Genomic DNA, 144,179 nt, shown 5'->3' on the forward strand with positions numbered 1-144,179 from the left:
ACAAGGTCACACCCTTCCTACTGGACTGACCTCCGGGGCAGGGGCTATCCAGTTCTACATGCTTAAAAGGACAATGGCAGAAAGGGACATTGTTAAGAGTCAAGCTCCTAAAAAGCTCTTTAGAGGTTTCACTAACCTCTCTCAGTCTTGGTTTCCTCATCTTTCAAGCAAGGCAAAATCTATTTTAAAAATCTAATGAACAAACAAAACCCACATCTCATGGGGTTATTGTGGAAATTAAATCAGTGAACTTACACAAAGCCCTTAACATTGTGATCGATGCGTAATAAACATCCAATAAGTGATGGTTGTTATTACTGTGATAGTCAACAAAGAAGAGGTTACAGTAAGTGCTTCTGGAGCTTAGAAATAAATTACCCTCTGTGAGAGGAACTAGGAAAAATCAACAGAAAAAAAACAAGATTAACCATGTGTTGAATTAAGCTCTCTGAAGATGGTCTGCACATCTGTGTGCCTATGGAAATGTGGGAAATGCCCAGGTCCAGTCAGGTAGGCCGAGATAACCCCTGTGCAGAGGCCCTGCCCGAAGGCGATCCATGGAAGAGAAACCTGAGCTCCAGTCCGATATCTTAGCATCACAGAAGGGAGGATGTCTCAAGAGATTCAAAGGAGTGTAGGAAAAGAAAGAGTTGGAGATGAAGGTTTTGTACTTTTCATTCAGCATTGTGGTGGAGGAGGGAGAGGAAGAGAGACAGAGGCGGGAAAACAGAGAAAGAGAAAGAGAGAGAGGTAGAGAGACCCAGTGGGACCGAGAGAAAGACAGGAAGGGAGAAGGAAAAGCCGAATCCAGAACACAGGAATATGCAGACTACCGGAGGGTTGAATCTAAGATGGTCCAGTTGTCTTTCCCTCAGAGACAACCCAATAGTACTTACCCTTCTTCCAAGCAAACTCTGTATTGCCATCTTCATTTTCAAGGTTAAGGGATTTTTTTTTTTTTAACTCCTATTTTGATCTTCGTGATGGGGCCCAGCCGTCAGACCTCAACTTTGGAAGGGTGCAGTGCTTCCAGAAAGTCTATTCTAGTCAATGCTGACTGTGGAATTGGGTGGGGCATGGGGAGGCTAAGTCCACAGAAGGTGTTATACTTACACTTAGTCACAGCTCATTGTACCTGATTAGATTTGAATCTCGTTCATTCCACGTACCCCCAGTCCCAGTCCATTCTCTAGAACACCGGGTTATTTGGGAGATGCATAAAGTGATACATTTGCCTTTTTGGAATTTTCCATCCAGAAGCTCTCTAAGGCTTGCACACGAATCCTCCAACAGCTGATGCCATGGGCATGAGGGCACTATGCAGACAGCAAGGAGAGAGCCTGCAGAGGGGGTATCCTTGGGAGGAGGACCAGCTGAGGGAAATGGCACTGGGACTGGCGCTCAGCAGCAGTGGGCATTTCACCAGACAGAGGATGGGGAGTGGAGAGCATTATGGAAAAAAGTAAAATCATAAATCATGAGGATGTCTTAAAGGGAACGTGGAAACAAATTGGAGACCAATGAGTCTCTTCAGGCTGCTGTAGTAACTACTGTAGACAGTTTGGCTCATAAACCACAAATGCATATTTCTCATAGTTCTGGAAGCTGGAAGTCTGAGATCAAGATGCCAAGGCGGTTTGGGTCTGCTGATGACCTTCTTCCGAGGTGCAGACTGATGATTCTCATTGTGTCATCACAATGACACAATGTGTGAAAACAAGGCCAGGGAGCTCCCTAGAGGTCTTTTATAAGGTCGCCCATGCACGTCGGAAGGTTTCACCCTTCTGACTTCATCACTTCGAAAGGCTCCGCCCCCTAAAACATTGCCTTGGGGATTAGGATTTGAACATATGAAGTAGGGGAGGGGGACACAGGTGTTCAGTCCATTGTCACCAGCTATATGGGTGATGGAAAAAGAGCCACCAACAAAACACCTTTGATTATGAGCCTCTGGATGCTTCCACGGACTAATAAAGTGGGCTGCATGCAGTAGGTGCTCAATGAAGCTCACCATTGTTTTGCTATATGTCATGCTTGAGAAACATCGCCTCTGACAGGGTCTCATAGTCCATTTGAACATGTCATGTTATATGTACTGGAGAGTCTCAGGTAAGTGGCTGGTCCATGTTCTGTGCCTGGTGTAACTTACACTAAGGAAAGTGCTAGTGTGGCCTGTGGGGCCACTTGAGGAAAAACAGAGACAACTCTCATTTGTTTGAAGGCTTTCCATGTATGAATGGCATCAATTTTGTATCAGTCTATCTCATTTAAACCCATGACATAGATGTTCTTTTGTCCCTTTTGCAACCGTGCCCTAATAAAGAATACAAATTGAGTTCTTGGTACATAGGTCTTACAGCTTGGAATTTCCAGAATGGTGTCTTTGGTATGTACATTTATTAGATGGCCCATGGCTGCGCCTCTAGAGAGTTTCAGGATGGGGTGGTCACTAGAAAGACCAAGCCATGATGAAAGAGTTGGAAATTTTAGCCCACCCTGGACCTCTGGGGAGGGGTGGAGGCTGGTGATCGAGTTCGGTCACCAATGGCCAGTGATTCAATCAACCAGGCCTATGTAAGGGAACCTCCATGAAAAGACAGTATTTGGAGATCTGAGTTGGAGAGAATGTTGAGGTGCTGAGAAGGTGACACCCCCAGAGAGGGGTCATGGAAGCTCCGTGCTCAACAAACTTTTTTCTCTGCATCCCTTTCATTTGGCTGTCTGAGTTGGATCTTTTATAATGAGCCAGTAAACATACAGAAAGCATTTTCCTGTGTTCTGTGCATTGTTCTAGTGAATTATTGAACCTGAGGAAGGGGGTAGTAGAAACATTGGACTCACAGCTGATTCATCAGAAATACAGGTTTGCCCCTGCACTTACAACTCACATCGGATGTAGCAGCAGTCCTGTGGGGCTGAGCCCTTGACTTGTGAGGTCTGCGCTAAGACCAAGTAGTTAGAGCCAGAATGGAACGGGACACTTGGGCACTTATTTGGGGTCAGAAGTGATGTCAGAGAAAAGAAAAAAGCAACAGAAAATTAAGATACAAGAAGGGGGGTGGGGTTATGGACACTGGGGAGGGTATGTGCTTTGGCGAGTGCTGTGAAGTGTGTAAACCTGGTGATTCACAGACCTGTACCCCTGAGGATAAAAATATATATATTTATAAAAAATAAAAAGTTAAAAAAAAATTAAGATACAATTACAGATCAGAGAGGTTAAGTAATTTATCTGAGTCACACAGCTTGCATCTGAGAAGATTAGACTGGAATCTGGAAGATTCCAGAACCTCTCACTTGACCACGCTTTAAGGATATCGGTCTGAGGCTCGCTGTTCTGTGGAACCTTCTGGAAATCAAGACAGAAAAAGGAATGGACAGGAATTGCACCCACCTCCAGAGATAGCATATGATGGTGTTCAAGAGCTTGAGCTCTGGACCTGGGAGTACCTGGGGTCATTTACCAGATTTACTACTTAACTAGCAAGCTTCAAGTTGCTTAAGCTTTGTATTTCACTTTCCTTATGTGTTAAATGGAGAAAATAATAAAACCTACTCCTAGGGATTCTTTTTTGAGAATTACATGATTTAATATGTGAATAGCACTAAAAATTGTGCTTAACACATAATGACTCAAATGTTAACATTATCGTTATTGTTATTGGAAAACACCCACAAATGGTGGCCCTATAACAAGATACTACAACCTGGAATAGAAGATTCCTTTGTTATATTCCAGCAATTACACTATTGGAGTTTGCCCAAGGAATAAAAAAATACGAACATAAAGGGATACATGCACCCTGATGTTTATAGCAGCGCTATCTACAATAGCCAAATCATGGAAACAGCCCAAGTGTCCATCGACTGATGAATGGATTAAAAAAATGGGCCTGAAGATTTGAATAGCTTCTCTCCAGAAAGGTTCAAAATGCTCCTTCTAAAAACAGAAGGGCAACCCTGTTTACCTCTGAAACTGCGGTCAGTTATCAGACCGCAGAAGATGTTATACACACACGCACACACACGCACACACACACACACAATGGAGTATTACTCAGCCATAAAAGGAATGAAATCTTGCCATTTGCAATGACAGGGATGGAGCTAGAGAGTCTAATGTTAAGTAAAACGAGGCAGCCAGAGAAAGATAAATACCATATGATTTCACTCAAATGTGGAGTTGAAGAAACAAAACAAATGAGCAAATGGAAAAAAGCGAGAGAGATGGAGAGGCAAACAAGAAACACTGTTTCCTATAGAGCACAAACTGCTGGTTGCCAGAGGGGGGAGGTGGCGGGAGGGGGATCGGGGGAGGGGGGCGGGCATGAAGAAGGACACTTGTTGCGATGAGCACCGGGTGTTGTATGGAAGTGTTGAATCCCTGCAGTGTACACATGAAACCAATACTGCACCGCACACTAACTGGAGTTTAAGTAAAAGCTTAAAGAAGAGATAATGTAATGATGAAGTAAGATCAGTTATATCCATCATGTATAGAAATCAGGGCTGTTATTTTAAAGTCAGAATGAAGCCACTATTGGACAGAAAATGAAATCTGGAGAAGCAAATAGCTAATCGCTGCTAAACAAAATCATGAGTCCCAAATTCTTTGGAGGACGTAGCTACTGGTACATTTCCATCAGCCAGGCAGGTGTTCTGTCCAGATTACTCGGAAACATCCAACGTTCCCCACGGAGGATGCCAGATCCCCCGAGATAAAAGAGTTCCCTCTAATTAGTGTGACGACCTCTAACGTTGTTCCTGACCTGGGCCTGGCGATCGGACACACAGAGAGAGACCTCAGGGGAAGAGGGAAGCAAGGAGGTCAGAACCAGAGAGAGCATCAGGGCCCCAGGAAAACATGAGGCAGAAGGGATGTAGCCAGCAGTCCATGCTCAGGCTTTCAAAATGTCATGGAAAACTCGAGTCCCAGGAGATAGGATTGAGTCTGGGAGAGTGGAGGCCAGTCAGCGGGTGGTGGAGAGGATAGAGTGGGTAGGGGCTGAAGGTGATGCTATCCAATCCCCAGGTAGGGGGATTATATTGTCTGGGAGGGGTTCCTGCAGTCTACAGGCAGGGCGAGGCCCCTCTAGGTGGGAGCATAGAACTGAACACTAACCGGGAAAGGAAGGCCATGATCTCGCCACTGGGGCTGGACCACAGGCACAGCAGAGAGAAGCCGGGGCACCGGGCTCCACCAGCAGGTGCTCCTAAGCAGCTCCCTGCTTGAGGGCCAGGCCTGCCTGAGGGACCCTAGCTCTTCATTGCTAAGTCAGGCAGGCATGGCACACCTCACAGTCCCCAAATATTCCTTCTTTAAAAAAACAAATTAATACAGCTTGAATTTTGGCAGGGAGAGCTGATTCGAGCCAGGTGTATTTACAAGGAAGTTTTCACACCTACCAAACAAACAGTCCTTCTCAACACACACACACACACACACACACACACACACACACACACACACACCAAAAAAAACTGGGGTAGAGGAGAAGGAAAAAGTGAGAACTGAGCCAGAGATCAGTGAAATAATTGGGTTATTTGGAAAATAGCAGGAACCTGTTTGAGGGACATGCTTCGTCCCCTATTCCCAAATCCACATTTTTCTAAGATCCAAGCATTTCCTCTTTGCGCAGGTCCCTACTGTTAGGTCTGTATGGGATGCACTTCCTGAGAGCAAAAGTGCTCTGGCCTGGGACATTTTATAATTAAAATAAAGATTTGAAGAATTTCCTATCCTGGAGGGCTTGACAATTAAGACAGCATCTCTCCAGAAAGGTTTAAAAACGTTACTTTGGAAAGCAGAAGGATGACCCCATTTACCTCGGAAAGTACCACCGGTCTTACCAGGCGTGCATTGCCTCTTTGCAATGTGGGAGGCACTGAGGATGGTAGGCACGAGGCTAAGGGAGGAGTGATTCCTGCTCTAAACAAGATCCCGGTCCTTAAGTCCCAAGCAAACGTGCTCTGAGAGAGAACAGAAACGGTGACAAGGTGTCAAATTGCACATTCCTCTGTCGGCCAGTATCCAGTCAGGGCAATAAACATGGCCCTTGTTTCTTTAACATTTGGAAACCATTGCAAGGATGTAGTGAGACGGGTCCTGGATGGCAAAAGATAAAAGTGGACACTGAGGTAACACAGAGATGCTAACTTAGGGAGGCAGGTCCATCCCCGAGGCTGGGGAAACGGAGGAAGGAGGAAGGGGGCTGTTAGAACCCAGGGGCTGGAGGAGAGGCCTGCGGGGTGGGCCCCAGGTCTCTGAGGGGACAGGTGGCCCACCAGACACAGGTGATGAGGAAGTCAGAGCAGGACCCAGGAGGAGCCAAGACTCGGATCTCTGAGGGGCAGACACACGGAAGTGTGCAGAATGTGTGCAGGTGGGTGGGTGGCAGGTGGGTACAGGTACGCAAAACCCAGTCACGTGCTAACACCAGGGGGTGGAGCCACGACTGGCCAGAAGTTGGGAGGGTCTGGAAGCCAGCCAGAGAAAGCGGTCCAACTTCCCAGTCTCCCTCTGGCATCCCCAACTGGCAGACCTCGGCAAGGAGCAGCTGGCAAAGATGGGGTTTTCCTGAGTTCAGCCCCGGCTTCTCAAAACACACGGAAGAAGGGGGAGTTGAGAGAGGAGCCCAGTCACCAAGATAAATACCTTGTAAGAAACACAAAGAGAAGCTCCACAGGGAATTTTTGATGTGATTATACTGCTCTGGGCCCGTGGTCAGGCAAGACTCCACGGACAAACGAGTTCTGTGATAGCTTGGGCTGATTCCAGAGTGGTCCCTTCACTCGTCATTCATTTACTTATTTAAATGCCTGTGAGGTGCCAAGTGCTCTGCTAAACACTGGAAATACAAGGATGAATATGACAAGCTAGGTACTTGTCTTCACAGAACTTACTTTGGAGGAAAGAGAACAAAATTAAATAAGGAAGAGCAACAAAAACATTTTAATAAGCTAATAAAGGAAAAACAAAACAGGGTGACATGGTCAAGAGACATAGGAAGAGGCTGAGAGCACTTCTAATTAAGCCATCAGGAAAGTGGCCTTAAGGAGGTGACTGTTGACTATCACCCAAAGTGGTAAGACAGAGCTAAATATGTAAACAGCCAAGGTACGAGGGTAGGAATGTGAGCAACATGAATAGCAAGTGCAAAGGCCCTGTGGTTGAGGGGCAGGTTTCATGAGCAAGGCATCTGTGGGAGAAACAGCCAGGCACAGGCCTGTAGGGTTCATGGAGAACCTTTGCGGACCATGTTCAAGATTTAAAGGCCACCTGTTACTGTTATGTGGAAATTGCACTGTAGCAGGATGAGATAGACCTAGGCAACCAGATGTCCAGGCAAGACATTGTGGTATTTTTCGGCTTCAGGTGTTTAGCACTGGAGAGGATGAAAAGTGACTACATCTGCAATATATTTACGAGTTTTTGCCAATGGCATTTGCTTGTGGGTTAGAGGCCAGGGATGAGACAAAGAGGAAGTTGGGGGTCTGAGCCATTAGATTACAGGTTTGGGGGAGTCTCAAGGAAGAGCAGGTGTGGGGAAGCATGTAAGCTGGAGGCATCTCTCGGATGCCCAGGTAGATGTAAAAAAAGACTGTTGGGTTGATGAGCAACACTCATGGGATAGGCAGTGCTAGGAATGTGGTCATGGCAAGACCACAGTGGAAGGATCAGCTAAGAAATATGGAGTATGAAATAAATGGCAGGGAACTCACTTTTGGGACAACAATCTTAAGTCTAAATTAGGGACAGAAGAAGCTCCCGCCTCTGTTGGGGTCAACATGGACACACGAAGGTTTTAGGCAGGTGAAGGTTGGCATTGGCTCATTCTCAGCTGAACTGAATCAGATTTAGCTGCCAAGGGCCACCTTGGAGCAGAGGAGGAGAAAGTACAGGAAGGAAACTTCCCCTGGGGAACCAGCCTGAGCAGAAGCACCCAGTAGGGTTTTCACCAATACTCTGCCACGTAAAAGGAAAACAACTTCTATTTAGATCAAAGAAGCCAAGAAGTAGGGCACATTCTGAAGCAGGTCCTAGAATCGAGAAGCTTCTTAGGACCCATGTATTCTAACGTCCTATGTAGACAAAGGGAAACAGACCTTGAGAAGGCGAAGACCTTACACAGACACCCCCAGTCACTTAGTGTCTGAGCCGTTTCTCCTTACACTCCTCCTTCTGTTACATCGTGAACACTGTCGAACTTATGCTGGGGAATCGCTGTTTCAACTACAAGCAATGAGGAAATGCAAAGGGTCTTTGGAAAGAAACATGGAACCGAGTGAGTGGTACTTGGTGCCCAAGAAAGTCTGATGGTCAGGAAGGGGAGGAAGAGCCAGCAGACCAGGTGGGCAGCCTCGGCAGTGGGCGGGGTGCAGACGGGAGACTTTTTTTTTTTTTTTTAAAGATTTTATTTATTTATTTGACAGAGAGAAACCACAAGTAGATGGAGAGGCAGGCAGAGAGAGAGAGAGGGAAGCAGGCTCTCTGCTGAGCAGAGAGCCCGATGCGGGACTCGATCCCAGGACTCTGAGATCATGACCTGAGCCGAAGGCAGCGGCCCAACCCACTGAGCCACCCAGGTGCCCCGCAGACGGGAGACTTTAAGCTAAAATGTAAAATCCAGATCGTCTGCCTTCCTCATCAGGGGGCTATTTCAAGTCACACTTCCTTCCCTTGTCACCATTATATGAGAATGAGCGAGTAGGTCGGAGGAGACTTGGTGAACTTGGGGAGGATGTGTAAACTGACAAATTCTAAGGAAGCCACCTTTTTGGTAGGATGAACCCACATTAACTTAAGGCCCTACCAAAGTCAATAACTTCAGAGAAAGACGTAACTGAAAACAAAAATTAGGCATATTGACTCTGCCACCTAGTCAAATTATAAACCATTCAGCTCATAAATGGTGGTTTCCGTTAAAGTCCTAGCCAGGATATTTTGGGGCTGAAGATGCGTCTTATTGATATTTTTGCAGAGATGATGAGTATAAATGGGGAGTGTCCCAGGCAACCAGGAAGTGTGCTCATCCCATTTCCGGTGGATTTTCCTCTTTTTCTCCTGACACCTCTTTGTCATCGCCAGCACTGTGGAGACTTTAAAAATGTTAACTAAATTTGCCAAGTCTGCCTCTCCTCCCACTTTTAGCCAATTATGTAGAAGCCCATCATGGGGGGAAGATTTGTAAATTTAACTCCAATGTGGAAAGCTCAACTTTGCTAAGAGTTTGTGTGATTTTGGACACATCGTATAACCATCCCTTGGTGTCACTTCTGGTCTTTGTAAAATAAAGGTAACGGCTTTTTCTCCGTTTGTGATAAAGGTAATAGAGATGATGGGGCCATTAGAGCACTGGAAGATATTTGTCTGTCTGTCTATCGATCTGTCTATCATCTATTTGTCCATCTATCCTCCGGCTCCTTCTCTCCCTCCTTCCCTTCCTCTTTCCCTCTCCCTGGTTCCCCCCATATTCTATCCACCACTCACCCATCCATCCATATTTCCCATGGAACCCCAGAGTAAAGGGTCAGGCCATCCAGGTGACCAAGTCACATCATGTGGGCCCAAGCATTCCTCTTTTTCCTGAAATATTTTTCAATAGGTAAAACCTGACTACCTTAAATGTCAAAGACCACGGCAGCCTTTGGATTGGCACTGACGTTGTTCTGTCACAGTGTAGTTATATTGTACTTACTATGCATAAATATAATGAAGTCTATGGAATTAAATCCATCACTGACTACAGTAAATGTACTCCACCTGACTTCTGCAATTCAGCTTTCTCAGGTCCCTCGGGGGAAAAAATCTCCCATATCACATACTCTCAGATGAAAGCCAGCTCCGTTCTGCCCACTGGCCCTTTCTTCCTTTTCTGTACATTGTTTAATATGCTTATGCCACTTGACAGTTTGCAGAGGATTTTCTTCCTATTCTAGTTTATTTTATTTTACAACAAATGCATAGGGTTTTTTTGTTGTTGTTGTTGTTGTTTTGGTTTTTTTCACTATCGAGCAGATATTGGATCAGAGATCAGGGACGTTAAGTGACTTGCTCAAGGGTGTTCAGGTAGTAAGTGATAAAGTAGACATTTTAATTCAGGAATTTAGTCTGTATTATTTTGACATATATTCATATAGTGTTTCCCATGTTGTATAAACTAGAAAAAAAACTTTACTTCTCTGAAGAGTCACCTCTTTAAAAAAAAAAAAAAAAATAGTTATTTGCCCTCACTCGGGGTTCATGAGATGGAGGCTGATTCTGTAGGAACCTGATAACTTTCTCTTCAGTCCAGGGAAGACCTTCGGTCATGCAAAGTGCCAAAATACTGTGTCTGGGAACCACCCATCTTGTGCAATGAAAGGTTTCCAAACCCCCAAACTTGCACAAATGTTCAGGTTAAAATAGCTTACATTTTCTCTTATTCCCTGATTCTAGATAAGTTCACTGAAGCTGAATTTTTCTCATTTATTTAGCTTTTATCATTTATTTATTTGGTTGATGCCCTCTTTGCTGATCCTCTAAGCATGGCCTTCCTTAGTTCCTGGAAATCCAGCGCTGACATTTTCTCCAGCCCTCATCAAATGAGGGAGTTGGACCCCGTGACTTCTAGTTGCTTCTGAGATCTCCCTTTGGACAACTTTGCTGTGACCCTGTCCAGGCTCCGCCATTAGAACCTCAGAGTGACCGTCTTTGGTTTGCAGCTTTGCTGAGGGTGCTGGGATCCAGAGTTCCCAGCACAAGAGATGCAAAATCCGCCTTTCTCTCAAGACCTTTATAATCCACTCATTCCTAGAAGGGATTTGTCTCTTATTCTCTCAAATAAGAGAATCCAACATGTTCAAGGCTCCCCTTTTCCAAGGATCTTCTGATGACAACCCAGACAGTGCTTGCAGAAGGAATGTTCGCAGGTTCCTGGATCTCCTTACCTGCACCTCCCCACACCCCTGCTCGTCGGCCCCGTGTACCCCCCAATTGGCCTTTCTTTTTTTTATACATTTACGTTGAATTGTATTTTGAGGAAAAATGAGACAGAAAGATGATCAACACATACCTAGAAGAAACCTGCACATAAATGTCCCTGTCATCATCACTAAAGCCTGGCTGTGTGACTTTTAATGGCGAGGAAATTGCCTGAGTAGCAGCTGTTCCTCTCGGCACCCACCTCCTACAGGTGTCCAGAGAGACGACAGGTGCACGCTGCCCTGTGCCACCTGCCCCAAGCGGCTCCCCTACCTGGGGACCCACACCGCCCTGCTCTCCGCCTAGCCCAGAGCGCCTCGCCTGCCATCTCCCATACCAGCTCCCAAACCTGGAGGACCAAAAAGGAGAAGGTTCGAGATTCCCAGGTCCTTCATCCTCCCCTGACTAGAGAAGTTCTCGGTGCCACAGCACAGGGTGAGTCGCCCCTCTGAGGAACGGAGGTCTCTCTTCTGCTCTGTGCCATGTTGGCCCTTGCCAACGCCCTTCCACACAGTCTGGATGTTTAAGATGGAAACTGTGAGCTCCTATTGTCTTTCTTGACCCAATCCCAGCCCCAGGAGTAGAGGGTCCCTCAGCCCATCTCACCACCTTTGGGGATAAAAGTGCAGGGAAATATGGTGCTGGGTCTAAGTGTCTGCCCTCATCCAGCTTCCCTGCCCTCTTCCTGATGCAGACTCCTTGGATAGCCTCCCCGAACCTCTTGATGGAAAGAGAGTTCTAATCCTCATCTCTATCAGCTGAAAAGGAAGGATCCAGGGCTCTATGTCCACAGATCCCTTAGACGGTGCCGCGCTGCCTCCCCCGTCTTTCCACAGGATCCATTATTCTTCTTTTCCACAAACACTTATTGAGCAGCTGGTGTGTGCCAGGTCATTTTCTAGGCATTGAGACTGTAAAGACACTTCCATGCAGACACATTCCAGCACATAAGGAAATACTTACACTAGTCCATGAACTCATTTGTAATCCAGGGTAGGAAGCGGTCTGAGAGAAGTTTATACAAGATGTCTGAAGTGTGGTGGTGAGGAGATGTGGACGTTCTTTCTGGGGACGCTGGAAATGGCTACCTCAGGCAGGTCACTTTGGAGTTGCATCTTTTATGGTAGTTGAAGACAAAAGCTTCAAATGGATAAATTCCTTCTCTGCTGCTCCTATGCAATACCCCCTTGAGCCAGCGATTTTAACCTCTCCAAGACCCAGACTTGCCACATGAAGAGTAGGAAATGGAAGACATAGGATTATGGCAAACATAAATGAGATTAAAAAAAAAAAAAAAAGCTCTTAGTGAGGTGCCTGACACAAGGTAACCGTAGCTATTTTTTTAAAATATTAATGTTGTGTTTATTATCACCAAAGGGCAAATGAGTGGGCAAGAAGGAGAAGAACATTCCAGAAGATAGCGTAGCATATACAAAGACATGGGGATACCTCGTCCCCTCCTGCTACCCCTTGGACTTGCAGAGCCACAAAATGTATGATCTGACCCTGGTCTTGGGAAGGTGGATTTCAATAGGGAGGCATCTGGGTATTCACAGGGAAGTGGACTTAACACACAGGTGATTCCAAACCCTGTTATCAGTTTTGACATTGAGCACCGTCCCACTGTCCCTTCTTCTCCCTTCCCCAGCCTTCACCCAGGGGACCGTCGCCTTCCCGTCCAAGGACTCAGCCCCCTCTCCACCCAGCACTTTCATTACACAGCACATGGATCATCGGATGGATATCTCAGGATTAGGAAATCATTATCAGGTCCCAGAAAATGATTTTCTGTTATAGAGCTGGGATTATTTATTTATTTGCAAACCGAGGAATCTATTTCTCAGTCAATGGAAATGTTCAGTTCTTGGCTCCCGGCAGTATCTGGAGAGAGAAACAGAGACAAAGACAGAGAGATAGAGAGAATAAGAGAGAGTCCTAGAGTATGCAGGACAAGGCTGCCACGACACGCAGTACTCAAAAAATAAAACCAAACATAACTTACTGCGTTGAGTGTAGGGAACCATTGGCAATGTTGGAACAAGCTTAACTCTGGGCTTTTTGAAAGGCTCCACTGAAGTCTAACACATGGGGGGAAATATTGCTGTAAGGTCCAAATCCTAAAGGGAAGGGGGCGGGTGAATGAGGTAAGAGAGGGGTGAAATGGAGAGGGGGGAGTGTGTTCCCCTCCCTATAATGAAGCACAGGAGGCGCTTCTGGCCAAGAGAGAGAGGGCAGAATGGAACCATCCACTTGGCTGATTGGGTGGAGGCCACGCTCAGGACAGACAGTGGACTCAGATCAAGTGGGTGAGGTGGTCTTCCCTGAGCATTAGAATCAGGTCCCCAACAGCTAAGACACCAATTTGGAGTGAGACCAACCAGGAAACGCTAATATGTTCAGCGTATGGCCAGCCACACGAGTTCTTGCAAGCTAACAGAGCTCCCGAGGCCACTCCAGCACCTGGGGGGAGATTTGGGTTAATCTACTCCAATTGTATCTTATTCTGGGTTTTTTGTTTGTTTGTTTGTTTTGTTTTGCTTTTAGATGAGTTTCATTCCTCCTTGGTAGAGAAACCCTTGCTGTATCGAATGTCCTCCCTGGGCTTCAAAACTTCATTAATTAGCATCTTTTAAATGGTTGGGTAATATTCTTTTCTCCCTTTTCCGAGCCATTTCCCCAAGCTCTAATTTTAATAAAGCTGGTGTTCATGAACATTTGAATTTTAAAGCCCTGGGTTATAAGAGAGACAGAGGATGCATTTAAAAAGGGAACCAATCAAGGATGACTCAGATGTGAACAGGACTTCTTTGCTTTTATGAATCTACTTTTAAAGATCCAATATTATCTTAAGACATTTTTTTCCCCCGCAGATACAGCAGAGAGCATCCTAAAAAAAAAAAAAAAAATCCTTGGGCTTGATTAGGGAGGAGAGGTAGAAGAGTAACTTTAGTGTAGGTGGCAATTTCATTTAAAATAGAGCAATAATAAATCTGTTTTTATTTTTTCATACAGAAGCACTATGTTTCAGGTGGTAAAGGTGAACCACTTAAGAGCTTTTTAAAAAGAGAACACAAGACTAAAACTCTTTAAGATCCCAATTGTTCACAGAATTTATGCAGAGATGAATGCTTTTGCCAGTATAGACTGATAAAAGCAAAATGGTTGGAAATCGACGCCACAGTTACCCACCTGCCTGGTGCGAGGTTGTGCGTTTCCCCAGCAACTGGGATAACATCATAACCACTTATAGGCTGCTGAGCCCCGCAGCCCCCTGGGTGGCTTCAGGTGGTAGTGATGCTATCAGCTGTTGCCAGGGCAACACAAAACCTTGACCTTCGGAGACCTGCTAGGCAAGGAGTAGAGAAATAGAGCTTTCGAATCCTCCTTGGAGGCATGTTCCTGAAGACAGGGATATAATTCTGTATCTAGCTGCCATTGGATACTTATTAAATCTACATACACATATAAACAAATGCATACCAACTAAATAATTCATATTTGCTTGTAAGTGGTCTCTTCTTGGTAGGTGGTTGGTACTTCTGTATTTGCAAGTGGTAAATGTTTTATTTACTAGTTGACAGGCAGTAGTGGGATACTGCCCCTGGGCCTCCCGTGCTCACCTCAGGCTTCATTCCCTTCTGGGTACAGAGCCTGGAGTACAGACTGAAGGGTGGCAGAGGGGGGGCAGTCTGCAATTATTAAAAAAGAAATTTACATGTGAGAGAGTTGGGTCCCAGACTAAGTGAGGCGACCTGCTCCAAGTCACATAGATTGGGGGAAAGAGAAGTGGGGTGCATGTGATTTATTCCATATTCATCTCTACTGGCTACCTTGCTCTTTGTGGGTTGCATACATATGGAGGCCGTTGAGCTTTTGTGTCTGTTAAATATTTCCTCGACTTGTAAGGTGCCGTCTTTCCGGAAATCTTTTGACACTATTTTTGACCAAATCATCATTGTCCTCTAACATAAATGTTTTTGGAAGGGAAGGCAGGATGTATCTGATTATGTCCCTATGGGCTAAGGATGGCCCCGAGTGCCTCCACTCTGGAGCTGAAGGGAATAGATGCTAGTCACTTTTCAAAGTCTGTGGAGTCCCTTGCCACTGGAGAGGTTCAGAATGTGTCCCCTCAAGATACACCACTTGGACATATTCATTATTTTGAGCTGAAGGCGCTTGGAAAACAGTGGATGCCAGAATGGCTCTCTGATCTACCCTTTTCTACCTAAAAGCAGGTCATAAAATTTCCCATGAGAAAGGTGACCTTCCTGTGCCAGGAAGAGAACATTCTTATCACTGGAAATTGGGAGTCGATGCTGAAATGGATTTGTACAAACAAACCTACTTAAAAAAAAAAAAAAATCTTTATCTTCTGTTAGCTTCCCCTCTGTATTTCCCACTGCCCCAAAATTTACTGCACCAATCCAAGCCCGTTTGTCTTATCACATTCCCTCAATTTATTATTCTTCATTTAAAAAGCATTTGGGTCTGATGCCTTCCTGGGGTTTTTGTTTTTCTTTTGAAGGCCCTCATGCATGTACGAGTATTAATTACAGCTTGTATGCTTTTCTCTGGAGCTGCCTTATATTAGTTTAATCCTAGACCCAGTCACAGAACCCTAGAGGGTAGAAGGAAATTTCTCTCCCCCCTACGTCATCATGGACGGTTCCCCAGCCTAGTTCTGGAAGTGCAGTCTTAGCTACCTGTGGTTTTCTGCACGTTGGAGAACCCTCGGGGGAGACTCAGTCTTTTAAGCCATGCTTTGCTTAGGTGGAGAAGTCACCTGGCCAATGACTATTTTAGAGGGATGATATAGGCATTCTAAATGTGCCTTTTAGGCAAGCACAGTCTCCCTTTCCTCATCAGTCAACCGGGGACAATATTTTCACCTATCTGTAAATGTATGAAGATATTGAACAAAATGGCCAGGTTCTTATTGATCACGGTAAGCTTTACTGTCCCCCTTCTACGTTTATTTTCGTGGTGCTCAATGGCTATTTTTCATTCATTCGGGTTATTTTTATGACGACAACAACACCCTTTATAATGGGTTGCAAGGAGAAAAGGATTCTGCAAAGCTCACCTTTCTGGGAAAAAAAGAGTATTGGTTCTATTTATTTGCAGTAGCTTTAAGTCAGTACTGGCACAACAGGCTGAGTGATTGCCTACGAGGGGAGTAAGATGCTATTCTAGATGCAAATGATAAGGCCATCTTGCACCCAGTGAGTGTATAATGAGGGGAGGAATCAGACCATTACTGGGCATCAAGACAGGATAAACCATGCTTTGAGTATACTTGGTCCATGATGAAAGGCTCTTTTCATGATTCCATTCCTCAGGAAAGAGAGTACATCTTTTTTCTTCCCTTCTGGTAATTGCATTTTTGGACACAATTGCCTGTTATCTCTAGGAATCCCACAGGTGGGGATATTGGATTCCATTGAGGATTTGATGTAGCAGCTCAGTTCTTGGCTTCTTTGTGGTGCTAAATACCATTTTGCTGAGTAATCAGCATGTTTCCTGAATGAATGTGGCATGCCATCTGCAATTTGTTTACTCAATTTCATGAGTTCTGTTCCTTGAAAGGTGAAGAGTAGAGCTTTTAGGCAGAGATTTGAAATGGGTTCTGCACAGAAGCTTGCTTGTTACTTACAGAGGCAGACACTATTAAAATGCAAAGGACTTGAAAAAAAAAAAAGAACTCAGTTACTTTGGATCACTGAAGATCATCCTTGAATCAATGTAATTTATTTAAATTGCTGAGTAGAACTTAGAATTCTGGGTTTCACATTACGGCTTATAAGTATTTCTTATTTTCCTGGCACTTAGACTTTCTCCAAAGCTACTGTTTGGCTCTCTAAGGTAGTCTCAAGAAAGCCTGATGGATGAAAATCCAAATTTGCAAAACAGATCAATTAGTGGAACGGTATTCTGACCACAGAGAAAATTCACAACATGGCTCTTTAAATAATATAGTGCTTCCTGGTGAGTTTGAAATAGAATTTGATTTTCTGCGTTGTATAGGTGAAGCAGCTGGGATTAGAACTGTCTCCCAAATATAAAAATTTGATTCGCATACAACCTTTTAGGAATGCATGTATTATGTAGAAGACAATCTGTTTGCATTGTAGAGAGTGATGTCCATGACACCGAATCTCGGTGGGAAAACTGTCATAAGACTTGAGACTCAGTTATGAAATCCTCAAGTTTCCCAAAGTTCTTGTGGCTCTGCCGACAGACCTTTCACTTGCAGCTGCACACTCATACCCACTTTCTCCATATGCCACCAGGCTCTGAAAACTAAGCAAGGCCAAAGCGGATTTTTGGGAGCTATCTCAGCATTTACCTATGGGCAGACATCCAGCCAAGTCAACCGAATCAAAAAAAAGAGGAAGTGATGAAGTTCTAGAATCTAGGTGAGGTTGGGTGGGGTGAGGTCCAGAGCCGATGACCCAGAAAGAATTCTTGAGACATCTTTGGTGCAAAATGGAGGTTGATTAAAGCACGGGGAGAGGACCCGTAGGCAGGAAGAGCTCCTGTCCTCAGGGTTGTGACGGATGGCAGGGTATGTACCATGGGGTTGGGGGAAGGTAAGGGAACGGGAGGTTTCAATAGAACTTTCGTATGCTGAAGAGGACCTACAAGATACCGATACCAGAGGCCTTGCCATTGCCAAGGTCATTTTGCCCTCCAGCAAGATATTAACATTAAGATGGGTGGGAGATTTCCTGAAGAATGTCACCCAGGAGTGGGGGTGGCGGGGAGGTTGCAAGGTGTCAGCCTTTTGCTTTGTCCTCAGCCAGCCTTCTGTTCCCTCATCAGAAGTAATGAATAATGGTATTTCATACTAGATGGTTTCTCCCTTCCTCAGTTTACCTACCAGAAAATCTGGTCACACCCAAAGTGGCCTTGTTTGTGGCCACAGTGAATTGGTCTAGCAGAGGACGCCTCTCCAAATCTAGCCAATTATATTCTATCTCTATCAAGTTTGGCTTAAATGATGCAGACATTGGGGCGCCTGGGTGCCTCAGTTGGTTCAGTGTCTGCCTTTGGTTCAGGTCATGATCCTGGGGTCCTGGGATCCAGCTTCGCCTCTGGCTTCTTGCTCCGCAGGAAGCCCCTTTCTCCCTCACCCTCCTACTCCTGCTCTCTCTCTCTCTCTCTTTCTCTCTCACAAATAAATAAAATCTTAAAAAAAAAAAAAAAGTGACGCAGACATGAAGTCAGTCCAGTGGTTCTGGTTGTTGAAACCAGAAGGTCATGGAAGCTTGGGCTTGGTAATTATTTTCAATTACGTGAATGGCGATAAGGAAACAGGGAAAAACAATGTTCAAGAGCGAGAAGAGTGCTCAAAGAGAAGCTTTGGGCAGAATCCCTGTGGCTAAGAGAGTTTCTGCTTGAAATATTTTCAGTATTATAAGATCCTGACTCTCTCCTTGATTTTAATAAACATCTCTTTGTTAAACTTTTTACTGGAGCTGGTTCTGAGCGAGTTTGATCTCCCTTGCAGGTTAAGGATTCTGAGCACCTTGTCCTTTAAGAACTGGCCTTTTGTTGGACCGTTCAGTTCCATCACGGACATTCTCTGAATGTGATTAGCAAATTAAAAAATGATGCCATCATGGATGTTCAGATGGGTCCTATGGACACTGGAAATTCGTCCATTTGAAGAAACCCAGGAACCACTGCTTGGGGATCACCCTGCCCTTCCCTACATTTTCTGAGAATGTCTGGGGCTTACATCATCCCAGTAGTTTGTACGGTGATCTCCTATATCCATATATTCTATTTTATTTACCCCCTCCCTTGGCATAGCATTCAACCCTTTAGACTTTCCAAAGATAGCCATTCAACATGAAGTTCTTTTTTTTAGAAAATTTTTAATTTAAATTCCATGTAGTTAACATATAGTATATTACTAGTTTCAGAGGTAGAATTTAGTGACTCACCAGTTGTAGATAATGCCCAGTGCTCATTCCTTCAAATGCCTTGCCCAATGCCCATCACGCAATGACCCCAGCTCCCCACCGACCTCCCCTCCAGCAACCCCCAGTGTGTCATGAATCTTTAAGGGTTTGCCTCCTTCTCTGTTTTTATCTTATTTTTTCCTTCCCAACATGAAGTTCTTAGAAAGAGAATTTACTCAAGCGCTGGGGTCATGGAAGGGTTTCTCATCACGTACTCCATAGCAGAGCATAAACAAAAAACTCCAAATCATTCAAAAGATCATCTTGGGTATCTTTATTCTCTCTTCCAGCCACTCTCTTACCAGGATTTTATTTTTCAAAATATTTCTTGCATGCCACAGTTCCTTTTATATCCTCCTCTGCAGTCAAGCGCTCTACCCCTGAGCTCTACCCGCTTATATCCTCCTCTGAATGCTCGGTGCTCCCACTCTCTCTCGCCTCTCTTTTCTCACCTGCCCTTTCCTTCCTTGGAGAAACGGATATTTCTCCTCGTTTTTCAGGCAGGTCAGTTTGGTTTTCTTCTCTGAAAACTTGGCAACATCCAGGTCTTTTGCCTTAGGGCCCACACCTTGTCAGTGAAGGACCTAACAGGCATTTTCTCAAAGTTAGTGTCCCCTAAACAGAACTCTAGTGCCAGCCACCAAGATAATGACAGGAGTGGTCGTTCTACCTCAATACGGAGGTAAGTCAACTCACATCATTTGGAATTTATGCCATCAGGGATGTTCAATTGTCTTTCTTAGGGCCAAGGTTATAGAAATGTCTTAGGAGCTACCAGACAAGGGCAGAGTGGCCAAGCATGGTAGCATCCTGGACCCTCTGGGTTCATTTAAACCACAGATGCACAGAGAGTACCTGCTTCAGCCAATGGAGTTCCACTAACAGTATTTTTCAAGAGAAAGGTCACACTGATAAAAATATCTTATAACCTTCTGAAGCAGGAAATGAGAAGCCACTGAAAAATTTTAAGCAGGGAAATGACACGCTCTAATCCTCTGTGATTGAACTGGGGTGAGAGTGTCTGGGATCGGTGCCTCCACTTACGGGTTAACGGAGGAGTCCGGCAAGGTAATGAGGGCCTGCACTGAGATGGGAGCAGTCATAATACGGAGCTATTTTGGAGGAAAAGTCACTGGACTTGGTAGCCCATTTGGCTTTGGGACCTAAGGCTGGTGCCATTCCTGAGAGGAGGGAATACAGTAGGAGGACTTGATTTTGGAGAATATATAAGATTTTAGGTTCAGTTTTTTAATATTTTGAAATCCTTGTGTTTTCTGGATATGCATCTGGAGATATCTGGTAGCCAGGTAGACGTGTGGACCTATTTTTCAAGGGAGAGTTGACGTCAAGCCCTGGATCTGGGTGTCAAAGTGACAAAGGGTCACTGCAAGGCATGATGTGGGAAGGATGGGGAGTGAGAAGACTTTCTGAGTTGGAGACCACGGGAACGTGCATACGTAGTGCCAGCAGAGGAAACAGAAGGGCCTGGGAGGGAAGAGTCAGACAGGCAGGAAGAGAAACCAAGGGGAAGGTTCTGGAAGCTAAGAGAGATTTGGAATGGATCGCCGGGTCAAATGCCAACAGGAAGTTAGGTGGGGTGCAGCCCAGATTTGATACCTAGAATGATGTTGAAGAAATCTAGGAGGGTGTCAGCTGCAGAAAACAGGTGAGAGAAGAAACGGGTGACCAGGTGAGGACAAAAGGAGAAAGGGAAACGGAGGAGAGAACGGTCAAGTACAATCATTTTAAGAGCAGTTATAGGGGAAGAGAAAGGAGTGAGGGTAAAAGAGAGTCAAAGAAAGAGAGGGTTTGTCTGATGGACAAGGGACTGACAGGAAGTCAGAATGATGGGTTTTTGACCATCAATGGAGGACTCACCATGGATAGCAGTTCATGCCTCCAAACAGAGTAAAATAAAGACAAGTTGGGAGGTTGTTTGGAATTTTAAGTGTTTAATACTAATAGTGGTGGTACTTTAATTTAAAAAGTGCTTTTGATCATTTCATATATGAATATCTACTACAGCCCTGAAGTTCACATCATCTGGGTGCCAACGGAGATACTGAGGGAGCAATCCATGACTTCCACCACCTCATCAACACATCGCTAATGGGTGCCTCGGGACACATGGTGACAACTCCCTCAAACAGCCGAGGCGATCTTAATGGTGTCAGCCTGGTGACAGAAGGGAGCTGAGTGGTTATTGGACAGTTTAGCATATGGCTGACTTCATGGCAGAAATAAGTGAACTGATTGAAAAAAAAAAAGTCTGATATTTGGAGTCATTCAGATAGTCTCAGGGACTGTAACTCAAAGGGAACAAATGAGGAGTAATAAAGTTTGCATCTTTGTGTCAACACAAAAGCGGCCAGCTGGAAGGAAGGAAGGGAGGGAGGGAGGAAGGGGAAAGTAAATGTTAAAAAATAAGCAATTTATGTGATACACACAATTCTACACAAGTATGTCTGATATCTGTTTTTCACTGGATTAAGGAATGAGCCAGTTGTTCAATGTGCCGTGTAGATGTGGCAGAAACCAAATGTACACAAAGACCATTTGTCTTCGCTGCCCACAATCTAGAAAATAGATTTTACCCGGAAATGGTTGCTCTTTTTCTTGGGAGGGTGGGGGTAGGCTGAATGGGTGGGGGGGGGGCAGGGGGCTTACTGGGTGGAGTGGGATGCCTCGATGGTAGAGGATTAATGGAGATTTCATTTACTGATGACAGTAGTACTCGAGAGAGTTTTAATTACACCTAGATAGTTTAGTTCAAGCAGCAGTGAGGTGACTAATGGGAATTTGCTTACAGGCTTCTGCCCTAGGTATGCTGACCTAACAAGCAGACATTAGCAGACTTTCTCACACATTCGATAACCTCCTTTTATAATCAGAGCAGACCACTTTGCTAAGCACAGCAACCGTTGAGCCCTGAGTATTTAAGGAATATAATAAATAAGAGTAAGACTTCAGAGAATCAAATGCTTCCATATAATGCGATTTTTTAAAAGTTTTCTTTAGTTTTTATACATAGAAAACTGGAATGATGGACTCCACGATTTAATAATGCCGTCACGGAAAATAATGGCAAATAATGATTAAAGGTGCTCATGTACGTGAGCTTTGCTTTCCCCTTGACCTTCGAGCTGTAGCTCCATTCCAGTGACTGTCAATAAAGGACTCGAATGCCTCCCTTTGCCTTGTAACCAGTGGCTCTTAGACCAGCATATTCTAATTAGCTCTTGAGAATAAACGTTCCCATACTCCTCGAAAAAGTCTGATCCTTCTGTGAGCAAGGCAAAAGTAACTGCAAGAGCTGACTTTCAGTGAGTCGAACTGATCAGGGACAAGTAGCTGCAACACATTTCTGAAGACTAGCCAATCAGGGACAGCCTCCTTCTGAAGTGGGCCAATCGGCAACACCCTCAGTCTAGACCCGCCTTTCTGAGAGTCAGCCAATCAGAGCTAGTCTCGTTTGCAGAAGCACGCTCCCCAGGCTAAAGTCAGCCAAACCCCGCTGGCAGCTGCTGCCCCTGTGAAGTTTTCCAGCCCAGAGACTCCATACTTCTGTAAATCCTGGATAAATGCAGGTGTCTGCTTTGCTCACACAGGCATAAATTCGGCTTTTTGTTTCGGAGACTGAGAGGTGGCCTCTTTTTCGGGGCTCTTAATCTCACCCCAAAGAGAGAATTAGGCATAGCTTCACTGAGGCTGGAGTTGTGAGTGTTCCCTGGGTACTTCACTCACACCATTCCGTGGTCCCTTTCTCAGTGGACGCCTACAGCAGGCTGGTTTCTCCACCCGCTCTGCCTCAGTTTCTCTATTCTCGCCCTCCGCCCCCTGGTATCATCAATTTACCTCTAATGTAGAACATTTTGATAAGAATTAAAAGGTATTTGGGCTGGACCTAAGATGTAATGTATCTTATATGAAATATATGTTATATATTATAGTCTGTGTATAATATATATTATGTAATATATATTATAGTGTGTGTGTGTGTATATAGGGTATTGTAGAGAACTGCAGATGGGAATGACTTCTCATCTCAACGTGACTGTTTTCCCCATACGTGAAATGCTGATAATTGAAACTACTTTCTTGTCCAAGGTGAAATTCATTAATACACGCAAAACAGTTCATTCAGTGCCTGGAATAGAAACTACGTTCAGTAGTAATGGTCTGGCCTCTTCTGGAGATCTCTGAACTCCCAGTGGTCTGGCTTTCTCTCTTCACTGCCTTCACTTTCAGAGGTGTTTTGGGGTCTGTGGAACAGTGAGCTTTAGCCATGGCTTTGTACCCGAAAGTACCTGCTAAGCTAAAAACAACAGGTGCAAAAGCTCAGTGAATCAGGACTGGAGTAGAGCCCAAGCATCTGTATTTAACCAATGCTGTGTGGATCGATTCTGATGAGCATCCAGGGTGAGGGAGAGATGAGTACTGGCTCCAGGGTCAGAGGAGAGAATAGATCATCTGTGTCTTCCCAGTTGTTTCATCCCATTCACTGGGGCAGCGACAGTGGGTTGTGGTGAAGAATGCACTGCTAAGGAGATGGGGTTTAGTGTAAATGCTCTTTTTCTGTGCCTGCAGTATAATACCTCTCACATCATGGGTTTAAATAAATGTTGGTTGAATTCCAGAAATAAAAATCTGCTTTCCTTGGATGATTCACACTCTCTCTAGATACCTAGCCTAGACCTCTCTTCTGAGATTCGGATTCTAGCTGTAGACAGGTTGCGTGCTCAATTCATCTCCACGATGGGCAGAAAGTCTGCCTCGGTCTGACTCTGGCTCTGTGCCTGACCAACTGCGTGTCTTCAATATGTTTCCTTATCTCGTAGGGTTAGAGTGATGATTCCATGAGATTAATATTTGGAAATGCTTTGGAAATAAGTGACTGGGGAAGAGAGAGATACCTCAATTACTGTGCTTATCATTGTATTTGTTATCAAACTTTTGAATCCTCTGTCTAGACCACTGTTGTCAGTTTCTTCCTATCTAGTGAATGGAAGCACAGTCCCAGTGGCCCAAGTGAAAGATCTGGGGGTCCTCCTTGACCTCTTCCTCCACTCTCATGCTCCATGTCTAATGTGCCTTCTAACACTTCCAGAAGTGGCCACATTGTTCTTTGCCATCACTCATCTTAGGTTATGCATGATTCTTCCCTGGACTCCTACAAGAGTTTCCTTTGAAACGGGTCCCCTGGCTCCAGTGGTCAGCCCACCTAGCGTTCAGTTTCCAAGCTGCAGAGAGGATTATGTCACTGTCCTCCTTAAAACCACTTAGGGGGAGGGGGTTTGGGAGAAGGGGGTAGGATTATGGACATTGGGGAGGGTATGTGCTTTGGTGAGTGCTGTGAAGTGTGTAAACCTGGTGATTCACAGACCTGTACCCTTGGGGATAAAAATATATGTTTATAAAAAATAAAAAATTATTAAAAAAAAACAAACACTTAGTGACTTCTCTTAGTCCTTTGTGTACTGTTTAAACCTCTTTACATCCTGAATAAAATCTGGTTCCTTTGGCCCTTTTTACTTCTGCAAGACTCAACTCATTAACCCTCCCCCCTCCTTGCTTCATTGCTTCCTTGATTGGGCCTCCCTTCAGTTCTCCAGTTGTGCTACATGCCCCTGAGCATTGTCTAGTGATAGGCTTTCCATCCAGAACATTCTCACTGTGAATGCAAAAATAAAAATATATGAGATGCAGGAGGCCTGGAAACCAAAGGAGATGATTATCTTAAGACTCACCCCCTTCTTACTCTAAATCCTCGCATTCTGTAATAAAAATACATAACTCCTGGGTTGGTGAAGATGATGCTAATGATTGGTGGTCTTCATCCACCCTTTAATTTCCTCAGCAAGCTCCAGCTCCTGCTAGGAGAGAAACTCCTCACCCTATTCAGTGCTCTGTTCTGGTACTCAGGGCAGTCATTCCAAAACCTCTACTCAATAACTTCCTGGTCTCTTATTTGGATCCCATTTCCACCCAACATTTTATCTCTGTAAAGCCATCTTTGATTTTTGCCTATGGTTCCTGGATTTGACACTTTTTTTTTTAACTTTTCACAGTGGACTTTGAACTGATTGTTCCTGGTAATTGCAGTTGTATTCAGTACGAATTCTATATTCCATCTCCATAAAATCCAGCCGAGAGCCAAACCTAGCAAATGGTACAGGACCTACTTTGACATCTCTTGGAGTTAGAAAAGTAAGACATGAGTCATTGGACTTCCAGATATTTTTTTCCAGAATGCAATCTGCAATCAACAGGCTAAAAGCTGAACTTAATTTTCTTAACAGTGAATGAAAAAAATTGTCTAGGTTATAAGAAGTCTCTCGCTTTCTCTCTCTGTATAAACATCTAAATGAGAAGAACAAGAAATACAAACCTAATTGTAGCACTAATAATGAAGAAAATCTTGCTAGACAAATTTTAAATTCATTATTGGTTTTAATTAGTGAATGAGAGGACAAATAGAATACAGTGACTGTCCCCAGTCTTGACTTTATTAACACATTGCACAGAGCATTTCATGAAATGATAGCCTATCAGGGCATTTAAATCAGCTTGGAGGTGAGCAATTCAGCAGTCCAAAGATGACTGGTTGCATAAGGAGGGAAGGTAGTAGAAATGACAGCCTTTTGGAAAGACGGTAACATGGACCCTGTCTTATTCAGCATCTTTCCTAATGATGTGGAAGGGGAAGCACATAGTGTATTAATTAAATTTGACAAGGATGCTGATTTGGTTAGCAGAGTGAACCTGGAGGGTTTGGAAACGTGGTGAGGCAATAAGAAGAGAAAAATACAGCTTGAAAAAAATGCAAATAGTGCATTCTGGGGGAAATATGCCATTAGGAAAATATTTAGGGATTCCAAAACAAGAAGAAGGGCACACTTGGGAATATAGCGATGGAAAGGCCACTCTTGTTTTCTTTCCCTCAGGAGGGCATGGAACATCACTCCTTCTGCATCCCGCAAGGTTAAACACTGTGCCACTTGATAGGGCTTCAGCACCAGTGTTTCCTTACTAAGATGAGGATATCTAGGAGTTAGTGGTTTCTAGGTATTTCTCTTAGGTGCTCTTTGTCTTAGCTATAGCTCACTCTCATTGTAGTGCTTAATAAATTATGTGTGAATCTTCTACATCATTGTTTCCACGTATCTTAAGGACCAAGAACATGTGTTTAGAGTCCAGAAATTTTCCTTCATCTTCCCCTTCATCTCTCTTCAGCCAATGGTTTTCCATCATGGTTCAGAGGTGCCTTTTGATAGGGACAGATTTCTACCTTCTCAAGGACAATAAGATTAAGTTTCCAAAATGATCAGAACCTTGCTTGCATTTCACCTAACGGTGTTCCATTTCCTGATTTTTTTATAATGACCCTTCAAACACCGTCCATACTTTGAAGGTTATAATGACCTTTAATTCATTCTTTTCTTTTGCAGACCGTGTTGCAAACAGGAAGTGTTTTTCTTATTCTGTTCTCTTCTGCAACCCGCTGGATCCATTTTTGTCCTTGCTTAGCCTATTGGCTGTCTCCCATGTGTAACCGTACTAAAAATGGTTTGGTTATGATACTAATTGTCAGTTACATGATCAGACCTAAGAAACGTAGGTTGTCTGACCTTCTGACCACTTTCTCCGCAAGGTGAATGTTAGAGTGTGGCCCATAGGATAGAGGGCCTTCTTCTGAGACATCCACAGTGCCTACTGCTTATGCTTCTTGGCTAGGAAGGTGACACACAATCAGTAACTCACTGTTATGAGCTCTCTCCTACAGGGACTTGTAGGTCATGATCACTTGGCTATGGTAAGGCTATTCTTCTCTCCCTGTGACTCTGGGTATACTTTTATCTCCCTCTGCCCCATGGAAGAGATTTGGTAGCAGGTATGATGGGACCTCAAGCCTATTGACTATCCATTTGGGCAAACTCAATACCAGTTTTACTTCTTATGATTTAGCCCAACACTTACCCTCAGAAATACTTAACAGTGCATCAGGTATGCCCCCAGAAGCCCTTTGCCTTTCAGATCTCCCTTAAATTCTGCATGTGTTGGAGACAAAATGAATGTCGCTGGTCCCTTGATTACAAACAAAAGAAAACAAACAATAATGTCAGTGCTTGGCTTGTTGACTGGGTACAAGCATGTTAATTTTATAGGTGTCTGGCTTTCAGCAAATCTCTTGATTTAACTTCCCAGTTTCTTCATCTGCCTAATGGGCACAATAACTCTTGCCATATAAAATTTTACGAGAGTTGACTAAAACAATTAATTAGAGCCCCTCAGTGCAAAAAGGCCCCCATTAAGTGCTATTGAAATATCATCAGCTGCTGCTTTAATGAGTTTGTTTATAAGGGGTGTATAAAATAAATAATGTATTCTTGTTTACGTGATATCTATTTGATGGAGTTTCAATGAGGATGTAATGACTCTGGAGGTAGAAAACACTTGGCAAATCTGGAGTTATGTTGCAGAAACTTGAGGTGATCAGTTATTTTTATTGGGTTAAGGTTATTTAGTTATACATTTAGAATTCACTTTCTCAGTTTAATTAATTTTTTAAAAAATATTTATTTATTTTAGAGAGAGAGAAGGAGCAAGGGGGAGGGGCAAAGGGAGAGGGAGAGAGAAAATCCTCCAGCTGACTTCCCATTGAGCATGGAGCTAGACCCAGGGCTGGATCCCAGGACCCTGAGATGGTGATCTGAGCTGAAATCAGGAGTTGTACCCTTAACCAACTGAGACACCCAGGTGCCCCTCTCAGTTTAATTTAAAATAAATGCTGTGTCTTGGACTATAGGAGGTAGTAAGAATAAATCTAGCTGTATTTTGCCAACACTTTAAACCCTTGTGTTTGCAATAAAGTTGAACACCAGAATGATTCTTCTATATTCTTTTTTTTTTTTTTTTAATTAATTTTTTTTTTTTTATTTCCAGCATAACAGTATTCATTATTTTTGCACCACACCCCGTGCTCCATGCAATCCGTGCCCTCTATAATACCCACCACCTGGTACCCCAACCTCCCACCCCCCGTCCCTTCAAAACCCTCAGATTGTTTTTCAGAGTCCATAGTCTCTCATGGTTCACCTCCCCTTCCAATTTCCCCCAACTCCCTTCTCCACTCTAAGTCCCCATGTCCTCCATGCTATTTGTTATGCTCCACAAATAAGTGAAACCATATGATAATTGACTCTCTCTGCTTGACTTATTTCACTCAGCATAATCTCTTCCAGTCCCGTCCATGTTGCTACAAAAGTTGGGTATTCATCCTTTCTGATGGAGGCATAATACTCTATCCCCAGGGGTACAGGTCTGTGAATCACCAGGTTTACACACTTCACAGCACTCACCAAAGCACATACCCTCCCCAATGTCCATAGATTCTTTTATATTCTAGGACTGGGTTGGGCAACTTTTCCTGTAAAGGGCCAGTTGGTAATATGATAGGCTTTGCAGCCACACCATCTCTGATAGTTACTACTATTCGGTGTTACCATCATAATGCAAAAATCTACTATTCATCTCTACTCAACTCTGCCATCATAGTGCAAAAGCTGCTATAGAGAATATGCAAACAAATGATTGGGTTTCAATAAAACTTTATTTACAAAAGGGCTGGATTTGTCCTGTGGGCTGTAGCCTGGGAACACCAGTTCCAGGATAATACTGATACAATGATATTCTATTACAAAGATGTTGATTTTGAAATTGAGGAACTTATGGATTCTACCTTCTAACCTTACCTCCTGACACCAGGGATGTAGAACTCTTAAAAGGGAAGTGGTTGGGAAACCGTCTAAATTAGTTCAGTAAATGGGCTAATTGAAGAACTTAGACTACACAAAGTCTGGTTTGAATTTGGGGTTTGTCTACTTATAATAATCATACTAACTAGATTGTCATATCATCCCATCTTCTTATGGTTCTGCCAGCAAAATCCTGGGTCTTAGCTTGGGATGGGCAAATCATCTTCATCAGTTTGTCCTTTGAGATGGCTTGTTCCTCTTTAACCAGAAGAGCACACTTCAAGAAATCCGAGATCGTCTAGAGCAAAGCATTGAGAATGTTGAAATCTCTGGACATCAAGACTTGTGAAGAGTGCTTAGAGTAATTGAGCTCATTTAACAAGAAAAAAGAAAAAAAATGCAATCTTAAAAGATGATGGGCTCTTATATAGACCTAATGTCTTCCAAGATCCTTTCTTTGAATTTTAGCCTTCCTTCAACCTCTTTTTTTTTTTTTTTCTTTCCAACCCACTTCTAGAAAGGAAGTATGGAACTTAGTGGGATAGGGGTGATTCAGGTGCCCATAAGAAAAGAGTTTGATGGCTTAAAAAAGTCATTAGATATTAGTGATCACTCAGGGGAAAACTATTTTATTCTACAGACGAGGGAACTGAGTCCCCTAGAAGTTAAATAACTTGCCCAAACCACACTGCTATTTGGTGACAGAGAATCAGAACATGGGATGCCCTCTTCCAAGGTCAATGCTTTCTGTGCTATGTCTTAGTGACTCTCTAGATCTTTCTTTTAACTAGTTATTTGCAATTTGTAGAGTATTCTCTGTATTTTCTATTTTTCTTGCTTCTCCCATCAGGCCTGGGAGACTGTTCATCGTTATTTCACCACTAACTACCTTGAAAAGGGATTACAGAACCTCTCTGAACTTCCATTTCTAGGAATGAACACAACAGCACTTACCTTGTTCTAAGAGATGTGATGAGGCAGCCATACCATATGGATCCGGGAAGTGCTGCTCAAAGCAGGATTGCCGTGGCTGGTTTACAGATTGTTCTGAGTCTCAGGGAAATGTAGAGACCTCTCTGGAGTCAGGAAAATAATAAATGATGGGATATGACCCTACCTGCAGGTCCCCTCCTTCTTTGCCCAATGCTTCCCCTCCCTCTCCTTATCATGCTACATCCTGCCTGGAAGCAGATCTGGGGCAGACAAGTAGAGGGGGTAAGGCTGAGGTTTTGTGGACTCTTCCATGGAAATAGCTCTGATCAGGTCCTCTTGTTCCCCAGATCTTTGCCTCACACTGATTCTGTTTATCTGGGCTCACATTTCTATATATAGATAAGTAGGAAGGAAATTTTGTTTTTTAATGAGGAAAGGAAGGAAAGAAAAGAAAGAAGAAGGGAGGAAGGAAAGGAAAGGAAAGGAAGAAAAAGGAAAAGAAAGAGAGAGGAACGAAAGAGAGAAAGGAAGGAAAAAAAGAAAGAAAAGAGAAGAGAAGGGAAAGGAAAAGAAAGCAAAAAAAAAGGAAAGAAAACAAGGAAGGAAGGAAAAAGAAGAAAAAAGAACATGACAATCTTAGATAGGGCACCCAGTTGGGATTGGTCCCCACCGAGAAACCTGCAGGGAGCTTAGTGGGAAGTACCAGAGCCAGAGCCAGGAAGTCTTTTGGCCAAGATGACCCAGAAATTCACAACCCCCACAGCGGGGAACACGGAGCAGATCCCTCAGCAAGTCACTTTCCTTTTCCCGAGGATATGCCAACGATGCAGAGAGTGCATTAACAGGACTGTTCTGGGCCTCGGGCCGGACTTGTGGCTGTTTGGAGAGAAGACGGAGGGTTTTGGAGTTCATCTGGCAGGTTAGTAATTACAGCCTTGTCATTAGCTACGTGACATGGCACATCCGTCTCCGGCTCCGTGGGATGACTCCGAGCGCATCACCTGATTATTGGGACGCTCCGATGGGATGATGTATGAAAATTGCTGGTCACGGTGCCAGACACCTAATAAACATGATCATAACTAACATGACTGAGTACTTACTATGTGTTGGGCATTGTTTTAAGTGCTTCACATGATCAACAAACTGAATATTCACGATAACCTTATAAGATAGGTCTCTCTTTTTCCCTTTGTGTGAGATTAAGGAAACAATACAGACATGGGTAAGCCACCAGCCTCACACAACTTAGGAAGGTGAGAGCCAACATGTGAACCCAGGCAGTCCGACTCCAGATCCTTGTTTTTATTTCTAATTGAGAACGAATTGATGTTCAATAAACAATTTCTTCGAAGTATACAATTTGCTAAGTTTTGACATATGTACATACCTGTGAGAGCCACAATTAAGATAATGAATGTACATCCCTCGGCCCCCAAAGTTACTCTGTGCTCCTTTGCAATCCTTCCACCTGCCCTTCTCCATCTGTATCCTGTCCCCCAGTTCCATCCCCCAGCAGCGACCAATCTGCTTTCTGAGATTCTGTGGACTCATTTGCATTTTTTAGAATTTTATATAAATGGAACCGTACGGTATGCATTCTTTTTTGCCTGGTTGCTTTCCCTTAACATAATTAGTTTGGGATTCATCCGTTTTGTGTATCAGCAGTTAATTATTTTTTATTCCTGAGTAGTATCTCACCATATCGGTAAAGCCACAATTTGTTTATATAGTCACCCGTAGATGGACATTGGGGTGTGTTCGGATATTGGCTAGCATCTACAGGAAGCTTCTATAAATATTAGCATATAAATATTTATATGGACATGTGTTTCCCTTTTAGGCACAAAACCCCTATAATGCCTACCTTAGTTATTGAGATAAGCTCAGTAAACCTTAGGAGAACCCAAATATGGTGGCCTCGCATGGAATTCCATTCCTGAAATTGTATATTATTCAGGAAAGAACTCTGCAGCCACAGGGTCTTTCTTGGAGTAATGACAGAAGAAAAAGAGCCCTATGGATACCCATTGTTAATATGTGGAAACCTTTTTGGGATCGAGGAAAGAGTAAAAAAAAAAAAAAAAAGTGCTGGGTTACTGAAATTTGCTTTACTGGAAAGCAGAGCCCAATCTACCTGTCAAAAATTTCAAACCTGATGTGTTTTCAGTGCTGTTATTGGTGACGAATGACTGGGCCCAACTGTACTACCTGCCAAAAGTTAATGTGAAAGCTCCAGCGACTTAGGCAGGAAATGAGATCCCCGGATGTTCCCAGACTCCTAGACAATTAATCAGATTTACATCCATTGCATTTTGGAGAACTAAAATTTCATCTGCTGCTTTCTAAGCATTCATTTGGGGTAAAACCACATTCCTTTAAGTGAAATCCATCAGTCAAGATGTTTATAAAATACACAGAGGCCATGAGGATGGAAAGCCAATAGAAGAAGCCAGAGATCGCAGATAATGCCAAGGCAGGAGAATGCATTAGACAGGCCGGCCGACATGGAGAATAAAGAAAGGGATCACTTGGATTAAAACTGCCCAACAGAGAATGCAGAGACTTGATAACTTTCTAAAACCGAAGTGATAAACTAAAAAGTCCAGATGGCAGGAAGAGACAAGAGGTTGCTTCCCAAAGCAGGAAATGAAATATTCTTGGAGATTGAAAGGAAAAAAGTGGGGATCTTACAGCAGGGTTTTTTTGCTTTGTTTTGTTTTTGAGTTGCTCTCTCCTATAGGATGTGTAGATGCTACTAATACAGTGGAAAGTGGTGTCTAGAAGGCAGAATGGAAAATTAACTGTGGCTTATAAAACTCATTTCATAGAAGGGATGAGAGAATTTGCCTGGGAAGAGCCTGTTGCATTGGTTCTTGGATGGAGCTGAAGAGTTCTATGGTGGCATATCTCATTGCTTAGGGAGCCCATGGTCCAGAGGATCTTGAGACATTATTTCCAATATTTCTGGTTTAAAGACTTTTCAAAATCCATAGGCAGTTATTTCTTCCTCCAGAGTGATCTGGAAGTCAACTTCCCAAGGCACCACTCACATTATCTATGGTTGTACCACAGATGCCAAGTCAATTTAGGGAAGAAAATCTGGAAAGTTCTCAACAATAAATGAACCATTTGTAAATGTTTTATTTATTTATTTATTTTTAAAATATAATGGAGAGGAGAAGGGACTTGAGGGAAAATTGGAGGGAGAGATGAACCATGAGAGACTATGGACTCTGAAAAACAATCCGAGGGTTTTGAAGGGGCAGGGGGTGGGAGGTTGGGGGAGCCTGGTGGCAGGTATTAGAGAGGGCACGGATTGCATGGAGTACTGGGTGTGGTGCATAAACAATGAATTCTGTTACACTGAAAAGAAATTAAATAAAAAAATATAATTGTCATTGGTGACATTTTGGGCTGAAAAAAAAAAAGATTCCCAATATTTATCTATAGATATTAATAGCAAAGGAGAGTCCTGGTTGCTTTGAATTGTGTTGGTGCTCTGGCTAATCTCCTTCTAGGTAATCCTAAATAACTCTAATTCCAAAATCTCCTTTGAGGACTTCTATGGAGGGCCTCCTATGTGTGGGCAATATGGAGATAAAAGGCACTGAACAGGGTCTGGGAGCAGGTTCCATGTGGGATATTATGTGAGTGACAGTCCTGATAGGAAGCAGAGTTAGGTTCAAATGAAGAGATTTCACAGAAGAGATTAATTAAAGAGGAGCTGTCAGGGTTAAGCATGCAAATAGAGATGGTGAGGCTCCCAGAAATGTAGCAAGGGGGAGCCATTAACAGCCTCATGGCTGAAGAGGAATCAGAGAGGCAATCCTGTCACAGGAGCCTAGTGGGACCATGAGATGTGGAAGAATCATCCTTGTCCAAACTGTAGTTACCCTAGGCCAAGGCAGCTGCCACAGACATGGAGACAGGGAAGGGGCAGGACAGAGAAAGCCCACACTCTCTTTCTTCTAGTTTTCTTCTCCCACCCTTTAGATATTTGCTGATACCTCCCCCTGACCAAACCCAACCTGAAGCTGGAAGCAGGAAGTTTGCAGACATCAGCTCTCAGGGGGACAGAGTAAGACAGAGAAAGAAGAATAGCCTTGGAGGTCTGGGGAAGTAGAATAAGTGAACAATAACCAGCACAGTCTACCTTTTTTGCCATTCTTGCCATTTGTTCTTACTCAAATTATTAAATAAATACTCATCCCCCAAACAGATGAGAGAAAAAGTCTCCATTAGCACCACATTGTCAGAGGATGATGTCAATTCAGCTGCACCTCTACGTAGAACTTAAATTACAATGGTAGCCATTTCTCAGACCCCATATCTAAGGTAGGAGGGAAAGGTAGAGAAAAAAAAATAACCCAAAATATGCATAGTTCTTATCATTACCTCTACTGTAGGTAGTCATAGCTTTCCCTTTCTACTGCTGATTCTTTTCTCTTACTGTCCTCTGTCATCAGGTTCTTTACATGCTAGAATGGCCCATAACTTGTGATTGAAAGGCCAAAATTCTCACTCAGTATTTACTGAGTTGTCATAGTTTATGTTGGACTTGGAAGAACCAAGGGAGAGCACAGAGAACCCTCCAGGTTCCACATCTCGTCCTTGTCCCGTTGGGTACTTGGCGTAGCTCTCACCGTGTTGTTCTTATTGGCTTCATACACCTGGAAGCTGCCTGAAAACAAGCTTCAGAGGTGCCAACTGCAAAAGTCCGATTCCTGAGACACAGCAAAAAATCAGAGAGAGCAGAATGGAAAATACCCAGAACAGATGACCTCCATGCTGAGATAATATTAGCTTGGGCCACGATTCTGCAAAGGAGAAGTGTAGGCTTAGACATAGTTCAGAAAGTCAAGGATTTTATCTGATGCAGAATGAAGTGCCAGTATGGGCAAGGGGACAGGGGGTTAGTGACCCCTGTGATGTTCTCATGCTGCCGATCCCCACTTATTTAGGAAGGATTGTTAGATCATTCTATCAGGTTTCCATTGTCTCACAAAATAACTCATCATTATAATAATACTTAATAGTTCATCAAATGCCTTAATATGACAAATAACAATTGTTCACAGTTTGCTGAAGGCTTTTCTTTTTAAAATTATTTTTATATTAAAGATTTATTTGTTATTTGATAGAGAGCATGAGCAGGTGGGAGGGGCCGAGAGGGAGGGAAAAGCAGACTCCCTGCTGAACAGGGAACCACATGCAGGGCTGGATCTCAGGACCCCAAGATTATAACCTAAGTCAAAGGCAGATGCTTACCCAATCAAGCCACCCAGGTGCCCAGCCAAAAGCTTTTTCTATACATTCTGTAAATTACTCTTCCAAATAAGTCTAGGAAGTAGATGATAGCTTTCTCAACTTTTCCGATAAGGAACTGAGACTTAGAGAAAGTAAGTAAATTGCCCTGAAAGAGAAAATGTGTAAAAGGCAAAGAGAAGATTCAAATCCAGACAGTCTGAAGCAAAAAATCTCTTCTCGTACTCCCACTTTGTGCTACTTCCTTTAAATTTCACTGCAACCCTGCCAGGGAATTATTATTTCCATTCTATGGGCCATGTTACTGATGGAGAGAGGTCCCATAACTTTCCTAAGTCACATAGTTAGTGATTGGAGAGGCAGGGACCAGGATCCAAAGCTGCCTTACTCCTCAATTTCTGTTACTTCTGTTCTACGGAGTGTTAGTTTCAACTACAGAATAAGCTAGCAGGGAAAGGACAGAGAGGTGAGTGAGCTTTCAGGCAGAAGCCCAGGGCAGAGACAGCAATGGGCTTTCAGGACCACTTTCACTGCAAAGAGGAGTGTGCTTAGCACAACAGGGCTGGGAAGAGCCAGCTGCAGAGGCTGGGGGGATCTGGGGAGCTGGAGATGAGGATGGGAGGCGGAGGAAGATTTTGTATTCAGTTACAGATCATGCTTCATTGACCATCAACGTAACATTTCTTGAATTCTAAATTCAATCACAGATTTTCTGAAAAGAAAACAAAAACCAAAAAAAAATACAAAAATAAATCTCTTTTGAATCTATGCTTTGCCCCCACTCTCTCCACACTTATGAAGAGAGAAATAGAGCAGTTCGGTTCCTGTTGGTACGTTACCATGGAGACGGCTTCCACATGCTCTCCATTCATGACTCACCACTGCAGGAGCCTCCAAACTTAATTATTTATTAATAGGTTTTTTACCAGGGCCAGTCTCCAGAGGTGGAACATCTTGTTTCCAAGGCTGAGACAGCGGAGAGAAACAGAGGCAGAAAATACTATGCAATTACAAAGAATTAATTAGAAGCTCTGTAGACGTGCTGATAAACATGCCTTAAGACAACCTGCGGTGGGATTTGGGGGGACTCAGGTGTCTGGGGGAAAAAAAAAAAGAAAAATGAGCAGTGAGTCTCCAGTAATTCTCCTGTAACACCAAAAGAGTCTTCCATACTGTTCCTCTCATGAACTAGTTGTTCAAGATGGATTAGTGAGCTATAAATTCCAGGGGGGAAAAAAAATCAGGAATCCACACTAAACACATATACTTAAGAGTGTTTAATGTCTCAGTCTTTGGACACTCTTCCAAGCACAGTATGATCAGATTGACTTAGCTCAACTCTCTAATCAATTAATTAATTAACAGGAGGTGCTTAGAAATGATATCAGTGATAGAGTGTGTCTTGCAAGGGAATAAAAGCAGTGAGTATTTACATGATTGCACATAATTTTTTTTCTATATATTTAGTACTGGTGAGTGAAAGTGGAATAGGAAAAGCACAAAGGTAGCTGATTAAATTGCTAATTAATTTATTGGTTCCTTTCTTCTTTTATCCATGCAACTACAGATCTATTCAAGCACTCATCCATACTCACTAGAAATCAAATACTGGTTTCAGTATCACACAGTGCTTGACCCACAACATGTGCATAGGTCATTAAATTCATGGTAAAAGATTGTTAATTACCTTAAAAGGTGCATTAGTGAAAGGGTGTGATAAATGGCATGATAAACGAAGCCACGATGAAGCCACAGAATGAACAGTGATGCTTTGTGTCTGAAATTGAATTAGCTGCCTGCTGATACGCCTTACATCCCTAAGATCTCTTTGAATCTTTGTGGAACAGTCAACTAATTTTGATGTGAGGTTGTGTGAATAGGATAAAAATGTACCTCAATTCCATTGTTGCGTTTTCTTGTATTTAGGTGGCAGAACTAGATACCACAAGCAAACCATCAGGGATCTGCCTGGGAAAATTTAGTCCGCTTTTTAACAACTTGAAGTTTAAACCTGCACTCCCCTCAAATTAGGTTATAATTACTTGGCTGTCCTGTTTTTGATGTAATTGAGTCTTGTGAAAAGTTATATGCAGAGCACTCCAGAGCTTTTTTGAAAGCTGGAAAGACCTTATAAATCATAAATCACAAATGAACGTTACTATCTCTTGGTTGTTTATTGTATAACAGTTACTCTGCATCTAATTCTTAAGCTAAGGATGAGTCATCAGACTTTTTGTCAATGAGGATTTAAGTTTGAAAATATTAACTAATGGCTCCAGTTATCCCAGAGTTGGTTAGGAAAGCTGGAAAGAAAAAGCCAGTGGTGTCTGACCTCAAAGTTAGCATTTATTTGACTGGACTTTGAGATCTAAGCTAGTCTCAATTCCCTTGTTCCATAGATAGGAAAATGAAGACAGAGAAATTTGAGAAAAACCATATTCATTTCTGATCACAAGGTCTTAATGAACTAAGAAGAATTTGATCAAGAACATTATCTAAAATTAATAGCCAACATCATAATTAACTTAAACCTTGAAAATAATTCTCATTGAAGTCAGGAATGTTACAAGGTTTCATGCCATCATTACTATTATCTGACATCAATCTGGAATTTTAGTGATGGAACCAGAGTTATGAGACACAGTAGAGATGAAGGAAAGTTCATAACCGACCTCTTGATAAAACTGAACAAAACAGCTAAAAGTTCAAATAAAGCACATGATAGAATTTGAAACATCGGCTGATTTCAAACTAAGCAAGAGCAGAGTAACCAACACAATCTTGAAAACAAAAACAAAAACAAAGAGCATTCACACTTTGCAATCTCATAACTTGTTACAGTCCCAGTAATCAAGATAATGTGGTACTGGTCTAAGCATAGATCTTTAAATGAAAAGAGTAGAAGTGACAGTCTAGACATAAACTCTTATATCTATAGTCAAATAACTTTTGACAAGTATGCCAAGGCAATTCAGTGGGGCAAAGAAGAGTTTTTCCAAATAATGACGTTAACATAGCTGGGTTTTCAGATATAAGAAAATGAATCAGGACCCCTTTCCTATACGACATGCAAAGATTAACTCAAAAATGGATCATGGACCTTAAAGTAAGAGCCCAAACTATAAAACTCTTCGAAGAAAAAAAATAGAAGTAAAGCTTCGTGACTTTGGATTATGCAAACGCTTCTTAGATGTGACACCAAAACACAAGGAATGTAAATAGAAACAGATAATTTGGACTTCATAAAAATAAAATATGTATGCTGCAAAGAGTACCCCAATAAAATAAAAAAGATAAACAATCTACAGAATGAGATAAAATATTTGCAAATCATATGTCTAATAAAAGACTGGTATCTAGGGACTCCTGGATGGCTCAGTCAGCTAAACATCTGCCTTCAGCTCAGGTCGTCCTGGAATCGAGCCCCGCATTGGGCTCTCTGCTAAGTGGGGAGCCTCTTTCTCCTTTTCCCTCTGCCTGCCATTCCCCCTGTTTGTGTGCTCTCTCTCTGTCAAATAAGTAAATAAAATCTAAAAAAAAAAAAAAAGAGAGAGAGAGAGAAAGAGATAGACACTGGTATCTGGAATATGTAAAGAACTCTTACAATTCAATAATAGGAAAGGAAAATAAAAGCACAAAGGATTTTTTAAAAGATTTTATTTATTCATTTGACACAGAGAGAGAGAGAGAGAGAGAGAGAGAGAGATCACAAGCAGGCAGAGAGAGATGGGGAAGCAGGCTCCCTGCCCAGCAGAGATCCCGATGTGGGGCTCAATCCCAGGACCCTGGGATCATGACCTGAGCCAAAGGCAGAGGCTTAACCCACTGAGCCACCCAGACACCCCCAAGCACAAAGGATTTTGAGTAGACATTTCTTTAAAGAATATAGGCAAGTGGCCAAAAAATAGATGTAAAGATGCTCAATATGATAATGGTACAGCCACTTGGAAAGATAGTTTGGTAGTCTCTCAGAAAGTAAAGGAGCATTACCGCATGATCCACAGTTCCACTCTAAGGTACATACCTAAGAGAAATGAAGACATGTATAAGTAAACTTGCGCATGAACTTTCTTAGTAGCATTATTTACAATAGTCAAAAAGTGAAAACAGGGGCACCTGGGTGGCTCAGTGGGTTAAAGCCTCTGCCTTCACTTCGGTTCAGGTCATGATCCTAGGGTTCTGGGATCGAGCCCCACATCGGGCTCTCTGCTCAGCAAGGAGCCTGCTTCCTCCTCTCTCTCTGCCTGACTCTCTGACTACTTGTGATCTGTCTCTCTGTCAAATAAATAAATACAATCTTAAAAAAAAAAAAGTGAAAACATTCCAAATGTCCATTAACTGGATGGACTGATAGATCATGGAGGTCTAATCATACCCAGGAATGTTACTGAGAAATAAGAAAGGCATGAAGTACTAAGACAGGCTACAACATGGGTGGGCTTTGTAAACTTACACAAGTGAAAGAAGCTGGTGTCAAGAGACTGTGTGTTGTTTATTCCATTTATAGGAAACGTCCACAGTAGACAAATCTGTAGAGACAGAAAGTAGATTACTACTTTTCAGGAGGGGTTAATGGGAAATTGCTGCTAATGGATATGAGTTTTCTTTTTGGGCTGATGAAAATAGTCCAAACTTACATCATGGTGATAGTTGCACAATTCTGTAAATGTACAAAAATCATTGAATTGTATACTTTATATAAATCACTTTTATTATATATGAATTATATTTCAATGAAGATTTTTTTAAAACAACAGCTTGGTGTGTATACATATATAAGTATATATATATTATATATTATATATATTGTATATTATATACATATATATGCATTATTGCATATATATACATATATAGCATATATACACATATTATGCATTATATATTATATGCATTATATACATATATGCATTATTGCATATATGCATATGCAATATATGCATATGCAATAATGTGAGGGCATAACAAAAATCTTATTAAAAGGAGACCACAGTGTAAATACTTTTTTAAATATACAAAAATAAATATATGTGTGTATTCATTGTTTCTTTTATCAAATATTTGTTGATCACCTGTTCTTTGCAAGGCATGAAACTATGGCCTTGATGTGCACCAAAAAACAAAACAGTGGACTGTATCTTATATGCAGAAAACCACAAAAATCCTCTAAAGAGCATGGAAAGATTTAACATTATAAATTTGCCTATTCTTCCCAAATACTTCATATATATCGACAGTTTCAATACAAATTTTTTTGGAACATGTCAAAATGATATAAAGTTTAATGAGTCAAAATAATCCATGTAAAAAAAAACAATAAATATTAACTTATATACACTTATATATAACTTATATACACTTATATACACTTCCTTAAAGGATAGAGTACATACATGTATATATACACATATATGTATATACATATACATATGTGCATATATACATATGTATACATATATGTATACATATATGTATACATATGTACATATATATATGCCTCAGCCCCAATTCCACATCATTTTTAACATGGAAAAATAATGTCTTTACCACTAAAACTGGGCAAAAGATATGCACACTATGCTCAGAACTATTCATCATTGTACTGGAGGCATTAGCAATGGAATTAAATAGGAATGCAACTCAAACCTTAAGAACAGAAAAGGAAGAAGTAAAGTTGTTTTTATTTGATGATGAAATGATTATCTGGAAAGCACCCTCTCCCTGAAAATCTATGAAAGCCCTACTATAAAAATTAAGTAAAATCAAATACACTTGCAGCTTGTAATACCTCTGCACAAAAGCTGGAAATTTCAAACGAATTTACAAACGAAACTATCTGGAAGATATATTCAAAGAGTAGGCTCTACTTATAGTAGCAAAAAAAATAGAATAAAAGTTGAGAAAAATATGCAAAAATTTTATGAGGAATATTATAAAACGCTCTGAAAGAAAAGCACATTTGAACAAACTGAAAGATGTACCATGTTCTTGGAAAGAACATTCAACATCATTAAAAATATATTATCCATAAGTTAATATGTAAATATAACAAGACCCCAAATAACAAATAACTGTATTTTTTTTCCTGGACCCAGACAAGTTAATTACAAAGTTCATTTTTAAGAACCAAAAAAAAAAAAAAAAAAAAATTGCAAAGGCTTAATAATTGAGAACAGTGTGCAAAGAAGCATAAATAGACTCACTTACATATGAAAATTTAATATGTAGCATTTTAACATCTCATATCAGTGGGGTAGAGATGAACTTCTTGATGAACAGAAATGGGATATATGAATAACCAAGGGAGAAATTAAACATTGGTTTATTCCTCATACCACATATCCAAAAAAAACAATGTAAATCAGAGATTTTAAATGTGAATAATAAAACCTTGCAAATACTAGAAGAAAATATAGATGAATTATTTTGTAATCTGGAAATAAGGATGATTTACCTAATAATAACTTAATAAGGGAAAACTATATTTTATATCATATAAAATTATAGATTATATATAAATTTATAGGTGATATAAATTAGATAAAATATAATTTTGCAAGTACCAAAACAATTTGAAACTTACATACAAATTATAGTGAAAGACTTAATCTTGATAATAAAAGAATTTCTAAGTAATAATTTTAAAAACCTTATAGGTTTTTTAATGGGAAAATACATAAAATGGGAAAAACACATAAAATCATCAATTTACAGGAATGTATAATCCTGTAATTGTAGTCATATGTCCTTAACATATGAAAAGGTGTTCACTGGCACTCATAGTAAAAAGCATAAAAATTAAAAACTATACTGAAATAACATTGCTCACCTGTCAGATTGCCAAACATCAAAAGTTTGACAAAACACAGTGTTGTTGGGACTGCAAAGATACAGACACTCATAAATTACCATTGGAATGTAAGCTTGCACAAAAATTTGGTAATATCTAGAAAAATTATATATACATATACTCTTTTTTTTGAGACATGCTTTTCTTTATTGAATGATGAGCTATAATCATTTTTCCAGGTCATTTTATATTCTTACATAATGTGATTTTCAATAACTGCAGTGCATTCTCTTATATGCTACCTCCAACTTTGTTTGATCATTAATTATTGCTGGGTATTAGGCTGGTTTTTTTTTTCTTCAGCATAACAGTATTCCTTGTTTTTGCACCACACCCAGTGCTCCACGCAATCCATGCCCTCTATAATACCCACCACCTAGTTCCCCCAATGCCCTACACCTTGCCCCTTCAAAACTCTCAGCTTGTTTTTCAGAGTCCATAGTCTCTCATGGTTCTCCTCCCCTTCCAATTTCCCCCAACTCCCTTCTCCTCTCTAACTCCCCATGTCCTCCATGCTATTTGTTATGCTTCACAAATAAGTGAAACCATATGATAATTGACTCTCTCTGCTTGACTTATTTCACTCAGCATAATCTCTTCCAGTCCTGTCCATGTTGCTACAAAAGTTGGGTATTTATCCTTTCTGATGGAGGAATAATACTCCATAGTGTATATGGACCACATCTTCCTTATCCATTCGTCCGTTGAAGGGCATCTTGGTTCTTTCCATAGTTTGACGACCGTGGCCATTGCTGCTATAAACATTGAGGTACAGATGGCCCTTCTTTTCACGACATCTGTATCTTTGGGGTAAATACCCAGGAGTGCAATTGCAGGGTCATAGGGAAGTTCTATTTTTAATTTCTTGAGGGATTTCCACACTGTTCTCCAAAGAGGCTGCACCAACTTGCATTCCCACCAACAGTGGAAGAGGGCTCCCCTTTCTCCACATCCCCTCCAACACATGTTGTTTCCTGTCTTGCTAATTTTGGCCATTCTAACTGGTGTAAGGTGATACCTCAATGTGGTTTTAATTTGAATCTCCCTGAGGGCTAGTGATGATGAACATTTTTTCATGTGTCTGACAGGCATTTGTATGTCTTCATTGGAGAAGTTTCTGTTCATATCTTCTGCCCATTTTTTTTTTATATATGATTGCCTGTTTTGTGTGCGTTGAGTTTGAGGAGCTCTTTATAGAGCCTGGATATCAACCTTTTGTCTGTACTGTCATTTGCAAATATCTTCTCCCATTCCGTGGGTTGCCTCTTTGTTTTTTTGACTGTTTCTTTTGCTGTGCAGAAGCTTTTGATTTTGATGAGGTCCCAAAAGTTTATTTTCACTTTTGTTTCCTTTGCCTTTGGAGACATATCTTGAAAGAAGTTGCTGTGGCTGATATTGAAGAGATTACTGCCTATGTTCTCCTCTAGGTTTCTGATGGATTCCTGTCTCACGTTGTGGTCTTTTATCCATTTTGAGTTTATCTTTGTGTACGGTGTAAGAGAATGGTCGAGTTTCATTGCTCTACATATAGCTGTCCAGTTTTCCCAGCACCATTTATTGAAGAGACTGTCTTTTTATCCCTGGGCTACAAGGATGGTTCAACATTCCCAAATCAATCAATGTGATAGAACAAATTAATAAGAGAAGAGAGAAGAATCACATGGTCCTCTCAATTGATGCAGAAAAAGCACTTGACAAAATCCAGCATCGGTTCCTGATTAAAACACTTCAAAGTATAGGGATAGAGGGAACATTCCTGAACCTCATAAAATCTATCTATGAAAGACCCACAGCAAATATCATCCTCAATGGGAAAAAGCTTGCAGCCTTTCCGTTGAGATCAGGAGCACAACAAGGATGCCCACTCTCACCACTCTTGTTCAACATAGTATTAGAAGTCCCAGCAACAGCAATCAGACAACAAAGAGAAATAAAAGGTATTCAAATTGGCAATGAAGAAGTCAAACTCTCTCTCTTTGCAGATGACATGATTCTTTATATGGAAAACCCAAAGACTCCACCCCCAAACTACTAGGACTCATAGAGCAATTCAGTAACATGGCAGGATACAAAGTCAATGTACAGAAATCAGTGGCTTTCTTATACACTAACAATGAAAATACAGAAAGAGAAATTAGAGAATCGATTCCATTTACTATAGCTCCAAGAACCATAAGATACCTGGGAATAAACCTAACCAAAGAGGTAAAGGATCTGTACTCAAGGAACTACAGAACACTCATGAAAGAAATTGAAGAAGACACAAAAAGATGGAAGACCATTGGATAAAAGACCTCAGCGTGAGACAGGAATCCATCAGAAACCTAGAGGAGAACATAGGCAGTAATCTCTTCAATATCAGCCACAGCAATTTCTTTCAAGATATGTCTCCAAAGGCAAAGGAAACAAAAGTGAAAATAAACTTTTGGGACCTCATCAAAATCAAAAGCTTCTGCACAGCAAAAGAAACAGTCAAAAAAACAAAGAGGCAACCCACGGAATGGGAGAAGATATTTGCAAATGACAGTACAGACAAAAGGTTGATATCCAGGCTCTATAAAGAGCTCCTCAAACTCAACGCACACAAAACAGGCAATCATATATAAAAAAAAATGGGCAGAAGATATGAACAGAGACTTCTCCAATGAAGACATACAAATGCCTGTCAGACACATGAAAAAATGTTCATCATCACTAGCCCTCAGGGAGATTCAAATTAAAACCACATTGAGGTATCACCTTACACCAGTTAGAATGGCCAAAATTAGCAAGACAGGAAACAACATGTGTTGGAGGGGATGTGGAGAAAGGGGAGCCCTCTTCCACTGTTGGTGGGAATGCAAGTTGGTGCAGCCTCTTTGGAGAACAGTGTGGAAATCCCTCAAGAAATTAAAAATAGAACTTCCCTATGACCCTGCAATTGCACTCCTGGGTATTTACCCCAAAGATACAGATGTCGTGAAAAGAAGGGCCATCTGTACCTCAATGTTTATAGCAGCAATGGCCACGGTCGTCAAACTATGGAAAGAACCAAGATGCCCTTCAACGGACGAATGGATAAGGAAGATGTGGTCCATATACACTATGGAGTATTATTCCTCCATCAGAAAGGATAAATACCCAACTTTTGTAGCAACATGGACAGGACTGGAAGAGATTATGCTGAGTGAAATAAGTCAAGCAGAGAGAGTCAATTATCATATGGTTTCACTTATTTGTGAAGCATAACAAATAGCATGGAGGACATGGGGAGTTAGAGAGGAGAAGGGAGTTGGGGGAAATTGGAAGGGGAGGAGAACCATGACAAACTATGGACTCTGAAAAACAATTTGAGGGGTTTGAAGTGGCGGGTGAGTGGGAGGTTGGGGTACCAGGTGGTGGGTATTATAGAGGGCACGGATTGCATGGAGCACTGGGTGTGGTGAAAAAATAATGAATACTTTTATGCTGAAAATAAATAAATTTAATAAAACAAAAAAAAATCATAAAGCAAAAAGAAAAAAAAAAGATGGAAGACCATTCCATGCTCTTGGATGGGAGGAATAAACATTGTTAAGATGTCTACCCTGCCTAGAACAATCTATACTTTTAATGCCATTCCGATCAAAATTCCACCAGTATTTTTCAAAGAGCTGGAGCAAATAATAAAATAATTAAAAAATCTGTATGGAACCAGAAGAGACCCCGAATCGCTAAGGAAATGTTGAAAAACAAAAATAAAACTGGGTGCATCACGTTACGTGATTTCAAGCTTTACTATAAAGCTGTGATCACCAAGACAGCATGGTACTGGCATAAAAACAGACACATAGACCAGTAGAACAGAGTAGAGAGCCCAGATATGGACTCTCAACTCTATGGTCAATTAATCTTCGATAAAACAGGAAAAAACATACATATACTCTTTGACCCAGCAATCTCTGTTCTAGCAATGATACGTTCCAAAAGTAGAAAAAAAACACATTCAGAAATGATGTTCATTACAGGATTTTGTCATAGTAAAGACTGACACAAATATCCATCAATAGGGGACTAGTTAAATAAACTATGAATACACAATGAACTACTATGCAATTAAAAATTTATGTTTATATGCTGTTTTATATGATCTTTGGGATGTACTGTTAAGTTAAAAAAATAACAAGAAGAAAATGTCAATATTTAACCAAGAGAGGGGAAAGATTCTAGGGAAGATGGATGGATGCATGGGTAGATAGATATTTCCTTTATTTAAAAATGGAAGAAAAACCATATTTTGTAATATCCTATTTTATAGGGTGAGGAAAAAATAGATAGAAATTCTACTTTTCCAAATACAACTTGCTTTGCTGGTTTGATCTTAATACCATATACATGTGTGGCTTTGGACAAAATTGCATTAAAACTTAAAGTGTATGTGTGTGTGCACACCAAATAAATGACTGTTCTAACAAAGATTTTTCAGTATCAAAGAGATCAAACCTAAAATCAGTTAGGAAATGCCAAAGACAAAAATCCTAAATTGCAATGGAAATATCAGAATGAAGTCATGATCTATTTTCTTTCCCATTATAAAAACCTAGAAATCATGCCCAAACAATAGCAATGAGCATGGCTAACGCCCAGCTCATGAACTACTTAACAATAAAATTTACCAAAGATCCTTGAAGATCTGCCTGATTCCCGATATGGGATAAGAAATGTGGAAAACGAGCCTGGATCATAGAACATATGGAAATTACTGAAAACTGTTCAGGTTTGATTTAAAATAATCCGGGCTAAAGCTTAAAGAGATTTTCGCTGTCCAAAGGTGGATAAGTAGAGCACACCTGTATTTTAAAATCCATCAGTTTATAATGATACTGCCCCAAATCCCCCAAATATTCCCTATAGAGTATAAGGGTATCAACTCATTATTTGAAAACTACTAAATAAAGGGAAAGAATAAATAAAGAAAAGGTGTATATGGAAGAACATATGAGCATTGTAGTCAACTTTTTGAACTTGAAATACTTTTTTATTGGGATGAAGTCTTGGTAATAGGGCATTACAGAATTAAAATATTTAAATTATGTGGTATACTAGTATAGCACAATAGCAGTGGACAGACAGTGAAATAAAATCCACAACAGGGTTGTTTGTTTTCCACACGATACAGGTGGCATTTTTAATCACTGATGGGGCTCCTGGCTGGCTCAGTCAATGAAACGCATGACTCTTGATCTCAGAGTCATGAGTTCAAGTCCCACGCTGGGTTAGAGCATATTTAAAAATCGATCAATCAATAATTGACAAAATGACAGGCTATTTAATAAGTATTATCAGAGTAATTGTTTAACTGTTCAAATACCCTACACCATTACTCATATAAATCCCAGAGAAATAAAGAGAGTGTAGTTGGGGAAGAAAGACAAACTGAGGGGAATAATGGGAGAGAAAAGGAGGAAAAAAAGGAAGGAGAAGTACTGGAGAGTTAATCAAAGAGAATAGTGTTAGGAAAGGGAAATTATGTAATATTAAATTATGTAAAATTAAAGTGGGTCAAGTCTTTTGAGACAAAACCTCAAAGAAAATGTAGAAAATAATATAACAAAGTGGGCTCTGCTGTCAAATGATCTGGCTTTTAGAGACCATCTCTGCCACTTACCAGTTGATGTGTGATTTTGGACAAGATGCGGAACTTCTCTGTGCCTCAGTTTCATCATTTGGGGAAAAAAGAGAATATTGCATGTACTTTAGTTGTGATTTACAAATTAAATGAAATAGCATGTGCCAATAATTTAGTATAATCTGAAACACTTAATAAAAATAAATATGGGTTACCCTTAAACATAATTTAAAATTTTATGTATAATGAAACTTCATAAACAATCAAAATCTAAATGACAAACAGAAAATATTTGCAGTAAGTATAAATACTGTATGTCAAATGTAATGTATGTGTTGTAGAGATGATGACTACTTTCGGAATGCAATGAGGACAAGGAACAGTCTGGCTGGCAGATTTCTAGGAGTTTTTATTGATCATGTGATGCTTCCTTTATGGCATCTTAAACTAAGCGAAAGAGGACTAAACTTTGAGAAAGGTTTACATAGGTTAAGCTTTTCTAAACATTGCAATACTTTTTCCAATCCCCATTTCAGATTAGCAAACACCCATCACATCACAGCTAGCTTCCTATAATAAGCACAAAGATGATTTTCTTCAGGGAAAGGAGGTAATAGACATGTTAATGCCCAAATCATTCCCAATTCAGAATATTTTAGGCTTACGTTTTTATCTCTTAATTTATTCTGTTTATGGGGTCTTGGCATTTAGACACACATACATTCTACTCGTTAGTAATAAAGAAACACACCTATTTTTTTCATGCTGTACCAACTTTTTAGTGTTGGATATATTGTTAAGATCCATGTGGCTTCCAGTATCCAACATCCAAATATCACAATTATACAAATCTTACATATCACATAGATGATAAAGGAACTTGGGTCTATTTAGCTATATGCAAATATCAAAAAGAGACTGTAAAACATTTCAAAACAGAAAGGGATGAAGTCTATTATATGTAGGCTCTCCCCATTAATAAGAAAAAAAATAGGTTATTGTAGAGGAATACAAGTCAAAGCAAACTTAAAATATCTTCCCCATCAAATTAACTGCTTACTCTTAGTCATTCTGCAATAAGCTATGTTATAGGCAGGAAACTGGCTTACTGATACCAAGCCAAGGGTATGAATTAACAATTTATTCCTTCATTAGACAAAGTTTAAATATGTTTCTCTACATTGCTTATTCTATCAACAAATATTTATTGAGCACCTAGCATCTGCCAGTTGTAAAGATCAGTCTATGGGATACATTACAGAACATGGAGATTAGTATCTCTGTGATGCTCTTTTGCTATGCATGAAAGGAATTTCTAAATGTTTAGAGTAGGGGTTCAGCAAACTATAACTCACAGGCCAAATCCAGACCACTACCTGTACTTATATAAATAAGATCTTTAATATAGCAATATACATTAATTGATGTATTGTCTGCATTTACATGCTACAATAATAGTAGGTTAGTTACAACGGAGAGCTTATAATGGATGGCAAAACCTAGAATACTTATTATCTGGCCCTTTATAGAAGATGGTTCAAATGACATCTTCTGTTTCCTTACAGACACCCACAACCAAACCACTCCCAATCTATTCTTCAGAAAGCATCCAGAATCATCCTTTTTACGTGAGTGTTGGATCGTTTTACTTTCTTCTTAATACATGACAATGGCTTTTTATTGCTCTTACAATGAAGATTGCATTCTGACAAGACCTCCAAAGTCCAACTTGCTTCCACTGTGCTGACCTTCTTCCAATGCCCTGAATAGGCTATTGTCTTTATAAACTTTTCTTCTGACTGGAACAATGTCCATTGATCTTGTATTGATCAACTTGTCCTTCGTTCTCAGCTTATAGTTCACTTCTCAGTGAAGCCTTCCCACCATACCATTTACCTCACCCCCACCTTCTATTTTCTCTTGTAATATTCATTTTCTTTAATGGCATGCCTTAAAATTTGTTTTTATATATTTAGTCATGGTTTTGTATTATGTCTATCTATACCACTAGACTATTAGTTCAGTGAGCATAATAATTAAGTTTTTGTGCCTGTCTATAGATTTCTTAGACCATAGCAAGAATGCCACGAATTTACTCATTCATTTTACACTTGTTTTTGAGTGAAGATTCTAAGAGTATTTTTATGTCGGCTGGATGCAAGGGAACTTTTTAATGGAGGCAGAAAATTGGCAGTTAAGTTTGATTTTCTTGAATAAAAGAAGTGGTAAAAAAAAGATTTTGGTGTAATATTCAGAGATATCAGTAAGTAGATTCTTTGGGAGGACAGTCATGTTGTTGAGACCCAGATCTATAATCTAAACTACTTGGTAGAAGAAACATCTCAAATTATAGAAATGGAAAATATGAGAGAGCAGATGAGAGAATTGGAAAACAAATCTCATAGACCAAAAATTGAAATAATCTCAGGAGGAGGTAAAAAATGAAGGAGAGACAATAATTGACCAACAAGAAAATAAAATTTCCTTGACGTAGGTGGCTAGAGGATGTATGTTCAATTTAAAATTACCCAAGTTACAGGTACAGTTGATGAGTAAAGACACACACCTAAGTCCACCCTAATAAAATTGTAGAGCTCCAATGCTAAAGAGAATTCTCACAAAGTTTCAGGTAAGAAGAAAAATATAGCCTGTTCAGGCTATCATAACAGAATACCACAGACTAGGTGGCTTAAACAACAGACATTTATTTTCTCACAGTTATAGAGTCTGGCTCTGAGATCAAAGTGCCAGAAGTTTTGATTTCTGATAAAGCCTTTCTTCCTGACTTGGAGACAGCTGCCTTCACAATATGTCTTCATATGGCCTTTCCTCTGCATGTGATGAATTCAGAAAAAGAAATCTTTGGTGTCTCTTCCTCATTTCATAAGAATACCATTCCTATTCCTATCACAACACTGTACTTAGGAACTCATTTAACGTGAATTACCCCCTTAAAGAATTTAACGCCAAACACAGTCATGTGGATGTTAGGGTTCTGACATACAAATTTTGGGCAATACAATTTAGTCCATTGCAATACCAAAACAAGGAAAAAGAGTCGAACTCATTGCTTATATAGCCTTCAAGACCGGATGCTAGATGATGGTTGAATAACATTTGAATACTGCTGAGACAAAGAGCTACAGCTTAATTATCCTGTGCCTAGTCAAGTTGTGATCCATCTGTCAGGACTAAAAAGAATACCATTCCAGAGACATCAGGATTCTGAGAGTAGATCACACACTTATTCTATCAGAGAACGCTGCTCAAAAAGCAACTCTGAGAAACAGTTCCATCAGAATGGAGAGCTCAAGGTAGGAAAAATGGAGGAAGAGAAAAATATGTGGAGAACAATGGACCTTGTTTTATGCACACATGTCTGAATAGGTAATGACAGATTTCTCTGGTAAGATGTAACAGAACACTAAAATAGATTATTAAATAAAAGGAGCATGTGTAAGGAAAATTACAATAGCTTACATCTGCATACACTTAGCTCTATGAAACTCGAGTTGGGTGGTAATTGGGGAGAGAGAAGAAGCATTTTAAAGAGACCATTAGGGTGGATGGTGGACCTTGACAAGAAAGAAAGGACAAGTGGACGGTAAACGTGCTCTGAGATTTCATCTCCTAGAAGGGTAAGGAAATGGAGATTAATAGAATATTTGGTATGAAAAAGAGCTAGTACAATATTAATAAATAGAATCTGATTATGAGTCTTTGGAAAGAGAAAGTGATCAGTCAGAATAAGGAAAAGTGATCAGCTAGAATAAGGGAAAGCATAGTAGAGGATCCAAATTATAAAAACCAAAAAATTGGGGCATCCGGGTGGCTCAGTCGGTTAAGTGTCCGACTTGATCTCAGCTCAGGTCTTGACCTCAGGGGGAGCTCAAGCCCTGAGTTGGGCTTCACATTGGGCATGGAGTCTGCTTAAAAAACTAAAATTAAGTTAAAAATTTTTAAAAAATGAAATGAACAGTAACTCCATCATACTGGTGGGGAGAAAATGAAAACAAAGAGAAAAGGAAATTACTAAAGACATTACATAGTAGACATAGAAATGGAAGAAATAAAGTAATATGTGTATTTGAGAATTGATGAAATTCTTCCATTAAAAACGAGATTGATGGAGTTAAATTTGGAAGAATAAGAAGGAAGAAGAAATAAGATGTAAAACTAATGACTAGAAAAGACCTAAGATTATAAATATATTGATGAAAAGGAGATATTAGAAAATACATGCCAAGCATTTGAAATCCTAGGAAAAAATGAATTACTTACTAATTAATGCTATTTATTTTTAAAATAGACTTTAATGTGTTTTTAAAAGGAAACAGGAGGCATAAGAGAGATATTAGGCAAATGAGTACAAAACTAGCAACAGAGGTGACAATATTTCTTTAATCAAGGTGACTCTAAGATTAAAAGTAGCAAACAGAAGGACACAATGTAATGATAGTTGATACAACTGATAATAGAAGATATTATCATAAACCTGTATGCACTAAATAATATAATAACTAAATGTATAAATCTATTAGAAAATCAAGAAAAATGTGGTAGGCATCCAATATAGTAGAATTTGGGGCTCCTGGGTGGCCTCAGTGGATTAAAGCTTCTGCCTTTGGCTCAGATCATGATCTCAGGGTCCTGGGATCCAGCCCTGCATCCAGCTCTCTGCTCAGCGGGGAATGTGCTTCCCCCTCTCTGTCTCTGCCTGCCTCTCTGCCTGTGGTCTCTGTCTGTCAAATAAATAAATAAAATCTTTAAAAAAAATAGTAGATTTCAATGCACATATTTTGAAATTAGATGGATCTGGTAGATAAAAATAAATAAAGGCATGAAGGAATTTAATGACATAAGAATTTTATTTGATAGTATAGACCCATACATTCCTAAAAGAAATAATACACATTTTTGTAAGTCCACAGAACATTCCTAATAATTGATCTGAATCTGATTACCAAAAAAAAAAAAAAAAAAGTTGGCTAGCCCACATGCTCTGAATTAAATTCAGTAAAATTAAATGTAGTATAAAGAAGATTACCAGAATTAGCTCACCCACTTGGATACTGAGTAATCAACAAATAGATATTCCCGGAGTCAAAGAGTAAATCAAACTTGATAATACAAACTATCAAGAAAGCAATGAAAAGAATATTTAACCAAACAAAAAATTTGCATACTGTATAATCTACATTTCTATGACTTTATAAATAAAAATAATGAAAACTAAAATAGAAAATACTATTCATGTCATGATTTTGGGAAAAAAACATCAGCAAAGCACCAATAAGCAAAACAAAAGAAACTAGGAAGAAAGTATTGAAAAAATGAAAACCTGAAATTAATGAAAATTAATGCTAAAAATAGTAAAAAGTTTATAGAAATTAAAAGCTATTGCTTGAAAAGGCCATAAAATACAACATAAGCCTGATCAAAGACTTCAAAGAAGGAGGAGAAGGCACAAGAGAAGAATAAGAAGGAAGAAGAAATAAGATGTAAAACTAAGGACTAGAAAAGACCTAAGATTATAAATATATTGATGAAAAGGAGATATTAGAAAATACATGCCAAGCATTTGAAATCCTAGGAAAAAATGAATTACTTACTAATTAATAAAATTGATCCAACAAGAAGTAGAAACTTAAATTACTCAATTATTATAAAAATAATGTAATAACAGTTACCTATCTGATACTGAAACAGACACCAGTAGATTCACAGTTAATTCTATCTACTTTTTTGGGAAGAGAAAATTTCAATACTCTAAAACTATTACACACCACCACAGTAAAGAAACATTTTCTCAAATCATAGAAGTTTTCTAAACCTAAATTCTAAGATTCAAACTATACGTTTTTAAAGAAAAGAAATTCAGTAATAAAAAGGAATGAAATAGAGAACCATGAGAGACTATGGACTCTGAAAAACAATCTGGGGGGTTTTTCAAACCCCCCCAAACAAAGAGCAGGGGATGGGAGGTTGGGGGAACCAGGTGGTAGGTCTTAGGGAGGGCACAGATTGCATGGAGCACTGGGTGTGGTGCAAAAACAGTGAATACTGTCATACTGAAAGGAAATAATAATAATAAAAAATAGTGATGCTTGCTGCAAAATGTATGAATGTCAAAAACATTATGTTAAGTTAGACACAGAGACCACATATTGTCTGATTTCTTTATATCCAGAGAAACCACATATTGCATGATTTCTTTATATCAGATGTGCATGCAACAAACAATTCTATAGACAAGGGAAAACAAGGTAGTGTTTGCCTGAGATTGGGGGTGGGAACCAGAATTGACTGTACATGAGGATCTTTTTGAGGTAATGGAAATGCTGTAAAACTGGATTGTGGTGATGGTTGACAACTTTGTAAATTTACTAAAGGTCATTGAATAGTATACTTAACAATGGGTGAATTTTATAGTTTGAAAATCATATGTCATGAAAGCTCTTTTTAAAAAGAAAAATAAATGAGGAGTGCCTGGGTGGCTCAGTTGTTTGGGTGTCCAACTCTTGATTTTGGCTCAGGTCATGATCTCAAGAGTCCTGGGATGGAGCCCTGCATTGGTCTCCCTGCTCATTGGGAGTCTGGTTTTCTCCCTCTCCCTCTACTCGCCACTCAACACACATGCTGCTCTCTCTCTGTCTGGAATAAATAATTCTTTTTTTTTTTAATGAATAGTAGACAAAGCAAATTAAGACTATTACTTATGAAAATAGATGCAAAAGTCTAAATAAAATATGAACGAATAGACTTCATGAAGTATTATACATATACCATGAAGAGCTAACGTTGCTTCCAGGAAAGCAAGAGTAGCTCTATCTCAGATACTCAATTGACATAATACATTTCTTTGATGAATTAAAAAGGAAAAACAGTCCAGCATATTAACAGATAACAAAAAGTAACAGGATCGAAGTCATTAGTCATTACTGATAAAGCAAAAGTAAAAATAAAAAGATATTAATTAAGTATACCAACAACAAATATAATTTTCAATCACAGATTACTAATACCATTTCAATTAAATCAAGAATAAAATTTTTAAGAAGGATAAAATAAGGATGCCCATTGTTAGTGAACATTTTCTTGAAAGTTCTAGAAATGCAATGACATAATTTGAAAGGATATAAATATAAGCAAAGAGATAGACATTACTTTTGTAGATAAATTATTTTATACCTAGAAAACACAAAGCTCATAATTTAAAACAATGAAAATTAAGTTCTTCTTGTTGATGAGAAAATTTGGCTTACCAATTTGCTATATGGCATATTTTAAAAAAGAAAAAATTTTCTCTAATGTACCAATATGCACTCAAGAACTAAAGTAGAACTAAAATTATGTACATAAAAAGAACAATGAAATCTTAGCAATAAATATAAAATGAAAGTGAGAGAAACTTTTATTTATTTATTTATTTATTATTTTTAAGATTTTATTTATTTATTTGAGAGAGATAGTGAGAGAAAGATGGTAAGAGAGAGAGCAGAAGCAGAGAATAGAGGGAGAAGCAGGGTACCTACGGAACAGGGAGCCGCAGGTGGGGCTCGATCCCGGAACCCTAAGATCATGACCTGAGCCGAAGGCAGCTGCTCAACTGAGTGAGCCTCCCAGGAACCCCAAGAAACTTTTATTTATTTAATTTTCTATATATCTACTTAAAAATTTTTTTTTATTTATTTGAGAGAGTGAGCAAGAGAGAGAGAAAGCAGGCGCGCACAAGCTGGGGGAGAGGCAGAGGGAGAAAGAAAAGCAGGCTCCTAGTGAGCAGGGAACCTGCTATGAAACTGGAACCCAAGCCTCCTGGGGTCATTACCTGAGCCAAAAGCAGATGCTTCACCAACTGAGCCACCCAGACACCCAAATTTTGTAGATAAAATTTCTACAAAATCGTGTTAAAGGATATAAACCAAGATTTGAACCAGCAGAAGAACATGCCATGGTTGACAAATAAGATGCCAATTCTTTTGAAATCAATTTATAGCTTAATATAATTGCAATTTTAATCCTAACATACCTTTCTTTTGAAATTAGATGAAATTATCCTAAGAGTTTATATGAAGGAATAAATGGCATAGAATTGCCAAGAAAAACATGTAAAAGAAGAATAAAAAGAGAACTTGTTTTATGTAAAGTATCATTCAAAAATGGCGACTCCAGTCAGTTCATCATAGTATTAGCTTATAAGTAGACATATAGATTGGTTAAACAGAATGGAGAATACAGAATTGCACTGTCACAATTGAATGCATGTGACAGTAATATTTCAACCAGTAGGAAGCCATAGCTTATTTATAAATGGTACTAGCATAACTGACTATCCCTCCAGAAGCAAGTTAAGTTAATCCCTCTCTTACCCAGAACACAAAATAATTCTAAAATAAAATTAAGGATTAAATGAAAAAAATAATAAGGTATTAAAATACTGGAAGATAAATATTTAGGACACTTCAGGTATGATTTAGGGATAGGAAGAAACAAAACCATACAAAAATGGACATATGAAAATTAGAAAACATTTGTTATGGGAAAAGACTTGAAATATAAAGCAAGTAAAAAACAGTGGATAATTTGGAGAAAATAATTAATGCATATGATAGGAGTTAACATCCATTTTCTTTAAATAGTCCTTTCAAACATCCCAATAGAAAGATTAGCAAAGACTATGAAGAAGCAATGTACAAAAAGGTAGTTCCAAATGGCCGATGGACATTAAGATGCTCAACCTTACCAATCGTCAGTGAATGCAAATTAAAATAATGAGATATCCCTGTATGCCCATCAGACTGGCAAGCACTGAACAGAGCAATAATACCTATTCCTGGCGGGGATACAGAGGAAAGGGGCACTTTAATATAATGCTGGTAGAAATGTGCTTTAATATAGCCTTTTTGGAAAGCAATCTGGCAATATCTATTAAATTAAAAATATCCTTTGGCCTAGACATCCCACTGTGGGAAGCTGTCCCAGAAAAACAAACGCAGCCATAGGTAAGGCTATACACACCAGGGTATTTATTGCGTTATTGTTTCTTATGCCAAAAAGGTGGAAACTTAGTGAATTCTTATTAGTTGTGGAAGGCTGGTCGTTGTGACTAGTACAGCATATTATGCAGCTTAGTACTATATCTTTGGACTTGGAGAAATTTCCATGGTATGTTAGTGTGTGCAAAAATCAGGATATAAATAGATGGGTGTAATGTGGTCACATTGTTTAAATGAAAAAAATATATGTAAACACATATGCATACAAATGTACATATATTTGTGTTAGTGTACAACTATACTCTCTCTCTGTGTCTCTTTCTCTGCATCCGATTGGAGAAAATATGCAATTATACAAACCAGTTTATTAAGATGGGTTACCTGATCATAGAAATGCCAGATGACCTAGGATATAGATAGAAAGGGATAGAAAGGGGAAGGGTTGGGAGTGGGGAGAAGCACAACCTAAAAAAAGGCGGGGGGAAATACAACTAAAACGCAGCATGTGTGATTCTACCCTGTTTGTTACCAGCTCGAAGTTGGCTCCAAATGATCCCATTTTCCCCGTGTGCATAGTTTGTATGTCTCCTCCCATGAGTGTTGGTAAGACCTGTGACTTGCTTCTAACTTAGAGTATATGGCAAGGGCGATGGGGTGCAACTTTTGTGATCATGCTACTTCCATCTTGTTTCTCTGTTTCACCAGAAGACACTGTCTATTGACTCTCCACCTTGCTGGCTTTCATGAAGTAAGTCGCTGCATGGCAGGGCCCTTGTGGCGAGACACTAGGGCAGCTTCCAACTGACAGTGACAGACATCAGAGAACCGAATCCTTCCACCCACCCCAGGAGCTTGAAAGAGAATCTCTTCTCAATAGAGCCTTTGCGTTAACCCCTAGCCTAGCCAATGCCTTGAGTGCAGAGGACCTAGCTAGATGGTGCCTTGACCCAATGGGAGCTGTGAGATAATAAATGAATATGACCTTAAGCTGCTAAATTGCTGCCCTACTCATGAGTAGCAATGATTACTAATTTAAGCCTTTATATGAAATCACATATGTGTGTACATTTTTAATTAGAAAAACTTAATCCTAGCTATGACTTACTGAACACCAACAATTCTCCATCTCTCAAACATCATCTCAAAGCCTCACAAAAACTCTGTGAGGTATCACCCCATCTCAGAGGAAAGGAACTTCACACTGGGAAGTAAACTGGCCAGGCTGGTGTTTGGTCGAGTGGAGGTTAGAACCCGGGGTGCTCTCTCCTCTGTGTATGTGTGTGAGTACTTTTCATCCATCCCACGGGGAGTCCAGACAGGCAATATCCTGTCCTTCCTCCACTTCCATGAGCCCAGCCTTCAGGCAAGTAAAGACCAAAGATAGATGCTGAACTTAAGTGGGGTTTCATCTATGCGTAAGCAGACTTTTGGCCTATGTCTGGTGCGACCATTATCTAAAACAAACAGAATGGGGCACCTGGGTGGCTCAGTGGTTTAAGCCTCTGCTTTCGGCTCAGGTCACGATCTCAGGGTCCTGGGATCAAGCCCCTCATCAGGCTCTCTGCTTGGTGGGGAGCCTGCTTTCCCTCTCTCTCTGCCTGCTGTTCTGCCAACTTGTGATCTCTATCTCTTTGTCAAATAAATAAATAAAATAAAAAATAAATAAAATGAGCAGGATGGCTCAGAGGGTGGCCTGTTGGCCTGGACTATATACTCCAGGTCACTAAGAAAAGTTTTTCATGTGCCCAGAGGCCAAGCGCAGAAGCAGAAGATGTGGATATCAGATGAAGGGAGGCATAGAGAGAAGGTGTCGTACTTATAGAAATAAGGGTTAAACCAGAATTTTCTAAAATGGACCAGTAGAGAGGTTAAATGAGTGTTTTGAAGCAAGAAAAATAAAAACAGGATTGATGGTCAATTACTTTGTAAAATGCTAAGTTGAAATTAAACAAATGTCCTTACTGTAAGGTTTTCTAGAGACTTTAATAAGCTAAGGTAGACTGAACATTAACACTGACTTCCATGTGTTTGAATTCAGAAAACTAACTTGGCTGAAAATGTTGTGCTTATATTGCATTTTCAAAAGAATAAAAAGTGGCCCGTGCTCTTCTGTTCTTCTCCACCTGCTACTCTACACGTGCTCCCCTGTCTGTACAAAGCCCACCTAACATTCCACTCTCTCACAACTTCTCATAAACTTATGAGTGTCCTGCAAATGCAGTGAACTATTCTGGGAACAGAATTCTTGATAACAACTGTAGAATATTTTCTAAATATTCACTAAGTGGGTCAAAACATTGGAATTAAACAAAATACATAATCTTCCTAAATGCAAAATCTAGGGGTTTTGGTATTCTTCAAAAACTGTTGAAAAGGCATTAGCTCTATAGAAGATCTAGAGAAACGTAAGTAACTGAATCAAGAGTATCTTGAAACTGCTTCCTAACCAAAAAATTGATTGTAATAATAATAACAACAATAATAATGTTTGCATACATGCCTTTTGAATAGCATATTCATAGCTATCATTGTATTAATATGCACCATGACTCAATGAGATATAAGTTATCTTTTATTAACTCTAATTTTAGAGATAAAAAGAGCCCCCACGAGGTTGTTTATATGCCAAAGGTCTTGATTCTATTAAGTAAGAGAATTAGCACTGGAAATAGATTTGTATTTTGGTAAATTTTTTGAGGAGAATATTCTACATCCCAGCTAATTTTTTTCAATCAAACAATTCATTAATTCTCTCTTCAGTTATTATTAATCAACTTTTCAAACTGAGCACAGAATTTTTGTTTTATTTTGTCTTCCATATCTGTATTTTCCTTTTCTTTTCTAGAAATTCAGTTTGGCCCTTATAATAATATGTTTGTGCTTGTTTTCTGATCTTGTGTTTCTCCTCCTCTAGAAAATGATTTTTAAATGTTTTAGCTATGCTTATTTAAAAGCCCTTTCCTAGTGTTCTATCACCTGGGCTTGGGGGTGGGGGGCTTTCTCCTGTTTCTCTGCTAACTCTCCCTCATGGTAATTGCATTACTCACAGGCTATGAAAATTGTTAATTTTTTTTTTAAAGATTTTATTCATTTATTTGAGAGAGAGACAGTGAGAGAGAGCATGAGCGAGGAGAAGGTCAGAGAGCGAAGCAGAATCCCCATGGAGCTGGGAGCCTGATGTGGGACTCGATCCCAGGACTCCGGGATCATGACCTGAGCCGAAGGCAGTTGTCCAACCAACTGAGCCACCCAGGGGTCCCGAAAATTGTTAATTTAAACTCAGTAGTAACTATAGTGGTTTTCATGGCAGTCCCACACTTACGGGCATGTTGGAGGGAGAATAGAGATGAGGCTACAGATTTCAAGATTTAGAATAACTTTTTTTAAAAGATTTTATTTATTTTATTTATTTGATGGAGAGAGACACAGTGAGAGAGGGAACACAAGCAGGGTGGATGGGAAAGAGAGTAGCAGGATTTTGGCTGAGCAGGGAGCCTGATGCGGGGCGGGATCCCAGGACACTGAGATCATGACCTCAGCCGAAGGCAGAAGCTTAACGACTGAGCCACCCAGGCACCCCAAGCCATAGGATAATTTTTACATGAATTTATCTGCCTAGGGATTACATCTCATGGAGAAAGCATAAATATAGACCTCAAAGCCACATGTGATATAATTTTCAACTCCCTATTTCTTGCACTTAAATTATTTTTATACTTATGGTTCCTGCAAGGTGTTATATTTTCTTGCCTATTACTTAAGCCACTAAGTAGGTTTTTTCTTAGTTCCATTTCAGGTGTGGAATAGTTCTTTGTCAAGGCCAGTTTTATGCTACTCAGGGTTCCAGCTCCCGGTAGACATGGGTTTTACAGTTTTATCCCCCAAGGCAAGTAGGCAATTCATGGCTAGTAGAGGGTTTAGCTTCAACTCTTCCTCACGCTCCAACCTAATTTCCTCTGGGCTTCTTTCACTGGTTACTTGGGGATTTCCCTTTCTTGATTTTTGGCTCAGCTGTGTTTGTTTATAATATTCATTCATTCATTCTTTCACTCAATAAGTCTGTTAGCCAACTGCTTATGGTTTAAACTAGGAAGGGAAATTTCTTCTTCATCAGCCACATTAAATAGGAATCTATTCCCTGTGCTTTAAATCACATTGCTCCTCAATTACTTTTACACTTTGAAATTCATAAAATAATTGACATTATGGAAATGGTAATTATGGCTTATTTACAAGATCTCAGATCAATTTCCAAAAGACTGTCTTTATTAAATTGCGTATATTCCTTGAGCCAGTTATATTCCTTGATCAGTGAGGATTCAAAGGTTAGCAGGTGGGTCATGGTGGATGCTCTAGGAGATGAACAGTCCAGGGAGAGTAAATAGGAAGCACACACTCCCAGCGGATAGGACACATATAGCTGTCCAGGGGGAATGTCTCTGAACTAGTGACCTGATGTTTAAGTAAAAAATTGTAGGATAAAAGGAGATGGTGGATTTTGCTTTTGGTTCTGTTGAGTTTGATGAATTCCTTCCATGTGAGGATACCCAAGAACCAGCCAGGGAGACATGTCTGGGGGTTTGGGATGTAATTCAGAACTGGAAATATTAACTTGGCATTCCATTTAGATGATAATGTATTCCTCCCTTGTGTTAAATTTTAAGTCAATATTATTTACTAACCCATGAAAAAATTTGTAAAATTCCCAAAGTATTAAAAGGAATATAATAAAGAGCAAGTTTCCCTTCAGTCCATGTCACGCAGTAAACCAGGTCCCCCATCAGAAGCAACTGTTGCTACCAGTTTCTAGCGCAGCCTTCCAGAGATGAATGTGAACCTGTTTATATTTTACCAAAATGTTGTAAAACTGCTCCATGAACAGCTCTGCATCTTGAACTTTAAGTTAGTGTACTGTAATCATCATTCTATGTAGGCAGTGCAAGTAAAGCCTCTTTATCCTTTTTAACAATGGCATACCAGTTCAGTGTATGGATCAACAAATCTCATTGTCATGGATATTTCTGTTGTTTCTAATCTTAAATGATAGTTTAAAAATGAATTCCAAATACATCTCTCCTGAAATTAGTAGTCTTTTTCTAAAGATATTATTTATTTATTTGAGAGAGAGAGAGCACGAGCAAAGGCAGATGGAGAGAGAGAAGAAGACTCCTTGCTGAGCAGGGAGCCAGATACAGGGCTTGATCCCAGAACCCCAGGATCATGACCTGAGCCAAAGGCAGAAGATTAACCAATTAAGCCACCCAGGCAGCCCATCCCCTAATTAGAAATTTTATGTGATTTCTTAGATAGCACTTAGACTAAAATGCAAAGTTTTCACCCAAGCTTATGAAGCCACCAGTAAGTATCTGGTTCTTCTCTTCCTCCCTGGTTGTATCCTGTGCTCCCCTTTACTTGTTCTCTATGATGTAACCAAATTGGCGTTCTTCCAGTTTTTTTTTCACTGTATCAAGCTCCTTCTTACCTTATACGTTTTTCCACTGACATACTCTTCTTGGTGTGTTGTTCTCTCCAGGGTTTATGTGGCTGGATTCTTCAGATTTTAATTTAAATGACTACTGAATCTAAAGTAGCCACCAACTCATGTTCTGTATAATATCACACTATTTTAATTGCCAGCATATCATTCAAAAATCAAGAAAGAGTAGGACTTAGTACGATTTCCCAGGTGACAGCCTTGGAGATGCACCTCTCAGATCTCCGACTGTAGGGAGTGGAGGGCTCCAGCTGATGTGCTCTGAAATCCCTGGTTTCATTTTCACCAAGACCCACTTCCCTTGTGTCTTCCCATCCACATGGTAGCACAATGACTAAAGATGGCAGGGACACTAAGGCAGGCCCGTTTCTGGGAGATATAGGGTTCCTCTACTGGAGGTTCTCCTCTATGGAGAGCTTTAGCTTGAGGATTACCCAATGGCCTTACCAGACTTTCCTTAGAGGTAAAGAAATGTTGGCTATGAGCATAGACAGTTCTTTTAAGAAGACTTACATAAAGGAAAGGAGAAAAATAAAATACCAACATAAAGAGGAGATGGTTTCTTTTGTTTTTTTGGTTGGTTTGTTTATAGGATAGGAGACATTAGAGCATGTTTAATGGATTACAGGAAGGATCCAGTAACAGTTGGAATGGAAGACATGGGAAAAAGATAAGTAAATGAGGAAATTCCCTAGGTTGATGGAGTGAACAGAATTCAGAACACAGCTGTAATTATTGACCTTGGATCTTCTCTGTCACAGAAATAAAGGAGGAGAAGTAGGTATTGGTACAGGTAGTTGAGTTGAGAAGTTAGATGTCTGATCCGATGGATTCTTCTCTCTCTTCTCTTGCTCTTCCTTCCTCCCTCTCTTAAACAAAAGATAAAGCTATGTATTGAATGAAAGGGAAGAGCAAATGGGGCTTTTGAGAAAAGTGAAAGGATTTGAAATAATTTTATAGGGAATGGAAGAGCAGGCTGCCACATGTCAGTTGTTATTGGTGACCATACATTTATATATGCTGAGGAATTTTCCTCAGCATATATAAAGGTGCCCATATATAAAGGTGAACATATAAAGCTGCCATATTTATCTGGAAAGAGACTTTCTGTGAAAAACAACAACAACAACAACAACATATATGTATTCACTTTCTGTGAAAAAAACAACAACATATATGTATATAGGTATATATATATACACGTATATCTCTATAGGAATTGGTGATTGGCATGGGATGAAAGAGATATGGAGACAGGAGATCAAATAATTGACTCCTCAGGGAATTGGATGGGACATTCAAATGGACATTGAAATCATACAAGATAATGGGCTAGGTACAACATGAAGAAATACAGTGAGAAAGGACTCAGTTTATCTTTTCAACATTTTTAAAAATTTATGTATTGGAAAGAGAGAGTGGGGAGAAGCAGAAGGGGAGGGAGAGGTAGAAAGAATCCTAGGCAGATTCAACACTGAGTGTGGAGCCCAAAGCGGGACTCATGACCATGAGATCATGACCTTGCCAAAACCAAGAGTCAGACTCAACCAACTGTACCACCCAGGTGCCCCAGAGTCAATGGTCTTAAAAAGAATTGTTCTGGGTGCCTGGGTGGCTCAGGGGGTTAAGCCACTGCCTTCGGCTCAGGTCATGATCTCAGAGTCCTGGGATCGAGCCCCGCATCAAGCTCTCTGCTCAGCGGGGAGCCTGCTTCCTCCCCTCTCTCTGCCTGCCTCTCTGCCTGCTTGTCATCTCTCTCTCTGTCAAATAAATAAATAAATAAATCTTTAAAAAAAAAATTGTTCTGATGTGGAGCTACAGAGGTTGACTCAGCCAAAAAATGTAAGACTAAATACAAAACAAGCAAACTGAGATTTTACAAAAGAGGAAAAAATGCCTTTCTGGAATTGAAATGTATAAAAGACAATTAAATATGTTTGGGGCCCACATTTCAGTGTCTTCAGGCAGAATATATTCTGGTACAGACTTTAGAGAATATCCAGGTGGCCTGAGTCCTGGTCTTTGCCACATATGTTTTCAGAATTGAAAATGAAATTTATGATGTAGCAAGTGTGTACAGTAGTCCTTACTTATCCACAGGGGACATGTTTCAAGACCATCAGTGGATGCCTGAAACTATGGATAGGACTGAATCCATATATGCTGTTATTTTTTTTCTTATCCATGCATACTTATGATGAAGTTTAATTCATAAATGAGGCCCTGGGGACACCTGGGTGGCTCAGTTGGTTAGGCAGCTGCCTTCGGCTCAGGTCATGATCCTGGCGTCCTGGGATCGAGTCCCACATCGGGCTCCTTGCTTGGCGGGGAGCCTGCTTCTCCCTCTGCCTCTGCCTGCCACTCTGTCTGCCTGTGCTTGCTCTCGCTTCTCTCTCTATGACAAATGAATAAATAAAATCTTTAAAAAAAAATTAAAAAATAAAATAAATAAATAAATGAGGCCCTGTAAGAGATTAACAACTACAAGGATAAAATAATATGATTATAACAATATATTATAATTAAAGTGATATGAATGTGGTCTTTCTCTCAAAGTATCTTCGTGTTCTGTCCTTAGCTTCCTTATGGTGATGGTGTGGAATAATACAGTACCCACATGATGAGATGAAGTGAAGTGAATGACGTAGGCATTGTGATGTCATGTTAGGCTACTGTTGACTTGCTAATGATACATCAGAAGTGGGATAATTTCCTTCCAGATCATCGTTGACCTCTGACAACTGGAACCACAGAAAGTAAAACCACAGATAAGGGTTAGGGGGTGGACTACTGTATGTACTTAAAAAACGCAACAGAATATTGGAAGCTGGGCTTGACAAAGAAAATAAGAGGCTCACACTCACTGTAATTAGGGTAAAGCTTACAGTCCAATGTGGTAATAAATGGAATGTAAGGACAGAATGCCTCCCCCGGAACAGTTATCTTGCTGCTTCATTTTTCTCTTCTGTGTCATGATTCTTATACTGCCTACCCAAAGGCTAGAATAGGTACAATGAAAAGCAAGAAATCAAGTAATGATTCTTTTTTTACCTGAACCATGAATTTTTTTAAAAAGATTTGTTTACTGATTTATTTGCAAGAGAGCAAGCTCTAACATGGGGAGATGCAGAGGGAGAGGGAGAATCTTGGGCAGACGCCCTGCTGAGTGTGGAGCCCTACAGAGGACTCCATCTCACGACACCGAGATCATGACCTGAGCTGAAATCAAGAGTCAGTCGCTCAACCGACTGAGCCATCCAGGCGCCCCTCTGAACCATGATTCGTAATTAAACGTTGCTCGCGAACAAGGAATATCCACTCGCATATAGATCTCTCTACATGTTTGGCTGTTGTTGGCTTCCTTCATTCCTTCCGGCAATATCTTTTACTGCCCACTATTAGGCATTAAGTGAGTAATGAATAAGACACGGCCCCTGTGCCCATAGAGCTCACAATAAAAGAAAGATAAATGGTAAAAAAATAAAACTATAATACAGAGCAATAATTCCACAGTAGAGTTATAAACAGTGTTTTAAAAAGCACAGAAAAGGGAATGATTTATTGTGCTTTAAATTTTGTTTAAGGGTACCATTCACTGAGGCTCCTACCCTCTGCCTGGCACTGTGCTGTATACTTCTTTTTATCTACGACCTCAATTCATCTCAACATCAATGGAAGGTGGGTATTTTCAGCACTATTAGTTAACGTATGTGTGAATCGAGTAGTGCAAAGGATAAACAAGTTATCCAAGTTCTCAGCTGTCAAATCACAGAAATGGAATGTGAACACAAGGCTGTTTGACCACAGAAGACCCATGAGTTATTTTCATGTTTCAGATGGGCAGTGTTTAAGCTTGACTCTATTTTGAGCCCTTACCCAGGTTTAATATTCAAAATGAGAGGGGTCGCTAATATGGTTGTGAGGGCTTTAGAAAGGACAAGAGTATCTGTGATTGTTATTGTTGCTGTTCCTGGAAACACTTTTTCTTCTGAAGCTTTGATATCCTGAGGTTGTGGCAGACATTGCTAATCAATTCTGGCACTAGCCTTAAATGAGCCGAGTGATCCCCAAGCTCCTCCACCTTTTGCTACAGGTAGGCATGATTAATTGAGCAAAACCAACAGGAAAATGGAACACACCTGGCATCTCTGTTCTAAAAGATAAACTGATCTGGTGAGTAGAAATTTAGGAGGGAGATACACTTTTGAAGGAGGATTAAGTAGAGGAGGCTCACAGAAAATACCTAGATGAAGATTTAGTACATAGTAGGGGCTTTTGAGGTTGGTAGACTCTTGATAAATTATAGGTTGAGTACATTTTTAAGAGAGAACATGGTTCCCTTTCCTTTCTTTTCTCTGTATTATTTAATCTCTCGAATTTGGGTGATCTATCAAGAGGGTTTGTAAGCAGAGTCTCTACTTCTTTGTTGGTAATATGGGGACTTCAACATGATGGTGTCTACGAAGAGTGAGGAAAGGGAATCTGAACGTGGTGTCTCTTAGGATCCAAGTGCCTGCCTCAGAACACTGACAGATGGCTGTGTGAGGACTGACGGTAATTATGTTGGTCAGCTGGAGGGCTTTCACAAGTCCTGTAATCTGTCACCCCCTAGAAGCCTGCCTTCTCCTTGAAAGTGACAGATGATGCATTGAACCACAGTGGTAATGTAAACCTCAGTGTGTTCCAGAATCCCATATCTACTGTTCTTATGACAGGCACTTCTTTTATGTACAATTTATTTCTCTCTGGAAAGTTCTGTCTAGACATAGCCCTAGTTTCCAGGGATATTCCTTATTGTTAATGCATTCTCCTCAAGTATGAGAAATGAAGTGTGGGATAGACAATGAGTCTTTCTGGAGCTCTGAGTTAGGATCCATTTAGAACTGGAATGATGGTCCACACCGAGTACAAGCCTCTTTGCACTATCGTAGGACCCAAGGATCTTAGCCAACCCCTATGCCTACCATGCAAGCTCGTTTCACTATCTAGCAGTACTTGAAGATGGCATTTCTATATCCTTTCTCCAAGTTAGAGTAAATGGGTTGTATTCCATCAATATATGAAGTATATTCTATTCCTAAATATATAAAATGGCACCTTCTCCCATTATCGCTCTTAACTGGCTTTTCCTTTTTCTTTTCCTTGGGAACATATTACTTTCTGGTGTGTTATGTTCTTACTTGGTCCTTTGTTTCTTGCCTTTCCTACACTGGAATATAATGAACAGGAACTTTTTCTTTCTTTCGTTTTCACAATAACCTCTGAACATTGTACCCCCCTTGGTACATATTCATTCATATTTAAATAAATGACAGAGGATATAGTAGTAAAAATACTGAATCTGGAGTCAGAAGGGTTCTTGTTCTTTAGGACTCACTAGTTTTGTGGGAGGAGCTGGGAGGCTGGCAGGCGATGCTTCCTCTCTCTGAGACGTTGCTTTCCCATATCAGGGACAATAATTCCTGCCCTCGTTATATCAGGGGATTTCTCTGGGGATCATATGGTGTGAAAATATCTTGAAAATCTTCAATTATACAAATATCAATTACAGTCCCACTAGAATAGGATCATGATGTCAGGGACAAGAAGAAAGCTGGGTTTTCAATGGGCAAAACCTCTGGGAGGAGAAATTAAAGATCATGGTCACTAAGGAGTTCTGCAGAAGTGTCCTCTGTCCATCCCGCTCTGAATTCCATCCCTCCCTTTCTTCTTCTTCTTTTTTTTTTTAAAGATTTTATTTATTTATCTGACACACACATAGAGAGAGATCACAAGTAGGCAGAGAGGCAGGCAGAGAGAGAGAGGGAAGCAGGCTCCTCACTGAGCAGAGAGCCCGATGCGGGGCTCGATCCCAAGACTCTGAGATCACGACCTGAGCCGAAGGCAGAGGCTTAACACACTGGGCCACCCAAGCGCCCCCCTCCCTTTCTTCTTTACTTTCTTTATCCCCTTCTCAATATCATATACACCTTAGTTTGTTCAAACAAGGAAACAAAAAACAATGTTTAAAATTAGCAGTTTATACATGCAAAGCCAATTATAAATTGGTACTGTTGAGATGCACTGGGAGTTGATTTTGTGTTGTTGCCGTTCATTCAGTGAGATTGAAAAATCCCTTTCGATTCCCCTTTGCCTGATCAGTCTATTTCTAGTCAAATCCTGGGTTTGAAGTAACAGCAAGGTAAGAAGTAGTTTTAAGTAGAGTCATAGTCTGTCTTATGCAGCGGAAGTGTTGAGTGAGCAGATTCATAACTGGACTCAGACTCTTTTCCAGCCTGCAACCCTATTTCACTGACAGATAAAAGATAGGGTGAGTCAGTAGTGTCAGGTTAGGGTTCTTTTTGTCTATGCATATCAAGGCTGGGCTTGGACACTGTCACTGGGCAAAGAGTAAGAGCTTTGGAGTCACACAGAGCTAGTTTTGAGCCTTAGTTCTGGCACTTATTAGTTAAGAATTTTTTTTTTTTAAGATTTATTTGTTTGTTTGAGAGAGAGGTTGAGAGAGAGAAAGAATAAGCAGGAGGGGTAGAGGGAGAGGAAAAGAGAATCCCAAGCAGACTCTGTGCCGACCACAGAGCGCTGCATGGAGCTCGATCCCACAACCCTGAGATCACGACCTGAAGTCAGATCATGAAACCATAAGTTAGATGCTCAACTGACTGTGCCACTGAGGCGCCTCTAGTTGGAGCTTTTTGAGCAGATAAAGTCTCCAACACAATAATGGCATCTACTTTGTAGAGAAGTGAGACTGACTTGCTAACCCAAATGTGAGTGGGCATGGATTAGATGCCAAGAGCAGTGATCAGATTTAGGGGACCGTGGAGAGAAGCATAAATATAAGGAGCTATCTCATCAGGACCACGTACCACGTAACTGCTCCTGGCCACCCCTTTTCCTGATTCCTGTCATTTCTGACATGGCCGCCCCTCACACAACCTCTAGATCCATACTGCAGGCCACATCCAATGACATTACCCAAATATTTCAAATTTGCTGGGTCGTGTCATTGGTTACTTCTGAGAACATAGTTAATACATATGGGGAATTTATCATAATCAGTTTAGTAAGCTGATTACATTCATTTAATGTAATGAAAAGAGAACGGGGACTAACCCCAGAGTTCTCGCTCCGGCAGTATTCAGAGGAGCAGTGTGTCCTAAAATGCAGGTGACTTCAGCTAGTGATACATGAATAGATATTATGTTGTACATGAGCAATACTTTCAGTTCTCATTGTTATGTATTTTACTTAATTTACTAGAAAAAACATAAATCCATCAAAGTCATGATTGATTTTATGTCTATCATGACTTATGTAGAACAATGAATTAATTGAATTAAAAGTGTTAATTATACCAGTGTTAGGCAGAGCTGGCCAAAAACAGTGAAGGTAGAGTTTAATGGAGGGTTGGAAATACCATTTTAGAGATGCCCTCTGTCATTTTCTTATGTATCAAAAGACTAGTTCTTGAAGAAAGAATTTTCAGTCCACTAAAAAGGGAAGGCTGATAGGATTAATATGTATGTACATATATTGGTGATGTGCAGAACCATGTCACATATATGATATTAATGGATCTTATAGCAATGCTGTGAGTTAATGAGAGAGACCAACAGACAGACAGACAGACAGACAGTGGAATACTTGGGCTCTGAACTGAATGTGAACTCCTGTAACCCCCAATGTCAAAGAAGAACATCACAGAAGGATGGCTGAAATTGTGGTTGCTCCGAAAGTCTTGTTATATGAGGACTTATGGACAGACTGGAGATGACCGATTTAGAGAAAAAAATAAATAATTAAAGGAAACATGGGAAAAAAATTTTTTTAAATATTAAAGACTACTCTGTGAAGAAGAAACAAACTTATTCTGCATTGATCCAGAGTGAAGGACTAGGATTAATAGCTGGAAGTTTCAAGAAAGCAGCTTTTTAATCAATGTAAGTCTGACCTTTCAAATAATTAGAATTGTCTAGAATCAAGCCCTGGTCAAATTCCTTAGGCTGTTCCTGCTCCTACTTGCTGAATTCAGGTTTTCTAAGTACTTTAGTTTCCTGTTCAGCTGTCCCCCATGCCAAAGGCACTAATACAAAATTTCTTTTCCTTCCTCGTCCTATTTCCTCTGCATTAAATTAACTGGAATTTTCTATGTCAAGCAGAGTCACATTTTAATTGCTTGGCCTCTGTAAACATTGAGCCTGTATTAAATATACAAATGAGTTTTATGTGAAGGTAGCTTTTCCCTGTGTTAGAAAGGTCTACAATCCTTTCCCCCAAGCCTTCTTTTTAGTCAACATAATTTTGATCTTCTTTTGTCTATAGCTTTTGTCTATAGCTTCTTTTGTCTTTTAGCTATATTAGTAGCTCAGAAAAAAAAAAGTTCTGAAAATGTAGCCTGGCTTTGTGCAAATGACCTTGAGAAAGACATATCTGGGTTTTAGTACACTCATTTTCTAAAATTAATCATGTGGGCCGGAGGATCTCAGGGGTTTCTCCCGGCTCTGATTTTCCAGAATTCCATTAATCAACTTTCCTCATAGTAGAGTAGGCAAACTCTTAATTATCCAATGAAACTTTGATAGATTCTGTGTAAATAGCTGTAATTCTTTCTTTGTTTTGGATTCACTTAGGCTCTCCCTTAAATAAATAATCAGATGCCTAATTTAGAATTGCATCCTTAACATGCCTAGTGTTTATGTGTAAGTCTAACTGAGTGACGAAAACAGAACAAAACAAAACAACAAAAAACCCGGAATGCTTTATTCACAAATGTGAACCTTTATTTATAATTTTGGGTTTGCAAACCAGCAGGAAAAGGCCTCCCTATTTTTAAATCTGGTGAGAAGTACCACTCTTTCCCTGTCTGGGTGAAAATAATAATATTATTCTCCCCTAAGAAATTGAAAACCTCATGTCTCTCCCAAATATTCAAGTATAGATTGAGAAAAAGAAATTTGTGGTGGAGAAGAGTTAAATTACATAATTTAAAAATATAGCAAAAAAATATAACAGTTTCATTTGGATATAAATCAGATACCATACAATTCACCAATTTAATTATACAATTCATTGATTTATATTGTACTCACAGTGTGGGGTATTGAAAATGTAAAAATATAGATATACATATATACACACACATATATATGTATGTATATGGATATGAATATGGGTATATGTTTCTTCTCCTGATTCCTGACACAGAGCTTCTAACTTCCCTATAATTTCCTAAGTGATAAGAACACTAGGAGCATCTCCTGTTCTTATATTTGTCTTTGACTTTGACACAGGGCTCTTAAAGCCATGTAAATTCCCATGATAGGAACACTAAGAGCATCTTTTGTTCCATTGAGACATCTCTTGAGGGTGGGGTGGGGTGGGCATTTGGATGTCTTCTGCTCACCAGAAGGACCAAACCATGATCGGAAGCTTGGAATATTCAGTAGTACCCCATCCTCCCGAGGGAGGGTGTGCTGGAAAAGGAATTAATAACTGGTCATCCCCACATGAGGAGGCCATCATAAAATCCCAATAGTAAGGGGTTTGGTGAGCTTCTGGGTTGGTGATCATAATCCACGGGAAAGGTGATACAACCCAACTCCATGGGGACAGACGCCCCTGCACTTGGGACCTTCCCTGGCCTCAGCCTGTGTACCGCTTCCTCTATTTGTCTGCATTCTTCACCGTGTCCTTGCATATACTAGTAAATGTTTTGTGTTTCCCCAACTTCTATAAGTCGCTCCAGCAAATTAATCAAACCCGAGGAGGGGATTGTTGGAACCTCCAACAATAGTCTCCAACAGTCTATAGCCGGTATGTCAGAAGCCCTGGTGTCTAAGGTATGTGTGTGTGTGTGTGTGTGTGTGTGTGTGTGTGTGTGTGTGTATGTGTGTGTGTGTGTCTTTGTGTGTTTGTGGAGATGCAGGCAGTCATATGGGACTGATGCCCTAACTTGTGGCCTCTAATGCTATCTCTGCATAGACCATGTCAGAATTGAGTTAGATTCTCTCTCACCCAGCTGGTGTCACAGAGCATTGCTTGGTGTGGGGACAAAAATCCCACACATTTGGTGATCAGAAGTGTCAGAAGTGTTCTGTGTGAGTAGGAAATTACACTCAAAGGAGAGAACACAGTGGGGAAGGACTGGGTTTTTCCCTACATAGGAAGATGGAAAAGCTGAGACAGGCCTGCCTTTCTTTTTTCTTTCTTTCTGTCTGTCTGTCTGTCTTTCCCTTTGCACACAGATTTCTGCAATCATCAGCACAGTGAATTTTAGAACCCCATGTGCTCTGTGCATTCGTAGGGATTCCCTATCCTCCTCCTCTGCCTGCTCCCACCTGCCTCATCATAGGCAACCGCTAATTTTTGTTGTCTTTACAGATTTGCCTATTGTGAACATTTCATATAAATGAAATCACAAGACATGAGGTCTTTTGTGGCTAACTTCTTTGACCTAGCATAATGTTCTCAAGGTTTATCCAAATTGTAGCATGTATCAGTACCTCATTCCCTTTAAGGTTGAATAATATTCGGTTGTATGGACTTACCGTGTTTTGTATATCCATTCATTCATCAACTGGTAGACAATGTGGGTTTTTTTTATCTTTTTGCTATTACTAACAGTGCTGCTAAGAGCATTTATGTATATGCTTTTTTTTTGTTTGTTTCTTTGGGTTCTTTTGTGGACCTATATTTTAATTTATCTTGGTATATACCTAGGAGTGGAACTGCTTGGGCAAAAGGAAACTTTATGTTAAAGTTTTTGATAAACCAGTAGACTCTTCCAAATGCCTATACCATTTCCATTTACACCAGAAGGGGGGTTCCAATTTCTCCACATGGCAGCCAACATTTGCTGCTGTCTTTTTGACTATAGTCATCTTAAGTGGGTATGAAGTAGTATCTCATTGTCATTTTTATTTACATTTCCATGATGACTAACGATGTTGAATATCTTTTCATGTGCTTGTTGGTCACTTATATATTATCTTTGGAGCAATGGCTGTCAAGATACTTTGCCTGGGGCACATGCCTGGCTCAGTTGGTAGAGTGTGTGACTCTTGATCTAAGGGTTGTGAATTTGAGCCCCACTTTGGGTGTAGAGCTTGCTTAAAAATGAAATCTTTTAAAAAAAAATTGGTTTACCCATTTTTAATTGGATTGTTTTGAATTTGTTTGTGTTTTTTGAATTGTAAGAGGTCTTTATATATCCTTTTTTAAAATTTTTATTTTATTTTTTCAGTGTTCCAAGACTCATTGCTTATGCACCACACCCAGTGCTCCATGCAATAGGTGCCCTCCTTAATACCCACCACCAGGGTCACCCAACTCCCCACCTCCTCCCCTCTAAAACCCTCAGTTTGTTTCTCAGAGAATACAGTCCCTCATGGCTCATCTCCCTGTCGTCTTATTTCCCCCAACTCACTTCTCCTCTCCTTCTCCCAATGTCCTTCATGTTATTCCTTATGATCCACGAGTAAGTGAACCATATGATAATTGACTCTCTCTGCTTGGCTTATTCCACTCAGCCATAATCTCCTCTAGTCCCATCCATGTTGATATAGAAGTTGGGTATTTCTCCTTTCTGATGGAGTCATGATACTCCATTGTATATATGGACCATATCTTCTTTGGCTCTTTGTCTGTTGAAGAGCATCTTGGTTCTTTCCACAGTTTGGTGACTGTGGTCTTTGTTGCTATGAACATTGGGGTACAGATGACCCTTCTATTCACTACATCTGTATCTTTGGGGTAAATATCCAGTACTGCAATTACAGGGTCATAGGTTAGTTCTATTTTTAATTTCTTAAGGAATCTCTACACTGTTTTCCAAAGTGGCTACACCAACTTGCATTCCCACGAACAGTGTAAGAAGGTTCCCCTTTCTCCAAATCCTCTCCTACACTTGTTGTTTACTGTCTTGTTGATTTTGGCCATTCTAACTGGTGTAAGGTGGTATCTCAATGTGGTTTTGATTTGAGTCTCCCCGATGGCTAATGATGATGAACATTTTTTAATGTGTCTGCTAGCCATTTGTATGTCTTCTTTGGAGAAGTGTCTGTTCATGTCTTCTATCCATTTTTTTGACGTGATTATCTGTTTTGTGTGTGTTGAGTTTGAGGAGTTCTTTATAGATCTTGAATATCGGCCATTAGTCTGTAGTGTCATTTGCAAATATCTTCTCCCATTCCGTGGGTTGCCTCTTTGTTTTGTTGACTGTTTGCTTTGCTGTGCAGAAGCTTTTGATCTTGATGAAGTCCCAGAAGTTCATTTTTGCTTTTGTTTCCCTTGTCTTTGGAGACATGTCTTAAAAGAAGTTTCTGTGGCTAATGTCAAAGAGGTTATTGGCTATTTTATATATTCTTTATACTAGTTCCTTATCAGATATGTGATTTGCTCTGCAAATACTTTCTCTCATGTGATGGTTTTTTTTTTTTTTCACTTTTTTGATGGTATCCTTTGAAGCATAGAAAAAAATTAAAGCCTAATTTATCTATTTTTTCTTTTCCTTGCTTATGCTTTTGGTGTTGTAAGAACCTATCAAAAATCAAAATTCTTGAAAATTAATCCATCCCTCTATTTTCTTTCAAAAATTTTATAGCCTTAGCTTTTACATTTTGATTTTTGGTCTATTTTGAGTTATGGCCAGTGTGAAGTTGGAGGTGAAACATCATTATTTTCCATGTGTATCTCCTATTGTCCTGGAACCATTTGTGGAACAGACAATTTTTTCCCCATTGAATAGTCTTGGCACTATTGTTGAAAATAAGTTGACCATAGATAATATGGTTTTATTTCTGAATTCCTAATTCTATTTAATTGATCTATGTCTTTCCTTATGCCAGAACCAGTGTGTTGAATTCTTTGTTAGTTTACAGTAAATTTTGAAATTAGAAAATATAAGACTCCAAATATATTCTCCTTTCTTAAAATTGTTTTGGTTAATTTGGCTCCCTTAATTTCTCATATGAATTTTAGCATGAGCTTGGAAATTTCCAAAGAAAACCTATTATTCTGATCAGAATTGGGCTGCATCTTCATATCAAAGTGGGAAATATTGCTTTTTAACAATATTAAATCATAAGAAAACAACAAAATTAAATATTCTGATCACTGAACATGGATGTTTTCCCATTTATTTAGCTTTTTTTTTACTGTTTTTAAGAATGTTTTGTATTTTTCAGATTATAAGTTTTATGCCTCTTTTGTTAAATTTACTGTTAAATATTCAAGTTTTTATTCTATTGTAAATGGAATTGTTTTACTTAAGTTTATTTTAAGGTTGTTCATTTGTAGTTGTAGCACAATACAAAAATATATTTGTCAAATTCTTGACACAGAACTTCTAAAACTCTTGGAAGTTCCTGAGTGTCCTCTGATAAGTGTTCTCTGTTATTCATAATGAGTCTCTTTTGATCACATCTGAGTTTATGGTAATGGGGTGACCTAGAGTGAGACCCATCTAGATAGCCTCAGGATAGGGCTGGTCAGAAAGACCCAGTGATTAGAGGGTTGGAACCTTTAACCTCGACTCACCACCAAGAAGGGGTTAGAGGTAGGGTGGGTGTGAAGATTGAGCTCTATAAAAATTCTTGAACAATGAAATTTAAGGAATTTCTGGGTTGGCAAACACATCACAGTGCTGGGAGAATGAGGCCCCCACCGAGGGCATGGAAGGTCTGCATAGAACCTTCCCCACCATCCATACTTTGCCTGATAGAGGTAAGTAAATTGTTTCTCCATGTGTATGAGCCATTTTAGTAAAATTACTGAACTTTAAGAATAGGGGGTCAGGGAAACCTGTGAGGTATAGGCAGTTGGTCAGAAGTACAAGTAGCTCTTGGAACTTATAACTGGCACCTGAAGTAAGAACAGTCTTGTGGGACTGAGCCTCAATTTGTAGAAACAGTGTAACTCTAAGTGTTAGTGTCAGGATTAAATTGACATGTGGAATGGTTCTCGGTGTTGGAAAACACCTGAGTCATGTACAGAAACAAAACAAAACACATAATGATTTTGGTTTATTGATACCGTAATCCTGCAATCTTGCTGGATTTTTTAATTAGTTTTAATAGGTAAGAGCAGATTCTTTAGGATTTCCTATATGTAATCATGTTATCTGCAAGTAAAAATAGTTTTATTTGTTCCTTTCTAGTTTGGTTGTCAGTTATATTATTGCTGCATTGGTCTGGGCAGAACCTCTAGTTCAATGTTGAATAGAAGTGGGGAGAATGGATAAACTTGCCTTTTTCCTAATGTTAGGTGGCATTCAGTCTTTCACCGTTCAGCAGGATGTAGGTTGTGTGTTTTCAAAGATATCCTTTTCCAGGGTGAATTAAGTTCCCTTCTTTTCTAATTTGTTGAATACTTTTATCATGGAAAGCTGTTAGATTTGGCCAAATTCTGTTTCTGCATCTATGGAGATGATCATGTGGTTCTTGGTTTTTTTATTCCATTGAATTGATATATTGTATTACTTTGTTTCGGTGTGTTAAACCAACCTTGCATTCCTGGCATAGATTATACTTGAGCATGGGGTGTACCCATATATATGTTGCTGTTTTGGTTTACTAATATTTTCTTTATTTTTTAAAGATTTATTTATTGGGGCAAATAATACATTATATATTAATAAGAATAATTTTAAAAAAATAAATAAAAGATACTGAATTTTAGAAAGAATTTACTTATTTATTTTTAGAGAGAGAGAAGCAGTGAACAGAGAGGGCAAAGAGAGAGAATCCCAAGCAGACTCCCTGCTGAGTGTGGAGCCCAATGCGGGGTTTGATCCTTGACCCTGACATCACTATCTGAGCCAAAACTAAGAATCAGCTGCTTAACTGAGTGTTCCACCCAGGCACCTTGGTTTGCTAGTATTCTCCTGGGCATTTTCGTGTCTGTATTGGAAAGTTATTGGTCTGTAGTTTCCTTCTCTTGTGGCATCTTTGTCTGATTTTGGTGTCAGTGTAAAACTCACCTAAGAAAGAGTTGGGGATGTTCCCTCTTCGTCTGTTTTATGGAAGAGTTTTTAGAGAATTGGTATTATTTTAAGTTTTGAAGTCAAGCACCAAAGTAGCCTTCTGGCACTGGACTTTTATTTATGGATACATTTTGGATTACTCTTTCAATGTCCTTACATTTTTTTAATTAAAAAATATTTTATTTATTCATTTGAGAAAGAGAGAGAGAGAGAGCACAAGTTGGGGTGTGGGGGGGACACAGAGAGAGGGAGCAGACTTCCTACTGAGCACACAGGCTCAATCCTAAGGCCCTGGGATCATGATGTGCACCACCCAGGCATCCCTGTTATTACTTTTTATTTTCATTTTTATTTATTTTTTATTTTTTTAAAAGAACTTTTTCTCATTTTTTAAAAAGGTTTTATTTATTTATTTGACACACAGAGAGAGAGAAAGATCACAAGCAGGGGAAGCAGCAGAGAGGGGGGAAGCAGGATCCCTGCTGAGCAGAGAGCCCAATGCAGGGCTTGATCCCAGGACCCTGAGATCATGACCTGAGCTGGAGGTAGAGGCTTAACCCACTGAGCCACCCAAGTGCCCCCTGTGTTTACTTTCTACAGGTCATTTCAGATTTCTCTTCTTGAGATGGTTTTGGTAGTTTTTGTCTTTCTAGGAGTCAGATCATTTCTTCTAGGTCATCTAATTTGCCATCATACAAATTTTCGTGATATTGTTTTATAAGAATTTTTATTTGGAGGGGTGTGGGTGGCTCAGTCAGTTAAACATCTGCCTTTGTGCATGCTGTGATCCAGGGTCCTGGGATCGAGCCCTGTATCAGGCTCCCTGCTCAGTGAGGGACTCTGCCTCTTCCTCTTCTTCTCCTTCTGCCCCTCCCCTTGCTCATGTTCTCTCTCTCTCCCTCAAATAAATAAATAAAATCTTTAAAAAAATTGTAAGACTTTTTATAAGATCAATAGCAATGTCCCCCCTTTCTTTTATTTCTGGCTGTAGCAACTTGAATCTTCTCTTTCTCTCTCATCTGTTTTCTACAGATTTGTCAATTTTGATGTTTTTATTTTTTCAGAGAATAGATTTCCAATTTTAAGAGTTTATCTACTATTTTTTTATTATATATTTCATTTGTTTTCCTTTTATCTTTATTATTCTATTTTTTCTTTTTGCTCTGAGATTAGTTTGTCCTTCTTTTCCTAGTTTCATAAGGTAGAAAGTTAGGTTATTTTTTTCAAGATTTTTTTTTAATGTATCAGTTTACAGCTATATATTTCCTTCTGAACACTACTTTTAGTGCATCTGTAAGATTTGCTAGGTCGTGTTTTCGTTTTATTCATCTCAAAGTATTTTCTGATTTCTATTGTGATTTATTATATTTTCCACTGGTTATTTAGGAGTACGTTATTTAAATTCTACATATTTGTGAGTTTCCCAAATTTATGTTATTTCAGCTTGAAGAAATTCCTTCAGAATTTCTTGTAAGGCTGATTTGCTAGCAATAAATTTTCTTAGTTTCTGTTTATTGAGGAATGTCTTTATTTTACCTTCCTGCATGAAACATATATTCCTGATGATTGTATTGCAGTCCATGATGGTGTTCTGCATCTCTCTGAAGCTCTGTTGATCTTTCCCCATTCTTTCTTCTTTCTTCTTCAGTTTGTATAATTTCTATTGATCTATCTTAAAGTTCACTATTTCTTTTTCTTGCCAATTCAGATACATTATTGATCCTCTCTAGTGAATTTTTCATTTAAGTTATTGTGTTTTTTTTTAACTCCAGAATTTCTCTGTTTTTGTAATTTTCATTTCTTTATTGATATACTTATTTGAGAAGACATTGTCATCATACCTCCATTTAATTCTTGAATCATGGTATCCTTTGGCTTTTTGAACATATTTATAATAGCTGCTTTGAAGTCTTTGTTAAATCCTACATTTACTCAGTTTGCTCCTGTTCTCTGCTCTTTTGTCCTGTGTATGGGTCAGATTTGCATGTCTCTTTACTTTACTTATTCCCTTTTTCTTTTCTTTTTTTTTTTTTTTTAAGAAACTAGACACTTTAGATAATATATTGTGGCAACTCTGGATACTGGCTCCCCAACTCTCTTTGGGGTTTAGTATTGCTACTTACTTGTTTACTGCCTTTTTTTCTTTGAAGATTTTATTTATTTATTTGACAGATAGAGATCACAAGTAGGCAGAGAGGCAGACAGGTAGAGAGAGAGAGGAGGAAGCAGGCTCCCCACTGAACAGAGAGCCCAATGCGGGGCTCGATCCCAGGATCCTGGGATCCACCTGAGCCAAAGGCAGAGGCTTTAACCCACTGAGCCACCCTGGTGCCCCTTACTTGTTTACTTTCTAATGATTGAATGGATTATTTTAATTGTCTATTTCCAGTGTAGTGAGTTAAATTACAAATGTTACTACAGATTTATGTCCAAGATAGACTTCTAATAGAGCATGTCCCCAGTGATAAAACAGGTGGTACCTGTGTGCCTGCATGTTGCATAGTCAGTTTCAAAAACAACAACAACAAACTGGTAAAGTAGTTGCCTCTGGGCAGGAGGACTGAGAACTGGTGGGCTCATTTTCCTTACGTGCTATTTAAAAATTTTTTTTTTGCCTTGTATGCAATTCTTCATAAATTTACAAGGGTAGAGTGACAGAGTTGTTTTGTTTTGTTTTCACAGTTAGAAAAAAAATTCTAGCTATCTCATATTAAATTCATGAATATTTGTTTTAAATAGAAATTAAATTATTTTATTTACTTGGAAACTCTAATTAGGGATTAATGATTAATAAACATTAATATATGAAAGGGCATGATCTCAAATTTATTTGACATTTTTAGAAAACAAACTGGTCTTAGACTAATGTTTCATCTGGTAAAATCATTAGTGAAATCAGAAATTTTAGGTAAAAGGTCTAACCCAGAACAGAAATGTCAGCCTGGAGGATATGCATGGGTTTGTTCAATGTTCCTCTTCCTACTCTGTTACTGGCCTTCTTCGATGGCTATCAGCTCTTCCCCTTGCATTCACTCCTAGACCTCAATGGTCTCCCCTTAACATGGGTGCTTCTTCCTGCTTAACAAGAGTTCCAAGATCATTCACAGGGTGCGTTTATTTCTTCATAACTGCAGGCGACTTCTTCTCAGACTTCATTGTCTGAGTCCCTCTCTCCATGAGGAGTTCATGCCTTCCTCCTTTGGAGTATGGCTTCTCTCTGATCAGGTTCACTGCAGCAAGATTAACCTGTCATTAAAAAATATATAATTGTACTTCAGTTTTCTCCCGTTTCTTAAATGGATGCTGAACTTAGCTCCAAAGCCCCTTGCCAGAATGCAGCTGAAAAGCCTTTGGCAACAGAAAGCTGATTATTTGCAAAAGTGGGACTCCTAATTGGAAAATGTGATGGAATGAAAATAGTGAGTCCCCAGTAATCTCCTTCTAAAATGATAATGTGTTCCACTTAATGAATATTAATGTGTCATATTCATGAGTCTGGAAAATTTGAACCTGTGAGATAAGAATTTGTTCTACCTCAGAATCAACATGCTCACTCATTCACACTTTCCCATTCACATAGACAAGCTGCCATTCTTGATGGGACACCTCTCACAGACAGCAATTAGCATGTATGCAGACCTCTAATTGGTTGTGATTTTTTTTTATTTTTTTTTTTCTGTTCCTGAGAATCATTATGCATGCTTTCATAGTCTTTACTCTGGTCTGTTCCAAATTTTTAATGGCAAATGCCCATGTATTTTACCTCTCATTTAATTCCTCACTACCCATAGGTAAGGTATAACATATAAGGTGTGACTTTAGTTTGGAAGGACTGTTTGTTTTCTGAAGAAATAAGAAGAAATAGGAACACATCTAAATGTGTGCTGTGTGTTTCTGTGTGTGTGTGTGTGTGTGTGTAGACATACTCTTGAGATGTTACTTATTCCAATAATGTAGTTATTACTAAAAACATATTGGGAACTTCTTTTTGGAGGATCAGGTCAGTTTTCTCAGTAAAATGTGCAGATCTGTATTATGATGAGCTAGGTAGAGCCAAATGTGGTGGATTTCATTTAAGGCACAATATTCGTACGGTAACCAAGGTTAGACCCCATCAGGACTCCAGAATAATTAGAGCCCGTCCTTGACATAATTCCACTCTTCAAAACTTGAGACTTTCTTGAAACACACACACACACACACACACTCACACAACCTCATTGAGCTATAATTCATATACTATACAGTTCACCCATTTAAAGTGTACATTTCTGTTGTTTTTAGTATAGTCACAGAGTTGGGCAGCCAGCACCATAGTGAATTTTAGAACATTTTTATTAATCCAGAAAGACACTCTATACTCATTAACAGTCTCTCCTCATCATTCTGAGGCAACCACTAATCTACTTTCTGCCTCTAGAGATTGTTTATTCTGGGCATCCCATGTACATGGAACCCTATGGTTTGTGGTTCTTTGACTGGCTTCTTTCCCTTAGGCATAATGTTCTTGAAGTTCATCCTTGTTATAATATATGTCAGTACTTCATTCCTTTTCTTTAAGTTTTTTAAAAAATGTTTGATAGGGGCGCCTGGGTGGCTCAGTGGGTTAAGCCGCTGCTTTTGGCTCAGGTCATGATCTCAGAGTCCTGGGATCGAGCCCCACATCGGGCTCTCTGCTCAGTGGGGGGCCTGCTTCCTCCTCTCTCTCTGCCTGCCTCTCTGCCTGCTTGTGATCTCTGTCAAATAAATAAATAAAATCTTAAAAAAAAAATGTTTGATAATTCGGAACTCTTTTTAAGAGAAATACCAGCTATTGTCAAAGACCTGCCTATGTAGAATTATTGTTCAATTAGTTGAACAAATATAAATGAATACTTACTAAATACAAAATATGTTTCCCAAGAACAAATTATATTTTGTGGCATGGAAAAATTAGATTTTGCCCTACTATTCTCTGGGAAGAATGGAATCAGGTAGTATGGGGTTTTTTTTTTTTTTTTTTTTTGAGGCTATCTGCATGTAATGGGCATTTTTTTCAGAGCAGAAATTTCAACTCCGTACAAGAAATGAGAAAAGGCAGCAGAGATTAGAAGTTTCTGAAGGATGGAAAAAGCTAAGCAGAGCCTGATAGAACGAGGTTCCCAGGAACATGAGAGGCACAGTAACAGTAAGAGAAAGTTTGGGAAAGAAGAGATAGGTTGAGGGAAGTGATTTATTCAAAGGTAAAAAGCTTGCATTGTGTCTCCCCCCCGCCCAGATTTATATTCTGACGCCTAACCTCTAATATGATGGGATTTGGAGATGGGGTCTTTGAGAGAGAGAAGTAAATGAAGTCTCAAAGGTGTGGCTCTCATGGTGGGTTTAGTGCCCTTAGGAAGGTAAGAAGAGACCTCAGAGCACTCTCACTGCAGGATAGAACAGAGAGAAAGCCACCATCTGAGGTTCTCACTGGGAACTGAGTAGGCTGGTACATTGACCTTGAGCTTCTCAGCCTCCAGAATGGTGCAGAATAAATGTCTCTTTTGTAAGCCACCCAAGCTTTAGTATTTTCTTATGGCACTCCAAACAGACAAACACATAGGTCTTCAAAAAATTCCATACTGTGCTATTTATGAAGTCCTTAATGAAACTCTGGTTCATCTTGTGTGAATGGTGGAAGTGCTCAAGGCTATTTTGAGGGCTTTGTGTGAGGACCACTGGAGAGTCCCTCCCAGGACAGGGTTCTATTTCTGTACAGGACCCAGGGTAATATCTGACCAGATGGGGTTGTATGCTTCTTGTGCTTTCTCCAACTTCTACCTCCTCCCCTGGAGCCCCTCACAGCTTGTTGCCAGCCAAGTGAATCACTTCCTTCCCTATCAGTGCTGATGTGTTAACTTTGGGGAAATCTCAGTGCAGCGATCCCTAGCCAAATCTTAAGAAACACCACGGTTGGCAAAATCGCAACTGATAAAATCAGTTTCATAGCAAATATGGGATTAGGGGAAAAACAATAAAACAGCATTGAATGTATGCGTGAGTGTGAAGAATAAATAAAACTTGTAGAACGCATCCATTCCCCGGAACAAAGCAAATTTCTCATCATTGCAACTCCGCTCCAGTAGGTAAATGGTCCCCTGGCCATAGTCTTCAGCAACCAGGGGAGACACTGCTGCTGGGCACTGAGGGACCGAGACCAACCACATTGCAAACCAATCCTCAGGTGCCTGAAACTCTGTGTCTTTTCAACTGGCATTCTCTCTGGTTTCATTCTTTCCCTGGATTGAGAGAAGCGTAGGGCAGTGGTGAGATGGGGGGGACAATGAGGTTTGAAGTCTGAGTTTGAAGATCAGCTGTGTTTGTGTATGACACAAACCCATGACAGGATTCTGTAACCTCTCATCTGTAAACACAGATGAAGGTCATACTTACCTGGGGCACCTGGGTGGCACAGTCTTTTGAGTTTCCAATTTTCGGTTTCAGCTCAGGTCATGATCTCAAGGTCATGAGATCAAGCCTGGTATTGGGTTCCAGGTGAAGACTGCTTAAGATTCTCCCCCGCCTCTCTTAAATAAATAAATAAATCTTAAAAAACAAAAAAGAAAAGAAAAAAGTCATACTTACCTGAAAGTCTTCATGAGGATTCCATTACTTGAAGCTGGCGAGAGTCTCTTGTACACAGGAGGCACATGGAGGTCTTTGCTGTGTGTCATTTTCAAAAAGCCTGATGGGAAATTGTTGCAGCCATTGGCCTTTTCACAGTTACCTCGTAGGCTTAGTTATTTCAGGGGTGATGTCCTGTCTATGGACTCGAAGGATGGTGGTAAAGAGATTACTTTGGGTCCTACTTGAGGCCTGACGCAATGACACTGATCATACAAAACCCTCCTTTCTCATTGAGGGGATCACAGAAACACCAGCCCCTGAGATTGGCATGGCACATTCTGAATTGTGACGGTGACATTTGACTTTTTTATAATCACCCATCCATAGACAGTGCCCTCTTGGGAATTGGGAACAGGACCTGAGAAACTTTGAGCTCTTAGAGTCATAATAGTTCAGAATTAACACAGGGATGAAAAGAAAAGCTACCTAAGGTAAGCAGTGATCTGTAAGATTATAGGTCATCCTAATATTCTTCTACTTTTTCTATAATTAATAACAATGTCGTTGGTGGAGAAGAATGAAGAAGGTATGTTCAGGGCTGTGAATATTTTTGACCTTTCTTGGGGGAGAAACCTAAAAGGAGAAAGAGAATGAGGTATCCCATACACATACCACACAAAAATGATAGTTGAAATTAATTTAGGAACACATGAATAATATTTTTTACAGTTTTATTATTTTCCTTAAATATTTTCTTTATACACGTACTCATGTACTCCTTTTAACCAAAAACATGGAAGGTAAACTTAGCATACATCGTATTTTTGGTGTCATCTTCTATTCTCCTTTCCCTTTTTCATTCTGCCCCTTAGCCAAACCCCTGCCTGTGCACTTGGTCAACACTGGTTAGAAACATAATAGGCACCCTTTAATAGTCTTCTCCATGTTTAAAATGTCTTCGTCATATACATGTAAAGAGTTTTCTTTGCCTTTGCTCCTATTTTTAAAATAGATCACCTTGTACTCACTTTTCTGCACCCTTTTCCCCTCTAATAATATATCAGGAAAAAAAATTCAAGTCAATTGAACTAACCCTAATTCATGGTTTTTAAATGCTCAAGTATGGTGTGGACAGATAGTAATCGACCATTCCCTTTTGCTTTTCTTGTTTATTTGCTTCTCTAACTGGTATCCAGGGGGAGCTTGTGTCTGAAATTTGCGTTTTCCTGGCAACTTATGAGTTTACACATCTTTTCAGAACTTTGTTGGCTTTTTGTGTTGGCTCTTCAGTACAATTGTTACGAATAGTTATGGTTGTTTAACTCTTTTGTGTCATTTAGAGGGACTCACTACTTCTTTCCCTAAATCTAACATTTGTCTCTTTACTTTGTGTGTGGTCTGATTGATCACTCAAAAGTTATCTATTTTCAGATAGGCAAATGTATCTTGTTTTTACTTTTATGGCTTTGGGGTTTCTAGGGTGGGTTAGAAATGGTTTCCTGCTTCTGGATTGTACATCCTGTCTTCAAGATTGTCTCTGAGAGTTTTATTACTTCATATTCTACATTTAAGGCTTTAATCCATCTGGAAAATATTTTCATATTTTGTGTAAAACCGAGGTCCAATTTTATTTTCTTCCAGATGGGTAACCAGTTCGCCAGCACCATTTATTAAAAAGTCTGTTCCTTTCCAACTGAACTGAAATACCAACTGAGTTTTCATATGGACCGGGATATATTCCTGGATTTTCTATTCTGTTCACTTAATCCCACCCTCTCTTCCGGCCAATGCCATATTGATTTGATTACAGTGTTTTTAGATGTCTTCATCTTGGCATAGCCAGTACCCTTCTCCATGCTTCCTTCCCATTGAAAAAAAAAAAAAGTGGCTATTATATGAAAGTTATTTTTCCATGTAAACTTTAAAAGCATTTTACATCATCATTAACAATGGTTCTCCTGGGCTTTAACTGAATGTTAGTATATTTATTAACTTAAAAAGATTTTATGCTTGTGATCTTAAGTCTTTATCCAAAGGGATGGCATATCTTTCCATTTGTTTAGATATTGTTTGATCATTCAGGAGATTATATAGCTTTATCTGTTCTAGCCAATGTCCTTTATATGACACATTTTCTACCTCTTTTAAAATGTATTTTTTCTTTTATAACTGAATTTTTGTTTTCCTATTTCTATGTGTCACGGCCTACTGCTAACTTGCAAATCCTATTATAAATTCTATTTTTTTCAGTCTTTGGGGATTTCTGAGCAAGAAGTGGGATCATTGTAAAATAGATTAAGTTCTTTCTTTTTAGCATTTATGTATTGAGTTAAGGTAATGTTAAATTATAATTGTGATACAGGTAACATCTTAGACTGATTTTTTAATTTTAGTTTAAATAACAAACATTACCCATTTGGAGAACATATTCTGCCATGTTTCATATTTTATATTTCATTTGTTTCTTTTTTTCCATTGTTAACTTAATATTTTATTGAAGACATTGTTAAATTTTGGGATGCCTGGCTAACTCAGTCAGTAGGATGTGTGACTCATAATCTCAGGGTGATGAGTTCAAGCTCCATGTTGGGCATGGAGCCTACTTAAAATTAAATAGAAATTTATAAAAAAGTGCCCCCCAAAATTGCTAAATTTTATCAGGCATCACTTCAGCATTGATCTATTTGCACATGTTTTGTTCTTTATGTCCTTGACCTAATGTATTATGCAGATAGATTTCTTGATATTAAGCATTCTGGTTTCCTGGAATAAACCCTACTTGGTCATAATGTAATATTCGTTTAATAGCTTTGCAGGATCAACTTTCTAATATCCTATTTGAATTGAGATTGTGCAATATTTTTCCTTCCTGGCATCTTTATTGTATTTTGTTATTAAAGTTAAACTGTCCACATAAATGAATTGGATAAACGTCCATCTTTTTATCAATTGGCAGCTTAAGTAACATTGGGATGACCTATTATTTAAAGCTTAGGTAAATTTAGCTGGAAATTCACCTAAGCCTCGTGCCTTAGGTAAATTTAGCTGGAAATTCACCTAAGCCTCGTGCCTTTTATTATCCCTTCTATGGTAATTAGCCTGTTCACATTTTCCACTTCTCAATGGGTCAGTTTTGGCAACTGAGACATTGCTAGGAAGTCAGCTGTTTCGTTCAGGTTTTAAGTTTATTGCCAGAGAGTTGCATGGTTGACAAAATGTTAATGGAAAATGTAGAAAACTAATTCCATCCATAATGTTACATAACATAAGTAGGTAAAATTGGATACATACACGGTCATGTCCTGGATGATATAAATGAAAATAAAAATGATTGGATTTGGGGATAGGCTGGTGGGTAATTATTTTCCCTGTGGGTTTCTGCTAAGATATCAGCAATATTATGAAAAAGATGAAGCAATGTAGGGGTACAGGATTTGTGCATGCCTGGACTCAGGTGCTGGGTCTGCTAGGTGATCCCTGGGTGTGATGGACCAGTTATTGGCATTCTCCTGGCCTCAGTGTCCTTGTTTATAAAATAGGGATAATGACAGGACCAACCTCCTCGGGTTGATCTGACCCAGTGTCGGTGTACAAAGAGCTCAGCACAGTGTCTGACACATTATTCACTCCAACTTCCTGTTAGTTGTGGTCATCAAAAGACAGATTCCGAGGGAACCTTGTGGCCATGATGCAGCTCTCATCACAACGGATACCCCTGACAATCCCATGTAGCCTGCCCAGCCTTAAGGGATGAGACAGCCAAAATGAGTAGTTTTGTGATGTAACTGCTTTGTTAGGATGAAATTTACAGGTGCTGCCAAGTCTAGAGTTCAGTAGGATTTGAGTTGATATGCAGATGGCAGAAAGGCCTCCAGGCGGAGGTGTCAGAGTGACAGAGAGCTCTGAGAGAGAGAATAAACAGGCCCAGCAAGGAAAAGCTGGAGGAATTTCGGGAGAGGCAGCAGAGTGTTGCTGACAGGGATGCCAACGGTTTTAAGGCTGTCAGAGTTTAAATCTTGTTTCTAACAACCACTAGCTGTGCCTTTGAGACTTCCGGTTTTCATGTTTAAAACGGTGCTAATAATGACCTTTGCCTCCTAAGTTAAATTGAGAAAAAAAAAAACAGATGATGCTAGAAAACTGCTTGACACATAGCAGGCACGCTCCCCAAAATATATATATTTTTATATTGAAAGGTGGTCAAAGCATCACAAGTAAATAAAACATGGTGGGGATGGGGTGGGGTAGTGTGAGTTTCAAGATGGCCTCATGAACTATGGGTATAGTCAGCAGGAGTTAAGGGACAGGAATTCCTAAGTGGCCTGATGCCCAAAAGAGAAAGACAATGGAGAAAATAGCATATGGCATGTTCCCTGTCTCCTCCTTAAATTTATAACCGGATTTGGGAGGCATCCATATCGGTCAGTGGCTGACCAACAAAATCCAATTGGTTTGTTTAGGTGTTAGTAGTTAAGACAATTTAGGTTTTTTAAAAAAAAAGTGGCTATAGGTGTGCAGATATGCATTTAGGAATGACCTTTTGGGGGAAAGTAGAGGGTCTCATCCAGTGATGGTTACACCAGTATAGGGTGAAGGCAAGCAGAATTAATAAGAAGAGATACTGGGGAAAGGCTAGGTTGGGGCAGAAAATGGGAGATAAGATGATTGACATACATCATGAGGACTTTTAAGTTTGGAAGTTTTTTAAAAGATTATATGTTCTCAGAGTTGTTGTTTCGTCATCTTTTAAGCAGGTTATGGTCAGTCAAAGGAACTGATTGTTATGGGAAGAGAAAGGGAAGAGAAATAACAGTGAGAGTCTAAGGGAAAAATCTAGAACTACGGAATAGGGTTCTGTCCCTTGGGTGTGAGAAGGAGACAAAAATGTGGCCACGATTGCTCAAATGTTCTGCGTACATGTGATTTGCTCAATTTGCTTGAAGTTTGTGCCCTGATGTTCCTTCTGCAGCAGTAAAAGTCCTGAGCACTCTAGAGGGATGGCCAAGCATACTTTGCTGGAAGAGATCAGGTAGCAAGGAAAGAGAATCGTAAAAAAAAGACAAGAAAAGAGGCCCTGATGCATTGTCTTTGGATCAAAAATTCTGCTTTCTGGAAGAGAAGGCAGCGAGCTATCAAAAGAAGAGTAAAACCCAATTATTTCATCATCAGGGCGATGTTTTTAAACATAGACAATGTCTCTGAATTCGTAGTCGAAGTGAGGGTTATGTCAGGGGGATTGGAAGAAGAATGGGGAAAAGATCCAGAAAAATGAGCTGGAAATGAGAATGTGAACAAAGAGATACCATTTATCAACTGCCACACAGGCAAAGATTTAACAAGAATTATAGTACCTAGTATTACCCGGGATAAATGGAGAATGGAACTCTAATTTATGCATTACTGGTGGGGATATTCATCAGCACAGCCTTCCTGGACTAGAATTTGGTAATGTGTACAGAAAGCCTTAAAAATGTGCAAACTTTCAAAGCCATTGTTTTAGTTAGGATTAGTTCAGCTGTATCTGATAGAAAACCAAATTCGAAAGTGAGTCAAATAAGATAAAGTGTACTTCTTCCTTCTGGAAGTGAGCAGTCCAGGGCTGATAAGGCGCGTCTGGCCCTTCTTAGAGGATACTGTGGACCCAAGCGAAAGCTGGTATCTGTTTGCTTGACCAACCTGGGGAAAAGCTTCGTTTCATGTCCTTGGAGGCTCTTGTAGCTCCAGCCATCCCATCAGCCCTCTAACAGAAGGAAGACAAGAGAAAACTTGGCTTTTAAATGACACTTTGCAGAAGTCACACGCTATACGTCCATTTCGATCCCACTACCTGAAGTTTCTGGTGGAAAAGGTGTCTGGAAAACATAGCTTTTATTGTGGCTGTCTATGTGGTCACTGAAAATTCAGGGTTCAAATACTAAAAGAAAAGCAGGGAACAACAACTGGGGATGGTTTAGCGGCAATCTCTGACCTATTCCACTATGAATTTATCTAAGGAAGTAATCAGAAAAATACTATATATTTATATATGTGTGTGTGTGTGTGTGTGTGTGTGTGTCTGTATCTATACATATAATATATTATATATATATGTGTGTATATATAGCTAATATTGGGAAAATATGAAATCATCTAAGACCTCCAGCGGGGAAATGGTTTAACAAATATAATACGCATGTAAGTGGAAGCTCTGCAGCCATTAAAATGGCATATAAAGGGGCACCTGGGTGGCTCAGTGGGTTAAGCCACTGCCTTCGGCTCAGGTCATGATCTCGCGTCCCGGGATCGAGTCCCGCATCGGGCTCTCTGCTCGGCGGGGAGCCTGCTTCCTCCTTTCTCTCTCTCTGCCTGCCTCTCTGCCTACTTGTGATCTCTCTCTGTCAAATAAATAAATAAAATCTTTAAAAAAATAAAAAAAGCTTAAAAAAATGGCATATAAAAATGAATTTCCTGACCTGAAAAATAATTGTGAGACATTACCAGTTGAGAAAAATAGTGTACAAAATGGTATGGCTGGTATCATCCAAATCTGTAAGAAAAAATACACCAACTAAAAGTCAGAATGGATATACATTACATGTTAATCTCTATTGTCAATTGTTGGAAGTATTGGCAATTTCAGCTTTCTTCTTTCTACTTCTTTATATTTTCTGAGTTGCTTTCCAATGAGTATAAATATGTCATCAAATTAAGAAAAACCTCCAACCTGGGTTTCGCGGCTCCTTTGCCTTACCACAGACCCTTAGCGCTCTAAAATCCTGCTATTTCTCAAACTATCACAGTGATCTGCCGATTCTCCCACTTTTGACATTTTTTACACCAATCCTCCCTAAGCAAAACTAGCATGTTAATTTCCCAATAAAACAACTGTTATCGTTCTGTTTCTCTGATAACCTTAAGTACTCTGCAATGGCTTCTTGGGTTTATAATAAATAAAAAGCCCTTTCCTTCAACTTCAGAGTTCTTTGCTAGGTGTTCCAAACCTGCTCTGCTCATCTCATCATGCCTATGATATCTGTCCTTCCAGATGTGCTCTCTGCTGGTCCCAAAGGGGTCCAGCCTCCTCCTGCTCTTATGTTGATACTCAAGTGTTAACTATTGTCAAAAATACCCATCTGTCTCTATCTTTGGTCCTTGAAACTCATCTTCCATAATCTTTAAGGTTCTTCTTAGATGCTATCTCCTCCCTGAAGCCATTCCAATAGATGTGATCTCCACTAACTTTTTAAAATAGCGGTGGCTGTCTTCTGTCTCATATAATAGCTATTTTGGGCTTGCCTTCACACTTTTGTTAGAATCTTTCAAATTCCCTTAAGCCCAGGTCTCCACGCTTTTCATCTGTGCATCCCCCATTCTGCCTATCTCAGAGCTTACGTACAATAGGAGCTCACTGAACTAAGTTTAATTGAATAAAATTTACATGCGGCGATAAGGAAGTTGCCATTGCCACAGGGAAAGGGGAGACGGAGAACAGAGAGGTAAAGTGATGTTGAGAGGATGTTTCACACCTGTGGAAGGAAGAGGCAGTGTGAAATGAAATAAGAGTTTCTGAAGAATAAAATACCACTGAACTTTAATTAAATGAAACGCATTTGAGGCAGGGAAATTTTTTTTTTAAAGCAGCAACCACGTTTTTCATTATTTTGCATGAAGTTCTTCCTGAAATTGACATTTGGTCCTATCTTGAATACTTCTAGGGACAAGGAACCTATTACCTCACGTGGTAGTCTTATTTCTTTAGAGCACAACCCTAATCGATAGAAATGTCTTTCTGTGTATTGAGACAAAATAAGCCATTAGCTTTGTTCATTTTTTTTCCCATTTCACCTCAAATTCTCCTTTCCTGTGAGAGCCCTTTATAGATTTGGTTAAAACCCTCATGTGCTCTCCAAAGTGTGTGTTCTCTTAGACTAAGCTCCATGGTTTTATTCCCTCACTTCTTACCACTACTTCTAAGGTGTGCACAAAGGAGCCTATCTTTGCCAAAGGATAATATTCTCCCACTGAGATCATTAGATCTGATGGCATATGTTACCCATCTTTAACATACAGATCACCTAGGAGCATACCATCACTTTTCTCACGCTCCCCAAAAACATGAGCAGTTTTTCAATTCTATGAAATGTGAAGGTGAGCATCGTTAATGAATAAATTTGTATTGACTATCGCATCTGATTCCCAACACAAATTCCTACTCTTCACTTCCAACCAGATTGCCACTCCCAAACTATTTTCTTAAGGAACTGTGGGAGCACCAGTCATATCTATAAGAAGGAGAAAGTCCAGAAAGTCCAGAATGTCAAGGTTATCCCATGGCTGTCTCAGAGGCACAGATATGTGAAATCAATAACAGGAAGTGCTTGCAAAATGGATCAATCATTAAGCGATTTCAAACTCTGCCTTATGTTTTTTTTTTCTGTTAATCACATCTCATCCAGGAAGCTACAGTATCAGAAATTTGGAAATTAGAAGTGGAGCATAGCTGAGTTCACAACTCTCTAGAGAAGAAGGACAACTTGCTCTTGTGATTTACTCTCAGGTCACGATAAACATTAAACTCTTGTCTATATCTGTCTATGAAATACATATCAGACATACAGGAAATAGGAAGTGAATGAATGAATGAATGGATTGTATACAGGCACACAGTTTATGACACCATGTGAAGAATCTTTTCAGAGACAACAGAAGTTATCTTCATTGTGGAGGGATGGTGGGTGTCAGTAAAATAAGAATAAAAACTACAAGAGAAAGTTGTTACAAAGATCAGAAACCTAACAAATACTGTTTCCTTCTCTACCAGTTGAAGAAATATATTTGGCCATTAAATATATTTAGAACTGAAAGGGCACCGAGTACCTCTTTTTATGGACACAGGAAAAAACTAGAAGTCAAGTATCCTGTGCAAGGTCAGCCCCTAGTTATTTGCAGAACTGGGATGCACACTCAGGTGTCCTGACTTAAAATTCAGCAGTCTTTCTTCCACAGAAAGGGAAATATATTTGTTTTCTTTTTGGCTTACAATTTCAAGCATAATGCAGTGACAAGGATAAACCCTACAAGGGAAACCAGAGAGAGCAACGTGGAACCACTGTCCTCTATAGGACTCAAGAGAGAGGCCGGAAAAGATAAGCCAGACATCAGAGGGGCCAGTATGCTGCTTGCAGAATGGGGACACGAACAACTTTAGCAAACAGAATAAGAAACAAAAACAAGTTAGGTTCTTGAGGGTTTTATTACACTGGTGAAAAAGAAAGAAGAGTTACAAATATATTATTTTCATTTCAGTACTGGCTCCCTAATTTCAGTGATATCAATTTCATTGATTGATTTGATACCAGTTGGGTAATTAAGGGAAATGAAAGGATAATCCTGAGTCCTCAAAGGAAAAAGAACAGTTGTGACTGATGGTATCAAGCCAGGCTCATTCACTGCTGTTTGTAACCCTTGAAAATGGCCCCGCTGGGCCAAACTCTGTGGATTCGTTGGTATTTTTCTATTTTCTTAAAAATATTAATGGATGATTCTAATAGACTGTCTCGGGGGTGGCAACATATAGCCAAAGACAAAACTCCTTGCCTCCTTTTGAGTTGCCCCAGGACAGGGGCCAGGAGTTTCCTCTTTTCCTCAACCCACCATGCTTCCACAAAGCCATTGCCAGGGCCAAGGTCAGCACTCGGGAAGGGATGTTGCTAACATCTGGTGGTGATGGTCTGTGCTGATGTTTTGTATTATTTTTTTTCTTCCTCTTTAGGACTTGTCTATGCCTATAAATAAAGAAATGAAGAAGTCTTCTTTCTCTGTTACATTGTTCCAAAATGGAACTAATTAGACCATTTGGGAAAGTGGCACGTAGTTCAGTGAAACAGACATCCTGGATTTTCTAAGACAGGACCGATTCCAAATACACATTCTTAATGTTTCTGTAAATGTATGACAGATGCTGAAAATTTAATATTCAGAGGTCCCAACTCTATCTTCTCTGCCAGCTTTTGTACAGAACATGGTGTGTGTATGTATGTGTGTGTGCATGTGTGTGCTCTTTTTGGTTTGAGAATATGAATGCTCTACACTCTGGCCTGTATGGCAGTGCTACTCAAAGTGGGGTCCCCAGACCAGTAGCAGCAGCATCAGGGAGCTGCTAAAAATGCCATTCTCCAGTCCCATTCCTGAAATCTGTTTGAATAAGCTCTCTGGGTGATTATTTTGCTTGCTACAGATTGAGAAGAACTTCTGTAGGATATGATTTCCAATTTTTGATATGATCTACATGCAAACTAAATCTTTTGACATAGTGTGGGAGTCTTGGAGCCATTAGGACTCCAAAAATTCAATTCAGAATTTATAAGGTCATTCGACATGTTAAAGACAGACTTTCCCAACAGCCCTGCTTCTCCAGCAAAGGGGTACTTATGAAGTCCTGTGATAGTCCATACACCATGGTGACTCTATACACTTCTTCTGTGAAAGCATGGGCACCTCTTCCAGGTGAAGATTGGTTAACAGCCTTTCTGGAAGGATTAATGACTCTTGTAGCTCTTACTACTTGACAAATATCCAAGAATAGAGTGCTGGCAAGGATAAGGCCCTGGTCAGCCATCTTATTCTTTTTTCTACCTGAAGGTAATGCAGTTGACCCTGTGTTACATAGGTTTTAACTGAGTAGGTTCACTGACACTGACAGATTTTTTTACCCATAAATACAATAGTTTTGCAAATGTACCTTTCATCCTTATGACTTTCTTAATAACACAGTCTTGTTGTAAAAATACAGTATGTAATACATATGAAAATATGTGTTAATTGGCTGCTTATATTATCAAGGTTTTTGGTCAAAAGTAGGATTTAGTAGTTCAATTTAGGGGAAGTGAAAGTTCACGTGAAAATTTGACTATGGGGCGTCCCTAACCCCCACATTGTTCATGTGTAATTCTGCTCAAGGGTTCTATCCATTGACAAGATATAAGCATGTGTTTCTGTTACAATTACTGAAAGCAATACATATTGGGACCTGTACCAAATATTTTATTTTATTTAGATTTATGAAGGCATTGCAATGTGTTCTTGACACATAGAAGGGATCACAGTATCTTAGGCATGCCAAGTGGGGCATGCCAAGACTAATAAGATTCTGTACTGTATGCCAAATATGCTATTGATATATTTTTTCCAATTCTTACAATAAATCACTGAGGTGGTTATTATTATTTTCATTTTAAAGATTAAGAAACTAAGGCTCAAGGGAAGTGTTATTTGTCAAATGTCACACCGCTAGTCTGTGATGGAGCCACCAGTCGACCCGATTCCTATGATTTTTCCCTGACATCACACATCTCTGATATGTCGCATGTTTGAGCCTAGGAATTGAAGGATTCTCTGGAATTTACCAGCAGCATCAATGCATTCTGTGGAGGAAAGGATAACAAACCAGAGAGGCGAATGAATACTCAATTCTCATTCATTCAGAGAGGCTCGCTCTGGGTAGTCTTTCTTAAATAGGAACTACTTTCTCTTCCGCTATCACCCAATCCTGCTTCGTTTTTCATACCACAACCCAAACACCCAAAGACACATTTGTTTGTCCTCTCTCCCATTGGAACATACAAGCAAAGACTTACTTAGTCGGTTTGGGTTACATCTATACAACCAGTCCCTCGAACAATATTTGGTTCACAGGTAGGTAGTCATTGAGAGACTCACTATATTCACAGACAATGGCCACGTCCTATTAAACAAGAGAAGTCTGGGCTGAGGATCTGCAATAACCTGTCCAGGAAATCAGTCCCTTATCTTCAATGAGCAACCCAGGGAGCCAGCCTGCTTGCTAGGACTCAGACTTGCTGGAGGCCAGATTGCTGTCTCTAGTGACAATTCAGGAAGCTACACCATTTCTGTAAAGATCAACCTAAAACAGCCTGGAATTAATTAATACCTGCCAGCTCCCCTAATTTTTGTCCCCACTTTCAACTCAGGACCAGAGAAAGCCAAATATGCCCCCATAACCAATCACACGGAATGCCCTACTTCTAGTCAGCGCCACCTCCCATATGCCAACAGCCTCCATGAGGGGACACCTGAAGCCTTCCTCTTTCTCCACTAGAAAGCCTTCCTACTTCTCTGCCTGCCTTTGAATTTCTGTCAAAACACAAGTAACGGTGGCTAACTCCCTTGCTACAGTAAGTTCAGAAAGAGTTTTTTCTTTTCTTTTTTTTTTTTCTAAGATTTTATTTATTCAACAGAGAGAGACACAGCAAGAGGCAACACAAGCAGGGGGAAAGGAGCAGGGAGAAGCAGGCTTCCTGTGGGGCAGGGAGCCCAGTGCGGGGCTCCATTCCAGGACCCTGGGATTATGACCAGAGCCAAAGGCAGATGCCCAATGACTGAGCCACCCGGGAGCCCCAGTTTTTGCTTTTCCCATTTAGTTGGTCTTTGTGTATTTTCACATCAGTAATAGATGTTGAAGACGGAAGGAGCAGGTGTAACAGGAGTTGGGAAGACCAATCAGAGAAGCTTATGAAGTCTGTAAGAAGAGGAAAGTTTTATGAATGATGCTGTTTGTATAACAAAGATATTTTGTGGGTGTGTGTGTCTGTGTGTGTCTGTGTGTGTGTGAGAGAGAGAGAGGCAGTAAAGAGAGAAAAGCATAGGGAAGATACTGAAGTGAGACTCACAGAGTGGCCCTGAGGGACACTAAGAAACAATTTTGATGTTGAATCCCTGGAGAGAAGATAATTACCATTTTTTTTCCCCAAGAAAAATTTCAAAAGTATGGCCAGAATGAGAGTAAAAGAATCAGCAAGTGGTTTGGTAATACCTTGTTGGGTGTAGCATGAGGGGTGAAAACTCCCAATATTTCATTGGCCTGACATCAATAAATCTAAAGATACAGGGACTCAAGAAAATAGCCTCTGAATATGATCAACCCCCATAAAGCTGCAAGTAACCTTTACGATTAGGTCAAAGTTTGTCCATCAGCTTTCAACGAGGCTGGCCAGAAATTGGTTCAGGTGTCCCAGGAGAGCATCCCACTGTTTGGATCTGGAGTCTAAGTTAACTGAAGGAGAGGTTGCCCGAAATCTGTGTATTGTTACTGACATCTTTTTTTCATGCCTTGGACTGTAAATTTGTCCTGGAGGCTCACGTGTCATCAAGCTCTATTTTTTCCGGCTGGTCCAGTTCACAGAGGCCTGTGCGCCGATCATTTTGTATGCATACGCGCTGATGTCCAGGACACATCGCTGTGTTGGGTCAGGCAGCCCACAAGGGCATTCTTGACCTTTTTATGCATAATATGCATGCCCTGGTCTTGACAGAATGTGATTAAGATGGAGAAATTAAAGGGCAAAAGTGAGATCCGGTTATTTTCAAAGCAACTGTAATATACCAGATCAATAACGTGCAGCTTGTTTTTACACCAATCTTTATGGTTTTTGACAGATTCCCCAATGCATTAGGTGCTATGTCTTTCCGTGTTATCTAGGCACCTCCCGACAGGTCAGCTGGTTTCACTGGGATTATTTCATACTGGGTTGAAGCATAATGGTTCATTCTGGGCTTGCTGAAAGGCAGGATTTGTAACAGTGTGTGAGCCCTGTGATTCACTGGCGAGATTGTGATGATGAATTACTTGCCTGAGGGGCAGACACAAAATGTTATGAGATAAACCAAGGCCATTATCCAAGCATTCTTTGGTGTGTTTGGGTCGTTTTCAGCTGGGTATGATTTTTTTTTTCTTTCTTTTTTTTTTTTTTTCTTTTTCTTTTTGTCAAAGATGGGATGGAGAGAAGTCTCTTGCTGGTCCCGTGCTGGAGGCACAAAGATGGAGAGTGTTTTCATTCTAAAATTATGAGGCAGAAACCAACCTCCTGACATTATCTGGTCACCTTCAGGCACCTGGCAGTAACTCACTGAAGCTACTATGAGAAAATGCTTTGAATATGTACTGTTCAACACTGTGTAATATTATTATTAATAGATTTACTGATCCTGTCCTTACAAGGATAATTCCAGAATTGTCCATTGGGAGAGCATGTCTATGTCTCCAAACTATGGAAAGCCAGCTTGTTTTTCCTTCTATCTCATCTCAATCATTCCCTCTCTGTCTTGTCTTGTTATTCTTTAACAAAAGCAATATTCATGCTTCCTCTTACTCTGTAACTTCAGAGGATCCAAAGTCTCGAGTGGTTCTATATTAATCAGGGTAAACTAATCCTCTTTGTGGCCCCCGATAAATCCCACAATCTCAGTGGCTTACTGCAGGAAAGGTTCATTTCTTGGCACAAGCAAAGTTCACTATGCTTTGGGTGACCTTCCTCCATCTTGGAGTCGTGCCATTTTGAACCTGTACTCTCCAAGACCTTCCCAGCAGCGAGGGAGGGCTGAAGGTATGAGTCAGAGAGGGTCACTTGGGAGGCGGTTGGCACTCAAGCATATCCCACTGGCCAGCCACATTTCCCTACCCGGAAATGGAGAGTAAACAGTTTGATATTTGGTAGGTGTTTGATAAGCATGAATGGTTTTTGCCATATATCTTTGCATCCTCTTTTCTAAGCAAACACTCTGTGATTTATTTGTTTGTTTGTAAATCTTTGTGGCCTGTGTGTTTTCCCCCACCTTCTAGCATTTTATTGCTCTCAGTTTACTCAGTTGTCTAGGACCTCAGAAGAGAATTCTCATCAGTCTGAAAGAGGGGTCTGTATAATCCATGATCCCTGGATCCATATCTACACCCAAAGTAAATATTGTCCCAATTACCTAAGCAGATGGTAGACATTGTTCATTTCCAATTTTGACTTCACTGGAAACTATATAGGATTTTCCTATTGAGGAGTTGGGTTTTTTTGTTTGTTTTGTTTTGTTTTGTTTTATAGTGTCACAAAATCGCCCAAAATGTTTACATACACAATTCACATTTCTGCCTCATTCTTTTTGTTTGGTGCAGACACCCCACTGATGCCCAGTGAAGAGGATTTCCTCTGCCAGCCCATTCTTACCAAGTAGTCTAGAACAGGAACAGCTTAACTTTTCACTCAGTGGTTTTATTTTATTATTTTCCCTTTTCAATAAAGTGTGTGCCCTCTGGGAGTAATTCACATTAGGAGGCAAGAATCAAGTTAAACACATCCATTAAAATGCATATGAAATGAAACAGCAGAAGATTAAAAGAGCCTGTATTTTAAAATACCAATTCCATGGCCATTTTGCAAGGAAAAGCAAACAGTTAATAAAGGGCAGCAGCTGTGCAAGGATTAGGAGGTGGCCTTCTGTCCCTCCATCCCCTCCTGAGAACGCCCCCTTGCATGACCTGCCACCATTCTTCTTCCTCGACAGTAAGAAGACTTAGGAAATTGAGGTCCATGTGCGAAATGATTTTAAAATCATTTGTCAGGGCACCTGGGTGGCTCAGAGGTGAGCCTTCTGCTCAGGTCATGATCTCAGGGTCCTGGGATCGAGCCCCGCATCAGGATCTCTGCTCAGCGGGGAGCCTGCTTCCCCCTCTCTTCTCTGCCTGCCTCTCTGCCTACTTGTGATCTGTCTGCCAAATAAATAAATAACATCTTAAACAAAAAAAAAAATCATTTGAAGCTCTTGTGACTAGAACACGATGTTCCCACATGAACAGTGCCCGAGTGAGACTGCACACGGTTCCCTCCATCCTCAAAGGAGCCCATCTTAAGCAGCAAACTTTCTCCTCTTGGGTCCAAGAGACCCAGGGCTCCCCTGACCCACCAACTTTGACACTTTGGCTTTCTTTAACCAGTGTGTTGACTAGAACGTTGCTGGGCTTGTAGGGTAGAACTTCTCAGTGAATGAGGCCTCTTAGAGCACGAGGCACTGCAGAGAGTTAGATAAAGCACACCTCGGGGTATACAGATAGGGGACAAAATCCAGACACTGGCATCTAACAGCAGTGTCCCCTGCAGGAGTGGGGGGTTACTCTCCTTATCAGAAAAACGGGCATACTGATTAACTTCAGTTGTAAGATATTTGTAGGATTAACTAGAAATATATGGCCACTCACTTGGTACACAGTAAGAGCATGATAATTGATTGAAATTACTTGCTTTTCCACCCCCCACCCTGCCCCAGTATAGCCTTGGGAGACTTTTGCAACAGATGACTTGTTTGGGTTTTCTGGGTTCAACTACCTCTCATTTGGCAAAACCCAGCACCATTTATTTTAGCTTTCACTTCAAAACACAGATAAGAAACAGAAACCCACTCTGACTAAATGCTTTGCCCAAGGGCATAAAGTTATTGAATCACCCAGGGTCAAGGCATTAATCCTGGCTTATTGAGAAGGATGCAAATTTGGAAGCATGTTCCTTTTCCCTTTGAGTTGGAAGGAGCCTTGGATGTCACCGGGTCCCCATAGGCAGCCTAAAGGGACTTTGTGAGGGGGCTGATTACTTAAGAATATTATTCTTTTTGAGCTATAAGGGATTTTTGTCTATTACCTCATTTCCATTAGCATTACAAAATGAAGGGCCTTCCATACCACAAAGGTTGAGAATCAGCCCGAGGTGGTAGCTGTTAGATTTTTCTAGCCTGTGTATCAAGAGGGTCTGCTTTTCCCTCATCTCAGGAATAACCTTTGAAGGAAAAGACCACGAAGTCAGGGAAATACTAGGAGCTGAGTAAAAAAGAAGAGATTTAAGTGAGAAGTTGCTGTTATTACAATGGTGCCTTTTATATTAGAAACTATAATCCGTCTGTACTGGGAATAAGGATCATGAATCAGTTGTAAAATCTTGTTTTATCCAATATTAATTCACAAAATGTATGGGATGCCTCCCTGTACTTAGCTCTGCTACTGTGACTAGGGAAATAGGAGAAGCGTGGGCTGGAAACCCTGCTCTCACATTACACAAAAGGTTCAGAGATAAAACTTACAAACGTAAATTACTTACAGAATCAGTATCACGGAAATTAATTAATTGTCAAACATTTTTCGGTTCCAGATAGTAAGTGTTATAGAAGAAAAAGGCAGACAGAGGTACCAAGCCCCGTCAAAACAGCTGAGGAGTATATTTTAGGGGAAAGATAAGGAGGTTTTATCCATTTTATATGAGGTATTCACCTGGTATCAGGAGGCAAAGCTCAACAAGATAGAAGGACAGAAGACATCAGGACTCGACATGGGATCCATTTGGGCTACGTGGAGACAATAGATGTTAGAGAAATACATTTGCAAAACAGTCTTTAAGCAACATGAAAGCAGGGACAGGGGTTACACAAATACTTGTGAATTAAAAAAAAATTCATGCTTTAAATACTTTAATATGCTGTTGACTGTTTAGAAACATATTAAAAATCGAATAAAAAATTTAAAACAAGCCATCGAGTATATTCTAAACATAAATTTCAACATATTACATCACGCTTGTGCTTGACTCTGTCGTCAGTACAATTCATTTTGTGCAGCTATTAGATTAAGCCTTTTCTGCTTCTGGATATGTACTTGGTCTTTCTGTGCAGGATCCATGAATTTGTCCTTTTCTTCAAAGTTCCCAATCGTGGAAAACTAGTCCAAGCAAATTCAATCACACATCCCGTAGTGAAAATATTATGGTGTAAACAGTTCTAATGTTTCTTGGCAGCTTCTGGTGATATTGTACGGGACTCAACTGTGAAACAAAATGTCCAAGTACACTTAATACTGGGGGAAAACAGTTTAAAAATACAAAAAAAAAAAAAAAAAAAACCTGTTACTGTGCGCACCAGTTTATCTGTGAGAATCAGGATCATCTAGATCCTGTGCAACTGAAACAAGATGTACAAATAATTGAATGCTAGGTTTGCTGTAACACTCCGCTCCCCAAAGCTCACGCAGTAAACATTCGAAGGTCTTCAAGTTCACCTTATTGTTCTCATGGGTTTATTTTCCAAGCAGTAATTGCTGTTATGTGGAGTTTAAAATACATCAATGCTGAACAAATAAGCCTTTTCAAATCTGTGTTGAGAATCCGATTTGATATTTTTTTGGATAAAGGGATTTATGATTAAAGAACATTTGAAAACTATTGATCTAGGGGCAGAAAAGCAGAGGGCTGGTTCCACACCTTGGCATCTCCAGGCCTGAAGGAGATGCAGGGGGAGAGGGAGGTGCAGAGGGCACGGAGAACAGAATTAACCACGAACAGAACTTATTGGTCTTAAATTCAACTTGGATTTTCCATGATTATCCTTTTGAGGAAGCATTAAGAGGGCTAGACTATCCCAAAGTGGGGGAATTGATGCCATAATAACTGTTAGATGACTCACGTTTTAGGGTTAAACAAAAGCTTTCCTCACAATTAGCTTGTGTGTCCAGCAGTGGCCCCAGTCTGCCTGCGTCTGACTGTAATGCCCTGGCTGGAAACCACTGCTCTCTCGGGGATGTGAGGGGGCCTGAACCATGAGACTGCGTGAGAGGACACAGAGTTCTCTTCTGGATGGCGCTGGTGTTAGGAACCCAAAGAGAGAGCCCTTGGAGAGAGGTGTGAGGGGAATTAAAACATTCCTGGACAACAGTTTCTCACTTCCGGTTGCTCAGAGGAAAGAAATCCACATTAGGGGCTCTTTGTTGTTGAATGCTGTGCTCAGAGGGGCAGAATTCATTTCAACTTACCATGGCTCCTCTGTGACCAAGAAGATTTCCTGAGACAACTCTGTGTTGAGGTGGTGGATAGGGTTGGGAAGGAAAGATGCGTACCACAGCTCGCCAAGAATGAGTGCGGGAGGTAGAAGCAGAATCAGACAGGTGGAGGGGGGTGGAACGCCATTAAACCACCCCTGTTGGTAAGCATTCGCCAAGCCTTATTCTGTGTCACGCTTGAGTCTAGGCCCTGTGGAGATGCGGGAAAGATGAAAACACAGCTCTTGTCCTCCAGGAGCTGGCAAACTTGAGGGGGCAAGATGAGTAAGGAATGACGCCACAGGATGATGGGGGCTCACAGGAAGTTAAGCACAGGATGAGAGAGAGACCCAGAAGCACTCAAGGTAGTTGAGTCAGTCTTCGAAAGATCAGATACGAATTCATCAAAGAGGGGTGGAATAAGAAGGTTGTTTTCAGATATCAGGGACAGTCACACAAAGGCACAAGGCGAAGGAAGAAGCAGGAGGAAGCTGTTCATGGAGAACAACAATGGGGGATGGGGGGAGCCTCAGTCGGAAAACCAGGAAATGAAGCTGAAGACAAAAGACAGGCAATATCATGAATGAACCGAGATCCCAGGCCTCAGGAAGCATAGAGGTGCCTCGTGGAAACGGAAAGACAAATAATTAAAGTAGACGATAGAATACGGAGGTATAGTTGACTTTGCTATTGCTGGAAGCCATAGTCAAATTCAAGAGGAGTGATGGAGAATTTAAGGGGTGATTTCATCTGTAGGCCTGCCTGTGAGCAGATTGGAATAAACAACATCACAGCACTCCTTGATGAATCACAAACATTGGAAATAAGCAAGGTTCTCTTTGATCAGGAGGAAAAATGCAGGGTTGTAAGTACAGTAATAAAACTGGTGTGATGCGAGGAGAGAGAATTAACTTTAGGAGAAGAAGGAAAACATGTTCCCGGAGGAGGGCAGGCCTCGTTGTGTGTTTAAGGATGAAGAGGTGTTTATTAAAAAGTCAAGGAGGGTGAAGAACATTCTAGCAACAAAGACCAGCTTGTGCAGAGTCATAGAAATGAGAAGTTGGCCAACTTTTGATTAGGGGTCTGGACAATGCATGGGCCTGTGGAGAGAGCAGATGCCACAGAGGATGGATCTTGTTCTGTCAGTGTTGGGGAGCTCCTGATGGGCTTTAAGTCAAGAAAGGACAAGAAATGGACAATCTCAAGAAGAGCTTCAAATCGGTACTTTTAGCTAAGAAAAGAGAGTTGGGAAATGTGAGGAAACAGCCTCCGTCCTTTCCTTGGCCTGCGCATAGGTGACGAGTGTGATCTTGTTGAGCTGTAGTTTCATATGTCCTCTCTCTTCGAGAAGACAAAAGGCATTTCTCAAGCCTACTGCCTCTGGTTCATGGGGCTCCCTGAAGTCCTAGCCCTTGTCAACTGCTTCCAAAGGAGGGAAGGGGGGACCCTGAGGAGACAGAGGTGGGAGAGAGACCTACGTCATGGAGGCGCACCCTTTTCCCCTTCTCAATATTGTTACATATTTATTTACTTAATTCCCTTTTAGAGTAAATATTTCCACATGACTCTCTCTGTAGTTTTATGACACACAGATTACATTTTTCTTTTCTTTTCTTTTCTTTTTTAAGATTTTATTTACTTATTTGACAGACAAAGATCACAAGTAGGCAGGGAGGCAGGCAGACAGAGAAGAGGAAGCAGGCTCCCCACTGAGCAGAGAGCCTGATGCGGGGCTCTGAGATCATGACCTGAGCTGAAGGCAGAGGCTTAACCCTCTGAACCACCCAGGTGCCCCAGATTACATTTTCTGATAAGCACAGGTTTTTAAAGGAACAAATGTTGCAAAGGAAAAAAAAAATGCCGAGCGAGAAGCAGAGACTCCCCAGTTCGTACGTCATTGAGCCAGAAATCTTAGACTCAGTGGAAACAGCAAAGAACCTCAGCACCACACCAAGGGCCTTTTAGGCTTTGTTTACAGCAAGCCGCTTTAAGGCCCTTTCCTTGGCTGGGCTGTGATTTTAACAGGTGGTAGGGGAGAGTGAGGTATTCCTAATTTACTTTGCTGTGAGTTCTTTAGCAACGGAACTAGGCATTAAAGTGGCAAGAACAAGGCAGAAATAATGTAAAGATGCACAGGCCACTCAAGATATATAAGAAAGTCGGGAGAGAACATTTACCTGTTTAAAAAGTTTAAATCCTAGCCTAGATGAATTCCATCCCAGGGTGCTAAAGGAACTTGAAAATGTAATCTCAGAATCACTAACTCTAATCTTTGAGAATTCCTGGGCCTAAAAGAGAGGCCTAAAAAGGAAGTCCTGAATTTTGAAATTGGATAGGGAAGTTGAATCCGAAGCATTATAGATATTGACACACGGATATTTCTCTCGGGGTAAAAACGACAGCAGGATGGTACTAGATCAGCAGTTCTCTCCTGAGGCTCTAGGACCCCTGAGTTACAGTCTTACATCTTACACAGTCTTTGCAGAGAAAGAGCCCAGACTCAACTTAAAACAAGGCTCTGCTGCCTGTGAGGAGGGGCTGCTTGGCAGCTCTGAGCCCGGTGTGTCTCACCCCTGTTCCTTTTCACATCAGAATCACATGCTTTGTGCTTGTAAACAGCCTAGCACCCCCTCCAAGTGTTGTTCTGTGGGCAGCAGGGGAGAAGAGCCCTTACGCTGGTTGGTAGGGGAGACAGTTATTAAAAGGTTTGGCATGGAAAGGAAAGAAGGCCCTTAGCACACCATGGATCAGCAAACCTCAGGCTATTTGAAAGACTCAGGCTTGAAAGGCGTAGGGATTTGCAATGTGTCACCTATTTGTACAGAAAAATAGGTTTGTGTCTAAAAGAGCTGATGCTGGTCTAAAAGGGCAGAACACCACAGGTAGCTTTCTTAAATGAAATTTCAACTTTCTGGAAACAACAATATGAAGTTCTCTTGGTTACGGAGGACTGATTTGATAATTACAACATGCAGAGAGAGAGGCTTCGTGTCTCTTTATGGAATGAAAAGCCTCTCTTCTCCCTTCCTGTTGCCTGCCATCCCCTACCCCGGCTGGCTGTCTGTCCGTCTCTGCCACACTTCCTTCCATATTTATGTACGGTTTCCTCTGTGTTGGGAGCTGTGATGGATTCAAACCCGAGTTTTCTCAACTCCTGGCCTTCGCGTTCTGGCGGGAGAGTCTGAGAAGTAAACTAATATTGTCATCGTGTGTCATAAACACCGGACGGGAGACAGATCCGGAGAAGTGTAGAGAGAGCCAGGAAGGGGCCCAGACAAGTCTTATTAACCTCGTGACATTGTAAGGGTTTGCCAACTGGGAAAGGGAGGCCGGCGCTTCCGACGTCGAGCACAGCCTGCGCAAAGGCCTGTGTTGGGACAAGGTGGCAACATCCGAGGAGACGGCAGGGTCTGGTGTCATAGGAGGTTGGCCCCGGGCAGACAGAGGTGTGGTTTGACACGCAGGAGAAGACAGCTATTGGCAGTGGTACCCATTAGGAAGGATTCAGAAAAGCTTCTCCTGTGTTAGGGCCCAGGGAACTAGCCTGTTCTCTTTGGCCACAATATCTTAGCTTGGTTTTCAGTTCAGGGACACTCAGTCCTAATAGGGATGACAACACACAACAAGGCTTGCAATGTTTGCCTGTCTCCTTCCTGTCTCCCTCCCTACCATTCTTCCTTCCTCCCTCCCTTTCTCTCTCTCTCTCTCTTTCTGTCTGTCTGTCTGTGTCTTTCTTCCCTCCCTCCCTCTCTCTCTCCCCCCTCCCCCCTTCCTTCTTCTTTCTATTAGGAATTTGCAAAGGGAATAATTGGTAGAAATAACTAAACCAATATAGGGAAATGAAACAGCTTAATGTAGAGCCAACTTAAATGAGTAATCTATTTATTTAATAGACTGTCCATTTCATTACTGTTTCCTTCATTCAGTTGCTGGACAAGTACCTATTGAGCTCCAGCTTACCCTGGGCCCTGTCGGAGCCACTGGGAAAACAGGAGTGAATGAGATGATCAATGTCTTTGATCTCGTGCTTTTTCACTGTCTGGGCAGGAGGCAGGCGAGGAGGGAGTCCACAAATAAATGAATAATTTCGCAGAGTGATCCGAGGGCAACGTCGTCCTGATTTGGTCAATTTCCTTTCTACACTCGGGCCTGTTTCAGAGGTGAAGCAAGGGAGAGACACTGGACCAGAGGTACTGTTGCCTGACTGTGGCTCGAAGGGTGGCATCCTTCAAGGGACCCCATCGCTGAGGGATGGGGAAGGGAAGCGCTGCGGAGAATTTAGAGGCAGGAGGAGGGTCCTGCTTGTTAGAGACTCCACTGCCCTTCCTTGGCTCCTGCAGCCCTGTGTCGTGTTCCCTTATGGGATGGTCAGTCATGTGCCGCTGCACGAAGGCACACTGGGGACACTCAAGGAAACAAAGCCCAATTATGCTCACAGATCTTAGAGCCACGAGTCTGGCCTACCATGCAGGGCCACATGGGGAAAAACTTCAGGTGGGCAGAAGGCAGAATGCACACAGGACTGAGCCTTTACTAAGGTTTCTGTGGGGGGAAGGCAAAGCAGGTCAGGATTGGCTACTTTGAGTGATTTGAGTGGCCTCCAATCTGGGGGGCCGCCTTGAGTTGCCTGGTGCCTGGTGCCTGGCCCCGGGAATGATCCAGGTAGGGGAACACTGCCTCTTAGGGTGGGTGAGGCAGATAGGGAGGTCAGGCTCAGGTCGGTTAGTTTGCTTATCAACAGCATACTCCCAGCTGAGTCCTTTGCTTCCTTGAGAATTCGCTAGCAGGAAATGGGGCAGTGTCTCTCTAGCCAGAAAGGGTTTTAGGACATCAAAACATCATAATATATAGAAAATAAAAAAGTAAACAATACACAGCCTTATGGCTGGGCCTTCTCCTGCCCTGGCTCACACCCAATCAGCCGATGTGTCCAGCGCCTCCTTCAGAAATCCTTATGGCCGGCATGTGTGAGGGGGGCTCCTTTGCCCTGTGGCTTTGGCCAGCACCTTCTCCTCCAAGTCCTGGGGGGTTCACAGGACTTCTCACAGCTGCTAATAACTTCTCAGCCTTTCTAACACCTTTGTAACTGATTTCTTATACCCCGATCCCTCTGGTCGACAAACCAGGCATCGGTCCTGCTGATAGAAAGATGTTGACTCAGATGACTGAGAAGGCTGCTTTGGGTTGGCCGGTTGGGCATGGCCTCTCTCAGGAGCTGCATTAGAATGGAGGTGTGAACAATGTCGAGGACCAGGCATGTGTATATCCAGGGATGGCACTCCGGGTAGAGGGCTCTGTAGGAACCACCGGGAAGGAGTGAGTTGGATCCATTCTAGAGTTGACTCAGCAGGACTTGGATATTTACCTTGGTCACCCCTCATAAGGAACAGACTTCAGTTTCAGCCCATCTGAGTATCCTTGTGGCCATGTGCAAGGCTCTCTAGTCCACGTGGTGACCGAGGTCTGACTCGAGATTCCTTCTGTTTCTCGGGTTCTGTTGCCACCGCTACTCTTGTTCCCAGCAATGATTTCTGTTTTCCCATAAGCGGTGTTGGAGCTCTTCTCTCTCTCTTCCTGCCATTTTCTTTCCCCAATCCTTATCCCCTTTTCTGTCATTTCCCCCTTTTTGGAAATCAGCTGGGTTGAGGCAGAATATGAGGGGACAACTTTGTCCCATCCTGGACGTGGGCAGACAGAGTAACTCCTGGACGCATCTGAGAAGAACAGAGCTCTCCCGCTGTGAAGGGGTCCTGGAAGCCATGGTGTCTCCTTATTACTGGTATTTTAGAGTTTATTCTCACACAGCCATGTTCTTTTTCACTATAGGATTAATTCACTACCAATGTCATCAATGTGGCAACTAAAACTCGCTGTGAAACTTGGGTATCACAAAGGGGCTGAGCTCTGTCCTTCACTTTATTCTCATTTGCCCTTAGAAAGCATAATCCAGTGTCTCTGAGTCCTTAGGGGTGAGTGTAAGCCTCAATCACTTTCCGAGGGGAACTGGAGCTTTAGGACCTGTGCCTCCCCTCTTTTGACAGAAGGGGGTCCCCTCGATGTCTATTTAAGGCTGGACGAACCCAGCAGGCTCTTGTCGGCAAACAGGTACCTCTAATCTAGAAAGCCTTTTCTATTTGCTTTGGGGGAATTAAAAATAAATGATACCACAGGTAAACTATATCAGTGATGTGTAGCCTCGTGATATTGCAATCCAAAATATTTTTGTATGAAAAGCGTGAAACGGCGAACATAACTTTGATCTTTGTCTAGCCTGGCTGATAGGCCAAAAGTTGTTTATCCAGGACAAGGATCTTCGTACAGCGGGTACAGGGTGTTAATATAAGGCCAGTCATTCATTCTACATGCTCTTTGAGAACTTCACAATCGGAGGATCAAAAGCAGTGTTGAATTCTTACCTCTGGCCATAAAGAGGCTTCCAGGAGGGCAGCAAGCCTGGATGGGACCATATTCATTTTCGGACAGTCAATGACAGAGTCTATGGCTGGAAGATTCTACAAAGAATTGTTTAGAGGCTCTGTACTGATTTCACAAAATTTATTTTCCTACTTCTAGTCCTATTTCTTTAAGACAATGGTGCATTTTCCACTTGAGACTGAAGGGAAAACTGCACTGTACCTTCATATGAAAGATATGATTTTGTGTCTTCATATGAAACGTCCTCTCTGTTTGTACAGAGATCAAGTTTTCCCACCAAAAGGACTTCCCAGACTATTGGAACATGCAGAGATCATCTTCACCGCCCCTCCCATTTGACAAATTGCATGCACAGTGATTAGGGCATTGTGTATGACATGCTCAAGGTCTTATTATTTTTTGTCAGTTTTATTTTGTTACTATTGTATTTCTACTTATCAATCTCTAATGTATCCCTTCATTTAGGTCAAAAGCTACTTGAGAACAGGCGTCAGAACTTCTAATTTTTGTGTCTTTCATGATTCCAACCCAGCTCTGGGCACAGGGGAGATTCCAATAGGCTTGTTCATTTCATGACTACATGACAACTATATAAATTATGTATCTTTTGGGGCACCTGCATTGCTCGTTAGACTAAGCATCTGACTCTGATTTCATCTCAGGTTACGATCGCAAGGTTGTGAGATGGAGCCTCACATTGGGCTCTGTGCTGAGCATGCAACCTGCTTAAGATTCTTTCTCTCTCTCTCCCTTCATCCTTCACTTTATAAAAAAATAATAAAGTATGCATCTTTTTATTCAAGAACTTAGAGTAACAGGAAGAAAGTCAGATTTATATATAATGGGCTAAAATTTTTTCTTTATCTCTATTCTTTTGTCTGGTAGGTACGTTTTCAGACTTTAAAAATGAGAGGTCTTGATATCATAGTTATTTTCAAATGTTCAAATTTCTCAATTGTCCTCTAGCCCATTTTCCTATCTTAGTAAATAGGCACCACAATCCTTCTGACTGATGTGGCTGAAAACCTAGGAGGCTTGCTTGGCTGTCTTTTTCCCTCACCTTACATATCCAAGCCATTGGAGGTCTTCCCTGGCAAGTCCAAGTCAAATCCAGAAGACAACCCCTCTTTTCATTCCCACCATAGTCTAAGACATCAGCCTTTCCTTGAGAGGGACAACAAACAACCTTCACGGTCTGCCTGTTTTCGTTGTTACCTCCCTCATCTACAACAACCAGTATGTTCTTCCTCAACAAATGTTGGTAAGTACATATAACCTCCTGATTTAGATGCTTAAGTGGCTTTTAATACATGTGCATCAGGATCTCATTTTGGGTTTAACTAGCATTTTTCCAAGGAATAATAATGTCGGGCGCCTGGGTGGCTCAGTGGGTTAGGCCGCTGCCTTTGGCTTGGGTCATGATCTCGGGGTCCTGGGATCGAGTCCCGCATCGGGCTCTCGGCTCAGCGGGGAGCCTGCTTCCCTCTCTCTCTCTGCCTGCCTCTCTGTCTACTTGTGATCTCTCTGTCAAATAAATAAATAAAATCTTAAAAAAAAAAAAAAGGAATAATAATGTCAAGAGCCTTTTCATGTACTCATTGGCCATCCATATATCTTTTCTAGTGAGGTGTCTGTTCAAATCTTTGGCTCACCAAAAAAAAAAAAAAAAAAAAAAAAAAAAATCAAAAACAAAAACAAAAAGAATTATATAAGTTGTCTGTTTTCTTATTGGGTTTTGAGAACTCTTTATATATTCTGGATAAATGCAAGTCTGTTGTCAAACATGTGTTTTGCAAATGAATATTTTCTTGTCTTTTCATTGTTATCACAGTGTCTTTTGAAGAACAGGTGTTCGTTGTTGTGATGGAGCCCAAAGTATTAATCATATCTTTTATCGATTATTCTTTTGGTGTCAGATCTAAGAAATCTTCCCATAACCTACAGAGATTTGCTCCTATGCTTTCTAATAGAAGTTTTAGGTTTGGCATTTAGATCTAACTTTGAGTTAGCTTAGAATTAATTTTTGTATATGGTACAAAGAGTGAGTCAAAATTGCTTTCTTGTTTTTAATGCCTCTCTCATGATCTGTTGAAAAAAACATCTTTTCTCCATTGGTTTACCTTTACATCTTTGCCCAAAATCAAATGACGAAATTTGTTAGGGTCTATTTCTGCTGCTCCATGTGTCTGTTTTTCACTAATAGCACAGTCTCTTGATTATCGAATCTTTACAGTTAAGTCTTGAAATCAACTAGGGTGAGCCCTCAAACTTTGTTTTTTATCTTTGTCCTTGTTTTTGACTGTTATAACTGTCTTTCCATGAAAACTTTATGAACAGCTTATATGTTTTAACAAAATACCTTGTTAGGATTTCAACTGGAATTCCTTGTATCTGTGAATCAATTTCAGAAGAATTGACTTGAATGATAGCATCCCTTTCGATCTATGAACACAGTGTATCTAGGCTTCTTTTGATTCCTTCCCTCCCTGTTTTGTGATTTTTCAGCATGATTTTGTACGTATTTTGTCATAAATTTTGTCATGCCCAAGTATTTTGTGGTTTTAGTGCTATTGTAAAAAGTACTTTAAAAATTAGTTTCTAATTATTCTCATTGATAATACGTAGGAATACAACTGATGTTTATAATTGACATTTTATCCTGTGACCTCGCTAAATTCATTGATTAGTCCTAGTAGGTTATTGGTAGGTTCTCTGGGATTTTCCATTTAGATAACTGTTAATCTGCAAATAGAGACAGGTTTATTTTTTCCTTTTTTAAAAAAATCCATATACATTCCACCCAACACCACAAGACCCCAGTCTCATCCCATGTGATGGCGAATGGGATTGGAAACAGTAGATAGCCTTGTCTTTTTCCCAGTCCAATGGGAAGGCAGTCAGTCTTTCATTAACGTGTGTGATATTTGCTGTAGGGTTTCTGTCGATGACCTTTATCACCCTGAGGAAGACCCTTCCCACTCCCAGTTTGCTGAGAGTATTTATCATGGACGGATATCAGATTTTGTTAAAGGATTTTTCTGCATCTATTGAGACATTGTGTGGCTTTTCTTCTTTAGTCTGTCCATGTGGTGTATTACACTGATTGATTTTCTAATGTTGAACCGTATTCACATTCCTGGGATCAACTCCCTTCGTTATGAGGTATTACCCTTTTAAAATCTTGCTGGACTCAATTTCCTAACATTTTTTTGAGGGTTTTTGTTCCTCTGATTATGAAGGATATTGCTCAGTAGGTCTCTTGTCTTGTGATGTCTTTGTTTTGCTCTCAGGGTAATTCTGGCTTTAGAATGCATGCCGTGGAATGTTCCATCCTTTCCTATTTCTGAAAAAAAGCATATGTAGGAATGGTGTCATTTCTTCCTTAAACGTTGAATAGAAGTCCTCAGTGCAGTCATCAGAGTCTGACTTTTTTTTGTGTGGGGAAAGATCTTACCCACAATTTCAATTTCTTTGATAAATATAAAACTATTCAGGTCATTCAGTTCCTTTCAAGTGAGCTTGGGTAGTTTGTGTCTTCCAAGAAATTGATTTAGTTCATTAAATTTGTCAAATTATTGGCATAATTATTGGTTTATATCTTTATTAACCTTCTTATGCTTAAAGGTTCTATAATGAAATCCCCTATTTAAACATTTCTGATATTGAACATTTATTTATTTTTTGTTTGTTTGTTTCCTTCATCAGTTGGATGAGAGGAAGGTAAGGTTGGGTAAACTTTTTGTATAATGGGCTATATAATAAGTATTTTAGAATATGCAAGTCATTTGGTCTGTCTCAACCACTCAGCTTTCCTGTTGTAGCAAACAACAGCTACCGAAAATCAACAAATGGGTTCCAATAAAATTTTTATTTACAAAAAACAGTGAACTGGATTCTGCCTGTGGCTGTCATTTATTCATCATTGGGTTAAAAGATGATGAACATTATTAAACTTTTCAAAACACTAGCTGTTGTTTTCATTGATTTGTTTCCATTGTGTTTAATTTTATTGATTTCTGCTCTTACTTCTTATTACTTATTATTTCCTTTCTTCCTGATTGCCATAAGTATGCTTTGCTTTTCTTTGCCTAGTGTCACAGAATGACAGTTTTCTAGTGTTATCTTAGTGTCAGTGAAAGTGAAAGATCCTAGACTTGAGATTCCTCTTCTTTTTTTTTTTTTTTTTAAGATTTTATTTATTTGACAGACAGAGATCACAAGTAGGCAGAGAGGCAGACAGAGAGTGAGGGAGAAGCAGACTCCCAGCTGAGCAGAGAACCCGATGCAGGGCTCGATCCCAGGACCCTGAGATCATGACCTGAGCCGAAGGCAGAGGCTTAACCCACTGAGCCACCCAGGCGCCCCTCCTCTTCTTTTCTAACAGGATCCTTAATTCTGTAATTTTTTCTCTAATTGTTGCTTCAGCTGCATCCTACATATTTTAATGTTTTATTTTATTTTCATTCAATTGAAATATTTTCTAATATGCTAATAACCTATTGATCCACAGGTTATTGAGAAGTGTGTGTTGCATGTCCAAATTTGGAAGGATTTTTTAGATATTTTTTCTTTTTGACAACTGTTATAATTTAATTCCTTCTAGTCAGAGAACATAGTTTATATGATGTAAATTATTTTGAATGTGTTGAGACCTTTGTTCTGGAATGGAATATAAACTGTCTTGGTGAATATTTCATGTGCTCTTGAAAACAGCGTATGCTACTCTCTGATGAAGTGTTCCCTAAATGTCAATTTTGATACATTGAGTGATACTCTCAGTCAGGTTTTCCAAAGACATTCTGGTGTTTTGTTACTTGCTTGATGTATTCCTGAGAGGAATTTTGAAGTCAAAAACTATTAGTTTTTGCTCCATATGTATTGAAGCTTTGATGCTAGGTGCAAACACATTTAGGATTATTTTGTCTTTTTGGTGAATTGACTCCTTTATCAGCATATGATGCCTCTTTTTGTCCTTAGTAATGTTTCTTGTTCTGCAGTCGACTTTGTGTGATTCGTATATAGCCACTCCAACTTTCTTTTGATGAGAGTTTTTACGGCATGTATTTTTCTATCTTCTTACTTTATAAGCATATTTTGTACTTACAGTATGTGTCTTAAAAATCAGCATTTAATCGGGCTTCTTAAATTTAATACGACAGTATCTGTCTTTCAGTTGAGATTTTACATTTAATGAAATTATTGATATGATTGGTTTGCAATCTGTTACTTGGCTACTGTTTAAAATAACTTGTTCCCTCTGTTCTTGTCTTTTTTTCACTTTTCTGTTTGCTTTGGGATTAATTGATTACAAGCAGTCCTCTCTTTGTACAGGAGTGTGAGATTGTGTAAATGTGCAGGCTGAAACCACACAAAATGATCTTAAAAACCAACTTGATAATCTTCCAATGTTCTGGGACATTTAAAATTTTGTTCAAAACATTAAAAGCTCCCTTACTGTCACCTTTATATGGGTAGGAAAGTGAAAAAAAAGAGCAAAATTATTATTTCTTTGGTCTACTGTAATTTAAAACATCAGAAACACGAAAGTTAAATGATTTATTGCTTTGTGAAATACAAGACTACCTTAGGCAGTGCTTGCCTTCTTTTTGTTGGTGTAACTTACCAGGCAGAGTGAACATCCCTTCTATATTTTGACCAATTGTCCTACTCTTCTCTAAGTTTGAATCAGCTTTCAGCAGTTGGTCCTTTCTACATCAAATGTCAGGAAATATCTTTGAGAATTCCTTGAATGAGTTGTTTTTACCAGTATATATATATATATATATATATATATATATATATATATATATGCACACACACACACAAATATGTATTTGAGAGAGGGGGAGAGCATCAGACAGAAGGGACAGAGAAACGGACTCAGTGCTGAGCAGAGAGCTTGACACGGGACTTGATCTCAGGATCTCGGGGTCATGACCTGAACCAAAGTCAGACACTTAACTGACTGAGCCACCCCAGTGCCCCACCAGCATCCCTTCTGAGACATCTTCTTCTTTACTCTCATACCCCCTTCCTCACTCATGCCAATAAGTTTGTCCTCACTAAGTTCCTCTGGCCGAATAGCCACAGTTTGTCGGACGATGGCCCTATCACCATAGCTGTGGTCAGCTACCTTTTCTATGACTTCATCCATGTTCCATTTGAATTTCAGCATCACCATTTCCTGTGTCTTTGCTGCATGTTCATTGTTGTCAGCCACTTCCCTCTTGAGGTTAAAATGTCGCATGGGTTTATTACTGGGAGATGGAGACGCAACACAGCTACATACTTTGCTGTGGGTTCCAGGACTGAGGAATGGATGAGCAATGGTCAGTCCCTGAGATATTTGGAAGGGAGTGGTTTGATGGGTCATTGGTCATCGTGAACATCGGTCATTACTGATTTGGGGACTGAAGAGCTGGCAGTGAGGTTTGTACTGTATGCAATTAATTGCCATTTTTATATAGTGGTAACTGAAATTTGATATGTTTTGGGGGAGGATCAACTAAACCATGGTAACTAAAATTTGTGCACACTAGAAACATGCAAAGTAAGGGCTACCTGTAATGCAATTATTCTATTTTATCTCTGTTATTGGATTATTACCCATATGTCTTTTTCTAATTTTCCCTAGTGTTTCCTCTAGGATTTATAATATGTATTAACTTATCATGGTGTACTTTCAAATGGTATTATATAACTTTTTGTAAGGTTGTAAGAATCTCATAACAACATAATTCCAACTCTTCTGTCCTTACTGTTTTGGTATAGTTGTCATACTTTTATGTATGTTATACCTCCCCCGCCAAGTAGTTAGTCTTAGCTTTTAACAGTCAACTATCCCTTAAAAACATTACAATTAAAAAGATTGTCTTTTTCTATTTATATATGAGCATTTTCAGACTTCCTTATATTTTCGTGCAGAGTCAAATTTCTATACAGTACTCTATTTCTTCTGAGTGAAAAACTTTCTTTAATATTTCCCATAGTATAAGTCTGCTGACAATGAAGTCTTTTAGCTTTTTTTTTTAATTTGTTTGTATTTGGATATTTTCTGAAAGAAATTGAAGTAAGCAGGATTTCCCATCTGGGCATATCTTCTCTGGCAGTTAACGTGGGTCATCGAGTCAACTTACTCAGGAGTGGAGCTCGGTTTGTTTCTTGTTATTATGATGACTTCCAGACACCATAAGCTTCACATTCTCCTACTGATGCCTTTTTCTTACAATGGAAGCTGGGGACCCAACAGATTCTTCTCAGTACTTATGTCCCAAACATTCTGCTTTCAGCCATCATTGTATGTCTGTACCACAGAGGGGGAACTCTTCATTCTCTCTATCCCCCCTTCTTTGCCCCCCACCATAGATTCTTTGACTTGTCTCCTTTATTAACTAGGATAGTCTTGCCAATTAGAGAGTGTCTATTTTGATCTAATCCTTCTTCTGATCCATCTTCCCTTAGGTAGGCTCTAGGTACCTGGACTTTCAAGGTAGATTCTGAGCATTTCTCGCACCAGGTTTGGCAGGGAGCACTGATCTTAGAGTGATAGGAAACCTCTGTTAACACTGAGTAGGATTCTGGGCTCACAACAATTTTGTGTCCCTCCCGCAGGGATAGAGGTTGTTTTCTTCCGTATGACCCTATAATAATGGGTTTCCACCCACCTGTGTTCTGGGGATGACATTGTTGGTATTCTTCCTTCTCTGGCTCAAAGCTTTTTGTTCCACATGCCTGGAGGGGGCTGTGAAGGGACATGAGGCTCTATTCCCTTCTGGTGTTGACAGGCTTTATCTCCTTCCTCTAGGTCAGTTCTGATTTGATAGGTTCTCCCCAGTTTCCTATTTGCCAGTCTTTCTTGATGTACCCAGCAGAGATCCACAGAAGAGCTTGGGAGTGGAAACTAACTTTGCCTGTGTCTTCAGCTAGCATACTCTTGGCTGAGCAGGGGCTCAGCAGAGGCTGACATGAGGCTTGATCCCAGGACCCTGGGATCATGACTGAGCTGGAAGTAGATGCTTAACCAACTGAGCCATCCAGGTACCCCATTCATTTACATTTTAACTCAAGTCTTCTTTCCCCTTGTGTTGGAGACTCATCTCTACCTCCACCCTCCCCACCCATGCTGAATGCTTGCTCATCCCATCTCTCATTGGGTAGGGGAGTAGAGTGATCTCCTACTATGGATTTAGTTCACTTGGTTGCCCTGTGATCAGAACAATCTGATGGATGCCCACAAAGTTGCCATTTTGCAGTGTATCCAACTGCTCCTGGTTCTTTAGGCGGGAGAGAGGCTCCTTGCAGATACCTATATCCCAGACTCCTTTTCATTGAATTTCATTTTTCATAATTTAATGTCTGGCTTTCAAAAAGAGTTACACACATCATAACAGAGAAGGGAAAATGCATCCTTTCTGATGCATGTTTTACCCATATCATTCAGTCTGCCTTTCTGGAATTGAGACAGTAGAGGAGGAGAAAGAGCCTAAGGAGGGAGCCCACTGCTCACGGTGTGATGTTATCAGCATGGACCAGGCTGGAAGGGATGGTGAGAGGACACATGAGTGGACTTAGGATATATTTTAAGAGAGCCCTTGTGGTGACTGTTGGCTGAAAACCTATCATTGTGAGAACCATAAAAGAATCAGGATCCCTCTGATGTCTTGGACCTTAGCCACTGGGTAACTTAGCGGAATAACTAAGATCATTACTAGAGTATTATCACTAGAATCATCACGCAGGAGTATGGACGCAGATTTGTTTTACATGAAACATTAATTTTCTGCACACATACACGCACACTCACTCACACACACCCGTAGGCTGTCCTGATGGGCTGAGACAGCTTAACATCAGGACAAAAGTCACAAGAAAGGACATGTGTAATGCATAAGGGAGTCCTTGTCCACACCTTACTAAGTCATTTCATTAGCTGAACTAGGGAGCTCTTGTGTGGTAAGGGAAAAGAATGCGAAATAAACTCAGAAGTGATTTATGGGGAACGTTTGTCTAAACTTTGTTTTTTATTAAACACCAGCTGATTTCGAACTTTACATATTATAAATGGTTTTCATTTACTCTTGTGCAGTCCCCTGCATTTGCATAAGATTCTTTTCTGTCACATCTCATTTTTTATGACCTAATGTCTGGCCTTAAAAAAAAAAAGAATCATGTATACAATAACAGAAAGGGATAAAAAAGAATAAAAAATGAGAACAGGAATATAAATGACTTTAACAAGTGCACTATTAATGCTGAACATAATGGTAACTTCTGCTCGAAGTACTCCTACCTCATACATTTTCTTTCTTTTTAAGATTTATTAATTTACTTAAGAGAGAGAGCACATGAGCAGCAGGGGAAGGGTGGAGGGAAAGGGGGAGAGAGAATCCCAAGCAGATTTCCTGTTGAGTGTGGAGCCCAACGTGGACCAGATCCCATGACCTTGAGATCATGAGCTGAGCCGAAATCAAGAGTCTGGAGCTTAACCCACTGAGCCCCCCAGGTGCCGCTCCTATGCTTTCTAAGAATTATCCTGAATCTCCCCAGTGATCTGAGTATGGCAGCAAGGAGCAGGGAAAGTTTGGTGGGGTCAGTAGTCCAGGGCTTGAAGTCAACGCTTTGGGACTGGCAGAGGCATATTAGTTCACTAGCCACTGTCCTCTCCCAAGTCTGACTTCTGCAGGTGGGAACCTTGCATATCTTCCGTCGTGTCCTTGCAGAGTATTTCTTGTTGAGGGAGGAGGAGGAGGTGTTACTGGGCTTCATGAATTAAGGGCTTAGATTGATGCATGGGTGGGAAGTAAAGAGGGAAACGTACAGGGGACTTTGTCCAGCCTAGAGCACAAGCAACCTTTGTCTAGGGATGGACTTATTCCAAGGTGGCCAGGAGTGCCCATTACCTGTGCTGTCCTCCTGAGGTTAGTTACAGGAATCACGTTTACGTATGCAGAAGCTCTGAGCACTTACACAGCACTGTTCTGACTGAGGCCTCAGAGGAAGGTAGTGGCGTAACTGTACAAAAATGAATCTTCATTTACTTATTAAATTAATATTTACTTACGGACAGTGCACTAGAGACGCGGAATGTTAAGAGGTATAAAATCTCACCTCACAATTCAATTGAGTACAAAATGATATAATAGTTCGTTAAAATCAGATTCGATCTGCCTTTAAGCCTCTTCCTTCTGGATGACTAAGGAATGCTGAAGGGGCCCCTTCTCCTCACACCAAGACTTGCCTCCTCCATTTGCACCTTATTTGTGGCAGAACTTTCCAGAAGGGCTTTGTGGTCTTCATGTCGCAGTAGTCAGTGCCAATGTGCTTGTGGCGCAAGCCAATAGAGAAAGCTTCAGGCTCCTGAGAATTTGTAAAATGTAGGGCCCCCATCGCTCCTCCCTAGGCCGACGACCCAGCCACTGTGCTTCTGCCAAGACCCTGGAGAGAGGGGCTCGTATCCTGCTGTTCACTTATTCCCAAGGCCTCCAGCTCAGTCATTAGAAAATGCTTTTTCCTCTCTGGGCTTGCCCCTTATTCTCCTCAAAGTCTCTCTCCTCATTTACCTGTTTCTAGGAACATCTCTCCACAGTCTGTCTTTGGTTCTGATAACAGAAGCCAGGATGGACATTTCTCCTCCCTCCAAATTTGGCTTTCAGTCCTTCGTCACCAACAGTGCCAGGTGGAGAAGGTCTGCTTTGAGTTGTGCCGACAATATGGAGATGAAAGGCATTTCGTGGAGAGGGACTAGCGTATGGAAACTCTCAGATGCGGGAGGGAACATCTTGCCATTGACGACAAGAAGCAAGGACTAAACTGAGCAGACAGTAAATTCGGAGTCGAGGCTAATGGCTCGTGATACCAAATCTCAAGATATTTCTGGTCTGAATATTTCTGGTTTTGTACACAGAATATGTACTTTGTGATGGAGAGGACAAAGGAATGAGGAAAAACAGAGTGTGGCTTTGAAGAATTTCCCTCGAAAGTTCGAATTGGGATCATGAAATCCTTCCCGTTTAGGGCCCTATCTCCGTGGCCAAATCTAACCCTTTTCTGAAATATAAGAGGAGTTCAAGTATTCCCCATTATCGCCCAATGGGGATATTTTTGCCCATTACCGTAAGAGCTCTACTGTCTGAAAGTCATCTGTCGCCAATCACTCTGATGACCCAGGGAAGGAGGGATTTCTGTGCTGCCTGTAGGGCTGAGTGTAAACCACAGCCCGGAGGGACTCTGAGCTGTGCCCAGCTCGTGTGCTGAGACTTCCCTTCCTGCACCCCCTCCCATCTCTCAGACTTGCTGGTACCTCATCTGATGTGGATGATGAGAGAGCCAGTAGGACAGGTTACAGCCTGGAGTCAGAGCCCTGAGGGCCATCGGATGACTTATCCTAAGCCTGCAGGGGGAGAATTTCAAAACTGTGATAGACTGCAAGACGGGCATCTAGTTTTTATTCCCCTAGGGACTAGTGGCCTTGCATGGCCACAACATTTCAAACCCAGAACCTCTGCTTCTGAAACAAGATTAATTTTAGGTAACCCCATACTGGGACTGTGTGAGAATGCATGCCAGTAATGATCTGTGCATGAAAGATGACTTTGAACATAATGTATTAATAGAATTCACAGTGCGAGATGGCTGCACCAGGAACTCAGCAGGAGCAAGGTACTACATAAATAGAAGGCAGCATTATTTTTATAATAATCTAACCCTGCTCATATTCCAGCTCTCAGAACACTTAACCCTACCCTGTTTTCCAAGCTGTGTGGGTGGCGATTTGCCTGGGTGATGCATGTCATATCATGTGTGTATATAGACACTGTTCTTTGGCTGCCCGTGTCGTCGTTTGCTGAGCAGTAGGAGAAGAAGATTTTAGTACACTGTCTCTGCTTACATTTGCTAATGCTGGCCCTGTATCATCTCCTCTGGTCATTTCTCCAGGATCCTGAAACAGCCGATAAAATAATAAGCCTTTTGCAATTACACATCCCATCTATTGATTTGTATATTTTTTCGTAGATTAGATTGTAGAGATTACTTAAATATGGACACACAGACATTTATGGCAAATTATGTTAGAGGAAAACATGCTGTAATTTTTAATTGGATTTTCCATGGATACAATCGGAACTTGGAATTATATTCCTGCTCCACGGGCAGCATGCCCAAATCTACTTCATTATTTTATAAGAAAAATGACGACTAGCATTTCATTTAGCAACCTGGAAATTATTTTTCATTTCTACAATGTTGACTAAAATGCTTCAAATTATACTGAGAGGGTCTTTGTTATCTCTGTGTTTTTCTCGGATGCCACACAAAAGAGAAGGGCCACCTTCTCTAGGCGCTCAAGTTTTTCTCTGGGATGATCTTACCCGCCCCCCGCACCTCCCCCCCACCCCGGGAGACTTCAAAGGAGTCATTAGCCTCATTTGATGGCTTTGCAAAAAAAAAAAAAAAAGAAAGAAAGAAAGAAAAAAAAGAAAGGAAGGAAGAGAGAAAGATCGAGATGTGCTTTCATGGCCATCTTTACTGCATTCCATGTGTTCCACGTAGCAAGACTTTTCTTTCCTTCTAATGGTCTTTTCTGGCTTCTTGGGGGGGGGGCACCTCTCTCTTACCTATTTCTTTTTCTGTGTCTCTTTCACAAGAGAAGCCATCCCTGCCTTTATAGTTTGGAACCAGTCCTGACTGGCTTCTGGCTCATCAGCCTTCCGTATTTGACTATGTGGTCAAGCAAGGACGCCAGATACGTCAACACTTGAGCTGGAATGGTGACCCAGCTCTGGACAAGCCATCTACAGTCTTCTCCCACAGTTACACCGTCAAAACCACCTCTCCCCTCGCCAGCCACGTGCTCCATGACCTATAACGGTGAACAAAAAGATCAGCTGGAGAACCCCTTTCCTTTCTACTGTCAGACACAGAGCATGCTTGAACACATGGTTGGACTAGACATACACAGATTTATTGTTATGCTTGCAGTGTTTTTGAATGAACCCTTCAGCAGTTTTGCAGGGAAGTGACTTCAGGTCCATCTCTTTTGTGGGCGATGCTCTCATCCCAGCAACAAGCCAATATTCCTACGAATATCTTACAACCTCTCTTGTCACATTGGTTTGTAAGTTGTTGATACTAAACCCAGGAAGAAATGACGTTATTTTCAGGTGAAGATGCTGTCACGCACATTCTTCTTTGTCTTTTCTCTCTGTCCCCTTCGCCCCGCTGAGACTGACCCCCCTCAACACTCATGCAAAGAATGGAGTTGGTGATGGATTGACTGCAAGTGGGAGAGGCTTTGCGGCCATCGGTCTTCCTGGGGAGAACTCAAAGCTAAGTAAGTCCCGCGTTCCGTGAATCAGGAATCTTTGATCTTTTCTGTGGCTTGGCCTCAAACCCTCTCAGTGTTTGGCAGCGGGAGAGGGAAATATGGACTGATTTATCACTGCTTTTCCCATGAGGCTGTTTGTCATGTCAGGTCACTACTAGTGGATTTGGGAAATGGTCTTATGACCATTACACGGTGACCTCGGCGGGTATTTTCTGTCTTCTTGATGGCTCCGATAAAAGTAGGACCTAGCTTATGATGTTCTTGAGATGCTCATGTTCAGTGTTTGCATTTCTTTTTTTTTTTTTTTTAAAGATTTTATTTATTTATTTGACAGAGATTGAGAGAGAGAGAGAGAGTGAGAGAGTACAAGCAGGCAGGGCAGCAGACAGATGGAGAGGGAGAAGCAAACTCCCTGCTGAGCAGAGAGCCTGATGATAGACTCGATCCCAGGACCCCGGGATCATGACCCTGGGACCATGACTTGAGCTGAGGCAGACACTTAACTGGCTGAGCCACCCAGGTGCCCTTCAGTGTTTGCATTTTGAAAGTGCTCCATTTAAAAAAAAAAAAAAAGTGATTTTTGTTATGGGTGAGCCCTGTATGAGACATTGCCACATATATTCGGGAAGGTTCCTGGGTGTTTGAGTATGCGTACCTTCCATGAATTGTTTTACCCTCAACACCTGCTATCATCTCAAACACCAATTAATTGCGTGCGCACACACACACACATGCGTGCGCATGCAATGATATTTTAATATATGGAAAAATATCTTCAAGATCAAAACCACAAGCCTCGGATCTGAATTATTTAAGATACCCACTTAACTGTAGTAATAGAGAAAGACTCAAATGAACTGTGACACAAATGAAAAAAAAAAAAAAGAATTTATTTCTTTGCCACATAAAGTTCCAGGGCAGGAGAAGTGTTTTATGATCTTCTAGAATCCGTGCTGCCTCTGTCTTGTTCTACTGGGCTCTTAACCTGGACCCACACCCATGTTCCTGGAGGTTCTGCTCCAGCTGCCGCCTCTCATGAGCATGGCAGCCAGCAGGAGTGGGGAGAAAAGAGGAGACGAATGTTCTATTTCCCTAAAGACACAGTCTCCCAAACGTTCTATTTCCCGAAGACACAGTCTCAACATTGTATCGTTTGCTTCCTGCAACCCATGGCCAGCCTCATCTGCAAAGAAGTTTGGAAAATGCACTCTTTGGCCGGTGGCTCACATGATAAGAAAGTCAGAATCTATTTTATATAGAGATGCCTGGCAAGGTGCCACGGCATATTCCTGCTGGGCCTGGGGTGGATGGGGGTGCCACGGTGAGCCTCGGGGAGCTGCTGTCTTCAGGGGAGAGGTCTGGTATAGGGGACACCGAAAACCACCCACACTCAGCCATTGCCCTGGAGGAAGAGAACTCATTCATCTCCTTCAGTTAACAGCGTGATTTATCTTCCCATCACCTAGACCGGCCTCCTCGGACTTCGCTCTCTCCCTTGACGTAAAAATCCAATAAGTTGCTTTGTCTCATCTAATGCTTCTTACACACATCTTCCCTTTTCCGCTCACACTACTACCCTAATTTAGGCCTAATTACATACCACCCAGACAACTGCAATTACATCCAAATTGGTCTCCCTTCCCCCAGTTTCTTTACTTTCCAATTCATTCTACAATACAACTGCCAAGTTAATCTTCCCTGAGCACAGCCCTCGGATCAGCGCTGCCCTGCGTAGAACCCCTCAATGGCTCCCCACTGCCTATTTCGCAAAAGCCCAAGGCCTCCGTGAAGGCACCCCATGTTCTGGCTCAGGCTTACCTTTCTAGCTTTATGGACAGCTGTATTCATTCTTCTTCCACAAACCTCACCCTCCCCAGATTGCGCCACGTTTTACTACGTCGACTCTTCTGCTCCTGATGGAATGTATCATCCCCCCTCCTCCGTGGGTTGAAACCATTCTCATCGTTCGAGCCTAGCTCCAACACCACCGTTGGAGACTCGGTTTCCTCTCGGGGAAACATAGCCCTCTTCCATAACTTGTTCAGAATTTATTTTAACTCTCTCCTGTGAAATGTCTTATATGCCATTTGAACGAAATGACTCATAGGTGTGCAGCTCGATTGGTTTTCCTAAGATGAATATACCTGCCTAACCAGCATGCAAATGAAGAAAGTAAGCATTAGCAGCCCCCAGGAGTCCCCTTTGCCTCCCGCTGGTAATACACTCTTTATACCCATGCCCACAGTAATCACCACTCTGGATCCCATCGTGGCAAAGTAGTTTTGACTTTGGGTCTTAAATAAGTAGAATCAGAGTTGTTAATGTTTTCTGCTTGTTGCTTTTCCAATTTAAGAGTATGTTTTTGAGATTCACCAATATTGTCACCTAGAGCTGTAGATCATTGACTTCCTTTGTCGTATAATATTCCATTGGGTGAATGTGCCACAATGCATTTATCCCCTTGTCTTGCTGAAAGGTATTTGGGGATAGCTACAAATTTGGGATTATTACAAATTGTGCTGCCACGAATGTTCTGCTTTTTGTCTTTTGGTGAACGTAGGTATGCATGGGAACCACTGGCTCATGGGGTGCCTTCTACTTTGTTTCCCCAAAGTGGTTTTGCTCCTGCCAGCAAAGAACTAGGGTTTCAGTTGCTTCATGTCCTTGCTAACACTTAGTATTTTCTGGATTTTTAATTTTAGCCATTCTAAAGTGGATATTTAGTGATATCATAGTGTAGTTTTAATTTTCAATTCTCTAATGACTGATACACTTGAATCTAAATTTCTTGGTTTATTAGTAATTTGAATATCTTACTTGGTACAGTGTCTTTTCATGTATTCTGCTCATTTTTTTCTATTAGATTTTCTATCTTTTTCTTATTGAGTTAAAAGTTCTTTATATATCCTATGTTTGAGTCTTTTGTTTGTTATATATGCTACCAAGTCTTACATACATTAAAGAAAATATTTAAGCTCAATACAGGCAGGGGATATATAAATATATAGGCACACACACACATATATACAAATATATATGTATGTGTACATGTATGTACATATACACATATTGTATGTGTACATGTATGTACATATACATATATTATATGTGTACATGTATGTACATATACATATATGTACACCTATATGTATATGTACATACATACATCTACACAGTTGAAAATGAGTGAATGATTCAAGAAATATCTTATCATGCCTGAGATTATTAAAGCAACGATGCTCTTTCATTCATTTCTTGTCGTCTCCCCCTGTTGTATTCATGGTGACTCTTCAGTCTGTCTTTGTCAAATTAATGACAACAGCTTCCCGCAACCAGAAATGTTTCAGTGTGTGAGCAGTTCTCCAAAGTGGGGGTCTCGTGATGGTGACCCCACAGAGATCCAGCAGGCTGTTTCCCTCCTGAAATACCTTGTTTCCATTTGAAGAGAAATACTTGGGTTTTTCAGCCCATGGATAACTCGGGAAGTAGGATTTTAAAAATGCAAAGTGCCCATATGCTCAGCTTGTACTGAGAAATGGTCTCATGAGTAATTAAAAACAGTTACAAAAAGCAATGGAGTTGTAACAATGGAAACATCGCACACATATGTGTGCACCGAATCAGAAAACCCCATAATACCCAGCCACGGAATATTTCTGTGACTGTAGGGTTTGTGACACTGAATGGGTATCCTTAGTCAAGGCTTACCTCTGAGAGCTCAATCACCCCTCAGAGACCTCACCTGCTTGTGTTGAAGCTGTGTGCTTTGCTTTAGTTGAAAGGCTTTAGGCTAGTGATTGTGGTTTTATGTGTTTTATTGCCACAAGTGCTCAACAATCCAATAATAATCGTGAAATCAGTGCATTTGTCCTGTAGCATTTCTCTTTGCTCATGCAGGTGTCTAAGTGATTAAAGATTTCCTTTTTTGATTTTCTACCACTGCGTTTAAAACAGAAATGTGTAATGTACACGCTGCTTCCTGAATCAGATTAATTTCATACTTGCACTCCATTCTGCAAGCGATCGTCCAACCCACATAGGAGATGAAAGGCAGGGCAGGTGGGACAAAAGAGGGGCCAAGATCTGATTACGGTGCTGTCAAGAACTGGACGAGGATTAGAGTGGTATTACAGAGTTAGGGGCTAGACATGATAACAGAAAAGCATGAACTTACGTTACAGGGTAGAAATTGACATACTTCTCCTGTAAAGGCCAAGCAGGCCACACAGTGTTTGTTAAAACCACTCCACTCTGCTGTTGTAGTGTGTGCAAAAGCAGGCTTAGACGGTCCATAAAGAAATGACTGTGGCTTTGTTCCAGGGAAACTTGATTTACAGAAATGGGCAGTAAGCCAGATTTGGCTTGGGGGCTGTAGTTTGCCCACTTCTCATCTGGAAGACTTGAGTTTCAGTTGTGCTGCTTAAGAGGTTGTAGTCTTTACGTCTCCAAGATCTCATCTGTCAAATGGGCCTAACGACTTCCAGGCTACCAGCTCCCAGGTGGTGAGGATGGCCTGAGATACCATGAAACGCCTGTACAAACTCATACTCACAGAATTCATAGCACTGTGCTCAGGGTAAGTCTTAAAACTACAAAATCTTAAAATCAGAAGGAGGCTCATTATCAACGTTCACCAACATCCTTGTTTTTGAAACAATGAAGTTAAAATTCAGAGAACTTAAGGTAGATGCTAAAGGTCACACAGTTAGCTGACAGCAGATGCAGAACAAAAATGTCATTGTAATGGGTACACACATTCTGAAGAAGCAGCAGCTCGTGCAGTGACCTTTCTAAACGAGGCACCTTCATGTCTCTTTATCTCTAACTTGGCGATAAATAATCACACTCTTCCTTTTCTACTTTGTACCTGCTCTGGGGAGCCGTGGGCTAGTTTTCACCACAGGGAAGAGTGCTTCTCTACGGCTGTCTGGTCTTAAAGGTGTGCTGTGGGACTGAGAGGACCTTTGTCTATGATATGTCCACTTTGTTCTCAGACCAGGCCACGGTAGGACAGAACACCCAAGTGGGTGCCTGGCCATTCGCACCCGGACCTTCCTGGTGGTGTCTATGGAAAATTGCGCCTGGAAGCAACACACCTTCTGAATTCACCTAAACTGTTTAATTCAAGTGGTCTGGCCTGGAACACATTCCCAATGATACAAGTGCCAGACATCTCAGGGCAAGCTTGCCTGTCAGGCAGCTACTACTGCTGGAGAACAGGCCCAGCGCCCCCTCCCCCTGAGCCTTTGTTCTAGACCTCAGCAAAAGAAAGGGATGGCCTCTCTCTTCCATAACCACTTGCCTGTTTGTGAGCAAACTGAGGGTGATTAATCATTTCTAAGACAATGATGCACTAAAAATAACATTGACTTTTAGGCAACATGTTCTAGTGGTAGAGATAAAATATAGGAATAAGGAGACCAGATTCTGGCCTTAGCTGTACCATGGAGCAAATGCTAGGTCTTGTGCCTACCTCTTCCCATCTCTGGACCTCTGTTTCCCCATTCAGGCTCGGTGACATTTAAGGTCTTTCTCCACAGTTTAGTTTGTTCCTCTCCAATTCTATGTTTTGGTGATGTTGATATTTGAGGGCTCACTACATCGGCAGAAGGTTTTCCAAAAACGTTTAAGTCACTGCCACTGTTGAAGTGCCTAACATCCTCTTGGGCAGGCAATGGAGGACATGATGAATTTCTGATGAATAGCAAAGCAGTAGGTGTTAAGGGTGAGTCAGAAATGGGAGCCTGGAATGGTGAGGGAATATTTTTTAGCAAAGGCGAAACTTCCTGCAGTGTAGAATTCAAGCCCAGCGTTAGTCGGCAAAGTAAGAAAACACAGCACTTTTAAAAGATGGTAGAAGTTAGATATGCTAATAGAAAGGCAGGTATAGAGGTAAATACCAACATATCTTTGTTGGGGGCAGTCCGGTTGGAAGAGCGTGCTTCATAGAATCAGAAGGTGATTTGAGATAAATAACTTTGCACATGATGAAGGATGTCCTTGAGCGCCGGAATGGAGAACTTGGACATGTCTTCAAGAGGGAGTCACTGTCTGAGTATTTCTGGATAGTTGAATTTAAGAACAGCCCTGTATTAAGATTATTTGACAGCAGTCTTTCGAACAGATTGGGAAAAATAAATTATAATAAAGCAGGGACTATCTGAGTAGCTATGCAGGTGTGAGATAAGATGCTGGTAGTGGTCAAAATAGACAAAGGTAAAAAGTGTTACTGATGAAGAATGGACAGGACTTGGCTGTCTTATGAGGTCTGAAACTTAGCTCAAGAAAGATAACTGTTCTAGGGTTTTGTGATGACAATAACTCAATTGCCCTGCATACATATATACAAGTAAATATATATGTATACACGCGTGTATGTGTATGTGTGTGTACTTGATATGGGAAGACTACTAGTGTATAATCCTAGGTATTAATGTTGTGTGACAACATTACATGTCAGCACATAATGCCATCCAGAAGAGAAGTGTCTTGGCAGAATTTATTTCTCTATAAAGATTATAGGACAATATTGATTTCTAATTTGAAAAATGCCCTGAACTGCACCTATTTCTCAGGTTATTAATTTTTAGATCATTCTTTCTTCATCTTTATCAACATCCCACTAACGTCTTACGACTCTCCTCACGATAAGGTGACTTGGTCTGTGTCATTTGTTCATCAATTCATTTAAAGCCACAATCTCCAATTTTTTTTTTTTACAACTTGATGGCTGTAGTACAGTCTAGTATATAGTATAGTATGACCATAATTAATTTTAGAACATTCCCATAAAAACTCTGTAACCGTTCGCAGTCACTTACCTTCTATTTCCATGATCCTGGGCAAACACTAACCCAATAATTCTGTCTCTATGGTTTTGTCTATTGGGAGTATTTTGGACAAATACAAAGTCATGCACTATGTGATCTTTTTCACTTACCTAATGTTTTCAAGGTTCATCCATTTTGTCGCATGTATCAGTGTTTCATTCCTTTCCCTGATCAAATAATACTCATTGTACTGCTATACATTTGCTTCTTCCCTTATCAATTAATTGACATTTGAGTTGTGTCTTTTTTTTAGTATTATGAATAAAGCTGCTATAGAAATGTATATGCAAATTTTGTGTGTACGTATGTTTTTATTTTTCTTGTGTATATACTTAGAAACATTGGGTCACATTGTAACTCCAGGTTTAACCTGTGAACTCCTGCCAGACTGTTTTCCAAAGAAGATGCACCATTTTATAGTCTCATGAACACGATAAGAGGTTTTCAATTTCTCCACGTTCTCTCCAGCAAGTGTTATTAACTATCTTTTTGATGATAGCCATCCTAATGGATGTGAAGTGGTATTTCAACGTGGCTTTTTTTGCAATTCACTGATCACTAATGATGCTGAGAGTTTTTTATAAGCTTGTTGTCCATTTGTGTATCGTTCTTGGAAAATTGTTTATTTAGATACTGTATCTATTTTTAAGTGTTACGTTCTTTTTTATCATTGAATTGTGAAAGTTCTTTAGATATTCTACATACAGACACATCATTTGCAAATATTTTTCCTTTTTATGACTTGTCTTTTGACTTTTTTGATGGTATCCTCTGAAACAAAATATTTTAATTCAATGAAGCCAAATTTACCTGTTTTATCTTTCATTGCTTATCCTTTTGGTGTCATACCTAACACAGCTTTGACCAACACCAGGTCCTAAAATTCACTCATGTGTTTCCTTGGAATTTTGTAGTTTTAACTCCTATTCTCACATCTATAACTCCATTTTGAATGTATTTTTGTATATGGCGTGAGGTATGATTCCAACTTTAGTCTTCTACATGTGGATATCTAGTTGTCTCAGCACCATTTAGTGAAAAGATTCCCCTTTCTGCATTGAATCACATTGGTATCCTTGTCAAAAATCAAATGGCTGTAAATGTGATTTATTCTGCTTTTAATGTTCAACATATGGTGTTTCAGAAATCGCGGAAACCACAGCTGACAAGAGACTGTCACGTAAAAACCGAGTGGCAAACCAAGGCTACCTAGAGCTGCCTGTGTCTCAGAAGCATGTGTCTAGTTTTCATCTTTCAGATACATAATGGATTGGAAAGTTAAAGTCCAGAGAAGTAATAATAACAATGATCATCACAATAGTATTTACAACTGTGAGTACTGAGCTCCTGCCATGCACCATGAGTGGTTTTAAGCTTTGCTTCATGTAATTCCCACAGCCACCTTGTCCAGGCATGTACTATTGAAGAAAGGTAGAAATGGGGAAAAAAAAAAATGTGACGCAGAGAAACTAAAGAACTTGTCTGACCAGGAAATGGCAAAATGAGCTTTAAAGCTAGCCAACATATAACTTCAGAGATTGTTCTGTTAACCACTGCTCTTTGACCCCCTTCAAATAATCCACAATTCACCAATTTCCCAAAGTAATTAATTTGGGTTTATCTCTTCTTCATGCACACAAAGATTTTCTCAGTACTTTGTGACTCAAAGGAGGAGGCTAGATGTTGAGGTAAATCATTTCCCATTAACCAGGGAGAAGCCATTTTAAAAGCTGAAAAAAAAAAAAAATTCTGAGTTTTACTCCAGGGCTTCAAAGAAGAAACCATGATTCCCTCTTCACAGGATTTGTTAAATCAATGAATGCAACTGCCCACTATAATGCTGGCAATGGGAAAGCTGGATCTGGGTATGTATTTTGGAAAAATCACAGCTTTTGGAGTCAGGTAGTCATGAATTCAATCTGGGACATGGGCTAGAATGGGCTAGAATTTTAATTTCTATAAACTCTCATCTGAGAGGTGGATATAATAAAACATTCAGTATTGTTATGAGATTTGATGGAAAGTATAACCACCTGGCGCAATGCCTACCACATAGAACAGGTTCAGTAAGAATTACTTTTACCTTTACTGTGATGGTGGTTATTTTTTCCAAATGGGAAATGAGTTCCAAAATGGGCTAAAAACATGTTCAACAACATAGATTGGCAACGAGGAGTACTATAGGGTACCTTTTAGGGAAATTAACAAAAAATATACTACTTTCTGGAAGCTCAACTCTACTTTCCATCTGCATTATCTCCTGACAGGGATGGTTGGGTGCCCACAGTCCTTCTGCATTCAATTTTACATTGATTTTTATGGCCCCCTTATTACATGTAATATCTGCATTCTCCAGCTTCGCAGCCCCTCTCTGTCCCTCTCCCTGGTGTGGTATGAAATAAAGTTCACAGCAACATTATAACAGGTCGGCCAGAATTCAAAAGTAGGGGTTACCAAGTAATTATATGGAGGAGATTCCAAAAATGTATATTTTATGTCCATATATAAAAACTACATTAAATTTAGAACAAGCCAAAACATTGTCCCAGCTTCAGTTCCCAAAGCATATGGCTTTATAAATGCTGTACTCTCTCCCCCAGCTCTTCATTTGAAAACGAAATGATAAACAGAGCCAAAGAAGTAACCAGGGTCTTGGCTGGACCTTGACCCTCCAGAAAGATAGAGTAATTTCCTTTCTTTCCTCCCCCCACCCCCCACCCAGGGGACAGGGGATATTGTTCTCTGAAATGGGTGCCTATCTTTACAATCTGCATTCAGGACTCACATCTGTGTCCTATTACCATCCAGTCCTGGGCCCATCTGTTTTATTTATAAATTCTCCAGGGCCTTTTAATATTGACCCTTACTATGAGCTCAACTTAACATTAGGAAAGAATATGCAACCAACTTTTGCTCCTGGAAGCTTCTAGAGCTGTCTACTAATCTGTCTTTTGTTCTTAGGTACCCACCTCCCATGCACAGGACCATATGTGCTGAGCAGAGGTTCTTGGGCAATCCAATCCAGAGGTTCTTGGGGAAATTGGATTCATTAGGACATAGGGAGCTAGTAATTATGAAGTTAGAAAGAAATGTGGGGACCAGCTAAGTCCATGGTTTTCAACCAGAGGTGTTTTATGCCCAGTGAAACTCAGGAGTGGTATACCTACACAGACACCTCTCAGAATTTCCAAGAATTACCTCTTCCATAATCCTCATGCTCACCAGCAGATATGATGAGCTAACTCCTGGCAGTATTGTCTATCAAAGGCTATCAGAGTAGGGACCTCCAATATGCAACTTCCCTCTTCTTTGCTTGGTCTCTTACAACACAAGAATCCTTGTTGCTTGCTCTTCTACCCCGTCAGTCTTTCCCTCCTGGAGGATTATCAGCAATTTCTTTATCATCAATCAGAAGTAATTGATCCAAAATATTGATGCAAAGATGTACAGATCTACCAGTATTCCAACCCAGACCAGAGGAGTCTGGGGCTTGTCTCACTTCAGAGGTGGCTGCATTGAAGGGTTAGGTTCCAAAAAAAAAGGCTTTTGGGCTTGCAAATTGTTCTGGGGCCCACATGACGGTTGTCTGGGGAGGCTGTAAGGATATAATGATTAGACAAACGGGTGGCATTAGATTGTATCACATGCTGCTGTCTTTTATTGTGCTATAAAATGGTTCATTTGGGGGGAAATGTGAATTTAAACTTTTCTGCTGTGCTCAAACAGTTGTCCTAGTGGTTTTAAACATTATTCAATTGCTCCTTCTCCTTATTACCCTATGCTTTCCACCCCTAGATTGATTCCTTTCCTTTTCTTCTTTTTTGCTTTTTCTTCTTTTTCCTTTCCTTTCCTTTCCTTTCCTTATCTTTTCTTTCTTCTTTTCCCTTCCCTTTTCTTTCTTTCTCTCTTTCTTTCTTTCTTCCTTTTTCTTTCTACTGGGATTGAATTCAAACCTACTAGCTCCGCCATTACTAATCGTGTGACTTTTTGACAAGCTTATTAAACTCTCTGAGGCTCATGTTTAGGAGCTTTGAAACTACAATAATAATACCCATGTCATAAGGCTGTTGAGAGTTTTAAATGAAACACAGGGTGTAAAAGACATCATCGTTCATTGTTCCTAAGCTTAACAGGTTCCCATGTATGTGAATTCTTTTCTCCTTCCCAAAAGCTATGCTTTAGATGATGAATGGGAACGTTGATGGTCTGATGTTTCAGTGTTTGCAGAAACGGGATACAGGATGGCTAAACAGTAGTTGTCTATATGCACAGGTGCTCCCGCTGCCTCTCTGAAGGCTTCCTTCACCAGTGGAGGGGGTACTGAGGATGGGGCAGCAGAACAAAATTAGCTTCTGGACAATGAGATCTACCAGCGTTATGGGCTGGATTGTGTCCCCCTGCAAAGTCCTAACCTCCAGTACTCCAGCGTGTGAGTGTGTTTGGAGAATGGACCCTTAACAAGCAGCAATGAAGTTAAAATGAGGTGACTGGGTTGGGCTCTCCTCAGTATGACTGGTATCATCATAAGAAGAGGAGATTAGAACGTGGATAAACGCAATCAGAAAGGAAAGACCACGAGACAACACGAGATGACAGCCACCTACAAGTCAGAGACAGAGAGGTCCCACAAGAAATCAGGATGGCGGGCAACTGTGAGAGGCCTCCAGAACTGTGTGACAATAAACTCCTGCTCTCCAGGCCACCCAGCTTGTGGCGGTTTGTTCCAGAAGCCCTAGCAGACTCATGCAACCCACAGCCTGTATTTCTGAACCCGTCAAGCGGAGGTCAGCTGTCCTGGGGAGAAAGCAGAAATCTTTTGGTCATGAAGTGGCTAGACTGGAGAAACATGAAGGGATTTTTCAGGGCAGAATACGTTGCTTAATGACCTATGAATGGCCTGAAAGTCTGTCCTGGAGACCTGGTTCAGGCTGAACGGTGAAGACAAGACGCCCTTTGACAAGCTGGCGTCAGTCACGTCTCCGTGTCCTGCCGTTTCAGCAGCTGCTGAGAATTATCTCTGCCTTTTAATCCTCTCATTCCAGAGCTGTTCCAGGCAGATTATTCCTAAAAACCTCATGTAATTAATATCAATTATTGAGATTGGCTGCTTTAGTCAGTGTCAGATTTTTCAGCACAGGACAAGATGTTATTACTATTATTACGGTTAATTACTGTGTCAGGGAGCCCGTATGACAATTGGATTTAAACAAAGGAAAATCAAGGTTTCATGATAGCGAAAGTTTATGGGCAGGAAACTTGGAACTGGAATCGCCATTCTTTATCTGAGAGTTACCTTCCGGTAGTTTCTCAAGCTACGGGATGTGGCACTAGGAGACCAACTGCCTGGTTTGCCTCTGGCTTTTTGGCCCCTATTAACCATGTAACTCTGACATGCGTCGCTCTCTGTGTCTCCTTTTGAGGTTAATGCTAGGGTCTAACTTCCTGAGGCTGCTGTGAAATTTGAACCAGTTAAGACAGGGAAAGCTTCCAGAACAAACCTGACCCATAGTAATTTCTGAATGCATGAAAGATCTCATTATTAGTACTGTGAATATATTCCAGAATGTGTTCCAAGGGGCAGTAGTGGAGTGGGGTAAGCAAGGTGTCAGGCCAACTGAGACGTGAATCCCAGCTCTGCCCCTTGCGAGTGACTCTGAGAAAGGCCAGGCATGCGATGAATGTCAACTGCTCATGCTTACCGAGCGCTTATGACTTCCCAGGTACTGCGCTGAAAGTTCTCCTGCGTCTACTAAGTTAACACTCTCTTCAAATTGACAGATGATGATGATGATTTTCATGTTCTAGAGAAAAACAGTAAGGATTGGAGACAGTGAGCAACTGACTTGGGGTCACTGAGCTTCTCACTGGCAGAGCCGGGCAGTCTAAAGCCCAAGCCTTGTGCCTAAAGCATCTGAGTCTCATAGCAGATGAGTTTGGTCTCAAACCATTTAGTTTGGCTTTAAATGGCAGGCAAATCACCTACTTCCTTGAGTTGGTCTCATGCAGGAGCAGGTAACCTTACATTTAAAGAGGAGGAGGGGCACCTGAGTGGCTCAGTGGGTTAAGCCGCTGCCTTTGGCTCAGGTCTTGGTCTCAGGGTCCTGGGATCAATCCCTGCATCGGGCTCTCTGCTCAGCAGGGAGCCTGTTTCCCTCTCTCTCTCTCTCTCTGCCTTCCTCTCTGCCTACTAAAATCTTAAAAAAATAAAGCGGATGAGTTGATGCTAATTTAATTTGGCATAGCCTCTCAATATGGATAATTGTCTTTGATCTTATCAAGGATTGTCCAAATTTTCCCCACTCTGATCCAGTGTCTTATCTGATTGCCCTTGAGCCCTGCTACTTTGGAATTGAGATTTACTTATACTTTTTCAAAAACTCCTGGCAATCATTTGATTGAATGAATGACATATTGACCACTTACTCAGATCACAGTTGGAGAAAAATAGCCTTTAATTATTATGGCCAATTAAAATAACTCTAATGAAAGAGGCTTCTGGATGGCTCAGTTGGCTAGGCATCCAACTCTTGTTTTTCGCTCAGGTCACGATCTCGAGCCCCATGTTGGGCTCTCTGCTCAGCCAGGAATCTGCTTGAGTTTCTCTCTCTCCCTCTCCCTCTGCCTCTTGCCCAGCTCACGTGCTCTCTATCTTTAAATAAATAAATAAAATTAAAAAAAAAAAAAAACTCTCAGGTGCCTTGGAGGCTCAGCTGGCTAAGCATGTGCCTTCAGATCAGGACATGATCCAGGGGTCCTGGGATTGGGCCCCATATCAGGTTAGCAGGGAACCTGCTTCTCCCTCTCCCTCTGCAGCTCCTCCTTCTTGTGCTCTCTTTCTCTCTCTTAAATGAACAAACAAAGTCTTTTAAAAAGTTAAAAAAACAAAAAAATAACTCTAGTGGAAGCCTATTTCTTCAAAACTACATAGAGCTCTTGAGTGAAGGCTCCACTCATTTTGGAGAAACAATACTCTGTGCTGGTACAGTCACACATTCTTCCACGGAAGAAGTATTTATGGAACTAGTACTATGTGTTAGAGTCTGTTCCGAGTTCTTGGAACATAACAGTGACAGAAACATTAAAACATCCCTGCCCCAATAGAGCTAGCATCCTAGAGGAGGGAGACAGACAGTAAGCAAATGAGTGATTGAAAGGTATAGAGCATGCCAGAAGGTTATATCAGTACTTTGGAAGGCAGCATGTTGGAATAGCTCAGTGCAGATTCTGGAGAGAGACTCCTTGATTTTAATCCCAGCTCTGTCTCTTGACAACTGTTACGTAATTAATTTCTCTGTGCCTCTATTCTTTTTTCATCTGAGAATGGGGGTGATAGTAATAGTATCTGTCTTATAGGGTTATAGGAAATGTAAAAGAGTTAATATTTGTAATGATACTTAAAAGAATATATGAGTATCTGAGTATATTCTACCTAATGTTTGATAAATGTGGAGAAAAATTAATTGGAAAATGAAGACATAGAAATGTAGCTATAGACATTTAGAGTTCATGGGAGAGGCTCCTATCGGAAATACAAATTTGGGGAGTATTGCGTATAAATGATGTTTAAAGCCATGAGATGGTATGGGAACACAGGGGAAGCAACAGTGGAGTCCCGGATCACGCCAAACGAAGACACTGGAGCAAAGAAAATAGATCAACCAAGGCCACTGAGGCCAATATAATGGGAAGAAAAAACCAGAAAAACCAAGAAAGTACTGTTCTAGAAGCAAAGTGAAGGAGAAAAACGTATATGAATCAGAGATGGGGGGATGACCAAGTTCAGGAACTATTGCTGGCAAATCAAGCAAATTTGAGGCCTTTGGCATTAAGAATGTAGAGTTCTCAGTGGCCTTGAGAAGCATGTGGCAGGGTGGTGGAAGCAGATTCCTGACTTAATTTAAGACATCTGTTTTAAGAAATAACTGGAGGAGAGGAATTAGGGACAATGAATATAGGCAACTCCTTCGAAGAGAGTTCCTGCTATAGAGAAAAGTAGGAAGGCAGAGTGTAAATGGTAATTTGTGAGTAAACATGATCAAGTTCCCTTATGACTGCACCACTTACGGCATATGGTTCCCTTATGACTGCATCCCTTTCCTCGGTGAAGTAGGTGTCGAGAATATGAGCTGAGAGTAAGAATCAGGGAGAAGGTGGTGGAGATTCGAAGGAAAAAAGGGACTTCTGGCATTAGACTGCTGGACACCATTAAAAACTGCTTGAAGTTCATGTCGATGTATTGAAAGTGATGCAAGTGTGAGAGTTTGTGGGTTTTCCTATGTTCTGTAATTAGAATGTGTATGAGGTAGACAGAGGTGGACTTGACTATGGTTCTGCCTTCACCTGTTGCATGTGATGAAGGGAAAAGGGAAAAAGGGATATTTAACGATAGACCGTGGAGGAAGAGATGAAGAAAGCAGGAAGAGCGATGGTGAACGGGTGCAGACAGGATTGTACTGGAGTCAAGCGATGTGAGAGAATTGCCTGGAATGATGGGGGGCAGTGGTCAGAGAGTGGGATGCATAGCGTTATGGTTGCAGAAAGCTTGTGATGATTGGAAATGACAGGGTCTAGATTATGGACATAGAAGTGAGTGGTGGAGGTAGGGTAGTGAGCAAAATCAATAAGGAAGAAAGTTCAAGGAGCTGAAATGTCTGAAAAGTCATTACATGTGTATCGAAGTTGTCAATTAGTAAGAGTGGTGTTGGAGAGGAGGGAGGACAGCACGCAGAAAAAAATCTTCCCGACCCAAAGGGGAGATGACACAAGAATTCAGAGAATGACTAAAACAAGGAGTTCTTGGTATAATCGGACATTAAGAGATTCAAGTCTGGAAACTTTAGAAGAAGAATGAGATGTAGCGAGAGGGTCGAGAAGGCAGGGAGGAAGCATGCCTTTGCCATCTCTGGAGCCAGCAGTTGTTAGGCCGTGGGAGAAAATGGCCGCCCCTTGAGAGGGCGTCCAGTGGAGCAGTTCTCAGGGCAGACTCTGGGTTCAGTTAGAATGAGAAACTCAAAAGGAAATTGAGAGAAATTTTGAAGGTGTAGGAGATTTAGCTGCCAAGGGCCTGATTCCAGGTGGTTCTGTGGGAGGGTTTCAGAGTTTGGGGAGTTGTGGAAGCAGGAGATAGAGGAGGGGGAATGAAGAACTTTATAGGAGTTGGAGTGGGGATGGCAAGGGTGACCTGGGAGTCTGGAGTTTCTTATAAAATAAACAGTAATATGGGACGACACGAGATTAATCCTAACGAACTCAAGGTGGCTGAGAGTGAATGTGGGGAGTGGGCAGGTTTATAGGCAGGGACTCCCAGATCTCTGTGGTTGAAGGTCCTAGTGCATTGGCACCTAGATCCTTCTTGATCACTGATGGGAGGGCTGGGTTTATATAGCGTGCGGGGCTCCCCTCTGACAACTGTGAATGGAACAGAGGAGATTTGGGGAACCCAGGCATCACTCCCTGCACACAGAGCGCCCACCCCCCCCCCCCCCCCCGCGCCACTTAACACTCATCAATGGAGTGTGAAAATATTTACGCAAAGCCAAGGTGACTAGCGGAGCTGGTCACCCATTGACCTACCTGCTGGTGGTTTGGAGGATGAAAGTTTTCACACTGTGGTTAAATAGACTTCCCAGCTGGCCGTGCGTTGAGAACCCTTTATGGAGGAGCAGGGCCACTGGCAATCAATCAAAAGCAGAAGGCTGTCGTTCCAGGGATGTGTTTGAATGGATCCCTTGGGCCAGTGGCCGCAGGAAAATAAAAACCCTTCCTGCAGTGAAATACCATAGGCTTCAAGTTTTCTCCTCTGCCCCGGAGCCCAAATTCCTCTGGGCTCCCCAAATCCCAGGAGACATTATAACACCATTCTTCTGGGTTGTTGGCTCTTCACGGATCCCCTGTGAGAAAAGAAAACAGTTAAATCCAAGGAAGATGTAATGCCCACCCCCACCCCCCACCTTTAGTGTCCCTGCTAATCAGGCTCTGTTGCCAAAGTGTCTGCGATTTGTGTTGCTCTGCAAGATAGAAATCCATAGGTGGACAGACAGGTAGATGACAAGGGAAGCATCAGGCAGGCTATTCTGTTGAGCTTTGAGTGGAAGGAGAACACTGACAGGCAGTGAAGAAGGAAGAAGGACAGAGTGGAGTCCCCGAGGGACCATCGGCATACCGTGAAAACAGACTCCAGTGAAACAACAGCTCTGAGTTCTAAAGACAATGCTCAATTAAGTCCTCAGATGGTTTGCTGCTACGAGTTGATGAATTGGTTTATTCTCCACTGCTGTCTGCAAAGTACCTTCAAACACCCACATCTCCATCTGCTTCATTAATAAATTAACTTAAATCCATAAAATTAGCAAAGAAACAGAGCAAACAGCTCTGTGATGAGTGACCAGAATTCATTCTTGGAGTAGACTTCACAGACGCCTTGACAAGAGTGAATGCGGAAGAATCAAATGATTTTTGAGGATCAAATTTGTTGTGAGTTTCTTTCATTTCAGGACATGAGATGGGAGGAAAAGCCTAGGATTAGAGCAAAAATAAGTTGACAGCATTGCCTTTCCTCATCCTGTTCAAGAGGTCACCACTCCAAAAGGACTCCAAAAGGACACTGGTCCAAGGCAGCTTTGCACAGGGAGATGCAGTTTCACCTAGAAATCCTTATAGAATCACCCCAAGTCAGCTTCTCCTTAATTTTATAAACCTACGAAGGAGTGCAGTGAGGATGTGGTTACATTTGTTCTGCTGTGGTCTGGAACTCGAGAGCAAGGATGTTTGAATGAGATTCAAAGCCAAGAGTCATGGCCATTGTCGGGGGACCCTTGTCCTCTGCCTTCCACAGGAGGGGGATTTTGTCCCACTCACCAACAGAGAAGAGTGTTTGGTTTTTTTGGCCCTGTCAAGCAGAATAAAATGATTGTAGGATTTGCCAAAACCTGGCGTTTTGGTGACCTTAGGAAGAGGCAGTTGTACAGAGTGGGAGAAACTGACATCAGAGGAGCGTGGATTGACAAGTAAGGGAGACAGAGAAGGGGAGAGGGCATGTCTACACAACACAGGAGGAGTCTGGGAATTGAAATCAAGGAGACGTAAAGCCGGAAATGGGATCCAGGAGAGCAATGGCCCTTGGGTGAACCAAGGTTGCAAGAAGAGACCCAGGCTTATTTGTGTGCTGATGGGGATAGTCCGGAAGCAAGACCAGGGGGAGGGGGCGATGTGGAATTGACCGAGGAAATCTTTAAGAAGGTGAGAAGAGACAGAATCCCTTCATGAGGCGGAGGGACACTCAATGGCGAAGGAGAAAGGAAGAACATGAGTGAGCCTAAGGCTTAGCCAACCCAGCTGCCTACTCACTAAGACGATGTGGACCTGTTGGTACATTGGGAGGGATATTTATGCCCAGAGAGATATGCGTTGTTGATTCAAGCTTGAAGCATGCTTAGTTCTGGGCATCTCTCATATTTACAGTCCTTTCACTCGTGACCACAATTCTGTTTTTTTTGTTTTGTTTTTTAATGCGGAGGGGGTTGCAAAAAAAAAAAATCACACTCGTGATAAAATGTTTATTATAAACTCATCACTTCTCAGGAAAAAAAAATATGTTGCATTTTGTAGTTTTAAAGAAAGCAGCAACAGAAGAGGGCAGGGAGAATATTATCTGTAAAAGCTTATGCATCATCCTCTTAAAATGTTAATGTCCCATTTCCAGCTGAACGAATAAGCCTCTGCTACTTGGGTGCAACTAGTTCTAATGAATGTGTGTGCCAGGCTAGAGAATAAAGACCCCTCCCCACCCCCGTTTGACGGCAGAAAACATCTTTCACATGGAAAAAAAAATAATGTAGTCATCATTTAAAAATTGCTCCATTAATGCATCGTGAACAAAGGACAGTTCACTTGAAAAGACCAAACAGCTTTTATTTTTGAGCACTTTATTTTCAATAGGATTATAAACAAGATCCTCATGAAGCTCTTCTCACACGCAGAACACCGGGATGAAATACTGAGCTGCTTTGGCCCCTTCCTGGTCTACAAGAGCCCCTTTGGTGTGTGGTTTCATTTCCTTAAAGCATTTACAAGTTCTTTTCTCCTTGTGGTTGTGGGTATCAGGGCCGTTTTGGTGGGGGAGGTGGGAAGGGCATAGGAGCTGTTCTCTCCTCAAGTTTGCAAGGGAGAGGAGATTCCGAGCAACTGGAAAGTGTCACCAACCCAGCGAAGAGAGACTTGAAGGCCAACTTCTGGGACAGCAGCAAAGCCCCGTACTTGGGTGTTCTTCTGCAAGGTGGCTTGCGTGATTCAGTATTACACTGGCCGTGAGGGTGGGGGCTCTTCTCTTTTCTCGGCCCCTCTATGTCCTGATTTTGATTGAAGGACACATAGCCTTGGGAACGTTATTGCTAAAGCTGTTTGACATTTTGGGGGAATATATGTAATCCTAAACACAAGTGCACACAGATACACAGATTTGAGTAAATGACATGGAGAGAGATTCCCCTCCCGAAAAGACCTGTAGCCTAATTTTAAGACGTGTGGTTTGGAGAGAGGATTGAGAATTTTTCCATTATTAATATGGAGACAGGCCAGCGTGAGGCCAGACACTCAATCATAATTTGTAGGTACACAGGTGGCTAAGGGGAATGTACAGCATCGCTCAGCTCAAGCCCCAGCCAAGGAAATAGATGCTCTTTTTACCCTTAAGTCACAAACTAGTGTTTAGAGTAAAATGGTACCTTTCTTCCAAACCACTTGTGTTTAGCCACAAAGCAACACACAAGTAATCTGAATGTGAATCAGCCCCACCCACACATACCCACAGGGCTTTCTCTCTTATTCCTTCTGTATTAGTCACTTCATTTTGGTTCATGCCCCTTCCTTAATAAACCCCCATGACAAGGATAAGGCAATCGTGGTTCTCTGCCAATATTTCTGTAGACAGAGGAAAGCTGTTCACAGGATATATGAACACAGCTGTGTCAGTCACCCAAGGCGCTCACAGCCACAGCCTGGCAAAACACATACTACCTGAGAAATGAGACAGACCACTGGGTTCCTTATGCCAACTATTTATACAAGAGCCAAAAAAGATAAGCTTTCTAGTTAGGACCACACAGTGATAACATAATGAATGCATTAACTGTCAAATTCAATCGAAAAAATTGCCAGTTCAACTACCAAATAAGACCCAGTAAGGAAAATTAGTTAGTTGTTCGAACATATCCTCTAAAGATGTACTAAATCATTTCCATAAGTTTCTTTTTTCATAAATTATATCCAAAGACGACTAGTGTTGCCTACAACCAAAGGACCTTGAGAATTAATGCAACTATTTTATGTACTATTCCATCAGAGGCAAATCTGCTCACAAAGAGGGAAGGGCAGATAAGTCCCAGAAAACATCTTGCTTTAATCCAACTGATTTGATGTTCTTATCCGGAGGTATTTTCTGGGGAATCGAAGTAGTGTACAACAATATTTCAGCAGTGCACAACATGTACAACTATGTGGTGGCCTGGAAACTCCCCTTTATTTCTGAAGGCAGTTTGGCTTTCATTTAATTCAGTGGTGCAGACGCAGAAGTGAGCAGGCTCAGAGAAGATCTAAAACACATGGCCCACTTGGAAACAACTTATTCGGTAGAGCTTTGGACCATACCTTCTCCAAAGACTACTCTGAGTGGGAAATTTCTAAGGTAAAGGATTATGACTGTCTTGTAATAGCATAGGGGAAGGAAACTGGGCCCTGAGACCCTCTATCAACAATGTAGCAGTGACAGATTTGCCTTTTGGAGCCCTATTCCCTGACTCCTGATTCGACCTGCATGATTACCTTACACAGTCAGATCTGATGACTCAGCAAGCTGGGAAGTGCCTTGGAGAGAATGAATTAGTGGACAAGCAAGTTCTTCCAAAAGATTATTTTGTTGGCCTGCATAGTGCACCCAGTGATGGCTATTAGGTAACATGAGCTCTAGCAATCTGTTCTGCTTTAGTCCACTAATGAGGTCATAGCCCAGAGGGGCAGATGAACTGGTCCTACAAGAGGACTTGTCTCAAAATTAACATTTCCCATTAAGGAAGGGGAGGGAGTAGGTTTTCTATGTGACTCTGGGAAGCTTCTGGCCTGTGAGCCTTTTTACCTGTATGTGCAACTAGAAGCCACAAAATTTAGGTCACGGCCTCAGGCAAGATCTTCTAGAAGGTTCTACTGCACTTTTGGAAATTCCCAAGGACACTTACCTGGAGGTGCCATCTAGGTCAGTCGTGAACTTACCCATTCTCTTTGATGACACCTTTTTATGCCATTAAGTCTGCAAATGATGGCTCTGAGTCTGTTTCCACTCAGACAGGATTATCCATTCGTATGGTCAACATGTCTTGTTTCAGGCTGGGCTTCTCATGCGTGAAATGCATTGTCTTTCCCTTTAAGGAGTTTACTGCCTCAGTGACCTTTATATTTGACAAAAAGCCTTTTTAATCCACCACGCTGCTGCTTTCCTAAGTGGTTTCTCCTCTGACTGGCATTATTGAATGGACTTTCCCTGTTGATGGGTGCTATTAAGACATGCTGTTTTTTGTATTGAATCAAAACTGTGCTCTTTTATTTGCCTTTATTCTGTTTTTTTTTAAGTTTGCCTTAAGTGACAATGTGTGCACTTACATAGGACAATCACGTCAATATATATCAAGCAATGACCACAGTAGGTTAGCATTAAGTGAAGAGTTCAGCTCATTTCTCCTGTTTACTCAGATCCCGGATGGGAATAGTTTGGGGTTCAAAGGGAATAAGGGTAAGCTCTCCAAAATCTTTCCTCGGACTCTGAGGACCAGGATTGGATGCTTTATTATTTGGCTTCTAGATTATTCGAATGTTTTGGTGGGTGGGTAGGGGCGATGAGACCTCTGTTCCAAACCTTCCTTTAACATAAAGAGGTCTGTTCTCAGATCCCCAAACAGAACAGAGAGAATACTAAAGGTGATTGTACTTTCTGCTTGCGGTCCGTTACCATGGGCAACCAACATTCCGTATGTTGCAAAGGGTGCTAACATCCCTTTAAAAATTAGTGTAGTGCAAACAGTTAGTCCGAGTGCAAAACAGGATCTGTGTGGCCTTGCTGTCCCATTCACTCCTCGTGCAACTTTGAGCAAATCACTTTATTTCTCTGTCATGACATATCTCATCAGCAAGCAGGAAGCTGAAGTAATATGATCCGTGTAAAAGAATGTTGTAAAATTTAAAGCTCTGAGGTTATTTTTAATACTATCATTTAGATCCTGCATCAGTTAGGAGGAAATAGATTCATTATCTCTCAAACGGGCCTCTCCTGTCTAACATTTGTTGCCTGCCTCCTGAAGGCCAGACGATCAATGAGATAGGCATTATTGTCTCCATTTTTATGTTGGGGAATCTTATGATCTAAGAGGGAAGGTGGGTCTCCTGTGGTCACACAGCTGGTCAGTGACAGAGCTGGGACCCAGCACAGGTCACTCTGATCCTAAAGTCTAAAGTTTATTTACTTTTTGTCCCCTACCCCCTTTTCTAATACGAACACCATGTCATCTAGACAAGGAAACAGCTGTCTCTTGCCTCCCACTCAGACATCTGTGCTG

The sequence above is a fragment of the Mustela erminea genome, chromosome 5 (genome assembly GCF_009829155.1).
Source record: "Mustela erminea isolate mMusErm1 chromosome 5, mMusErm1.Pri, whole genome shotgun sequence".
Classification (NCBI taxonomy): Eukaryota; Metazoa; Chordata; class Mammalia; order Carnivora; family Mustelidae; genus Mustela; species Mustela erminea.